The sequence below is a fragment of the Phoxinus phoxinus genome (assembly GCF_949152265.1).
Source record: "Phoxinus phoxinus genome assembly, chromosome: 21".
Classification (NCBI taxonomy): Eukaryota; Metazoa; Chordata; class Actinopteri; order Cypriniformes; family Leuciscidae; genus Phoxinus; species Phoxinus phoxinus.
The window spans coordinates 22152896-22296932 of NC_136896.1; the positions used below are offsets into that span (position 1 = coordinate 22152896).

The 144037-nt window shown below is 37.7% G+C and overlaps 3 protein-coding genes and 1 long non-coding RNA gene across 6 annotated transcripts; 1 reads left to right on the plus strand and 3 right to left on the minus strand.

The window, feature by feature from the left end:
• Positions 1-3808: 3808 nt before the first annotated feature.
• Positions 3809-20885, minus strand: patl2 (PAT1 homolog 2). 2 transcript variants are annotated; one of them, XM_079596019.1, is made up of 19 exons: positions 20720-20885; positions 20057-20207; positions 19434-19792; positions 19247-19312; positions 19117-19170; positions 18878-19033; positions 17250-17327; positions 17010-17155; positions 14210-14284; positions 14019-14142; positions 10601-10721; positions 10421-10518; positions 10257-10310; positions 9081-9223; positions 8820-8976; positions 8599-8739; positions 8245-8342; positions 7663-7803; positions 3809-4672 (listed from the first exon to the last, which is right to left on the minus strand). In XM_079596019.1, exons 1-19 carry the CDS (start codon positions 20738-20740, stop codon positions 4639-4641), a joined length of 2217 nt encoding a protein of 738 aa, XP_079452145.1. In that variant the 5' UTR covers positions 20741-20885; the 3' UTR covers positions 3809-4638. The 2 variants fall into 2 exon arrangements, with proteins under 2 accessions (XP_079452145.1, XP_079452146.1); XM_079596020.1 differs by lacking the exons at positions 3809-4672; positions 7663-7803; positions 8245-8342 and adding an exon at positions 8356-8468 and having other exon boundaries at positions 20720-20847.
• A 2955-nt stretch (positions 20886-23840) lies between these two features.
• Positions 23841-109155, plus strand: ccser2b (coiled-coil serine-rich protein 2b). 2 transcript variants are annotated; one of them, XM_079595337.1, is made up of 12 exons: positions 23841-24113; positions 42523-43930; positions 46781-46962; positions 64468-64567; positions 66396-66489; positions 70544-70700; positions 80063-80143; positions 83793-83879; positions 87373-87483; positions 91486-91573; positions 93023-93062; positions 104261-104866. In XM_079595337.1, exons 2-12 carry the CDS (start codon positions 42556-42558, stop codon positions 104385-104387), a joined length of 2442 nt encoding a protein of 813 aa, XP_079451463.1. In that variant the 5' UTR covers positions 23841-24113; positions 42523-42555; the 3' UTR covers positions 104388-104866. The 2 variants fall into 2 exon arrangements, with proteins under 2 accessions (XP_079451463.1, XP_079451462.1); XM_079595336.1 differs by lacking the exons at positions 91486-91573; positions 93023-93062 and having other exon boundaries at positions 23843-24113; positions 104261-109155.
• A 5211-nt stretch (positions 109156-114366) lies between these two features.
• On the minus strand, positions 114367-117237 carry LOC306989305. Its single transcript, XR_013795615.1, has 4 exons — positions 117126-117237; positions 116529-116594; positions 116249-116337; positions 114367-115111 (listed from the first exon to the last, which is right to left on the minus strand). It is a non-coding gene; the product is annotated as an uncharacterized lncRNA (long non-coding RNA).
• Positions 117238-123325: 6088 nt separating this feature from the next.
• On the minus strand, positions 123326-128266 carry cfh (complement factor H). Its single transcript, XM_079595613.1, has 11 exons — positions 128099-128266; positions 127692-127859; positions 127491-127596; positions 127316-127392; positions 127000-127182; positions 126736-126903; positions 125653-125847; positions 125407-125574; positions 125137-125313; positions 123796-123981; positions 123326-123633 (listed from the first exon to the last, which is right to left on the minus strand). The coding sequence occupies exons 1-11, from the start codon at positions 128166-128168 to the stop codon at positions 123443-123445; spliced, it is 1689 nt and encodes a 562-aa protein (XP_079451739.1). The 5' UTR covers positions 128169-128266; the 3' UTR covers positions 123326-123442.
• Positions 128267-144037: the final 15771 nt, after the last annotated feature.

A 144037-nucleotide genomic window follows, 5' to 3' on the forward strand; every position in this document is an offset into this window, starting at 1 on the left:
GCTCTAACATGAACTAACAATGAGCATATATGTTTTTATATGTTATTAATCTCTTTGTAAAGGTGAGTAAAATATAATTGTTCATAGTTGGTTCATTTTAGTTCACAGTCGGTTAGCAAAGTAAATTTTTGATTTTAACTATAGGACTATTAGTATAGTTTAAATTAATATAAACTATATAAGTATTCTTCATTGTTAGTTGATGTTAACTGATTTAGTTAACTAGTATTAACAAATGAAACCTTATTGTAAAGTGTAATATGAACTGTAATACATACATTCTATATATATATATATATATATATATATAGAGAGAGAGAGAGAGAGAGAGAGAGAGAGAGAGAGAGAGAGAGAGAGAGAGAGACCAATTACTAATAATTCAAACTTTTAGAATGAATCACAAGTAACCTCACTCCATATGAGAGAGTCGACAGTAAAGTAATAATGACATTGTGCAAGATCACTATATTGTTCTGGACACTGCATTCATAGAATTGCATGGCGATCTGTTCTGTTTGTTTTATTTCCACATTTTAAATATATCCTGGCAGCTTTGATTGGCTTATGGCCTCACTACTGAATATAAAACTAACATCATAAAGATTTCCTAGTAATTACCCAGATTGTGTCATGTGGCTTCACTGAGATTACTCAAATTAGTTGATTTTCCACACTGCGTACACAGCACATTGCATGCTCCTTTTCTGAAAACAGCCTGAGATAACTCCCTTTCGATATGGAAAGACAGCTCATGAGAAAGTAAATCAATGTTGGTACACCAGAAGAAAAAAAACCCTCAAGTGTCTCACTTTAGGCTGACATTCCACACACAGGACCAAAATCCTCATATCAAGAGGTGAAGGAGAGTTGAAAGCTTGACCTTTAACCCCCGAACCTACTCTTTTCCGATACACTTTTACGCATACACTGATATGTCGAATTACCTGACCCTGACTCACCCTAAAACACACAAAGGAGTTCTCTGTGTTAGTTAGAATGAAGATGTGACTGATCTGAAAACTCAGTGCAGTAAAAACAAGCAAACACAGACTGAAAGTAAAATTATTTTGTATGATTCACTTCTAAAATCGCTTTACCTGGACAAGGAGCTAAACCAGTATATACAAATATAAATTAGGAAATGTATAATTCTGAGAAAAAAAAAAGAAAAAAATCTGAAAGAAAGTGAGAATGATTAGTTCCCATTTAAAACTCACCATCAGGATGTTGGAGTTGGCCAGATGTTAGTATTTTTTTTTATATAATTATTTTTTATTTAATACGAATTCTAATTCATTGGGTTATTTTTCAGTTATTCTAGGAGTTAGATGCACATTTCAGATATCTTTGCCAATTGCAATAAAAACTAATTGAGTGAAATCATTGTCATTCAATTAAAAATGCCTCCGCTATCTTCCAGACTTTTCCAAGCTATACTTAAAGGTTGTGTAGGTAAGAATTGTCTAAAGAACTTTTTTTCAAATTGGCTTAAACTGTCTTTATATACCAATACATAATTAAAATGTAAGTACTTTGAAAAAGAGAGTATAAAAATTGAGTGACTATAGTGTATTTAATCTTCAAATAACACAGCTCATTAATTCCTACCGGGACGAAACAAGTGATTGGCTTGCGCGACTGTCACTCTCCGTCGCCATGACTACCGCGCTATGGCTCTGCTCACATGCGCGCAGTCGCGCACCCGTTTTTAGGTGGGAGTGAATGGAATTAATGAGCTGTGTTTATTGAAGATTAAATACACTAGAGTCACTCAGTTTTTTATACTCTCTATTTCAGAGTACTTGCATTGTAATTATGTATTGGTATATAAAGACAGTTTAAACAAATTTGAATCAAAGTTTTTTTTAGACAATTCTGACCTACCCTACCTTTAAATCTGAAACACTGGTACATTCGAAGAAAAACACTATACCAAAGAAGGGATTCTACAAATAGTATGGAGAACAAGTATTTGATACACTGACCAATTTTGCAGGTTTTCCCACTTACAAAGCATGTAGAGGTCTGCAATTTTTATCATAGGTACTGTACACTTCAATGAGTGACGTAATCTAAAACAAAACTCCAGAAAATCACATTGTATGATTTAGGTAATTCATTTGCATTTTATTGCATGACATAAGTGTTTGATACATCAGAAAAGCAGAACTTAATATTTGGTACAGAAACCTTTGTTTGCAATTACAGAGATCATACGTTTCCTGTAGTTCTTGACCAGGTTTGCACACACTGCTGCAGGGATTTTGCCCCACTCCTCCATACAGACCTTCTCCAGATCCTTCAGGTTTTGGGGCTGTCGCTGGGCAATATGGGCTATCAGCTCCCTCCAAAGATTTTCTATTGGGTTCAGGTCTGGAGACTGGTTAGGCCACTCCAGGAGACCAGGACCTTGAGATGCTTCTTACGGAGCCACTCCTTAGTTGCCCTGGCTGTGTGTTTCGGGTCGTTGTCATGCTGGAAGACCCAATACGGTGCAGTCGTCCTGTCCCCTTTGCAAAAAAGCATCCCCCAAGAATGATGTTTCCACCTCCATGCTTCACGGTTGGGATGGTGTTCTTGGGGTTGTACTCATCCTTCTTCCTCCAAACACGGCGTGTGGACTTTAGACCAAAAAGCTCTATTTTGTCTCATCAGATCACATGACCTTTTCCCATTCCTCCTCTGGATCATCCAGATGGTCATTGGCAAAATTCAGATGGGCCTGGACATGCCCTGGCTTGAGCAGGGGGACCTTGCGTGCACTGCAGGATTTTAATCCATGACAGCGTAGTGTGTTACTAATGGTTTTCTTTGAGACTGTGGTCCCAGCTTTCTTCAGCTCATTGACCAGCTCCTGATGTGTAGTTCTGGGCTGATCCCTCACCTTCCTCATGATCACTGATGCCCCACGAGGTGAGATCGTGCATGGTGCCCCAGACCGAGGGAGATTGACCATCATCTTGAACTTCTTCCATTTTCTAATAATTGCGCCAACAGTTGTTACCTTCTCACCAAACTGCTTGCCTATTGTCCTGTAGCCCATCCCAGCCTTGTGCAGGTCTACAATTGTATCCCTGATGTCCTCACACAGCTCTCTGGTCTTGGCCATTGTGGAGAGGTTGGAGTCTGTTTGATTGAGTGTGTGGACAGGTGTCTTTTATACAGGTAACGAGTTCAAACAGGTGCAGTTAATACAGGCAATGAGTGGAGAACAGGAGGGGTTCTTAAAGAAAAACTAACAGGTCTGTGAGAGCCAGAATTCTTACTGGTTGGTAGGTGATCAAATACTTATGTCATGCAATAAAATGCAAATTAATTATTTAAAAATGATGCAATGTGTTTTTCTGGATTTTTGTTTCAGATTCTGTCTCTCACAGTTGAAGTGTACCTATGATACAAATTACAGACCTCTGCAAAGTAGGAAAACTTGCAAAATCGGCAGTGTATCCTCCCCACTGTATATCTTTGGAAACTATGCAAAACCACTCAAACTAATTTAAGTTTTAAAAGTTTTACATATTAAGAAATAAAGTGTGCTTTTGTGAAGTGTGTACATTCACATGAGAAAGACTGTAAAACACTTTTTTTAATAGAAGCCTGAATAATTTATGGCAAAATACATTTGAGAGGTCATATCAACATGGAGTGGGTAACTCCTAAACTGTAGTTGCACTAATCAGAAAGCATGCTCTTTAGCTCATATATCTGTAGATAAGCAATGGTGTTTATGTAGCACTGTTTGGTGATGCAAAGAGCGAAAATTAATGGAACACACATTCATTTTGTTCATGTTCACTGATCAATGTATAGGGTTATAACACTTTAAATAAAGGGGCCTTTTATTAATTTTAAGTTACTTTAAAATGCACTCAAGGCCATGTTATATTGTGAGTAACACAAATCAAAGGACAGTCCAAAAATGAACATCTGTTAGTTGATTCATTCACAAATTAAAATCAACATTGAGTCAATTACTTTTACAAATTTTTATTTATTTATTTTTGTAATTTGCATGTGCTCTGCAACAGTGAAAAAAAAGAATACATATGACATTAGGTCCAACAATTACAAAAATAAAACGAAACCATACCGCAAACATTTTTTCACATAAGCGTACATAATTCTGAGATTAACATTAAGGCATACAAATTAACACCCAAAACCTTTCTTTGAGAGACAGTTGGTTTCATAACAAAATATGTTTTTATAAATCAAATTAAACCCAACACCTTTAGTGCAACTGTACAATCTCACATCAACCCCAACAGCTTGCTCTGAAGACCACAAAGTTAACATGATCGGCTTTATCTGTGACACGACACGCTTCATGAGGCTTTATACGGTCATGATTTATGACTGAATATCAGCCACTTTTTCATAAATCATACTGATAAATCTTGTAAAAAAAAAAGAAAAAAAAAGTGCTAATTGCTAATCAGTGCAAAGCTGACCTTGATAGGACTAAGGGAATATGCTTAAAGTAGACAGTTTAAGAAATAGGAGAAAAGGAATTGAGGTTGACAGGAATACAGATAAATCACTGATGAATGTGGTCTGTCACAAAATCCAGTTCATTTCATGTTTCGTGTCATCCTGTTTCAGGCCATTGTAGAGGGAGGTCATTGGGTCAGTGCTCCTTTATGATGCTACAGCCAGATATCCTGTAGCTGATCTGCAGTCAGGAAAAAAATAAAACACTTAATCTTACAATAAAAAAGCTCAAGGGCCAGATTTACTGACTCTCAATCTACTACAATCTCTTAAACGTTTAGATGGGAGTGAAAAAGTTCCGCGGGAGATTGGCGCAAAGTGTAGGGTCGCAAACAAGCCAAGCCGATGATAATCAGGTCTGGGTAATCTACGAACAGTCGCAGCAAATTAAATTTCACATGGCTCTGCAAACAATGTACAAATGTCTTCCTCTGGAATTTCAAATAAATTAACATGAGTGGAGAAAATTTTCCGTTCTATCACACGCTCTGTTCTCTGCTGGCCTCCTCATAGCAGCAACTATCCCAGCATTGTCAAGTGCAAAACTCAGTCCCTGAAGGGCCACATCCTTGTAGAGTTTAGTTACAACCCTGCTGCAACACACATGCCTGTAGTTTTCAACTGAGCCTGAAGGACTCGATTAGCGGGATCAGATGCGTTTAATTAGTATTGAGGCTAAACTCTTCAGGGCTGCAGTTGTGTAAGAGATGCTTTTGGGGCGTTAAATAAATGGTGCAAGTACAGTAAGATGAGTACCACAAACCTCAGTAAATCAGGATTCATTTAACCCTTGTAATGCATTTTTTTTTTTAAAAACGTTGTATACGGCATTGGCTATTTGCACTAAGTGCAATTAGCGATACATTCTATTTGCATTATGTAAAAATAGCAGTATTTTCTTTGCAACAAGTGTAAATAGTTAGATACTATTTGCACCTCAGTATTTTAGTGCATTATAAAACAGCATGCAATAATAACATACAGTATTGAGTGTAATGATTATATTAAATAAATTCAACCTTATTAGGACAATAAAGCTGGAAAAAGGGAGCAGAATAAGTTCTACATAATGCAGATTCAAACTGTTTCGAACACGTGTCAAAAGTATCTGCTACTCGCCTTACTCCCCTCCACTACTAACTACAATAAATTACAGGCATTTTTTGTTGTTGTCGTCTAGCCCAACCAGACATTGGTGGGCAGAGTTAGTGTAAAGTTTCTACCAACAGGATGGGCTATTTGCACTTGATGTAAATAGACACTCCGTTAGTATACAACCTTTGCATTGGAACGCAAGCCTATAACAGTCATAACTTAAATTTTACACATTCACTTAATAATGAGAAATTACTAATCTGATATAAAATATGGTTTTAGTTGGAAAAAATTTTAAGTTCTGAATGTCGCGTTTCAACCATGCTATTCCTAAATTTAAAATCTTACAAGAACATGGCAGTGTGATGCAAGAAAGATATATTCATTAACATTTGAGACATTTTATTTGAATATTATAATGAAACACATGGAAATTACCAGTGTGAACTCCAATGTATTAAATGTATTAAAACGTACGACTCAAACATATTTGTTTATTATTTTTAAATTTTTGTTTATTCATATTACTCTGAAATGTTTAAACAAAATATTCATTTTACTTGCATAAACCTTTACTTTCAGATAAACGGCCTGAATATCCAAGTTCATGCTGCAATGGTTCCTCCATAGGTGGCAGCAGAGTGAAATGTGGATCTTTTTAAAATTTAGACAATTTGGTCTATGAACTTTTGATATACAAACAAATTAGCATTATTACATGTGTAAAGCCACAGAGCACTTCGGGGCCAAAAAGGACCCAAAAGGTGCAACAGACCCATATGCAATAAGAGGGTTAATACTCTCCTCCCATAAATCTGAAAGGGAAGCTCCTATAAATGCATAATGCAAGATGATCAGCCGCAAAATAACGGTCCATGCCTTTTCATTGCTCATTTTTCACAGCATGCCTTTAAGAAAAACTGTTAGGATTTACTAATGCTAAAAGAGGGCTTGCGCTGTCGCAAGCTTTAAGTAAATCTAGCCCCAAGTGTAATTTTCATGTGCAGATAAAACTACAAGCAAGCTATGGGTAAGGTTGATGTACTGAAAATGTCTAAACATTGTGACGGTGTGAAGACCTCGGTTCATCCAGAGCATAAAAGTGCAGATGAAAAGGATTCAAACAGTCTCATCCTTCTCATTAGGAGAAACTAAAAATGAAATTAGATTGGCGTACCTGCATTTTATAAAGTAATAGTTCACCCAATCATCATCATATACGCACCCTACATTTTTTCAGTGAAACATTTTCAATGTTTGTTTTGGAACCTGGTGCATTTTATCCCATATTTCAGTTCGTTTAGGCACATGCGAACATGCTCGGATGTGTATCAAAATTAACGGTCCCAGATGTTGCCTAAATGAGGCGGTATCTGCCCGAATAAAAAAACAAACTCTGGTTTCTTTTTACCACAAGTGAACCGTTCCAATCAAGACAAACAAATATGTATCAATTCATAATAGGAAAGTTCTGAAAAAAAACAGTCTAATTGTTTGGTGAACATAAGAGTCCCTTTAAGACAAGTCATATCACTCGGAGGCCATTTGAAACGCCTGCATTTCAGTGCAGCTCCTTTCTCTTTGAATGGGGAAACATCAAATTCTCCAAAACGGTTCACCAAGCTTACGATTAAATTTCCACTTTGAAATCACCAATGAAATCTGTGAGCACATTTTCTAAACAGGAGGTATTGCAAGAATGTTCCAGACAAGGCCTTGATTCCTGCTTTAAAAGAATATCAGTTACAGAATCCAGGCTTATACACATTCATATATATTTGTGTTGGCACTGACAGCTAGTCCACAGAGCCAATAGTCCTTTACGTATGACTGCTACGAACGGAATCACGAAACACAAACCGGTGAACCAATGAGAGGACAATTTAACTTGCATGTGACTAGCAATTGTGGTATGCGTTTGTTACAAAGTTGAATTCTCTCTTGGTTCGGTTTGCTTTTACAAGGCTACATTTCAATTTATGTCCCCGTTTCACAACAAAGCACATTATCTACAGGTCTGAAAAGCTCTAAGAGATATGCAAAGTGTGAAGTATTGAGTGCAGTATTTAGACTCACTCCATGTTGTTCTTCAGCTGGTGTATGGTCCGCTTGTCCAGATATCGACAGAAAAGCGTTAGCAGGTTGGAGGGCAGAAGTAATGGCTCAACCAGTGTTGTCTGGGATAGCTGCCGGGCCACATGGAATACGGTATCCGTCCTTGATGGTTGTTAGAAATATTGGGTTTCAATTTTAAAAATAATTTACAAATGAATTAAAATCTTGTAACAACTTTCCAGAGGAACAGACCAAATTTGTTGGCATTCACTGAAAACCATACTGGTTTCAACCAATATATTTGAAATTTTGTTTGCATTCAGCTGAAAGTGCAGCATAAGAATAATAATAGTATAAAGACACAAGATGACAATCTGAACAAAACATAATACACAAAATCATAAACATGATTCAATATCAAGGGAAATCTATAGATTTGCAGTGACTCATGCCTTAAATTTGGATTTGTTCCTCAAAGTTACTATATATGATATTTGACAGCTTCTCAGTGTGAACATCTTCCACAGAGATATATAGATATACTGTAGATAGAGAGACTAATACAATTGTTTTAAGTAATTTAAGGGAAAGCACAAATGGTACCAGGTCTCAAAGTCTCCAATGCTGGGCTCCATGGGAAGGTCCGAAGATAAAAGCCTTTCTCCCTGCGAGAGCAGAGCGTACAGCAGCGACAGACCAAACTGCAAAGCAACACTTAAATTCATTTAAAAATATATTTAACACACAGTATGAGTTGTAAATACCGTTTTTAACCTGCATTCATTAAACCTGAAAATATTTCTAGACAGCAATGCCACTAAGAAGCCCTGAGAAAATGTAAAGCTGTTACATATATTTGCTAACTTTGGTTATGGTAAAACAACTACGGTACACTGAAAAATGACAAAATTAATACAAAAAAACACTGCAAAATGATATAACCTCCTAAAAGCTGACCTTGTTTTGGCAGGCCAGTGTTAACCGTGTCTCTTTTGAGTCGGGCATTGATGTGGTGAACTCTTTGAGGATTCGGATTAGCTGACTGAACACAAGTCCGTCAACCACAGCACGGAGCGATGGATACAAAACAGGCAGGGCCTGTGAAGAGGATAGAGCTTGAATAAGTGAATCAACAAGTCAGCTATACAGAAAACAAATTAATACACATGTTCCAGGACCTCATCTGGATCTCTGCTCATCAATACTGGGAGGTGTTTGGTCACCACGCTCAGGATATGTATGGATGCATCATGTGACAGGAAGGGGAGGAGTCTGGCCAACATCCTCTTTCCTTTTGATACAAGTAGACACGAAAGAAATTCCTCTCCAGAGTCCCTGTAGGGAGGGGGAAAATATATATAAAAATGATAGACTATAGTAGTATGAGATCAGAAACTTATACTGTACATTCACAACAGAAAATTAAAGGAGATTCTTACAGTAGATTAGTGACCCGCAGCTCAGTATAAAGCTGCTCCACCTTCCTCTTAATGTTCTGCATCAACCGCCTCTCCTCATCTTTGTCAGACACCGTTGCCTTCATTTTCTCTGCCTCTTCCACTTCTAACAAAACTATGTACAACTGTAAGAAAACAAAGGGTTTAAACAGTCATACGGGGCTCAAAATTCAGAATCCAACTAAAGTTACCCATACACTTGACTGAGTTACAAGTCACAATGAAACCAAAGTAGCAACAGATTTAGTCTTCCGTATTGTAAATAACATCAGAGATTAATGGAAAGAAAAAATAGGTTAGGAAGTTGTTCAAATGCAGTTGTTTCAATGCAGTTGTTGACTGAATATTGAGATGTGGTCATTCCACTCAAAAGTGAATGCAGAGGAATGCAAGATTGGAGAAGTCATGCGACAGGAGTGTAATTTATTAGTTTTCACCCTGAAGGACCAGTTATAACAATGATTATTAAACACTAAAGGTAAAAAAAAAAGTGTTATTCCAAGGATGTGCAGCCCTTCAGCAGTGCAATTAACAGATTATGTAAACCACAAAAAGACTAAACCAATGATTCTTACAAATATTATGTATTTAGTGGTAAAATATGTTCATATGCAACATACCAGTGGACACTTGTAGGTCTCTCGAAAAATAGGTTTCAGAATTTAGAACAAAACTGAGATACCAATTTTAAGGGGTCTACACAGTGCCATCTATACATTGAGTTAAGAATTAATCTTGGATAATCAGGCAGGTCGGTCAATAAGGGGGAACAACCTTTGATCCAAGGCCGGACTCAACGGGGACCCGGACTAGAGACAACGGGCTGTTGTAGTATAGATACAGTGCATCATTGCAGCCCTAGTCCCAGAGTCATAGAGGCTTTTCTTGTTGGTTGCATGCAGGCACGCAGAAAGGCCTTACAGGTTACGAGTAATTAAAGAACAGTGTGAATGGCAGAGATGGGTAGATTGTGACTGACAGGTGGTTGGTGTGAGAGACTCAGACACCGCAACAATATGGAGAACATGTGAGGGATGGCGAGTCACTGTACTAACCAGACATGTGTCACCAATCATCCTAGTGTAAGTGCAAAAAATAAAAAGTCCCGATCCAAAATGAAACCTTCAGAACTGGATTAAAATATTACAAAGTGGTTACCTTCTCAATGGTGCTCAACACATCCAACCTTTGCTGTCTAGTGTCTTTGTGCTCCTGCTCAAATAAGAAGGTACAGGGTTGTTATTTTTATTTTAAATAGCCCCTCTTCCCCTCAACAAATTACAAATTATTTTTGCATCTTCAGTTAAGACAACAAATATCACCTCCTCATGGGTGTGCGCATGAACAGCATCAATTGCTCTTCTCGGAGAGAAACAGGTGGACACTGCAACCTGCCCGAGCGAACCTTCAAAGTGGACCACTGCAGTAATGCAAGAATAACTGCAAATCATTCATACTGTACAATTATAAAATAGGCATTACATCAGTTTATTGTGCCAGACCTGGGATGTACGAGAGAGTTTTGGTAACATAAGGGGTTGTGAGTTTAGGTGGTTCCTTCTTTAACCGGTCACCCAGGATCTCCTCTTCGGCAAGTTTGGCTTCCATCCTCTGATAGTACTCCTGCAGAGATTCAAAATAACTAGATTTGACACCCGATCTCATACATTAAGTAGGTCATTTTTAAAGCCAACGGGACAGTGTTGTGAGAAAGATGTCGAACAGTAGTTAATAGGAGCCAGGGGAAAAAAAGATTCACGATTCTATCTTCTAATGATTCAAATTAATTCATAAACATCAAAAATCTATATTCTAAATGCGTTGTTAACATGTTGACGGAACAAAGAACAGGGCAACGCAGTTCCATTTAAATATTTTAATGAATAAAAAAAAGAATCATATTTTGATGACGTGCGTGTGCTCTTGCCATGAGGCGAATATGAAAGGCCAAGCAGTGATGGTGTCTGTCTCCACCGGGCTTGAGTAAAATAATAATGCAATACAATCTACGATTTTTAACTAACTTGGTTAATAACTCCAATACCAGTAGCTGATGGTCAATATACATACTGCTGCTCTCCTAATCTTCTGAACTCTTCCCTCTCGTCATTAAAGGGTCACCATGATTTTTCAAAGTAAGACATTTGCAAAGCAAAACATCAGCATATTTTTGTTGATCCTGGAATATTCCAGTTTGAAAATTTTGTCCTAACCCATAACTTATCCCTAAAATCAGAGGGAAATGATAAGAAAATAACACTGTAGTAGAAGCACCTAACCCTGGTTGTAAACCTAAACTAGACAAATCTGTAAACTTCAAATCTGATTGGTTGATTAGAAAGTTGTTCCAGGATCATGTCTTACTTGTTGAAATCATGTTCACCTTCAAGCTCCAGTGAAGGTTTGCCAGATATCACAAAAAAAACAAAGTCCCTTAAACGCAATATAATAAACAATGGCAAAAATGGAATCAGGAAAAATAAATAAATTAAACAAATATAACTAGCGTTTACCAATATCCTAAAAAACGAGAAGGCAGGAAAAGTAATTTATTATGAATAAAAGTTCAATAAAATGTTTAGAGAAATGAAGTAACAAAGATTGAAAAATAATTCAAAAACTTTGTTTAAAGGTGCAGTGTGATTTAACGGCATCTAGTGGTGAGGTTGCAAATTGCAACCAACAGAAGATACAGTGGCCGACAGGAAAAGATGTCGGCAGAGAGTAGACCGTTAAGCAAAGAGGTTTCTTAAAGATCAATTAAATAATTGTATTTACTTAATTATTCAGTAAAACGATATGTTATTGTGAATATTATAGTTACTTGTTCATCGATTCTGTCAGTGTTTCATTCGCTGACTTTAGCTAGTTTCTTTGCACAAAGAACAACAGTGACGAAATGCGCTCTGTGGTAGATTGTCTGTTTAGGGATACTGTAGAAACATATCAGCGCAAAATGGCTATTTCAATATAAGGGGACCCACGGTGTATGTACATAGAAATGGCTCATTCTAAGCTATTAAAAACATAACGGCTCATAATGTAAGGTCTTTATACACCACTGAAAACAAACTCAGCAAAAAAAGAAACGTCCTCTGACTTTCAACTGTTTTTACTTTCAGTAAACTTAATGTGTGTAAATATTTGTATGAACACTAAAAGAGTCAACACCATAAGACATAAGCTAAAAATGTTTCACAGACATGTGACTAACAGAAATAGAATAATGTGTCCCTGAATGAAGGGAGGCTCAAAATCAAAAGTACCAGTCAGTATCTGGTGTGGCCACCAGCTGCTTGAAGTACTGCAGTGCATCTCCTCCTCATTGACTGGACCAGATTTGTCAGTTCTTGCTGTGAGATGTTACCCCACTCTTCCACCAAGGCATTTGCAAGTTCCTGGACATTTCTGGGGGGAATGGCCCTAGCCCTCACCCTGCGATCCAACAGGTCCCAGACGTGCTCAATGGGATTGAGATCCGGGCTCTTCGCTGGCCATGGCAGAACACTGACATTGCTGTCATGCAAAAACTCACGCACAGAACGAGCAGTATGGCTGGTGGCATTGTCCTGCTGGAGGATCATGTTCGGATGAGCATGCATAAAGGGTACCACATGAGGGAGGAGGATGTCTTCCCTGTACCGCAAGGCATTGAGATTGCCTGCAATGACAACAAGCTCAGTCCGATGGTGATGTGATATACCGCCCCAGACCATGACGGACCCCCCACCTCCAAATCGATCCCGCTCCAGGGTACAGGCCTCGGTGTAACGCTCATTCCTTAGACGATAAACACGAATCCGTCCATCAGCCCTGGTGAGACAAAACCGTGACTCATCAGTGAAGAGCACTTTTTGCCACTCCTGTCTGGTCCAGCGAAGGTGGGTTTGTGCCCATAGGCGGCGTTGTTGCTGGTGATGTCTGGTAAGGAACTGCCTTACAACAGGCCTACAAGCCCTCAGTCCAGCCTCTCTCAGCCTATTGCGGACAGTCTGAGCACTGATGGAGGGATTGTGTGTTCCTGGTGTGACTCGGGCAGTTGTTGTGGCCATCCTGTACCCGTCACGCAGGTGTGATATTCGGATGTACCGATCCTGTACAGGTGTTGTTACACGTGGTCTTCCACTGCGAGGATTATCAGCTGTCCTTCCTGTCTCCCTATAGCGCTGTCTTAGGCGTCTCACAGTGCGGACATGGCAATTTATTGCCCTGGCCACATCAGCAGTCCTCATGCCTCCCTGCAGCATGCCTAATGCACATTCACGCAGATGAGCAGGGACCCTGGGCATCTTTCTTTGGGTGTTTTTCCACAGTCGGTAGGCACGTCTCTTTAGTGTCCTGCGTTTTTAGAACTGTGACCTTAAATGCCTACTCTTTGTAAGCTGTTAGGGTCTTAACGAACATTCCACAGGTGCATGTTAATTAATTTATTATGGTTAATTGAACATGCATGGAAAACATTGTTTAAACCCTTTACAATGAAGATCTGTAAAGTTATTTGGATTTTAACAACATTATTGTTGAAATACACAGTCCTGAAAAAGGGACGTTTCTTTTTTTGCTGAGTTTAGTTATGTATATATTGCATTTCTGTCAACATTCTCTTTAATATTACCCAATGCACCTTTAAATCACACCTATGTATGTTTTAATATCAATCATAATAAATGATTGATAGGGTTTTATATAGTATATTTATGCATTCATGCACAATACATAAAAATTCAAAAACAAGTTAAGAATCAAATCTATGCCAAATCAAATTGATACAAAATCAAGAATTTATTTTCGATTGAATCGTGACCCCAGTAATCGATTTCAATCGAATCATGAGATTCCAAAAGATTCCCACACCTCCTAAACCCAACAACTTCCTTGACCATTTTCTGGAGGGCTGAGAAGTTTAGGACTGATACAGACCTGGTAATAATAGTCATCCAGATGTGGATTCTCACTCTGTAGCTGGATCATCTGCAGCCTGATTATCCATTCCTTCTCTTTATCGGTCATGATTTGACAATATGGGTCCCAGCTCACTGGCTTTCTGGGAATTATATTTCAATTCAGAAAAAGGAAAGACATTTCCAAAAGACAATGTTCATTGCACTTACCTGTGAGGTCTCTGCTGTCGCTGACTCAAAAGCCGCTTGTGCTGGGGGTGGAACTGAACAACAGGACACGGTGCTCTAAAAGTTGACAAAGGAAAAAACATTTGTGGAAAGACCAAATATTAGCTAGTAAGTCCAAATTACAGAACCGTGGTTGAAAACTTCACCCAAATTTTTTTTTTTTGGCCGATACAAATTTAAGTTATCAGGACGTAAAATAGGTAGGTATATTACACCATGATATTAGACTTGCTCTGTTTTCATGTGCATTTTTAAAATATACTTTTTGCCATTATTTTGACAAAACGGTTCCAAGAGAAACATGAAGCGATATGAGAGGGATCAGGCAAGCGCTGCAAGCCAGGATACAAACATGGAGTGCTGTTGATTCATGGTGTCATGCACTTCCAACAAAAGGTACACTTTAACAGGTTTGCATTTTTGTAAAAATATATATAATTGACACATTTGGTCGTCCATAAAGAGACCACCAACTGACTTTTCAGTGAAGCGCAATATGGAGATGGTATGGTTAGTGAATGCGACCCAATCAGTGTAAAAATTATACCAACCGTACGCATGGATTTGCGCATGAAATCTACGTACGAACGTTTTCAAAAACAAACCAAGATTCATCAATAACTTTCGGTTTAAATTGTATTCTAAATTTACGAAAAAATGTTTTAGTAACAACCAACCACACGTAAAAGTTACAACAGGATTACATGCATCAAATGTAAATATAAAATAAATTCTCATACATAATATACATTGTACAAAGATTCTCAGATGACACGTTCGAAGATTCAGTTTCTCTAAACCCCTCCTTTCCGAGAGCCTACTCTGCTCTGATTGGTCAGACCGGCCAGTCTGTTGTAATTGGTCTACTGCTTACAGCATGTCGAAAACAAAATACCCATTACCATAACTGAACTTCAGCTCCGGAGCCTTCCTCCGTCCGCAGCGATTGTACAAACCGTAAAGACCGTAACGATGGCATTGATTTTACCATATACATTTAAGTGCGAGTCCGATGATGAAACTTTGGAAGAACTAGATTTTTAACCCAAACCTCCATCGGACATCTTGAGTAAGACGTTTCTCAGTGATATCCTACTCAGTTTGCCATAAATTTGTTCAGGGGTAGAGGTTCATTGGGGTAGAGAGATGAGGACGGGAAGGTGACAGAAAACCTCCAGGCTAGAAAAAAAAAATTAAACTACGGATATGAGCTTCTGGAAAAAAATCCATCGGACATCTTGAGCAGGACGTTTCTCAGTGATATCCTACTCAGTTTGCCATAAATTATGAAATGTTGCAACTAATTCCTCACTATTAGCAATAAACAGTCTGTGTCCATCAACAAACCAATGTGTATATTTCTAATTTATTGCAGTGCACATGTGGGAACTGTATCATTAACTGCATCAATAACAGTGCATGAGTTAGCTGAGCACTTTTAATGATGTAACAGTTTGTAAAACAAAATCATTACTCATAGTAAGAACAACAGTCAGTCTGCATTAATGGAGACAATTTTGGGTAATAGTGGCCCACTGCTGCTTAGCAGAACTATTTCAGTAAGACCGTAATACAGTAGCACGAGTTACCCGGAGACCTACACAATATTATACACAAAACGACTTATTTTGAACACTGTAGAAAATGTATACATCAATAATTAATCATACTTACAAGTTGTGATTTTGAGAAGGAATGTGGTGCAAATAAAGTGGGTACTGTTAACGGATAAGGATTTTGTCAATCCCATTTAGAGTTGAGAAGCAATCGTCAAAAGGTTATACTGTACAGCTGTTGTATCGCTGTTATCATTTTAACCACCGACTCTTCACATCCTCATCCTTTGAAAGTTTACAGAGATAACTTGCTTTTGCTGAGCAGAAAACAGCGTCTTCGACATGTACACAACACAAACAAGCTGCAGTGTTTGAGAGCAGGTCAAATTAGACATTGTTCACGGGGAGCCAATGAAGACCATAGGCGGCCAAACGTGTTACATTGTTACGCATACAAGTTACAGAAGTACGACTGGAGCCAATGAAGACCATAGGCGGCCAAACGTGTTACATTGTTACGCATACAAGTTACAGAAGTACGACTGGAATTTGACGACTTGTTTCGGCAGTTCAGAAAAAAATTCTCTTTATTTTTTTATTATTTTTTTAGAGACAATAACCCTATCGTGCACTTTAATCTTTAAAACTTTGCAGACCTTTTACATTCACAAACCACTATATTACACTGCACGAAAGCTAATATCTAAAAAAAGCATAATGGGGCACTTAATATAAATAGACACTTACTGTAGAGTAAAGAAGAGTAAGAAAAAGGTCCGTACAGTAAGTGCATAAAGATGCAGATTTGTCTCATGTACAGCTGTGTGTAAATTATGTACACACATTTTGTGAATTAGGCAAAAATAAATTGAGAAGTTCTCCTGTGAAAATAAATACAAATAATCCACACAAATATTAGTGAATCAGACCCATTATTCTCAAATCCCAGTTGCACTAACACAATCAATCTTTCCATGATGTGATCAGTTATGAAACATCACACTTGATGTGACCTTTTCACAAGTCAAGTTTGGATAAATGGAAGTACATTCAGTTTGCCTCACAATGTGATTGACTTGGTCTATAACATATTTTTGTTGTATGTGTCCCAGTCCCTTGTTATTATTAACTATTTGACAAATGCTTCATACAAGGGTTTGGAAGAACACGAGGGTGCATATTTTTAATCTTCGATAAAGTATTCCTTAACGGAGTAGATGACCAACCTGAAGTCCTGCATGATGTTGGATGATGGGCTGTAGAATGGAGCAGGCCTGGGGGACTCCGTCCCGAACTGCAGGTGCATGAGTTTGGGCGTGTGGGGCATTGGGGTAGAGAGATGAGGACGGGAAGGTGACAGAAAACCTCCAGGCTAGAAAAAAAAAAAAATGAAACTACGGATATGAGCTTCTGGAAAAAAAAGCAGTTTTATTCAGGAACAGAAAGTGAAGGAATTAGAGGATCACCTGGTTATATTGTTGCTGGGGTGAAAAGAGTCTTTGGGGTCGAAAGGGAGAGCAAGGCACCATGGGACTATTTTGTGCCTAAAAAAACAAAAGATCCATTTCTGTACCTCTTACCCTTTATTAAAAACCCGATTCACACAACAGACTGCCTTCTAGATAATTAGTGGTGTTTACCAAGCAAAGCATTAAGAGCAAATTTAAGGGTTTTGAACAAATGGTTAACCCTATTAAACAAGTAACTAGTTTGTGTTTCAAAAAATAGAATCTTTTTTTCTACCCACTATAAAAATACAGTGCCAATAGAAAAATCATCATTCCCCTTTGAAATGGTTATATTTGTCGTACAGCCCACAAAAAACAAAAAAAACACCTTTTCTAGCTTTATTTAGAGATTGCCTTAAAAAAAAACTAATGAAAGAAAAGGCAACAGTTCTGAAAATTAAAATAAATAAATAAATAGAACAGGGTTGGAAAAGTCAGCAGTCCCCTGATTTAATACTTTGGAGAGCCACCTTTTGCTTTATAAAATCATTAATCTTTGCAGAATTGCTCAAGTTCAATCAAATTCCGTGCTGATTCCGGAAATGTACTGCTCTCTTCAAGTCAATCCACAGATTCCCTTTTCTCTCATTAGTATGATGTTGTAAGACAAAATTTGTAAATAAAGCTACCCATTTATAAATACCCATTTTTTGGAATGGGTTTTGATTTCAGGCTGTACAACAAATAGTGCAACTATTTCCAAGGGGTAAGATGATTTTCTATAGGCACTTTAAATGTTAGATGTATACACCTCTGGGACACTAAAAGGTTTGTGAATAACAAGTGAGCATGCACAATTAAAGGATTAAACTTATAGGAGTCAACTATAAGAGTCCTAATGCGGTTCAACAGATCACAGTCCATTGAAATATGCTTCAACGATAAATGACTCTGGCAAGAGGGGCATAAAGGTAGCCTAGAAATCTAGACGCACCCTAGCGGCAGCAAAATGTATTTTACAGCCAGGGCAGTCTACCAACTCTCCATAGACCTTCTTGCTGCAAAAACCTAAATTGGGTCAGGCCAATTACGTTGTGTATAGAGTAGGCGGGGGCGGGCTTAACATATGACGACAGAGTTACGATGGCTGCCACTTGAAAACAAAAAATGGCGGCTGCGGATGGAGAACAGCGGTCTTTCGAATCGGCTTTGGCCGCGACTCTGGAGGACTTGGAGTTAAGTTTCTTTAAGAAAAGAGCAAAGAACAGTACTTAAAAAAGGAAGAAGTGTTCGGAGTTTTGCTGGACCGGATCTTTGCCGCTCTGACCACGTCACCTTCGTCGTTGCTCTGGTTGGTTCTAGCGCTATCCTATTGCGTGTAGAGGGATTTTGAGAGACAACCGTTTATCCCGCCCCTCGGATTAAGCCGCGTCTATGGAGAGTTGCCAGACTAAACATCTTGATGCAAGTCTGGCTTGCCAGGCTAGCATAAAGGAGGATCTTCTAGCAATATTCTAATAACCACCCAGAACATTCTAGTGTAGAGGCAGTTCATTTTGCACAGGGAAACGCCACTCAAATATACCTTTACAGAGTGTAAAACACAACCTCAATTAGTTCCGCATTTATATTAGAAACCCTACTACCTGATAATGACATCTCTGGTTGAAAGATCCAACGAAAGGCTGTCCTCTCCTGCCCCGGCTAGTGGAAAAAGGCTGCATAGGAGAAAGATAGTTTGGAGAGACAGGTGGGACCCTGCCACGTGCTGATCGGTCAATCACTCCCACGATTGCCTGGTCCTAATTGGTGAGAAGATCAAAATGATCAACAGATGGTTGTGTTGTATAATTCCAAAAGACACATCTGAGATTTGCTTGATCACCTGATATATAGACGGTGGAGGTGGCCTGTTGGACTTTAAAGATGCTATCATCCACTGTGAGGTAGAAAAAAAAATTACACCAAGTCTAAAAATAAATAGCAAATACTGCCAAATATTGAAGACTACACACAGTATTTGAATTGAGGTCCTCCCAGTAGGAGCTGAGGCTGCAATCCACAATGGCACTATCAAGACTCTAAAAACAAATGCATTTCAGAAAAAAAGACAGGGTGAGGGTGTTGGTTAGTACTCAGTTTAAGTTCACAGCTTCAAACCAGCATTTCTGATAAAAAAAATAATAGAACAGGCAGGTAAACCTTCAAGCTTGGTCGACCTTCCACAGTCTTCACCACAGCTGGGTCATCAAACAGCTGCCCTCGGCCTACTCTCCCTCGCTGAGACCGGCCTGTTGGAGTGTGGGGCCAAACGCGAGGTCCCGGTCTGGGAGGTGAACGGGAACTGTAAAAGGAAGGCTGTCTGGGAGGTGAACGGGAACTGTAAGAAGGCGGCGGTCTGGGAGATGAACGGGAACTGTAAGAGGAAGGCGGTCTGGGAGGTGGTGAAGGTGGTCTGGGAGGGGGTGGAGGTGAAGACCGTGGTCTTGGGGAGCTGTCGCTACACAGCAGCAGGAGATCCGTAGGGTCTACATCTGGATTTTCACCACTCACATCCTCATCTAGTAGTTTTTGCATAGTAATGGTTTAGAGAAAAAAAAAAAACACACACTTAAAAACCACATGCTGCAGGGATAATGCTTAAAGTGATTACAATGCATCTAGCAATACAATATTTCCCTCCACCCAGACAAGGGAAGGCAAAAAAACAGCATAGGGACCTTTTCTACTTTATACAGTTTTAAATTGATCATATATTGGTCTCCATACCCTTCATCAGTCAGTTACCAATTTGGGCATGTTATGATTTTATAATATAATAATACCTAAGCCAAATGTTTCCACGTTGTAAAGGTCAATCTCCTCATCCTCTTCAGCCATTACCAGCAACAGTCCACAATCATCATCCTCTTTGTCGCTCCACTGATCTCCATTCTCTGGCCAAATGGCATCAGGAACAGATTCCCCGGTTTTCTCCTGAGATAGACACAAAACAATGTATAATAAAACATTTCTAACTATCACCTTGTTAGCAACATATAGCATACAAAGAAAATATGGTAACACTTCAAAACAAGGTAAGCCTTTACTATAATATTCCATTTGTTAACATGCAAAACACCTCAAACACATTTATTAATCTCAGTTCATGTTCATTTCAACATTTACTATGACATTATTAAAATCACATTTTGTATCTGTGGAATATTTAATTGACCTGAGCTAACATGAACTAACAATGAACAGTTGTGTTTTATAACTAACGTTAACAAAGATTAACAAATAGGCATAATGTAACAAATATATTGCTCATTATTTATTGTCTGTTATGCATTACATAACATTAACTAATGGGACCTTATTGTAAAGTGTTACAGAGAATATTAGTTTCGTATGAATGAGCACATTTATAATAGGTTATATGCAAGCCATTGGCTTTCATCCAAAATGTTCAACTAATTCACAGTGTTATTGCTTCATCTACTTACGGGATGTTCAGAATCACCCATTTAAATATTGTCTGTATTTCAGTATTTTGTGAAATGTTTCGTCACGCATCCACATTCGCTAAACGTCTACAACTGCCCGTGATATAACACGTGCTTATCAGTGTTTGTAAATGAACACACCTGCGCACCTGGAGCTCGTGCTCACGCAACGCCGACGTAACCACTATACATTAAAGGGGACACGTCACGTCACTCCCGCCAATAATCAAATACTGCCGCCAAACCGAAACCGTCCCTCACAGTATTTGATTTGATCTACTGCACTCCATTTATTCTGCTCTGTATGTTGTTAGGGTGACACTTTTTTTGTATGTGTCATATTTTAGGGTGGTCTGTCTCAGGTCTTATGCAGATGTCAAAATTACTGAGATAACAAATTAAAAGAAGGTGTGTGCTTTACTGTTCACAAAAGCCAAACATGAATTTCAGAGCTAAACTTCAGGGTTACCCTAAGCTAGGTTAAGCTAGGCCTACCCGTTAAAGAGTGCCAATAGGGAGGGGGAAATAGACTATGTAACAAATTGCGTTTCTTGTGACAAACTATTTTAAAAAGCAACGTGACGGTGCATGTGACTGCAAGGCCGTTGTTAGTTAGCCTACGACACAAAGCGGATTGCTTTTACAGAACTGTTACCACACAATACAAATATTGAATCCAAAAATGTGTATTACCATTTTTTAAATTTGCTTACACACTAAAAGTGGTAGGCTACTTGAGAATAATTAGTCCTTTGCCGCTATAGCTCGGATGTCTCGGCTACTGGTTAAACATGAGATATAATTCATCCTGTGTATATCTAAGTAGTGAAGTTTCATAATTTTATATATTTTTACAACCATTATTTAACTAATCCTTCCCTCGGGTCATTTTGACCCGAAACTCTGTTTTTTATTTATTTATTATTATTGAGTTTTTTTATTGTAAAAATTGAGTGTTCATCATCAGAGGGGTCCAAGACCCAAGGACTTTTGTCACACTTGAACCACGAATACACAAAATAATTTTTTTTATGGATTCGAGGAGTTTTGTGGTTAAAATAAAAAAAAGTAACAAATCCTTTCCTCTCGGGTCAATTTGACCCCTTTAGGAATTAATTGAATGCGAGGAATGCTTTAGTAGGCTACACATAGAAAAATCTAAAAATGCTCAAAATTCAAACTAAAAATGCTAAAACGTTAAAAAATTTATATTTTATGATGTCTACGTGTATCTGGATCATGATCTGAATGCATACTGAATGGAACTGACTTTAGGACCCATCTAGGGGCAAGAGTCATGTTATATCATGTTATATTCTTTTTTTCCCACAAGAGGTCGACAAAGACACCAAATGTAAGATATTTTGAGCTGAATTAAAAAGGGGTTTAAGTTATTTTGAATTTAATTTGAAAGAATGTGAGGTTTGTGCTTAAATGACTAATTATGTATTATTTATTGATCAAATCTAGTAATTTAAAGGTAAAAAAAATATATATATAAAAAATATAATCAAAATGAAATAAAATAAGCTTTCTGGACAACAACACAAAAAGTATAGGCTAATTTTTGGCCTTCGGGTAAATTTTACCTACGAGGGACAAATATGTTACAAAGTGTGAGGGAAGGATGAAGGTTAACTAATGAACCTTATTATAAAGTGTTGCCTAGAAAAATATTCCATTTTGTCAACTCATCAGATGTCAACTCCGATATGTCTGATGGAGTTGACCTGTAAGCTGATGGAGTTATCAAGTGCTCACAAAAATCTTTATATAGTGATTTTTTTTTTTTTTTTTTTTGCAGATGGGGAATTATTCTAATATTGTTTCATGATTTTATTTACATATATATTTGGCCTGATTTACATGCCTTACATAGCATATTTACATCTACTGTCACCATTAAATCAAAACGGATGATTCTTAATTTTTTATGGAATACTGCTCTTATTATAAATAATTAATTCATACACATTTTTTTTAAACAACCTGCTCACATAAGATCACAGCAATAGCAAAACCCTGATGTAATGGACTTCATAGAGAGTACATGTCCAACAGCATTTCCTACCGTTTAAGTCATGCAGGTCAAGCACAAAAAAATGTAGGCCTACATAATTGATGCGGTTTAAAGACAGGCTACAGATCCCTTGGAGTCAAATTGGGAACATTTCTGTTGCTGGTACAGGGCGGCACATAATAATGCTTATCATTACACTCAACCTAACATATGCTTCTTGTTTTCTGTTAGCTACTGCCAGCAAAATAGTGTCGCCAAGACAAACTGTAGGCCTACTGCTAAAATGAGAAAACAAACCACTGGAAGGATTGTTGTATTCAAATAAAATTTAGTTTAACATTTAGTCAGTCTTAATTTGTTGTCTTGTCGATCTGTTAGTGTAACCTTCATTTGAACCTTTGTCAACTCCGTAAGTTTTTGTCAACTCTTTGTCAACTCCAAGCAGGTTTCTGTTAATTTTGAAAGGAATATTGTAGGCTATTCTTTTTTTCCATTTATTGTGTTAAAAATATTAAAACATCAACTGAACTACATGATATTGAAACCCTTAGGCCTATTTATTGACGCTGTGTGTCAGTGATCGGCTATAGTCTCTTCAAAGTGGGTAACATAAATAAAACAAGGGTTACAATATGGTGAAAATGTTTCTTCTTTAATCGGAAGCATCATCATAAACAATACAACTCCAGCTGATTTGCTGCTCAAGAAGCAGGCTAGGCTAATTGTCACTTGTTTACCATGTTTTTTTAGGTGACATAATATAATAATTTGATAAGAACATGGATTAGTTTGTAAAAGGTGTCCTTTTATAATTTGGACCGTGTCCTGCTTGCATTTAAACCACTTTGACCACCAGAGTGTGTATTTTTCAGTACTGGTGTCGCCAGTGTGCGGTGTTTCCAGTGCCTAGAATTATGGAATACATTTTTTAAGCATTTTTATTCAGTTGATTCGGAGTTTCGAAAAGCTCTGCTTCATTTGCTGACCGTTCCAAGATGGGGGCGCGTATGCGGCATCTTCTTATGGATATGACATGACAGACAGGCCCAAATCAGAAACAATGACCACGCCGCTAAGCAACGCCCATTTCCGGGTATACCCGCAGTATGAGGAATGCCTACGTCAGTGTCAGCTGTTTTTACACAACATGCTCTCATGCCGGCAGGACATACTTTCACAATAACATAGAATGTGATGAGAAGAACCAGTCCTCTAGCCGACAACTGCATATCGACTATCGACTAACCATCGGATCGGGTGGAAGCTTTACAGTGGCAGTAAGCAGGCTTGACTCCTATGGTGGATTTCCACGCCCAGGTCTAACGTTACTCGCCTTCAATCGGATGAAATCGTACTGGCAGCCGTTCAGATAAGGTGTGTGTTCCCTTCTCACTGCGGTCATTTTTCTGTTTTATTTGTTATCTACGTTGATAGATTATGTTTGCTCGTAGTGGTTTGATCATGTGAGTTGATGTGTTTTTGACTTTGTTTACATTCCCGGGTCATTCTACACTTTCAGTGGCAGAGGTTTTCACTCACAATGATATGGAAACACTGATATAAACTCAGTTGTGAACATACAAAACAAATTAATGCTTCATTTTTTTTTGCAATAATAGTATTATTGTTAAAAAATTTTTTTTCGTTTTGAAAGTCTATTATCCATGAAGAGAATGTATTCGTATTTTTCTATGCAGCCAGGTACACATTTTGAAATGTAAAACAACAATTTGTTGTTAAATATATTTGACAATGAAATAAGTGGAATTTATAAAGCATTATTTTACAATTTGCATGCAACTATTTTGTATGAATAGGCTGCTTTTTGAAAGAATCTTTTTATATTTTCACCAGTGTTACTCTCTTATGTAATTTGTGATTGGTTGTTAATCAAATTGTCTTTGAAAGTATCCATAATTAGGCTAAATGAAGAACACCATGTGAACCACTGACAAAAGAACACGACAGCCAATGATAAATAATCATTTGTTGTTTCAAAAATACAATTATTTAATTTGACCTAAACCAGATTTATTAATATAGCAGATAATTTTGATTGAGAAAAATAAAATCAGATGGAAATGTGACGCAGTTGTAGAATGCCCCCCCTTGACTATCAGAGTAAGATAGCGTACGTTACACACCATATCACATGGCTGGCAATTCCACTGTTTATCTTAGTATACTGTGAGTTTATTATCACTTTTGTATCCATCCTCTTTTGGTTAGGTGCTGTTCTTATTAAACTTCCTAATTTGAGTTTGCTTATTTGACATTTGAATGTGCTGATTTTCCCTGATCAAGTGTGTATATCAAATGTATCACATCTTTTGAAGCATTTTCCATGATAGCTATGCCAATTGATTGGTCCAAAGAACAAAACAACAACATCAACAACAACAACAATTAATGTTAATGCAACCTTCTTGTCTGTGTGATAAGAACAATTCAAGCAGATGATGTATACACTTTTGTGGCTTTTTTAAGGTTTGAAGGTCAGACACAGACACAGGTAATGATGGTCTTTAGGTAATGTGACACTCCCTTGCTACAAAATGACTGATACTGATGTGGCCAAAACTGTCAAGGCCAATAATGATCTCTTATAATTTATAATCTTTAATGATTCATGAACTCTTGCCTAATGCAGGCTGTTTATAGATGTCTTTTAGTGTAGCCCCGCTTACTCTCACTTGCTTTTAATGATAAGAAGGGGATTAAGCACTTTTTTTTGTCTAATATGAATATCAATTAGTTTAGCTTTACTGATGCTAGTTAGTAGGGTCTTGTATGTTTGCCTTGGTTCAGAACATGCTGGATGAAAAGATCCACATGCTCAATACAATTACTGACACACACACACACACACACACACACACACACACACACACACACACACACACACACACACACACACACACACACACACACACACACACACACACACACACACACACACACACACACACACACTCTTTCCTCTGCTGTTCTTGGCTTTCTCTGATATCTGATCTCCATAGATAATTCATGGTTTGGCCTCTCTGGCAGGGTTTGTGATGGTTGGGTGTGGTTTGTGCAGTAGTCTGGGCAAGCCAGAGGGTGTCTGTGCATGGTAAAGAAATGTCCCAGTTGTGCTATCTATCAGTGCGTAGATACATTTGGTCAAAATGTTTTATGCTCTTCTGCTTCTGCTATTAGTTTGGCTCCAAAACCAAGTGAGCTGCATACCTAGCATTTTAAGTTATCGTTTTAAGACAGGTATTTAGGATCTTTGAAAGTAGGGGAATGCGTTATGATCAATATCATCATGATAACAATAGTTTTTTTTGTCTGGAAATAATTTTAGATATTAGTGAAATTTCACAGTTCTTAAATAAACCTCAAGAAACATTAAAATAACCTTCATGCTTCTTTTTTATATCATATGTTTGTATCACATCATACTTATTTATTAGAAATAGCCGCTTTTAGGCCTAATGCATGGATCCAACATCGGCACATTTGCTCAGTTTCACTGTGTTAGTAGGATTAAGTGAGTAATCATAATACGCTTTCAATTACCATTTTTGTATATTAAGTCTGACTACAAACTAAGCGTTACAATACAAACTTCCTACGCTTATAATTGGTTGTTTATTTAGAGTTGGGAATTTTTCCTGCTCATTGAATTTCCTATACAGTAGCGAAACATCAGCTCAGCTGATGGACAAAGAAGACGTGTTCATTTTGAATACAGATTTCTACGGCCTTGTATATTTTTTATTGTGGTTGTGTAATTATGTTGTATTTGGATGTTTATTAGATGATTTTCATTGATTTTAGTTCAGTATTTCCTGGCTGCAGTTAAGATAGCAACATAAATGTTATTGAAATAACCTTTATTTCAACAATATATCAAATACTTAAAGTTTCCATATTGTAGACTACACCTTTCTGAAGTTGGTGGGGTGGTGGTGACTGAACGCGGTGACTGAGTAGTTCTGACACCACATTTATACGGAAGTCAAGAAAAGGCACAGCTACTTTGCAGGCTGTGTGCATTTGTCTGTGGATCGACTGTTTTGAAATTTATATGGTAGTTTCATAGCCACTAGACCTCTGTTATCATGAAAAAAGCCAGGAGATTTCAGTTTTGACAAATGGGACCTTTAATTCCTGTGTCTTCTAACATGCTAGTAAAAAGTCAGCATCTCTATGAGAAGGCATCAGAAAACGTAAAAAAAAACGTTACAATTTATTAAAAATAGATGTAAAATAACAAAACAAAACATGGTTTTCTGCAATTGCCGGGTTATTGGTTTACTGGTAAGATGGGTAATTTCAATAAGCTGATTTTTAATAGTTATTAGTGTAATGGTGTGCCTAAAGGTTATCATTGAAGGAAAAATTCATTCAAAAGCATCAAGGCATTTTACATGACCTCAAACACAGCAACAAAGCAATAACACAAAGCAAACGAGTAAATCAATTAAGGAATAGTTTAAAAAGATCCATGTTTTAGAAGTTTGAGTCCTGAGTCCTGAGTCCTGACCATAACGTAACTGAGATGAGGTGGCATGACCTGATATTTGATTTGTAGAGGGCAATCGTCCAAAATGAACCCTCATTGTTGTGATAGTCTTCTAAGCAGCCACAGAAAATGTTTGTTGGTTGTTGCAGCAAAAGGAATATATACAAGTTACTTACTTTTTTCTCTCAGGCACATTTTTTGATGTGGGTTTGTGTGCATTAGTTGCACAGTGGCTTAGTCATTGTGACTTGTTTGTTTAGTTCAGACAAACTATGCAAACTTTACTTGATGCAGCTTTGTTGCCCCATTGTCTGCATTATCAGGTGATTTGTTCAGATGCTCTGAAATAGAGCATGTCAATCCACAAAGGTAGCAACATAAAAATAAGCACCTGCTGGTGGCTTTTAAACGTTCTTTACATATTGCATACACTTTGTTTTCCCAGCATTTCATGGGCCATTAAATATACACTACAAATGCCATAACCATGTAAGATTCGGTCTTTTCACTAGACCTTTCTCTTCCTGAAGAAAAACAAGATTTCTGTGTGATTTTCAAAACAGTCACCTTATATTAGCTCTGCTACCAGCCCAAGAGGTGCAGGCAGGGGCAAAAAAGAGATAGCAGGAGACAAAGTTATGGTATTAAAAAAATGAGGAGACTATATTGAACATTTTTATTTGCATTATTTGCATTGCAATTTTCTGACTGTATCTCACAGTGTTTGCTGCTACGACCTACGTGTGACTAGCCAATAAAAATGCAACATGAAATTGCATATTGATCAACGCGACATGGTGCTAAAACTTAAAACTACTTACCACAAGCTCCACTTACAAAATTGGCATGCCAAGTCGGCCTCTTTTCCCTAGCCACGAACGCATCCATATTCTCCTATTTTGCTTCCTCCTCTATTATCAGTGCACATAAAAACCACAATTGCTAAAATGTTATTCATCTTGCTCTATTTGTTTGTCACTAGCGCATACTGATGGCGTTTTATTTTTCTATACTAACTTGCGTCGTAGACTAAGTAGGATAAATGCCATGTAATATTCTGTTTCTCCCCCCATATTCAGATTGGAAGTCGACTGATGTGGGTTCAGTGTTTGAATATTATGACATTTGATCCCCCATTCTGAAACTTTGGTGACATTCTTGCCAACAGCTACTGCTATGTATGGACTAAACCATTTGATAAAGCCAGAAAGGTGTGTGATGAGATTGAGAATGAAGCCCTGCAGTTTATTTGCATTAGGGAAGTCAACATAGACAGTGTTTGTTTAAATGCTTCTGTGGTGCTTTGCAAGCTGAAAGAAAAAATGGGAGTGATTATTTTTTTCTTTGTCTCAATGAGATTGAAAACTAGACAATGTACAATTTTTTGTTATGCTCTTTTTGCAGTGCCTTAATAATATAGTTCACCTAAAAAGTAATATTCTGTTATGCATACTCATGCCATTTAGAACACTTTCCCCCTCATCGCTCTTTTCCATAAAAGTGATCGTCAAGGTCCAAAACTGAGAATTATTATTATTATTTTTTTTACAAAAGTTGTTTATGGATGTGTACATTATAATCTTCTGTAGCAATATTGTTCTGTTGATTAAAAAAAAAAAAACGTTTGGGAGATAATGTGATGAAATGAACATCATCTGAGATGTGGATTTAAGATGTGTATGATATGATGATCTTGTGACTATGAGACTATGATACTTCCTTTTTTTCATAGAGGCTGGAGGGTGCATCATCTCTGATTCAAATCTGATCTGTTGACTGCTACGTGATTTTCAGACAGTTCAGTGAAACAAAGCTGTAAGAGCTGTGTGATGTAACACCTCAGTTGAAGAGGACTTAAGGGGGGGGGATAGTCATACCACCTCTAATTGTTTGTTAGTGTTTTATAGGCTTACCCCGCGTCTACACTGGAGGCGGCGCAATTGCTAATACCTGCAAACGAATTGCGTTCATTGTTCCTTTAGTGAGTTTTTCTCTTTTGATGAAAATGTTCTTAATTTAGTCAGTATTACATTGTGTCACATTCACACATATCATCATAATATGTCCAATGCAGGCTCATTGACAAAACATGCCTGTAGCGACATTTCAGCAAAATTATTTCTAACACGTTTCAAACACTTTCAAAGTGAAATGTCCAGTGAGTGGTGCTAAAAGTGTCGTCAGTTTGACCTGAAACAGATGAACATGAATCTGGCAATGTTATATTTCGTTGGTTGCTATAAGTATTGTGGCAGTCTGGAAAGGAAATATCCAGTGAGTGTCACTAAAAAGGTAATGCTCTATCACATTTGAAAAATAACCCCCAATTTCCACCAGATGCGGAACGGCTGCAGAACGGCTCAGCTGCGTGACAGCTCCGTGTTCCTTCGTCCGTCAATACCCACCAGGTCCGGATTTGTTGCAGAACGGCTGCGGCCGAGGACCAACGAGATCTCGCTAATTCACGTGTGATCGCGCGATATGTAGTTTCGATAAACAGAACCACCAAACCAGGAACAGTTTTCCGCAATGATCATCATATTTTCCGCCAAATATGATCCGCCATGATCACGGTGTATTTTATTTTGAAAATTAAACAGATATTTTATTTTGTTTTGGTTTGTTCTGTTTTTTTGCTCGACTTCCTGTCCTGCGCACTCTGCCCTGTAGTGCTGCGGAGCTCTCCGGCATCCGGCAAAAATAGAAGCTCTGCGTATCAGCACCGGAGGGCTGCGGATCGCCGGAGTCGGAACGCAGCTGTTCTGCATTCAGTGGAAATACACACATTGACTTTAATGGAAACCGATTGACTCCGCCGCCGTGCGCGAGCCGTAACACAGCCGTAACGCATCTGGTGGAAATTGGGGGTAATGTTCCACCTACACTAAGCTCTACGGTAAACCTAACCTATAGTGTTAACAAAAGCAAATGTAAGATGAAAGTAAACCATGGCATGTAGCTCTTTTATTGTGACTTGTGCCTCACATATGCATACTTAAGTGGTTTGGATTGAATTGTATGTATAGGTACGTTTTGCCAAAACATATTATGAAATGAAATATACATTTTTTGTTGAAATATTGCTCATTATCGCTATCATTATCTGTATGCCTTAGGCTTACCTTTTAACCTTTCACACCTGTAATGGAAGACAAATTCTTTTCTGTGACAGCTGGACTGTAACCGTCAAGAAGTTTGTGGTGAGAGTTTCAAAGAAGCATGAAAAAAAAAGAGTAAAAACACATGCAGCAAACAAGTCAAGACGAATAAGAACTTGTTATTAAGGGCGTGATGTAAAGTGGAGATTAACTAATTACAGTTGCTGAGCAACATCACAATTTGCCATATAATACAGAATATCCATAATTTAAATGTGTCACAGAAATGTAAATGAATAATAATCTTTTGGTTTGCATCCATACATTTTCAAATAAAAAAGTAGATTAAAGTAAATAAATCAACAGTCTAATAAATCAATTAAGTATTTAATTGAAAATAATCTGAATTCATTTTATTATAAAAAATAGGAATGATTATACAAATGTAAACATTGTTTTGAGGGCTTACCAATTATGATTATATAGTTACAGGTTATATACTGCATTACAGTATGTTATACATGCTCTATAACAGAATGTATGCTGTACAGTATACGTACTATTGTATGCACTCAGAAAAAGATATAGGCTACATGTCCCTTTTTCAGCATACTGCATTGTAAAGCTCATTTTGCTAAATCTAAATAAGCTTTACAAATCTTTTTTTGTTCAATGAACCATAAACCATTATTGCACATGCTCCTGTGGAACAGTCCTTAAAGTCAAGTCAAGTCAAGTCATCTTTATTTATATAGCGCTTTTTACAATACAGATTGTATCAAAGCAGCTTCACAGTGGTTACATGAAAATAATACAAAAAACAATTTCATCATCGTCCACCTTTAAGGCAGATCTATAATATTGTTGAATATTAAATGTCCCCAACTAAGCAAGCCAGAAGGGAAGGCAACAGCGGCAAGGAACCAAAACTCCATCAGGTGACAGAATGGAGAAAAAAACCTTGGGAGAACCCAGGCTCAGTCGGGGGCCAGTTCTCCTCTGGCCAATGAGTGAACAGTGTATGAAGTTCAGAATGAATCAGAGTATTTGTCCAGTTCCGTAAAAGTCGTTAAACTTAAAGTCCTTAAAGTCGACATGAAATCAAAATTGACCCTATTTACTTTGTTAGCGCATATTACTAGTCTTGTGGTGAACAATTAATCCGTGCAAGTTAATACACAGACAAAAAATTGTTTGCCTTGGTAATCTTTAATCAAAATCTGAAAAGTTACTTCCGGTCTGGAATGGCGTTCCTTTTCTGATGACGTCAGTTTGACGGCTTGGGTTGAAAACGCTTAACCATTCTCCTTAGACCGTTACGGTGCAGATCCACTTGTCCGTGCGCCGCTTCTGTCGCGCCGCACTCCTCTTTATTCCTATGGGTGACGTCAAGCAACTTTAACGCGCCCGCAAAGCATCCCGGGAAGGCGGCACTACATTTGGAAAAATATAGCGCGTCAAAAAAGCTGGCCGATACCCATCTTTATGCAAATTAATCCGTTTAATTAACGTGACGCGACTATCCAATAGAAGTAGAGCACATGGGGACAGGGGGAAGTCTCTCGCGGGTCCTTTGTTCTAGACTGGCCATTGGCTCAAAACCACGCCCATAGCGGTAAACTTGGAACGCCCATCAACGTACAAATGTGGGGAGGCGCCGCAACACCACACAACAGTCGTGTCGCAAAAGTGGATCCGCACCGTTAGTCTACTATGAGCAGAGATGGAGAGGAGCGCTCAAGTAAAACCCTGCCCTCTGTTCAATATTCCCTTTCACTTGGAAATACGTCACAACACTGGAGAAAAGTCGTTTGCAAATTCCGGTTCACGCCCATAGTTCAGACAGACTATGCTCTCTCTGTCAGTACAAATCTGATTATTTGTCTATCCGATCTGAATCTGATGTGAATGATTGAATGTCCACACTATATCGCAACTGTTCAGATTTGATTATGTGTCCCGTCCGTGGCTCTCTTTCGTTTTGCGGAATATCTGCGTTGGTTTCCATGGCAATGACATTGGGTTGATAGGACTGTGACAAAAACATCATGGAGGTATTTGCAATGTTGTTTTAGAATATGACACTGTGTATCTGCAGCACTGGACTACTATGGACTTCAACGAGCTATGACGTGCATGAAACATTGCTCATATTGCTCAATACATTTACTGTACACTCACTAGCCACTTTATTAGGTACACCTTCCTAGAACCAGGTTTGACCCCCTTTTGCCGTTAGATCTTTAATTCTTCATGGAATAGATTCAACAAGGTGCTGGAAACATTTCTCAGCAATTTTGGTCCATATTATTGACATGACAACATCACACAGTTACAGATTTGTAAGCTGCCATGATGCAAATTACATTACATCCATGATGCAAATCTCCCATTGCACCACATCCAAAGGTGCTCTATTGGATTGAGATCTGGTGACTGTGAAGGTCATTTGAGTAGAGAAGGCCATTGTTATTTTCAAGAAAACAGTTTGAGAGGATTTGAGCTTTTTGACATGGTGCGTTATCCTGCTGGAAGAAGCCATCAGAAGATGGTTACACTGTGGTCATAAAATGGCTGCTAAATTGGTACTAAGGGGCACAAAGATTGTCAGGAAAATGTCCCTCACACTATTACTCCACCAGCATCCTGATCTGTTGATAAAAGGAAAGGATGGATCCATGCTTTCATGTTTATCCCAAATTCTGACACTATCTGAATTTCGCAGCAGAAATGAGACTCATAAACCAGGCAACTCTTTTCCAATCTTGTCCAATTTTGATGAGCCTGTGTGAATTGTTGCTTTAGAAGCTTGTTCTTAGCTGACAGGAGTGGCATCGGTGTGGTCTTCTGCTGCTGTAGTCACGTTGTCCGTTCAGAGATGCTCTTCTGCATATTCTCTTGGTTATATGAGTTACGGGTGCCTTTCTATCAGCTCGATGCAGTCTGGCCTCCTCTGACATCAACAAGGCATTTTCACCCACACAACTGTCTCTCACTGGATATTTTCTCTTTTTCAAACCATTCTCTGTAAACCCGAGAGATTTTGTTGTGCGTGGAAATCCCAGTAGATCAGCAGTTTCTGAGTCACTTATCACCTTTCTTCAGCAGATTGTCTTGACCATGTCTACATGCCTAAATTGCTGAGTTGCTGCCATGTTTTTGCTGATTAGATATTTGCGTTAAAGGGATAGTTCACTTTAAAATGAAAATTCTGTCATCATATACTCACCCTCAAGTTGTTTCAAACCTGTATGAATTTCTTTCTTCTGCTGAACACAAAGGAAGATATTTTGAAAAATGTCAGTAACCAGACAGTTACCAGGTCCCATTGACTGCCATAGTAGGAAAAAAAAAAATACTATAATGGCAGTCAATGGGACCTGGTGGTAACTGTTTGGTTACTGACATTTTTCAAAATATCTTCCTTTGTGTTCAGCAGAAGAAAGAAATTCATACCGGTTTGAAACAACTTGAGGGTGAATATATGATGACAAAATTTTTATTTTAAAGTAAACTAGCCTATCCTTTTAACAAGTTGTTAAACAGGTGTACCTAATAAAGTGACCTGTGAGTGTGTGTATTATAATTATATATATATATATATATATATATATATATATATATATATATATATATATATATATATATATATATATATATATATATATATATATATATATATATATATATATATCTATATAGCCTATATATATATCTATATTAACTATGGAACCTTATTGTAAAGTGTTACCTCGCGATTAATCGCATCCAAAATAAAAGTTTGTGTTTACATAATATATGTGTGTGTACTGTGTATAATTATTTATATAAAAAACACACACAATCATATATTTAAGAAAAAATGGTTATATTTATATATAAAATATTTATATATAATAAATTATATAAATGTATATACAGTATATAAATGCAATTATTCCTTAAATATATACATGAATGTGTGTGTATTTATGCATTTATACACAATAATTATACACAGTAGTTTGTACACATATATTATGTAAACACAAACTTTTATTTTGGATGTGATTAATCACGATTAATCTTTTGACAGCCCTAAAAATGCAATTTTTATTTAAATGAACTTAAAATAATCTTTACGTGAACTCATTATAATAGGCTAAATGTCACATTTACCCTTATTATCAGGGCCTATTTTTTTTTTTCAATTGGCCCAGTCAGACCAGTTCAGATTTCAACTGAACTTTTGATGAAATCAGCACATTGAATAGCTAATGCTGCGTCTTTCAAGGCAATTCAGTGGGCCTTTAATGACAGACAGGAGTAGGTTTATTGTCACGGATCTGACATATATCCCATTTTCTTACAGCTCTTTACGTTCATTTAAGACTTTATTTAACTAATTTAAGACTGTGCTTGTGAAGATACTCGACAAAACAAGCATTTTTTTCATAATTTTGTGTGTTTTTGTCCGCTTTCTGTGCGCACACAGACGGGAGATTCACAAACGCGCTAGTACCGCACTGAGTCTTATTGCTTTTGAAGGGTTTAAAAGCATTTGCATAAATAAGAGCGTGGTCATATGATGTAACTCTAGCCAAAGGATGACGGGGTAAAAAATGGATGCTGTGCTATTTTTTACGCGATAAACTAAAAAAATGAATCATGTATGTTAACGCGTTTATATATATATATATATATATATATATATATATATATATATATATATATATATATATATATATATATATATATATATTGTGTGTGTGTGTATAACTCTGTGAGTGAGTAGGCAGGGAGGACTGTTAAACCATCATTATCTTTTCCTTAGTGTTATTTATGACACATTATCAATGAGTAGCCTATGTATCATAATAATAAGCAAACTTTATATGTCTGTCATTCTGTCTTATAGTCAATCTTTGACAGACAGTATTTGATGTCTCATGCATGTGTCCATGTGCACCACCTGATCGTGTGTCATTTTATAAACATGGGTGTGCCTGGGAGTTTGACTGCAAACACATTTACTCACTTGGTTCAACAGACAGTACAAACGCAAATAGTGAGGGAAAGCAAACGTGAGTCTTAGCGGTAGATAAATAGCTATAGTAGTTGTATCCATCTTATTTTGTAATGTGGAAATAAGCTGTTTTAAGCTGAAAGTTTGCAATGTAAAGCAGTATAATGGTATGTTTTATCATTGTAAAATGGTATTTTTTTCAGATGAAATAACTGGGATTGTGAAAAGTGGATGACAGACACATTCAAGTTACAAATGGCTGTGCCCACTCTTTCGTGAAAAATAAGGTGGATAGTCATATATCTTTAATCATTCAATCCACTGGGTTGCTCAGCATCACTTTTTTATAATGACTCAGGATAAAAGAGAACTTCCTGGAATATTTATGACTGTATTCCTTGTCACTTGTGCTCTTGTAGACTTACAATAAAGGAGAGACCTGAACCATATCTGCAGACCAGAATATCATATATTTAGTGGTTGGCTCTCAAAATCGATGTACATCATCTAATGTCATTATATATTTGGGCACACAATGGCTCAGTGTACACCTCTCAACAAGAAGGTCCCTGACTCAAAGGCCAGCACTCCCTAAAGTGGATAAGGAAGATGAATGGATGGATGATTTTTGGAACATGATACAAAGAAAAATAAAAGATTATTCATAACAACCGAATAACCGTGAACAGTGCAAAAACAGCCTAATTTTATGTAGCTTAACACTAAAGCTAACAGTTATATATGTTTTTTTATTATAATAAACAACCTGCGTCAAAGGCATTGCAAAACAGATACATCAGATTTCTTTGATTAATGCTGCATATAAAGTTGCTTGCTCAGCAACCTTAAAATAGCTTGTGCTAGTATAGTTCTTAATACACTTCTATAGGAGCTTTCGCACTTGGTAGTTATAGGAACTAGCCACCAGGGCGGTTCCCGAAGAACTAAACGTTCCCCTAGGGCCATTTTCCTGGTTGCATTCGCACCGCCAGTAGGAACTCAAAAGTGTCGCAAGACGGCCAAAAGCGACGTCATTTAAGAATGGTTTACAACAACGTCAATAACTGGAGAATGGAAGACGCTGTGATCTGAGCGGAGTTTTGTTGTTGTGTGTCTTGGGACTAACAGAGATGGAATGTAGACATATAAGTAATGCGATGGAAAGAGCTAAAAGAAGGACTAAGACAATTTTCTTGTTTCGCTTGGTTCCTTTTAAAGTCGCGTTGGATTTCGTGCGTGGCATAAAGTTTGGACTTCGCGGTCGGCCCATCTATCCCTTTTTTTCCATCGTGGAGTTTGTTCGTGTTGTAAACTGTGTGAGTTTACACAGCTTTTTTAAATTGGCGGGTGCTGATTCGTATAGCATCATGCATTATTCGACCAATCAGCGTACACTTACGTCACTGGTAGTTCCTATTGTACTGGGTTATACCCTACTTTACTTAGTAGCTAATTTAGTTAAACCAAAAGACATTTATATGTTCCCAGTTCCTGTGGTACGAACACGCCAAAAATGGGTTGTTCGGCCATTAGTTCTAGTATGGAAAAGTTCCTCGGGTGCGAAAGCCCCTATTGTCCCTCCTTGTATTGGCCTGTTGCAAAATGTAAAGGAATGTGAAGCCGCTGCCCATGCTGTGTATCTACAGCAGAATCTCTAACAGTTGATACATTTCTACTTTTGCATGGCATAACAGGGCGGCAGTGGCTCAGTGGTTCATGTAGGTTGTCTACAAACTGAAAGGTTGGTGGTTCGATCCCCGGTTCCACTGGACCAAGTGTCGAGGTGTCCATGAGCAAGACACCTAACCCCAGCTGCTCCCGACGAGCTGAGTGGCGCCTTGCATGGCTGACACCGCCGTCGGTGTATGAATGTATGAGTGAATGGGTGAATGAGAGGCAAATTGTAAAGCGCTTTGGTGGCCATGGGTCTATGAAAGCGCTATATAAATGCAGTCCATTTACCATTTACCATAACGTCATACCACCTAATCCTATAATGGATGATTGTAAAATTCATGTGCCATAGTATTTCAAAAATACTTCCCATTGTATGATGTCCTAAAGATCTATGTAATGCCATAATCCATTATGTTACTGATTACTTGATGAGAACCGTGATGATGCGAAGAATGACCTGAAAAGGCTGTGTAAGCAAGACAACCCAAATGTTGATGAATTGAAACTGCTTTGTTGGAAGGAACGGTCTAATTCACCCTCAATGTTGTGCAACACCTTTTATCGCTATTATATTCTCTAGAGGTTTTAAATGGGTGATAAACATGATAACATGGTTCCAATACAGAAGTATCTCAGCTGGTACAGGGCATGTCTTGCTTTTGAATAGACACTTTGTATCCACCAACTTTTGGCAAATGGCGATATCTTCACTTGGTCATGCTTTATCCCTCCAGTGAATTCATTAATACGGACAGGGCTTTTGAACATTTGCCACATATTGAATGAATAGAATGAATAATGCTTTGTGCCCCTGCATCAGGTTAATCTTCATCATAGTACACACGTGGCTTTCACCTCTCTGATCTTAATCAGAGTATTGTCTGAAAGTGTGGGCCTCTCATATGATACCTCCTTGTGTTGAAATGTCAATAGGCTCTTTTTTAAAAGTACTTGTATATCATTGGCCTGCAATTTCAAAGCCCCAAGGACTGCATTAAATATTATATATAATATAATATAATAGCATTATTGTTTGACATACTCATGATGACCCCTTCAAGCAAAGGGAAGTCTGAGGACAAGGATTAAGGCTACGTCTACATTAATCCGGAGACATTTGAAAACGGTGTTTTCGTTTATAAACGCTCTCCGTCCACACTAGCGTTTTCGGACGTTTCAGTGTGGATGAGAAACTTTTGAAAAACACCTGAAAACGCTAAATTCACCTTTACTGCGCATGCGTAAAACCCCACAAAAGATCACTGAGATGATACAGATGGAAAAATAAATAATAAAATTATCGCGCAATTCTTCCAACAGGATAATTTTATTTCGCAAAATATCTCACCATTCACTGATGTGATGTGGTCGCACTCAGGTCGCACTCAGTCACCATATGTTTGGTCTAAAACGCAACTGCTCTCCTGTATTGCCACAGGACAGCAAATGTGAGTACATTTTCTGTCATCTTTGCAGCAGGACTGTGATATGAAGAGTGTGCAAAGTAACATTTTAGCAACAGTGTAAAAGTGAATAGCACATAACTGGCACAATACCGGTAAACATGAATATCCATTGGTACATAAACTTACGTCATCGTTTTCAAATACCTCCGGCTTCACAGTCCACAACGCGGAAACGGCGTTTTCAAATGTATCCGCTTTGGAGAGCGTATTCCAAAAGCTACGTTTTCGTTGACTTAAAACGTCGTCTCAGTGTGGATGGAAGGCCAAAACGGAGAGAAAAATATAAGTTTTCAGATGAAAACGTATTAGTGTGGACATGGCCTAAGATGTTAGGCTTAGCTAGAACTAAATGTTCAACCATAAGCGCTGATCCCGCGGGTGCTTGAGCCCCCAAAAAACAGAAGATATTCTTCATTCACTTTAACCAATCAAAAAACAATTGAGATTCCCAACCTCTCTGATTGGTGGATCTCACATCAGGTCCCGACGGGTTGTAATGTTCTACCATTGCGTTTAGCAATACAACATAACCTGACACAAAAGCTTGTGCTTTATTGTTTTTTGCATAATGATAAATTGCATTTAATTAATGAATTATCAGGTATGTCAGTTAGAGAGCAGCTCGCAACAGCACTCGTGGAAGGAATATGTGTTTTCCTTTGGTTGGAAATTGTATTTACAGTGATACAGTCTGTGTATTTTTCCTGCCGAGACACTTTATACAATAGAGATTGTTTAACAGCAGCTTTACAGTGATCAAAAGGAAAATTATGATTCAGTAATGCAAACAGTTCAAATTGGCTGTAAAGCAGCACTATATATATATATATATATTTTTTTTTTTAAATGTATCATTGTTCAGCTGAAGTCAGTTCAGTGTTGATTCAGATCATCAATTATTAAATGAATTCCATTCGGCTATAAAGCAAACAGAAAACAGTGACGTGATGTCACCGTCCAGCACAATTCAGTCCTCAAATGTGATAATGTGTTGAGTGTATGCTAGCTTAAAGAGATGTGTTTTTAATCTAGATTTAAACTGACAGAGGGTGTCTTCCTCCCGAATAACGCTAGGAAGAGTTTGGGCACTAAATAGGAAAAGGATCTTGGATTTTGGTAGGCTATTCTAGGTATTACCAACCGGTCAGAATTGTGAGATCACAATAGATGTGAAGGACAATAATGCGTTAAGAGCTCGCTCAAGTACTGGGGAGCTAAACCAGTTAGTGCTTCGTAAGTAATTAGCAATATTTTAAAAGGTGTGCAATGTTTAATTGGGAACCAATGTAGTGTTGACAGAACCGGACTAATATGGTCATACTTCCTGGTTCTAGTAAGAACTCGAGCGGCTGCATTTTGGACCAGCTGGATTTTGTTTATTAAGCCCTGCAGGGCAACCAGCCAGTAGAGCATTACAATAATCTAGCCTTGAGGTCATGAACGCATGAATGCACTTGCGGAGAGAGCCCACCACACGGTCATCAGATTGGTAGTTGTGGTTGATTTTTGTCTCTCCTTGTAGATATGTTGAGTCTGGACCGAAACATTTCTTGTAGCTGGAATCACATCACATCTGGTTGGAACATGGTGAGTCCTTATTCTGCGGCTCCCTCTAGTGGGCAACATTAATACAATAGCTTTCATTTTCCAGTTAAAATGGATGACAGTTTAGAATTTGCTGTATCATAAATTCACAAAACTAAGTGTGTTCACTCCAAAGGACTTCTCCATATGCAAAGTTTTGAAAAGTGCAGACTTTGTGCACACAAGATATTAACATAATAGTCATAAGGGGTCATACCAGGCACATATAAAGAACTGAATCTTCTAAATAGAAAACTTTGTCAGCATGGTCTAGATCTGATGTGGGGAAAGTTAAGGGTCTGACAAATGGCCTAAAAGGACTTTGAAAAAGTCACTTTTTTAAACAAATTAGAATGGTGGATAAAGTTTTTAGATAATCATAGAACAAATATTTTGTTTGGGCTTAAAGCAAGGATTCAGAAGAAATAAGAATTTTAATTCTGTCACACACAGTTGCAGAGTTATTAGCTAAAGCTTAAACAGTGCCATGTAGGGTTGGCTCAATACCATAAATTTGGCTTCGGTACAATACCAGAATCTTAATACCTCGGTATCCATACCAAATCGATACCATAGGTGACTAAGCAGCCTCAAAAGATAACTATTAATACAATTCATTTATATTATTTTTTTAATTTTTGAATTACTATAATTGAAGTATATAAAACGTGCAATCTTCCTGTAAAAATTAACAGAACAAGTGGTAGATCAATTATTTGCATTTATGCTCCAAGACTGCATCTGTTTTAATCTGTTCAAGACTGACTAATCTGTTTTGACATACAGTATTTGTTTACCTTGTCCATTGCTATGGTGATCATCACTGACAATCATTGTAGTTTCGGATTCAATCCACCGTTTAAATAAGGGTGTCATTTCAGAAACAGTTGCTGTTAGCTGTTAGCAGCGATCCAATTATAATCACTGAGCATTGTGCCGATGACATACCAAGTTTCATAACGATATGCCAATGTGCATTTTATGTCAAAATTCAAAATGGTCAATGCCTAATAGGGTTGACATGGGAAAATTTGGTAAAATTCAACTCTGTATGCTGCACTGAATAAAAAGGTTCCCAAATTTTTGATTTTATTTTTGTGCAATCCATTCAGAAGTTACAAGCAAACAGTATTTTTTTATCTTCTAGGTGGCACTGTTAAACACAGCAAGTAGCCTCAGGTCATGCTTTTGATGACGTGTACCAAGTTTGGTCTGAATAGACTCCTTTTCAGTTCGTAAACATTGTGATGTTTTTTTGTGGGCAGAGCTTAGGTGGTGGCAGAACGATCCCACTGGCCGCTTCACTAACGTTAGTTTACAAGTTTTGTCAGCTTGCTTTTTAACAATGACTGGAGAAAATCCTTTTTTTTTCTTAATGTGCAAGGTAACTCACTGTCCAGGACGGCGATTGTTATTTGCAAAAGTTAATTTTAACGGACGGAAGGTTGGCCGACAGAGGTTTTCTCTCTTTTTTTTGTAAATTTGGATGCTGTCACTTTAAGAACGACTTCACAGATCTAATATATTCCTACGTTTTCGCTCTCAACTGTTAACTTTCACTTAAGACATAAATAACTGTTTACTTGCAAATACATGGTCAGTTTGACACAGGTGTGTGTATTTAACTGTTCAAGCCTAATTAGATGGCAAAAAGCACTCAGTTCAGTGCTTGCACTCTATGAGCAGCGGCTTCATTCCGTGCATCTAGCATGCGCATATACAGAAATAGGCCTAAGTTCTATTTCGCTGCTTATTGTGTTTCAACTGTTTAAAATCACCTGTTTTTAAACCGCAATGCAAATAAGCTTTTCGTGAAGAAGCAGCACAGCAACGTCACATGAGCCGAACCGCGATAGAGACGATAGTCCAAAATCACTACCCGTTGACACATTTCTACCGGTTAATCGTGTCTGCCGTTATATCGCCCACCCTAGTCTGATTACACTAAAGTGTTGCAGAGATTTAGCCGTACATTGACGTGCTCTGACAAATTTGTTCGCACATTATTATTTGAGAACGGTAAAAGACATTAAATAAATTTGATGAACCGGCTAGGACGAGTTTGAAAAAGTGTTTTTTTGTGGAAAATTCAAGATGTTGGAAGAAAACACAGCAGACAAAGCGATTCTTCCTTTTGAAATGTTGTGTAATGTGTGACCCCCTGTCACTGATTCAACGTATAATCTGCCCACAACAGCAACTAAATTGCACCCCAGACAGTCTTGTAGTGTGAGAAGTACAGTGATCTGATGACTTTGAAAACTGTGTAATGTGTTCCTTGCATTACATTCCAACTTGAAAACTTTAGAGGACCTTTTGCATGTAAAATAATGTGAAATGGCCATGTCATCAGTTTGTAATTTAAAACACTGGCTGCTGTGTACAACTTGCAAACAATTAGCATTTTTCATATTTCATCATGTCTCTTTTTCCCTTTTTGCAGTTTTGTCCACATCCATGGTGGTGAACCTAGCTGATGGAAAGGAACGCTGTCAAACAGCTCAACATGGTCTCCAGGCTTCCCAAGTTTGCTTCCCATCCCTCAGTCACCACCATGACCCCCCTTCCCAAAGGATCTGCCCTCCCGGTTTCCTCCATGGAGTCTAAAGTTGGACCTATAGGCAGGCACAATAGTTTGACACGTGTGCCATCCCTAAATTGGAGAAAGGGTGAAGAGGACAGTGGAAATAAAGTTCAACACTCTGGCTGCTTGGATGAGGAGAGTAGTACAACTATAGATTATCAGTCCCCAGTGATGGTGACTAAAAAGCCTTCCCCTGCAGCTGCAGTTAAATGTAAGAGTGCAGTCCCAACTTCACAAAGTAGCTGTCCCAGGAGTATACCCCAGCCTAGCAAAACCATTCCCCGTATGACTACTCCCAAACGCCTCTCCACAGGAAATCCCCTCTATAATGGTATAGCTACTCTGCATGGTGGTAATGATGGTGGTGGTAATGGACGTCATGGCACCTCAGGGCCTTGTCTTGGTCATGTATCCCAACAAAGAACCCTGCAGGGCAAACTGTCCCTGTCCAACGACAGCATCAAGTCTTCCTCTAAAGAGAGCATAGTCCACTCTCAGAGTTTCACCCACTTCAAGAGGGCAGCCTGCCCCACCAGCCCACCCATGACCCGTTCCTTCTCCTTTAACAAAGCTACAGAGCTTGCTAAAGAACTCCCCAGACCTTTAGTACAATCTCCAGTGGCTAAATCACCCCTCATTCAGCCAAATCCAGTATTATCTGAAGGGAAAGTAGGTAAATATGGGATTGCAAGGCCCTCTGCAACTACTAGTGATCATCTTTTGCCAACAACCACAATAAAGAAATCACTTTTACCCAGCACTTCAGGTAAGAAACCATCTATGCTCAGTTATAGACTTACACGACCAACACTCACCAAACATCTCCGTCCTGTTGTCCCTGAAACTGTCCAAAAAGAAGCAGAATTGAGTACACATATCCAAGATCCTACACAGATAGCAGAAACCAGTTCAGAACCAGCCACCAACAATGAAAGTATTGAAACTACCCCAAACGAGACCTCATTTGAAGTAAAGGAAGTTGAAGGCATTCTGGGCCCTTTCTTGGAGGTTTTGGATGTTATGTCGCTATCATCGTCGTCCTCTGTGGAGAATAATGATACTAGTGAAGAGTACATGGATGACTTTGATAATCTCGGGAATGGAGGTGAGACCCTGCTGCTGCCTGTCCTCAAAGAAGGGTTAGACCACTTTGGACTATGTACAGATGCCAACACTCGAATCACCAAGTGCAATGAGGAATCATCGCTGACCAACCTGCACACCTTCTTATCCGAATCGGTTGACTGGGCAGGGATGGGACTCGCAGGTTTGAGAATTTCTTTCCATTACACCTTATAACGACTAATCCCAATTTCTACATTTTGACTGTTCAAACCCTAGGCACATCCAGAGTGTAATACACAACCCCTGCATTGGTGCCCTAGTTTGTAAGAATGTTCCTAAATGCACTTCTTGAAAAATTATAATAAGAACTTTTTTTTTCTTCTAAAGAATGAAATGACAGCCTTAATTTGGTGTTATCTGATTGGTTTGGCAGTTCTTGCTGAAGACTCACTTATTAACTAAATGAAAAACACCTCAAAGGCCGTCTTTTTGCACTACCTGCAGATAACTGTAAAACTCTTAACTTGTTATTGATAACTATTTATTTGAGATTTAACATTAATATTTGAGTTATGACTGGCTTGAGGGGAGTTCAGCACTTTCCGGTGCGTTTTTATTTTATTTGATGTGTTAGGCTATGCGTTTTAAAAAGCTATTTTTATAGAGCCTGTAAATTTGTTAGCAGTTGCTACTGAATTTGAAATTCATCAAATAGTCATGTTAGGCATAATCATGCCGATAAATGTTTTACATTGTCGATCATTGGTGTCACATTGGTACTTGTGCATAACCTTAATTAAATCAAGTATGCCCATCACTTTGCAAAAAACAAACAAAAACATACTGCGTGATGTAGCCTTTTCAGTTTAGGTTAGACTACTTAGCATTTAGAGTGCACGCTCATTTACCCTATTAAAATGCTGTAAAAATGCCCCTGTATGAGTATTTGTCTTTTCGGCTATATTTATATCATATGCAACTGTTTTGCATCTTTGAGCAACACACAGTGGTGTTTTGTTACTGAAATGAAATCGGTCCATTTGAACGAATTGGTCGAGTTAATGATTCAATGAATCGCTCATTAACAGTGATTGCCGCCACCTACTGCCGGTTTCATATTTAAATCTTTTTAATTTTAAAATAATTTCATATATCATCAAATTCTTTGGAAATCATCAAAACATTTATGCATTTGTAACTGCAGGTTAAATGTCTTTATGTCCCATCTGAGCTGAAACAGTCTGTGTAAATAAATGCCACTTCAGATGCAGCTTCTGTTTCCTCTGCATTGCGAAGATGGATTTTGTTGATGCTGATTTAATTTGATTGGTAATAGCCCTATAGTGTCTTAATATTATTCTAATTTAATTTATTGATTAAATGTAATAATTTGACATAATAAATTATGCATAGATTACCGGTACATTTAATTAGGTAAGGAAAAATAAAATAGGTTAGGAAAGATAAAAATCCAGATAAAAGGTGAAAATCTATTTTTAAACTTATTGGAAAATGCAATTTCTGTCACTGCTGCAAACTAACCACCGCACAACATATGAAGAATAACAAAAACTTTAGGAGTCACATTCATACTCACATTTTTTTTTAATGTTTTTTTTTATCAATCAACTTTAAATTCATGTCCCAGTTACACTTATTTGTTTTTACATTTATTTAAAAATGATAACTAAAGGCTGTAACAATTTAAACAATATATTTTATTTATATGTTTTTTATAGTGAACTTATTTTCAAATTATCAGTCATCAAGCTCGGTGAACACTGGTGATCACAGACACGAAGATGTACCTTTAATTTCACCAAGCTGATAGCTTACTAAAAAACCCCAGTAGTCATCACGTTTTTGAGGCCATTTCAAGTTTAATTTTGACCTGACATAAAGCGGTGATATTTAAGTGGCTGAGTTGTTTACTTACTTTTTAATTATTCTTCCCAACTCAATCATTTAGTTCATTCAGATAGATTCGCAAATGCGCACGAAAACAAGGTGGATTTATCGCACAAACCAATCATATCCAACCACAACCAATCATATCCAATCATAGCGTGATGGAGTCATGGCCTCCTCTCATGGGACTTTCCCCATTAATTCTCAATTACCCCGCACCAAACCCATCACACACTTTACGGGGTCTGTTAAAATCAATGGGCTGTTGTGGAGCCAGAGGGGTGTAGGGTGTCCAAATTTTAATTGGCTACATCCGTTTGACCTCCTCTTGAAAGAAGCATTTATTTTGACGCACGACTTAATGTTTTAATGTTGAATATTAAGAGAATATTAACGTTATTTGCAAAACACAGACGATTAAGATTAAACAATTCTTATAAGTATCAAGCACAGAGCTGTTCAAAATCCTGACGAATTGTGTCTGGTTTCTACAATTTTGGTAGCGTATTTATTAGAAATGCAATGTTACATGGGGCTAAACAATAATAATAATAAAAAAGTATTACACATGATATTCTTTCACGGTCTATGGATCCCCTAAAGTAGCATTAGCCACCCCATGTATTAAAGTCTAGTTCCGCCACTCTCAATGGGCTCAGAGAAGGCAAGAGAGATGCGGACTTTAACTTTACCTGCTGTGTCACTTTAGAAAAACTAGGGATTCACACACTTTTTTTATGTCACACTTTGTAATATTTGCATTTTTATTTTTATAATATGGATTATTTTCTCATTACATTTTTTTTTTACGAGGCATTGCCTCCCTGGCCTCCTCTGAGGAAATGCCCCTGACTTGTATGAACATAAACTTAGTGTATTATGCAAAGCTGTATACACGGTTTAATGCTGCCTTATATTTTGTCCAAAACAATGTACCTTAGAAGGCAGCATAATGATGTTGTAACAGCCTTTTGGAACAGTATTCCATCTTGAATGTGCCTATGATGCTTTAAATCCTGTCTAATTACCTTTTGAAAAAGATTTTCTTATTTAAACAATTTGAGCAGGTCCATACTGTCACTAAGATTACTTTAAAATATATTTCTCTGTGACTTTCTTACCCATTTTATTGTCTGTCTTTCAGCTGGTGAAGATGACTTTGTACATGGGACATCTCCTACAGGCGATTTTCCTCATGGCTCGTCTCTGGACCTGTCGCCCTCAGACAGCTCTGGAGGGACTTACATGTGGGATGAAGAGGGGATGGAGGCACTGGCAGACTCCGGACACCCCTGTGGAAGCTTTGGCTCTGATCTCAACAGCTTGGTGAGTCCAAAGCTTTATGAAATGATTGACCTAAGCAACTTACAAGAGAGAAGTAACATAATTGTTATAAACATTTTCATAATAAGTGGATTATTGAGTTTCATTATTTTATCTTTTTATCTATTTTTTTATTTTTATTTTTTAGTAGTGGTTATTTAACTTGCCTGTACAACTAGCCTTTGTGGTCTTTGGCCCTGTGGTGGAGAATCGCTCCTCTACGCAACTAAAATACACCACCAAACTTGTCTGAATCAGTGTGCTTTATGGTTGACATTTAAAATCACAGTTGATGAACACAGCTGATTTTTTTGTGTCTTTAAAGGGGACATAACACAGAAGAGTCTTTTGTTTTATCCGATTTATAAAAGACAGATGCAGCTGTGCCACTTCTTTCGGAAAACATTCAAACTCCTGGAGGCGTGCCGAGAAGTTCTTCCGATGACTTCCGAGATAAGAGATAAAGCGGTGTCGGGATAATCTCGGTTTTGCGTATCTACCCCGAAGTGATAAAATTCTGTATACATTTTTTTTAAGGCCAGACAAGTAGTTTGTTAAGGCTTGGTTTGTAGGGAATTACAAACCTGCGCACATATATTCAAATGCGCATAACTATAGAATTAATTCTCAATGCGCACGTGAGCGCCATCAGCGTTTCTCACAGGTTCGCGTTTAAAGTCTGTGTAGAGAGAACAGTGTCGTCTTAACGGTCTCTAATTTAATAACTAATGATCGTTGCGACGGAAGTGAATCAATCAAAACTTACTTTAGCTGGAAAATATCTTTATTTAAGAACCGCTATAAAGACAAAACAATCTCTGTTACCTTAAATGATCCGTTTATCACTGTAAAGCCGCTTTGAAACAATCTACATGGTTAAAAGCTCTATATAAATGAAGATGACTTGACTTGACTTCCTTAACCTGAACAAAGCACGTTGATGGGCGTTGCTCTTGCTCTCACTCTTGTTGATGTGTGTGTGCGCTCTTCCGGGTGAAGTGCCCATAGAAGGATTTCCGACCTTTATGACGTCATACAGAGCCATACTTGAAAAAAAAAAACGTTCCGAAACTTATACGAACCCTGGAGTGTATTTGACACAGAAATACTTTTAACTTTGGCCATGTTTAGCATTGAGCACCCAACTCTTTAATAATGTACATAAGTCAGGATGCATGAAAAATCATTAGACATCCCCTTCAAAGTGAGGTTTGTCTTGTGCTCAAAGCCCAGAGACTGACCGGATAAGGCTGTCAGCTTGAGTTATTGAAGGTGTGTCTCTGATTACGCATCATAATTCTGAGAGTACTCCAAATTGGCTCCTGCTGATAGTCATTTGTCTTTCTTCTGGAAGCAGACGATCAGATCGGCAGCTTCATGGCAGTTAGTAAATGGTGAGGTGAAATCAAAGTCAAATGAGAGGATGACTTTGCATTTATGCTCAAAGCGCCAGCCTTTATCCTTCTTTGCATCTATAATATATTGCTAAATGCCTCTCCATATTATATTTATCTTTCTGTGTTTAAGCCAGATTACAAATCTTTCAATTAGTACAAGTGTGTCTCTGTTTAGTTATTATTTAGCAAAATATTTATTTTTGTAAATATGGCACGTATTAGATAAACAACAGCTGCATTTTCCTTTCATTGCTTTTAAGGATTCAGTGTATTATAGTAATACATTTTGCTAAATAATATTTAATACAATTTGTCAATTATATTTGGCACTGGTGTGTACAATTGCCATTTAAAGGTGGGATAAGTCGTTTTTGAAATATGCTGTTTGGAAGCTAGTCGGACCGACACAACAAACGTGTAGCCAATCAGCAATAGTAGTATGACGGTCGAGGAGAGAGAACGATCAAGAGGGAGATTTGAGGAAAGACTGCAGAAATAGAGATATGGGACACAATACAAAAGAGAAAAGCTCAGAAGAAATCACTGGAAAATAAAGGGGTATGTCTAGGCAAGAGCATTAGGTCCCACGCTAATATTAGAAAAGCTGTCCAGCGCTGGAGAGAGCTAAGAGGCAAGGCCTGAAAACAGACGCGGTCAAGGCTAGGGGACAAATGCCAACTTGGCTTGCCAATTTTGCAAATGGAACTTGAGGTTAGTAGTTTAGCGCCATTTTGTGTTGATCAATACGCCATTTCCTGTTGCACTTCTCGGTGAAGACACATTAAAGCCCACTCAGAGTTTGCAAAAACACGTCTAAAAATCTAAGACTGTGAGAAACAAGATGCTCTGGTCTGATGAACCTCAATTCCGTTTCGGAAGGAAACCAGCTGAACAAAGCAGCTGAATTAGTGCTGTGCAGCCTCTTTAGTAGCCTACCTTCAAGGGCCACATGGGGGCGGCAGAAACTCACAAACATTCAAAGCATCAACCTTTTCAACAAGCTTATCATCTTACAGAACATCCTACATATAGTTAATTTCCTCACCCTCATGTTGTTCCAAACCCATATGGCATTCTTTTTTACATGAAACACAAAATGAGCTATTTTGCACATGATCTTTTACATGAAGTGAAAATGAATGGGACCTGGAGCTCTCAAGCTCCAAAAGTGATAAAAAACAAACCAATAATGTATCTAAGTAGAATAAAAAATATGACTCATGCACTATTTTTAAGTCTTATGGATTCATACAATATATATTTTTTTTAAAGGTACAAGAGGTGATTCTCTACAGAAATCTTTTTTTGTTATACTGATTGAAAGTCTCCTCATATCCTGATAGCAATCAGTATGGAACACAATTTTACAATGGCTTCGAACACTGCTCCACCAATCATAACCGGGCTTGTATCTATCTGTTTTATAAATAACCTGATATCTTGTAAACACAACTTTGTTTCCAGACATTCCAGATTTAGTATTTTTATCCTTTCCAGTCTAGTGGCAGTATTTGCCTTAGTCTTTTCATAGGTGTTCTGTAGCTTCTGTAACAAACTGATCATTTTAATCACACAAAAAAATAATTGTGGTTTCCAGCTGAAATGAACTTTAGGGCAGTAAAGCACAAAAAAAACACCCTTGCAACTTTGGGCGGCCCGGCGCGTCAGGAAGTATCGCGTGATATCAGGTCTTGCGATGTAACAAATTGCTTGACGGTAAAAAAAATCTGCACAAATTCTGTCATTATTGCGCTCCCTCACGCTGTTCGAACCTGAATGAAGAAGACGTTGTAAAGAATGTCCCGTCTGCTTTGATGTCGTTGATCTACTAGCCTCTGGTATCTGAGAGTCGCCAACGAGTTTTTCGACAGTGTTGTCAAATATCTATTCCGAAGCTGTAGAGGGAGCTCTATAGATAAACCTGCGAGAATACAGCGAAGAAATTCCCGAAACTGCATAGCCCTGCTTTAATATATCTATCTATAGAAAACCTTTGCTCAGGAGAAACACGAGTCACGATAAAAGAGAGTAAAGGATTGTAGTAGCAAGCTAAAATGGTATGGTTGCTTCAGCAAAAGTGTTTCATATCTGAACTGCCGCAATATGTACGACCACATATAATAAAACTTGCTGCAGAACAAGTACCGATACTTACTACTGCCAATACATTCACAGACGTGCTGCTGTGAGCATGTGATAACCTCCATAGCAGATATATACAGGTGGAGCTGGGGAAGGTGGAGGGTTTCTGAAAGCGCGCTGCAGACTGCTAACAGCAAACACAACCAGTATTTGTATGTTGAGCCGCAGCTCATTGGCCGCTGATGCAACATCAACCTATCAGCTGCGTTATGTAAATGACGATGTGATCGCTACCAAATTGAGTTAAGTACCTCTCAGCCTGCGCCATCTAGAGTTTCATGCCAGAACTTGGTTTCTAGTGCATATGGATTAGAAACCAATATGGAATATGGATTCTCATTAGCTCCAAGAAGGACTCCAAGGACTTACGCTAACCGGCATGTATAGAGTGCTGCAGTGATATTGTGATGTTGCACTTTTTTTGGCCAATCCAGAAGTTAGCATCATCCTGGTTTTCTCGACAAATACCCAATAAGATTTTTCCATTGGCTTTTGGATTATTTCAGAAACAAACTGTTACCAACAAAACTTTATGATTCTTACATGTTTTGTTCATCATGATAATCTTCACAAATGAACACAACTTTCATGCATTTTCAAGCTTGCATACTTTCAGCAGAAGTAAAAAAGCTAAAAGTAGGCTATTAACGAACACTGCGGTTGAATGAATTTAACGTCACCACCATTAAGCTTACGAAATCTCTTTCAGTCTTTATTTAAAACAACTTTTACCTGAAAGTTTGAGTTAGAATAGTTTTGCAAGAGTGTGATTATAAACACAAGACAGTGAAAACGGACTAGTGAGTAGATACTTCGGACTAGTTTTCCTGTTTGGCTTGATGAGGTTTACTATCCCCGAAAACCTCTATAGTCCCATTTTGCCACTTGATAGCAACGCCCTTTTCAAAACAAGTTAAAACTTTTAAAATAAATAACAAGTGGGTATTACTGATGTATTCTATTTCACAGAATAAAACGTGAAAATATCTTGAACTTGTTTTAACTACAGACCTAATTTCAGGCATTTAACCAAAAAACATTATACAAACCCGTTGACAGTGGAACCAGAACTGCTAAAATGCTGACTTGTTTCTCTGTTTTGGCCTACAAAGAAGCGTCACCCCTGCAGAACTCTATAAGCAAATAATTTGAGCTAGAAAATATTTGACTCCCTTCACACACACACACACACACACACACACACACACACACACACACACACACACACACACACACACACACACACACACACACACACACACACACACACACACACACACACACACACACTGACTTGTCAAGAACTTGTCAACAAAGGAACAGAAGTGACTCAGGAATCAACCAAGTGAGAAAACTCTGAGCGATGGTGTTCTGCTCCCGCTCCTCACAGAACGTCTGTCACGCTCAGATATCAGTGCTCCTTTTCTGATTGGCCGAGTCAGAAAGGATGATTTCCTCCCCACTGCTTATGTGTATTTCCTCAGACTGTTCAGCTGACCCAGTGTGCTGTGTGTCTACACTTGCTGTCTTGACTTGGGTTATGCTGAACGTAGGATATGCAAGTCATGAAACTGTGTTTCAAAGTGAAGTGTCTGAGACACTGTGGAGCCTAACAAGTTAAAATTATAGGAGGCCATATGGTAGTGTACTCATAAAAGTTGACAAAATAAATAGGATGTATTTTAAATTTAGAGTCATTCACTTCTGGGAAAATGAACCAGCAGCGTTTCGATCAAACTGATTTTCCTATGACATGCCTGACAATGATTAGTTTTTATCAAAACATTGCCGTTTTAATTAAGAAACATTAAAAAAGGGGGAATAGGCAAAATAACTGACCGGTCAGATAAGACAGTGCTCCACTAGGGGGCAGCTTGTTTCCAACATGATTATTAATTGCTACACAATTGTTGTTTGCAAGTAGCCTGGGTTTCCCCATACTGCCTTTGCGCAGCGCGATTTTATTCTCGCTGAAAGGCAGTCTGGAAACCATGGACCTGATTTTCGCCTCGTTTAGGGAACCAATCACAGAACGGGGAGGGAGCAGCAAGACGATGACGACATCTATGCGACACAACTAAGCAGTTTGTTTATGGATTCAACATGGCAGCAGACGCGAAGCTACCTTTTGATGCAGCCTTAGATATTGTTCTAAGTAGTTTAGAACGCAAGTTTATTTCGAAAAAAGAGCAGTTTTTGGCGTCAGCTTTTGGCGTCTCTACATACGTCATCTGGTATAATGGAAACGATTGGTTATGAGCTACGTACAGGCGCATTTGATAGACATTCTTAGCACCCAATAAACGGCGCCGGGCATTCGTAAACCACGCCTCAAATACGAGAAAATGCGCATGTGGTTCCCAGACCCAAGTCTCAACGAGAATTGGGTCTGGCGTTAGCCAGGCTAGTTTGCAAGATAGATGCTGTGACGTTATTATACATAATTTATCTCACTTTCTTTCAATCTTTTATACTCTGTTGTGATCTCCCTCGCGTTCATTGCCACTTTCTCAACAGTGCCTAGGCATTTGGGCTGTTTAGAAGTTTGACGCATCTCCCTAGTTCACCAGGACCGTCTGCTGTTGTTGCCTGCCAAGCGTCACTTGAGGGCCCTCACTATGGCACTGAATACATTAAGATAACACATGTTTCTCATGTTTTTTTCTTTCCTGAAGGCAAAACCTAAACTATATCCATCCCCTGAAGAATCGGCAAGATCGCTAAAGCATTGGATTTAAATTTTAAACACCACAAAGGGTGTAACTAAGTCACTTTTTCCTACAATAAAAAAGTTTTAGGGTACAATGGGTCTAAATGTGCTTTTCACTACTTTCACAGTGTATGATTGCAGAAAAATATATACAAATACTTTACCTAAAGTAATGTGTTTTACATTATAACCAAGTTGTCTCTCTAATACACCTTCAAAACAATAATTTTAGCAAAGTTTGTACCATATTCTGTTTATTTTGGTAAATAAAAAGCTATTTAAATAAATAGTACAATAAATTATATTTTATATTAAATTATATTTTAAAATATGGTTTCATATAGAGGTCAATTGACGGTTTTGCCGATTAATTGGCACGATAGCCGATTGATGGGAATTTTTTTTTTTAGCTATTTTGATTAGATAATCAAGTGTACTTGAATTGAAGCAAATAAAGTGTGAGTATACATACAATATACACATTTGTCTAATTTCAATGCTATGGCCTTTGTGTAGATATAAAGATGGCCACCTTTAAGCATGACTGTTCTGATTTATGTGAAATGGTAACACTTTACAATAAGATTCCACTTGCACAATTAACTAAGGTTAATACAAATATTGTTCATTGTCAATTTCAACATTTACTAATAGATTTTTACATTTTAAAGTTGTATCTCTATTAACATTAGTTAATGCACTAGGAACTAACATAAATAACGATCAAGGTATAATCAATATTTTTTATATTTAAAAAGTACAGTACATTTGGTTTTACATTTTTGTAATAAAGTTCAGCACTATTTTTGTGTTATGTTTATACGATTTTCCGCCAGCGGGGGCCATCCTACTTATCGTTATCGGTAAAATCGGTCGACCTCTAGTTTCATTATAAATGTGGTTATTATCTCTAAGGTAGACACCCAACTTAATAAATGATATATTAACCATTTTAATCTACCCCCAATAATAGGATCACTATTTACCCCAAATACCATACATTTACATATTCTTCAGTTATTGAAAAACTTTTGTTTTAATTACATTGAAACTGAAAATCATTAACTAGACCTTTGTCTTAAAATACATTGGGTATTTTTAACGATTCACATTTGAATTGACATTGTGTTGCTGCCCACAATCACATCAAGGATCAGACACATTGCCAGGTTTAGAAAAAAATCTTAGAGTTTTTGTGCCATGTAGTGGTTTAGAAGGAAATAAAATCGAATGTGACATTTACCTTGGTTCACCTTTAGCCCTGTTGTACCCTATACCCCTATAAAATGGAAAAAGGAAAAGAGTACCCTACTTGATTCATTAAAACCATTACAGAGTTACAGTGGGCAGAAATGTGAAGACAAGTCCGTTTACAAGCATAGTCATCCTTTTTAAGTAATCTACTGTATCCATGACTTGCAGTGTTTCTCACGACAGTTAAATTTTAGTCTTCAAAAAGTATTCTCATCGCTTCATAACTTGAACAACTGTAGTAACATGGACTATTTTAACGATATCTTTACCTTTCTGGACTTGAAAGTGGTAATATCATTGCAGTCTATGGAGGGATAGAAAGCTCTCAGATTTAATAAAAAAAATCTTCATTTGCAGGTTTGGAAAAACATGAGGGCGAGTAATTAATGACAGAAATTTCATTTTTGGGTGAACTATTCATTCTATTCATTATTGGGTGTGTTGCATTTATGATTCTAAAGTTAAGGGCAGGCATAATAAGCTTTAGCTTCTGCCTGCACCTGGTCATCCAATGTGTTTATGTTTCGAAGGATTTGATTGAATGATCTGTAAATGACCAAACCGAAATAAATGAAAAAAAAAAAAACTACTCCTTTAATGAGTCAAAGAAAGCTGACATCATAGCTAATGAACAAGCCAAAAACACCTAACCCAATAATGAATAGAATGAATAGTTCACCCAAAAATGAAATTTCTGTCATTAATTACTCACCCTCATGTTTTTCCAAACCTGCAAATGAAGATATTTTTTATTAAATCTGAGAGCTTTCTATCCCTCCATAGACTGCAATGATATTACCACTTTCAAGGTCCAGAAAGGTAAAGATATCGTTAAAATAGTCCATGTGACTACAGTTGTTCAAGTTATGAAGCGATGAGAATACTTTTTGAAGACTAAAATTTAACTGTTTAATATTATTTTCAGTATTATTTTTCTTTATTAACAAATTTAAAAGTTTGTATAATGTATTTTGTGAAGTCAGAGTATGTTGTACATGTGTACTGAGGAAAGATATGGGATGAGCTATATTTAGCATAGAAGTATGTGTGCAATGCAACATATGTTTTCCACTGATGCATATGTACCATAAATGTATACATTGAAGGACAATTTCTTTATATGGAAAGTGGATTGTACCATGTGCAAGCATGAGGTATATGTTCCATTTAAAACATAAGCAACATGTTTTTCTACCGTACCAGGAAGTTGTAAGTCCCTCAGTGGTGTATAAAAGCTCAAACCTTATAGTGTAGCACCCGAGAGAGAGAGGGAAACATATACAGCTGGCATGAGAGGGGGTGAGAGGACAGAGAACATAGAAATCTGGAAAGAAGACCACCTCTCCTGTAACCTTCCTCTTCTAAGGCTATTTCTCTCGTATGTCTGACACATAAAAATAAGAGATCTCTTGGCAAAATAACTGGTGTTGCTTCCGTGATTCAACAACAATGAAGAAAAGCGTAACAAAAATAACAACTTCATTCAACCATTTCTTCTCTTCCATGTCAGTCTGTGACTGTGTTCACATTGTAAACACAGTGCAGCGCTTCAGGGTTCTACGTCAGAACGCCGGCTCAGAATTGTCCGGTTGCAGCATCAGCACCACACGCAGAGACTGACACAGAAGAGAAGAAATTGTTGAATAAACTCGTTATGTTTTTGTTTTTTTGTGCACAAAAAGTATTAACTTTACTTTAACATTTAGGTTGAACCACTGAGGTCACATGGACTATTTTAACAACGTCTTTAATATCTTTCTGGGCCTTGAAAGTGGTAATACAGCAAATAGAAATTATATGGTGTACTTAGAGAAACATTTAATTTTGTTTGTTAATGAAATATTTAACCCAAAGTGGAAATTCTGCCATAAAACAATGATTTAAAGCTACAATACGTATTTTTTTTCACTGCTAGGGGTCGCTAACCTTATAATAACAAAGGCGTAGGTTAATGACGCATAAGCGGAATTATAGAACTTGTCGTCATGCCGAAGTATCTAATAATGTTTATGGATGAGTGAATACATTAATGTTTTTAACATGACTGTGGTATGAAGCCAAGGGGGTAATCCATCAGCCGGAACCTGAAGCTTCCCCGGGGGTCGCCATGTATAAAAGGCAATGTATAAAAGGCTCCATAACCTTGTATCTTACGTTATGGCCCCGTAGAAGCAGTTTTTGTAAAAATAGGCTAACGATTGCATCATAACCACTTGACTCTCTGTCGCACTGTCGAGAAATTACCGTATAGATAGGCGGAGAAGCTCGCAAGCAATCGATTCTGCGATATAAATCGATATTTTTTTCCCCAAAAAAGTATAGATTTTTTAGCCGCGAGTATTGATACATGCGTCCCATTCAAATCCCCCGTGTTTACCCCCGTTCGCTTTGCAGGAAGAGCGATTTGGTCAGCCAGCCGCTAGTGTTGCTGTAGAGCAAGTTACCCGTACTAACTTTACACAGACGTAGACGTCTACCTCTTCCTGTTTACCAAGTGAGAGCGAGGATATTCGGAGAATGGCGGCGAATATAAATCTGGCACCCGCCTGCTTAAAAGCAGATGTGTGGGAGCACTTTGGTTTTAAAAAAAAGAAGGAAAGCAACGACTTGGATAAAAGCGTTGCGGTTTGTATGCTATGTGGCACTAACGCAGGGCTGCCAACTCACGCATCACACGCTCTCACGCCACACATCCATTTTCTCACGCAGAAAAAAATCGCGGAGCAAAGAGGACACTGACAACGACAGACAAGACAATTTTATTACGCAATTCAAACAATAATACTGTTTTGACGCTTGTAAATGCGACGTGACAGATCTCTGTAGCGCCTCAGTTCAAGCGGCACGTGACCCGATCAACTCTAACTATTCTTTACTATTATAAACCCGAACTTACCGAAATGTATGCCTCGGATCAATCAGTGTTTTTCAACCGCGGTAAGAAGTCAATAAAACAGGTAAATGGTAAATGTAAATGGACTGCAAAACAGCTAGGCTAGAACAATGCCACATAAGTTACATTTACATCAGGAAAGCAATTTAATGACCATTTATAGGCTGGAAAAATTAGCTATAGAGTTTTGTTAAATATGTCCACTATATTAGGCTACATATATTTTTACTTATATTATTAAAATATTATAAAGTTGTTATTATAATAGAGAACGCATTATAGTTTATTTAAGTTGGTATTTTTAACCTTTAATAAAAATAGCCTAGGGCTCTCTATGTTTACAGCATTAGTGATTTATTTTTTAACATGTATCTAACTAATAATTATCAAAATGAATCGTAATTGTAACCATGCAGCTAAACACTGTAACATGTTGTCAGTAAACTTAATAAAAATAAGTTACCAAATGTTTTGACAATCACAACTTATTGTGATGCCAATTTTTTTTCCTCCACATACAACTTTTCTCAACACATCTTTGATTAATTTTTATTAATTAATTTTTTGCAAGCTGTCTGATGTTTGAGTTTTCATTTCAATTAATCCAAGTAAATGAAACACTCACAACACAAGATGTCACCAATCACTGTCCCCTTTAAATCTATCATAAAATGATGTAAGCGTACCGAATTATATCGAATCGTATCGAATTATATCGAATCGTATCGTTGGCTGAATATCATGATATATATCGTATCGTGAGCTGAATATCGTGTATCGTATCGTATCGTGAGATTAGTGAGATTTTTTACCACTATAAAATGGTTATACAAAAGAAATCGGTGTGTACAACTACTACAATACAACTAGTCATCTGAAACCATTTGACTGATGTGTGTGAAGAACAGGCCAGAAAATAAGTTATAAGTTAATAAGTAAGCCATTCACCTAGCTCTCACTGATGCATTAATACATTTCATAACTAACCACTCTTTTTTTCCTTGAGTGAATCAGTTGATCTAGTTGGCGAAACCTTCTCATTAAACCTTCAGGGTGATACAAGATCTAATCACCCTGTCTGTGTTTATTTTGCAATAAAGGCTAGCTGACTCTACAGTATACGGTCTCTTACACTTTAGTCTGTTCCTCACATACAGCTATAAAATTTTAAATGTAGCTTGTGTTGGATGGACTTCTTTAATGATACCTTTACTGTGCTTTTTTGTTCTCTTTAAAGAATGAAGTCAAAGTTCCCAGTCATTTTAATTGCGTGGGGAAAGTTTTATTTATGTGAGGTCCTTCAGTAATTCGCTAACTACCTGTCTGGTGCAAAATGTTGACCTAAATAAAACAGACAAACAGACATTAAATCTACTTTTCACATCCTCTCTCTTTTTTCTGTCTCCCTCCACTGCCTAGAGTGCTACATAATTTCAATACGATGTGTTCAGGCTGTCACACACCACTGACACAAGAACCCCTCTAAAATATTGAGTGGTGACTTTCTCTTCCACCCCTTTTGCCTCTAAAAGTACCTCTCAAAATCCATCCGTCCGTAATCTGTCAGTTTAGTAATATTTTCTGGCTTGTTTCAGTTTGTTGCTGGGACTCAAAACAGCAAAAGCACGCAGTGTCAAGAATTTCAAGAGATGTGTTTCTCATGTAGACCTTTATTGTCATCCAGTTCACTTAAGGAAATATGCAATCAAGTTAGTCTAAGGGTTCGCTTACATGACAATGATGTGCTAAAAACGGAAACGTTTTTTCTTTGCAGAGAAGACAACGTTATCAAAACGACCCCTGTTCACACGGATCCGCGAAAATGACTAATAACGCCGTATTATGCATAACAGACAAGTAGTTGGCGATGTCACTTTGTAAAGAAAGACTACGTGCCTGCGCACATGTACACATTCTTTTACTACAGTGCACTCGAGCCGAGCGCACATGCCTATAGACACAAATTACATAATCTATAATTTATTTGTCCGATTTTCATATTAAGGATGTTAATCTTGATAAATACTGTATCATTACTTTGTCTTCTGAGCAAATTTCATCATCACAAAGCCAGAAACATTCACTGTAATCCCAATTTTAGAATGTTCTCCTCTGATATAAAGACCTTTTTACTTCCTTTAAGAAAATGTCAAAACCTTTGAACACAAGGGCTTGGAAAACATATCATGCTTGAGTCTGTTGTAAGAAACATTAAGTCTTATAACCACTCGTGATGATGTCCGTATGGCACCCTGTGGCGAGCAGGACGAGGTCGAGGGCCGTGAGAGAGCAGCGCGAGTCCTGTGGTTTGATTACTAATGAGCGACACCTGCGCGACGCACCGGTCTCGTACCTCTCACGGCCCTCGATCTCGTCCTGCTCTCCACACATCCCTTATTTCTTACTGTTAATATCTGTATCATTTTATTTGCAAAAAACAATTTTTGTAGTTTACACAGAGATAAGTGTTTCATTTTCAAAAACTTTCACTTTGAAACCCGTTTTCAAAAGTTTGCGTTTTTAGGCCACCAAAACGCTGTTGTCGTGTAAATTAATGTCAAAAACACATAAAAAGTCTTCAGTTTTTAGTTGAAAACGCTGTAGTGTAAATGGCCTCTAAAGGCCCGTGCACACCATGGACGATAAATAGAGATAACAATAAAGATATAGTTTTAAAAATCATTCTCAATATTGAAGAATAGCAGAGTTCACACCACAGCTATAACGATAACAGCACAGAGAAACAATATCATTGGAATCACTTTCAGAACGATTTTATTCAGCTGATGAACGGTAAACACACTGACAGCCAATCAGAATCAATCCTGCAGTAACAAGCTTTATTTAAAGTGACAGACAAGCATGCGCTTAGAGTAAACAGAACGATATTGTCCACTGGTGTGGACACTAATATAGTTATCTTTATAGTTATCGTTCTTGGTGTGAAGGAGCCTTAAGATGGTCATTGATTGACAAGCCATCATGTTCCAAAAATATGATTGACCATCTTCAGTTGAGATGACAATTCTACTTGCACCAGATCAGTTAGAAAAAAAGTGTCCTTGTTCTAAAACACAGCTATAATCTTAAACTGGATTTTCTAGCTGGGAGGTCTTATCACATTAGAACATTTTCAAAACCGATACAGTGTGAAATTTTACAATTTACAGTACAATTTTACAATTCTAGATTCCATCCACAGATGGAACTACTAAAGAAACTACTACAGTATTGAACACTACTTTATTGGATTATAAAAACAAGATGGGACTTTTATTTATTTATTTTTTTAATGAGAAATGGACGTCAGACGTAGGATGGTTTGTGATAAACAAATTTGAAAAAAAAGGATCAAATGGAAAAACAGACCGTCATTTATTGCTATTGTCTTAATTGTTTTATTATTATTAAAAACTGATCCATTGCGATTATAAATTTTTTTTCCCATTATGCCAACTTTTCATAACTTTTCATGTTCATATTTAATTCAGAGCATATTTCACATATGGTTTGGTGAGACATAAATAAGTAAATACATGACATTTATCATAAAAGCAAAGCAAAAGCAAAAGCTTTTGAAAGTCAAGCTTCCTTATGCAACGAGAAAGGTAATTGTATGTTTGAATAGCGCTGGTCACATCTGGGCCATGTTTGAAAGGCTGTACCTCCATTGTGTGAAGTCTTGGAGGCTGTATGAGAAAAGCCTTTTGTTGTCTTAATGTAAAACGCACCATGAAATGGCAAATTACTGTCTGATGGGAAAGAAAGGCCAGAAATGGAGCAGACTGTAAAGTTCATTCAGGGGCACTTCCTGTGTCTTGAGCAGAGGGAAACAAGCCTGCTCTGAGAACTGCAGATAATGATGTTTCCCAAGTACAATTCAGACATGTTTGTTTTTTAGTTTCTACTTGCAAAGTCAGATTTTCTTTTCTTACGTCTGTTCTCACAGATGAGTAAGGCAAGTGCTTACTAGGCCAGCTTGAAACTATATCTGCCTCTCCCACTTTATTTGCATTTTAATGGCTAAATCATAAAACCTTGGCCCAGTCAATAGTAATATGTACCATGTCTATATACGTCCAAAACACATGCAGGTAGGGTTGTCATGGTACCAAAATTACAGTAGTCGGGACCTATATCAGTTAAATTTCATGGTTCTCTGTACCAGTTGTAGCACCATAGCAAAAACTATCGGAAACTCATGAATGCAATAAAAAATATAAGTAAATAATACATTTAAACAACATTTAGCCTTCAAATGAATGCAATGAAGGACAAACAAACACTACATAGAACAAGTGGCAGGTCTGTTAGTTTGCATTTACACTCTTAGGACCTTGTTTTAACGATCTGAAATGCAAGTATCAAATGCGAAACGCAAGTAACTTTGTGGGTGGATCTCGTGTTGCTATTATACTGGCGGGATAAATGACTCTTGTGCCCGATGCAAATCTAAAATGGGTTGGTCTGAAGTAGCTACATTGCTCATAGGTGTGGTTTGGGCTTAACATGCAATAAACCAATCAGAGCGTCATATCACATTCCCTTTAAGAGCAGGTGTGCTTGTTCCATGGTGGATTGCTATTATAATAGCAGATTTGCCAGGTTCGCAACTTACAGAACTCTTCAGAATTTTGTTTCCGGTTTCTTGACGGACAACCCACTTTGTCAGGTGTCCTTATGTGTCTTGCCACTATTTGTCAAACAGGTTTGATCCATCATTACTACAACTCGCCTGAATAATTTGGGTAAATGTGTAAGCTAGATTTATGCCTAGTTTTTCACATCTTCATGGACACCACAATGATTTCCCTCGTGTGGTAATATTTTTCCTATATATTATGTATGGTTTGCAAAAATGGGAACTGCTACGTCTGTGTAGATGAGAGAAGCAAAGTGTATGCGTGTTGTGCACACGCTACATTTTGGCCAAGCATGCGCCCTTAAAATAGCATCTGAATAATGCGCCACTAACTTTAGACTAGGTTTTTCCTGGTCTGTGGCCGGAATTGTTTTCTGAAACTGCAAAATAGCACCAGGGAACGTTTGCGGCGGAACACGCCTCCTCTTTTCGCTGAACCGTATAATATAGCATAATATCCTGGCCATCAGACAATAATAGGGCTGAATTTCACTGACCAAGACTATAAAACAGAGAAGAATCAAAGTCAGGCAGCTCATTGACTTTAGTATTTGGCGGCGTTTGTTGCTTTGTTAACATTTTTTAGTGAACCAAATAAACTGTAATTTTCATTCAAGAAACCTCTCATTTTTATCTTGCACGACTTTGCAAATCGACAGTTCCCTTCTGAGTATTCCTCTATTGTCATGCCATGAGCAGATAGCCGGTCATGGGGAAGAGTCCTTTAACAGAGGTCCTCAACTGGCACTAAATCTTTTCTGAGAGAGATGAGTTGTGGAGAGGGGGAGACGGCTTCCATCATGAGAACGGTTCCTCGCTTGAATACGCATCAGTTGTCTTTCTCCTTCACTAAAGTCTACTCTGCCAATTGCTTTCTCATCCTTAAAGTACCTATGCTTATCTTAAATTTGTTTGCACTTTTAATTTGGGCTAAAGTGCTTCTTGTACGCTCCGCTTCCTGATACCAATTTTTTTTATTTATATTATTTTAAGTATAGATTAGGGATGAAGGTAGCACTTTCTGCCACATTTGTGCTTGTGAATTGAATAGCCAATCAATGCTATTGACCATTTTAACCATTCTAATGAATTTATAAAGTGTATACTTTTTCATTTGCCAATTCCAAATTAATTTTGTATATTTGTTTGTGAAGATTGATGATTGTGAAGTCCCGTCTCTAGAAAACAGAATTATAATTTTTTTGGTCCCATTTCTTTTATCAATTTATTAATAATTTACAATTATTTGTTATTTACATTTGTAGTTATTGTGTTCATGTTGTTTTGCCAAACGGGTGTATTAAGGGGTAGGGGTAAGGTCAACAGTGTAATCTTCGTTTTCTTATTTTTCTTATTATTCTTGATTGAAAGTCTATAGCAGCCCACTGAACCCTTTGGTCAAAACGCATTCAATTTGGAACATAGAGGAGAGTCAAAATTGTAACCATAGCAAATTTAAAGTCTCTTAAACCCTCTAACTCCACCAATGGGTCAAAGATGCACTGATGTTTATGCAAATACTTTTGGAACCATAAAGCTTGGAAACAAAATGCAGTTTTCCTCTGATTTCCTAAACTTTAATTTGATGTTTTCCTTCTCCTTCAGATTGTATCCAATCTCCACCGACGTTGAGTTGCAAAAAATGTTTTGTTTTATCACACACAGCAAATAGTTTTTGAGAAATAGTTTTACAAATTTGACTAGCACGCAAAAGTGGACGTTTGGCTATATCTTCGCAATGCTTTGGCGTATTATGACAAAATTTATGATTTTGCTTATAACAGTTTGATCAATCATGCAACTTGTTCCTTTAGATTCGATACAGCATGCAGAGTCTATATCCGAAACTATATTAAGTTTTCCCATGTCTGCCATTTTTGGCGTCGGCCATTTTTAAGTTTGCACCAAAGTTCTGCATTTTACGAATGCATTGGCGGATTGAAACGAAACTTGGTATGCGTCTTCGGCTACCTGTCAATTTGTGGTTTTCTGCACAATTTGCAATGTCCTTCGCTTTTTTGAATTCCTCTTTCTATTCCTTGGGTCCTACAGAATCCAATGGTACATGTTTTTCAACAGCCAAAACGAATCACCTTAATGCTACAACTTTATGCGATTGGTGGGCTTGGCTCAGCCACGTAATTGCTGCTTACATCTATATTTACAGATGTTTATTCAGAAGCAGGTATTTTTTAAATACAAGTACACTGTAAATACACATATCTAGACAACAAGTGCATTGTATTAAGTTATTAATTTAAATATTAGTGCATAGGAATTAAAGACACTAAATAGAAAGTGGTTCAAAAGGTTATTCTATAATCTTTCCACTATATGAATGTTTTTATTATTTTTTAGATATGGGAATCTTTTTTTATATTTTTTTATTGAAAAGTGAATATAATAGATTGCAAAGATCCTGGCTGCGGTGTTGACTCTCTTTTCACATTTTACATTTTACATTTATAAGGACATTCTCAAAAACCTGGATAATGTGGAGTCATGTGACCTGGAGGATGATGATCTCATGTTGGATTTGGACTTGTCTGAAGATACATCATTACACAGCGGTGAGTGATATAGTTTTGCTAGCATTCTCTTAAAACTGTTGCTTTGCCATGACAGTATTTGACTTGAAAGAGAAAAGTAGTGTAAAGTAGAACTAGTTTCCGCTAATGTTTGCTACAACAGATTCGATGATAGATTTACATTTACATTTATTCATTTAGCAGACGCTTTTATCCAAAGCGACTTACAAATGAGAAACAATAGAAGCAATTAAACTAGCAGTAGACCAACAGTATGTAAGTGCTATGACCCTTCACAGTACAATCCAACGTACAGTACTTTTTTTTTTTGTTAGAATAGAGAAGAGTGTTAGTATTACTGGATTAAATGCTGCCGAAAAAGATACGTCTTCAGCAATTTCTTAAAAATGGGTACGGACTCAGCGGCTCTGGCTGAGTTAGGCAGATCATTCCACCAGTAGGGAACAGTCATGGTAAAGGTCCGAGAAAGAGATTTTGTGCCTCTTTGAGATGGCACCACAAGACGGCGCTCGCTTGCAGAGCGCAAGTTTCTGGATGGCACATAAGTCTGAAGTAATGAGTTCAGGTATGAGGGAGCAGTGCTAGTGGTTGTTCTGTAGGCAAACGTCAGTGACTTGAATTTGATGCGAGCGGCAATCGGCAACCAGTGCAATTTTGTTAGGAGAGGAGTGACGTGTGCTCTCTTCGGCTCGTTGAAGACCACTCTAGCTGCAGCATTCTGGATCAGTTGCAGAGGTTTGACAGTGCAAGCTGGGAGACCAGCCAGGAGAGCATTACAATAGTCTAGTCTGGATAGAACAAGCGCCTGAACAAGCAGTTGTGTAGCATGCTCTGATAGGAAGGGCCTGATCCTTCTGATTTAAGAACGCAGCCGTGCTTGAAGCTTGCATAGCTGGAAACATTAGCATTCACATACTTGCGTAGAGTTTGTTTTTAACTGTGTTGGGGTTACAATATTCTCAAGTTACACGCATCACATAGTTAAATGACTATTTCAAAGAGACAAGTAAAACAAGGCGTTTCTTTTTAAGTTTTCACCCAATACACAAATTAGATTTCCAATTACAGTTGGTAACTTCTAATAAATAGTGTAATGAATTAATACATATATTCAGGTGTACACCCTCTATTGTTCATCCTCTGGGTGTTCAATTGTATTATAGATAATATTGTACCATATAAATAAAGCACAATCAATAGTGTACAGAACAAGTCCCTCTACAAGTAGCCTTTGCCATTTTTATCATTTTAAAGGATGCATTAAATATATCCCTGGGGCTTCATACACAGTCTAACGTCTATAAAAGTCTAGAATTCATATAATGGACCATTTTCCTGGGCATATGAGACAGTACAGATGAATGAACTAAGTCATATTTTTTTGTGCTCTAGAAACATTTCTTATTATTATCAATGTTGAAAACAGTTGTGGGATAAAACTATGGGATAGGTAATATTTTTTTATTTAAAAAAAAAGTGTGTATGTAGTTTTATACATTAAATTGGTCAAAAGTTACAGTACATATTTTAAATTGTTACAAAATATTTCTGGTTAAAATAAAATACTGTTCTTTTGAACTTTCTATTAATCAAATAAGAACCATTATTAATATTTGGTGGATGATAGTCGATGATAAAACAGGGAGAAATCCCCTAGACGTATTGAAAGATGGACACTAGCCATATCTAGAGACCTGAATATAATAGAAAGGGAAATTGAACTTTGGCCTGGAAGCAATCACCTTGTAACCTTCCAGCAAGCATACATGTTCTGAAAGCCACCCACAAACACATTATGTTGGAAAATTCTGCACTCAACTAGTTCTTGTTATACTTATATCTGTTGTAGATACTGACGGGATGTCACCTTATGAGTGCTCAGAAAAAGAAGGCTGGCCCATTCAGGGGAGACGTCAGCAATGCTGGGGCAGGTGTGAAAACAGGTGACCATTTCATTCATGCATTTTGACATTTTGTGAAATTGTTGTACATTTTATGCCAGCGCTTAGCACAATTATTCAAGCTGAATAAATTACATAAAGAAAGCAAGCAAAGCACATTTAAGTGGTTCATGAAAAGTCTAAATGTGATTTATTCACTTTTGCAAAAACTCCCATTATAATCAATAAAGCGGTCTACACTGCAAAATTAATCTCTTAAATCTTTTCAGCTCTTTGTTGTTTATGAAGAATTTGTGAATGCATATTCAGAATTCAGTCAGTGAATAAGTTGAACATTGATAGGTTATAATGCTCAACGCTGCATACCGCATGTGAAAAGAAATATGATGCACCATAAGCAAATCTACTGTAAATGTAATGCCGCAACTGATACTTTTAATTAATTTTATGTTTCACATTAATTTGTTCAAATAGATCACATAGATATCTCTTAATTGTGCAGGGACATTTTTTGCCCCCTTATCTTGAATTTGTGGATTTTTGTGGCATTTTGGCCCCAAACCCCCGTTAATTTTAGACCCAGTTCTACCTATGTTTTTGTAAAACTCCAAAAACACACCAATACATAACATTTACTGCAGTTTCCAGCTGAAATGACCACTAGTGGCAGTAAAACACCAACAACTTATATACCTTTTCACACAAATGATGATTACACGGGCAGATTATCAATCAATAAAAACGTATTGTCAGGTAGTTCATTGCACAATACTATGTTATGTCCTCAAAACACTTTTACCATAGTGCATGATTTGTAAACTAAGACATTTTAACATTTGCATCACAATCAGCTCCATGTGTGAATTTCTGATCAGGACCTCACCTGGCAGCACCTCTCACCTACAGCATTGCACTGTCCTCTGCTTTGCATTGTTCAGTGAAACTCAGTCTTGTAGAAGCAAGCTAAAATGGCAAAGTTGCTTCAGCACATGCATTTTTTTCTTACATTTGCTTTTGCTAACAGTTAATGGTTGTTAACAGTTAAGTTTAGGGTTGGATTTAGTGTAGGAGGTACGTTATTTTCAAATGTGGTAGAGCATTAACCTTTTAGTGTCACTTACCAGACATTTCATTTTTGAACTGCTGCGATACTTACAACAACCAAACAAAGTGTTTTCAGATTCCCGTACATCCGTTTCGATTAAAAAGGACCGCATTTTTATAGTATATTTAATATGTAAACCAGTCAAGATTTTAGACTATCCTCACTATCCCGGTTACGTTCGTGTGGCATTGCTGTGCTGCGTGGTCATGAAAGCTTATTGTTTGCATACGTTTTTAAACATCTCAAAAAGCAGCGAAAGAGATATCATTTTGCTTTATTTCGCAAATTTCTCATGAATCCTTTTGGTTCTTGATTTTGTATGTTTTAAGTTTGTTTTATATTAGTTGTACAGCACTTTGGTTTCAACAAACTGTTGTAAATGTGCTTGATAAATTAATAAACTAAACTAAACTGATGTGTGCTTTGTCTGAAAGATGGTTGACTGAGAGATGCGTGCACAAGGACGTTCCGAGTTCATTTTGCCGCCTAAATTGGCTTGAACGGTTTAATACACATACGTTTGTGTCAAAATGCCTGTACTCATAAACACAGTAATTTATGTCTTATGTGAACATAAACAGTTGAGAAAGAAAACACATGTGCAACTGTATATTGGACCCATGCATTTGGTCTTAAAGTGACAGCAGCCTTGAATACCTGTGTCACGATCCTGGTGGTGTGTCTTTTGTTTTATATGGACTTTTATGTCTTGTCCTTGAACTCTCTGTTTGTTCTGTCATGGTTACGGAGACCATCTATGATCCTTCTGTCTTACTGCCTGCTCCACCATGGGGATTTTCAGTCCAGTCTACTCTGCTGTTTTGGTCTTCTGCTCCACATTGGGGATCTTCAATTCAGTATACTCTGCTGTTGTGGTCATCTACGTCACCGTGGTGATTTTCAGTCCCGTCTTCTCTGCTGTTGTGATCTTCTGCTCCACCGTAGGGATCTCCAGTCCCTTCTACTCTGCTGTGGTGGTCATCTGCTCCACAGTGGGGATCTTCAGGCCCGTGAACTGGAAGCAGGACTGGAGACTGGGGCAGATCGTGACCCAGGACTGAGCCAGCAGAGCAGGTGGCCAGGGTGGAGCTGACAGGACTGAAGACCATCTCAGCAGAGCTGGAGACCACCAGGGCAGAGCAGATGACCACAACAGTCAAGCAGATGGGACTGAAGATACCTACTGTGGAGTGGAAAACCACCACAGCAAAGTAGAAGGGACTGAAGATCCCCATGGTGGAGCAGGGGGAAAGACAGATGGTTTATAGATGGTCTCCGGGACCGTGTCCGAACAGAGAGAGTAATTATTTTCTTTGTTCTTATTTTTTCTGTTTACTTGTCTTAAGTAAGCTTGAGTTTTTTTTTACTTATGTAATTAAAAAGCTACAATATGTAATTTTTTCCGCCGCTAGGGGTCGCTAAACTTACAATAACAAAGACGTAGGTTGATGACGCAGTGATAAGCGGAATGATGGGACTTGCTGTCATGCTGATGGATCTAATAATGTTTATGGATGAGTGAAAATATTCATGTTTTTTAACATGATTGTGGTATGAAAGCAGGTCGTGATTCCTAATAAGAGACAGATCTCAGCGCCACACGCGAGTCCTGCGGATATAACAGGAATAAGGACATTTAATTCTACTGAACTACCCGCAAGGGCTGAATTAATACTCACACAGGTCAGTTTATTTGACGAATTCAACTTGTGAGGTAACGCAGCGCATTTTCATTTGGTCTAACTATCATACTAAACAACATTTGAGTGTGTTGAAAGTTATAATGTGATTCTATGTGTTAGTTTTTGTTTGCTATATGAGACTAGCAGTAAGCTAGATCAACATTAGAATAACATACTGATCATATTCTAACATTTCATCATGTTGAGCTATATAACATTGATTTGTTTTATGTACATTTGCTCACCTGTCTAATAAAGTATATGCAAGAGCGGCTTCTCTATCAAGTCCAAGTTAGTCGCGGACTTGGAGCTCTCGGCATCTCGAAAACGCCACGCTGATATTGATCCTTGTTTTAGTTCACCTTTTGTCCCAAAGTCTGCTTGCCATGGTCCATAATGTTTGAACAAAACTACAGCGTGTCGCTAGACGTTACACACTACACAGTTGTCCATGTCTGTCGCTATGGTCACTATGGCAGTACAAGCGGAAACCAGGGATAATGTGCATATTACGTCATTGACAGGCGAACAGGGACGGGCACTTAAAATTTTGAATTTCTCTGAATTTACTAATTCTTTGAAACATTTAGGATAATGGAAGTTCATAAATAAAAGAAACACAGTGCAAGTGGTTTTTGGATATTTTGACACAAAATCCTTAAATATTGTACCTTTAAAGCAGAAATAACAATATATCATGATATATCATTGTGAAATACTCATATCGTGATATAAGATTTTGTTCATTTGGGCCACCCCATTTGAAAGTGTTGCTAAACGTCCAAGAAGCAATGTGATATAATTTTGTAGAAATTTTGGAACAAGTGCGTTTTTCCAGAGAGCCTGAGTTAGACAAAAACTATGCAACCTAACTTGTAAATTTATCTAGCTCTTGCCATTTTTGAGTTTAATATGAGTCCAGATAGTTTGTGAACAGACTGTGAGCGGTCTGCCGGCGAGCCTAAAGCTAACCTACAAAAAAATAAGTAAATGTTATGTAATGAATACCCACATTCTGAAGGCAGTCTTTGTTATAAAATCTTGTTATTTACAGTTCCAGTCGTTAGCCTTTAGTCCCCTTAAGTGAACAGTGTCTGTTTTATATCCATTTAAAAAGCAAATTAGTCTCAGAAAGCCACATTCTCAGCATACCGCTTACATATCCAAATCCAGGATTTTGGATAAGATGGCTCTCATTGGACAGCTAACCTGTTTAAAGATTTGTATTTGTATTTTTTACTGTGGGCATGAAGCCTCTGGCTGTCCTGGTAAATGCTTTCTGATCACTTTCTCTTTGTCTGACCTACAGAACTGCCATTTTCCAGTCATTTGATGGATTTAGGGGACAGGGGCTGGATAGGTCAAGGTCAGATCATGCGGCACTGGATGAGCTGACACTGAAACTCATGGTTCAAGACTGCTCTTCTTTCACAGAACAGCTGCTTCAACTGAAGACACTACTTCAGGTCAGATACAAACGCATGCTATGCCAATATAACCTTTAATGTATTTTCTGAGCGGTGTCCATATTCTATTATAGCTGAATTTGTGATAGCATGTTACATAGCATGTCGTAAGGCTTATTAGGACATTTTTCACAGATTTAATTGACAAAATCCCCTAACCTTGCATATTGGTGCTTAAATTCCAAAAGAGTCACAAATCTTGTGGAAAGCCTTCCCAGAAAAGTGGAAGCTGTTATAGCTGCAAAACGGGGTCCAACTCCATATTAATGTCTATGTATTTAGAATGCATTGTCATTCTACAGTCCCGGTTGGTTTAATGGTCAGGGGCCTGTACCATGAAGCCGGTTTAGGTGGCTAGCCAGCTATGTTTCAGCTTAGTTTCCGCCAACCCTGGGTTTTAGGTACTATGAAAGCAGCTCGGCTTTAATCGGTGTTCGTTGCCATGGTATCTTACGCTGCACGGCTAACCTGCTCCGGGGCAGGTTAAGTTCTGGATTCGAGATCTCAGACTGAAGTTTGACCAATCAGCTGTGAGCAAAGAAACATATAGGTGACGTAACTAATTCCCAGTGTCTGTTGCAATGGCTTTACATTTTCTTCCAAATCCTTTCGACATCTCAGCGCAAATTGTTAGACGAGCACATCGTAGAGAAAGAGTTTTTAGCCAGACAAAATCCCCTTGCCTTTCCTGATAGTTTGTATGAAAGATACAGATTTTCTGCGGAAGGAATATCATCTTTGCGAACTTCTTGCGCCGCACATAAAGAATTTAACACGAATTCATTACTGTACCGCAAATGGTATTGTGTTGCGTTTTTTTGCAAGTGGTACTTGCACGATCGGTGATGCACAGAATCTAGGGGTTTGTCGAACTATTCGCAAGGTGGTCCTCGCTGTGCAGGAGTGATAGTTTCATTAATAATGTTCCCCGGACATATCGACCATGTCCATAAAAAGGGCTTTTATAAAATTGCGGGTAAGATATATTGATAAGGTGACATCACATGAACAATTATTTATTTTTTAAAAAAAAAGCTAATTTCACAAATGTAGGCTACTACAGTACATAATAATTATTTTAAATATTTTGTATTATTATTCGGTTAATCTTATGGATTCCCTAGAGTCATTGGAGCAATAGCCTGCACACATGTTGCAATCTCCACTTCTCTAAGAGAACATTACGCAGATTATGTTAATAGAAAGTCCTTTCACAGCCTTAATGTTCAGGTAGAGATGATGTGAACATGTGAAATTATTATTTTCTGTGAGATGAATCTTTAAATTAATAGTAACATTAACCGATATAACAAGGATCTACTTTCTGTGAGTCTGTGTTGTGTCAGCACTTTGAGGAAAGCAAGTTAAATTTGGTACAGTACAAAACACTGTTAATTTGCAACCTACAAAATAACCATCATGATGACCGATGTATTTATTAGTAGCTATATACATGCACATTTTTATATATTATAAAAATATAGGCTATAACACACACACACACACACACACACACACACACACACACACACACACACACACACACACACTCTTAGCCTACATATAGACATAATTAGAAATCAATGAATATTAATCTTTATTAGTAGCTATATACATGCACATTTTTATATATTATAAAAATATAGGCTATATTTCACACACACATACATTCATAGCCTACATATATAGCCTACATAATTTTACATTAATATAGAACGTAGCCTATTTGTTTAGCTTACACATTAACGCAATCAGCAATCTTTCTCCAACTGTCTTCTCTTGCTTTGGCAGCAGAGACCGTATTGTTTCGAGCTTGTAATACATATTTAAATTAATCGTAATTCTGAATGATTATCTCTTGCTCCTCCGCGGAAAAAATATATCTCTCTCGCTCTATCCATATCGAACGCGATTGGTTGTTCAGTGCCAACGTCACTTTGGTATGTGCACGCGCTCGTGGATTAATCATAACTTAAGATCAAAGCCTGAGTTGACAGAGAAAGTTGATGAGCTGCGTCATGGTACCAACAAAGCCTGATTGCATCGGTTTGGTTTTGTCAACTCAAAACTAATCCTGTAACCCCGAGTTTGTTCAGCTACCTTCATGGTACAGGCCCCAGGTGTCCCAATAAGATAGGTCTTAAGAAGATAAATACAAAGTCTGTTGAATATGATACTTTGGGCGGCTCTTTTGACAACCACTCAAAATGCCCTAGAAACCTCTTAGCCAAATGTTAGTGACATTATAAATCTAGTTGTATACTGCACTATGATGTTTGAACAAAGGTTCATTTTGAATTGGTGTTTGTATCAGTAAGAAACAAACTGGATCTTATTGAATTTGCTTGGGGTAGTGTGGCATTTACCAAGGCAGCTGATGTTGTGGCACAGTTCATCTGGGCCAAAGATCTTTGCCATCATGTGTCTGCATGAAGACTCTTTGGTGCCCTGGGCACTGACATTTTGAAATGCTTAACTTATTCACCAATTCCAATTTTCTAGGAACCACATTTTTTTTTTTAATTAACTGGTTTTATTGGGAACACTTACAATAAGGTCTCATTTGTTAGAATTATTTGATGCATTAACTAACAATGATCAATATATATTTTACAGCATTTTTTTAACCTTTGTTAAAATGTCCATGTTAGTTCACAGTGCATTAACTAATGTTGTTGATGTTGAGATCAACTAAGATTAATAAATACGGTAGAATTATAAGTTCTTTGTTCATGCTAACTAATGTAGTTAACTAAAGTTAACAAATTAAACCTTATTGTAAAGTGTTTGTCAAGTTTTCCAGAATTCTGTTTCAGCTCTGCCCAAACTTGAGATGGCATTCAGACTATGAAGGACGCAAGAGGACAACTCATTGAGCTACTGTTTTTTTATTTACTTCTGTTTGCAGAGGTATTGGCAGAAGCAATAGTAGAAGCAGTAGTTTGATAATATTTAAAAGATAGATTGAAACAAAACAAATATACATTATTAATATAAATAAATATATTATTTAAACTAACATTTAACATCTCATTTACCATCACCATATTAACTACAGTATAATCAACTAAATCAAATTCCTTGACAATAAATGATAAATGTTAACAAACTTAACACACCTTTCAAACTCAAATAATTGGTCAACACAAATCATACAAAGCTTAGCATCAATCAGTATTGTAGCAAATTCCATCAAATAAGCTGAAACACAATACTTGCATTTTACAACTTCAAAGTTGCTATTTTACATCAACATAATTTAAGTTAATGGTCATACCAGTTGCGTCTTCAAGCTTGAATTTGAGCTGAATGTGTGAAAGTCCTTGTTAGTCAATCAAGAGATCTTTTTACCTGCATGTGCTCTCAGAGGTGCACCACTATATTGTTCCCCCCTGGAAACACAACTTATCAGGTTCCAGCTCAGCCACCACACTTCACTGCCCTCTTCAGGAATTTCTTTACATGGAGGAACTTGAAGTGAATACTATTCTTTTCTTGACGAAACAGTGCGTAGTTTTATTTTACTTTTTATTATCTTCAAAAATCATTAATTAACATTAATAAACGTAGCCAATTATTTAAAGGCACACCACGGAAATTTTGGCCACTAGGGGCCCTAGACCTGTAACTTTCACGTCTAGCGCCCCTTGAGGCCACAAGCGCCGCAGCACTGTCACAAAAGTCATGGGGTTACATTTAGCTTTGGTTTGTAGCCTGTTAGCTTCATCTGCCCAAATTTAGCTTCTACTAAAAAGCGAAAATAATGACAAAGACATATGACTTACCAGTTGACTTACCAGTCTAATAATAAAGTTGAGAGAAGAGAATCGGTTTTACATCCAGCTTCTTCTCTCAACCTGCGCCAACGAGCAAACTCCTTTCCAAGATCGACTCTTGTTTTTCCTCGAGCACGATCCCTCTTGCGTTTTCTCTTTTTTGCCTCCTCAGAAGCAGTTTTAAACTTTTTCCTTGCCTCAGCCATGGCCAGGAGTCAAGCAGGCAGAAAAATAGTAGCAAAAGCGTTAGCTCCTTGAGTATATCAGAGCTTGTGGTCACGTGACGGTCGTAAATTGATTCGTTCTCCAGGCATTCTCCAGGTCACATGACGGTGCGTCTTCTACATATGGCGGTATTTCAAGAAGGTAGCCCCGCTCGGAGCATTGATAGTGTCAAGCTCTGTATATTGATCTGAGGAATAGTTTAAAATAACTCCTATGCTTCAACTCTTTAGGTCACAAAGTCCGCGGTGTGCCTTTAAGATTATATTAATTAAGTCATTAAGTGTTCAATCAAGTAGAAAAAACCCTTACAGATTGGAACTTTCCTTTTTTACAGTGTAGTTGTTACATGGTAGTGGATAAGGAAGGAGCAGTTGAGGTGAAGATCAAATACACAGATGTTTGTGTATGAAAAATAAAGTCTGAGGAGAATGCAGGCATAGAAATCCAGGATAACAAGCAGATAGTCAAAGAAAAAAGAAGAATAAACAAACCCAAGGGGTAAATCCAACGTAACAGCTTTGCAAACATGCTAAGACTATTAAAGAGAAAGACTGAACTGAAACACAGGGCTACAAATACACGTTGCATTCCAGTTTACCTACTTAAACTATGTCCTAAAAGTATCTACTGTTTTTGTGAAGAAAAAATACATGCTTTTGAGTGTGTAGCAGAAAAACAGGCAAGCTTTGGTACAGACTATTGGTCATAAGTGCGTCTTTAACGGACCGCTCTATCACTTAGTTACATCCATCCTGTCAATCATCTTATCACAGTTAATATCCTCCACATTCAATTTAATTTAATTTCCTACCACATTGATCTGTCAGCCATGGGTCCTAAAAACGCTGAACTGTCCTCATGTTTTGCAGAATGATGCATTTAAAAGTTAATGACCAAACGTATCTTTATAAAAGTTCACAATGTTGTTGGAGATGAAATATATAATGTGGATAACATTGAATAAATATGGTTAATACAGTAATCAGTATCTAACATGACGGAAACACTCAAACCCCTTTATCTTAACCTCTCTACTTAACTGCCAGTCTCGCATATCTGCCATGTTTTTGGTTTTCTAACACTTTTTATTCATGTTTGTAGTTCTAATCGAATCCTTGGACACGCTATGAGTTGTAGGCAATATTAGCCATTAGCCTGGATAGTATGCGAATTGAAGCAGAAAAAGAGCAAATGATGTACTAAACGAGACTCATGTCAACATAAGTTATCAAGGAAATAAATTCAAACACATTACAAACTAAGAATTTCAGAAGACATAGACCAAATGTTACAGTAGTCTACTTTGTTCAATTTTATAAACGGTGAATACAGCGGTTACAAATACACTATAACTGCTGGTCAATGTGACACGCACGCATGTGTTTCTCTCTCAGCATGACCCGGTGTGACTTACTCTCTGATTTACTGACTTAAGCTACATGCGACTTATTTTCTGGCAAATACGGTCAATTAACAAAATGTTAATTAATCTCGTTAGCCGCTCTTCCACCGTCGGGCCGAACGGATCTAAGAATGTAAGGAACTGTTCCAGTTATGTTTCCACTTGAGCCTGGTATGGCACGGCATGATTACAAACCATTCTCGGCCCGGAATAGGTAGAATGTGTGTTGTGATGTCGCCACTCAGGATTGGTCACTTGTCTGTTGCCTGGCTTCCAGTTTCTCTGTATCTGGCTAAGCGTGCCATTTTAGTGATGTAAACGCAAATTAATAATAAAATTAAAATAATCTAAATTATCCTCCATAACGCGTTCGCCATTTACATCTTCTATCATCAGTCCGTCCGCACGAGCGTGAAGGTGCGCGGCAAAACCTTAGCGCGATGGTGCGCTAAAGTGTATTAAAATAAACATTCACGAGTGTACCTTACTTCTCACTTTTGATTCCTGATGGTTTAGAGGATAATTACACGAGTCGCCCCCTGTCGTTTCAAATAATAGTATAAATGCCTCATCCGTTTGGAGTAAAGCACGCGCAAGCAGCGGAGGCTCGCGCTGCGGAGCCAGGCGAAAGTATAAACAAGGCTTTACCAAAGCAATGACTGATGCGTTTGTATTACAGTATATTCCAAAGAACGGGCGTTATCAGCCCCACAATGGGAAATGAAACCATATCCGTACCGGCTGGCCCTGATCAGCAAGGAATGAAAGGGATAAGCAAAGATAACTTTTTGACCCGACAGTGGAAAAGCGGCTTATGTTATTATCCAGTATTTGGTACTAGCGTACTAGATCGGCTACGCATGCTGCTGCTGGTGTAGTGGTCATCTGAGGCACTATTCTCTGTGTCGGAGCACTGTTCACCAAGCTGTGGCTTAAGCTGCCTTTATAAAGCTGATTGTTGATCATTTCTGATAAGAGGGACATATTCTAGAGCTCCATAGAGGGGTTTTACAACTCCCTAAGTTACACTTAAGGCTTTTAAAGGGATAAAAGGATGTGTAAGATGTTATGGGAGTATGGAAAGATCACACATAAGGATGAAAGGACACTCCTACTTGTCCATTCCTTTTTATCATGGGGCCTATGCACACAAATGTACTTTTACGGGTTCTTCAAGTGTTTGTGAAAAAGAGAGAGTGGGTAAAAGATTATCTTCGAAAATATTTATACGGATACCATTAGTCTCCTACTGTCAACTCTCTAAGAGTATTTAAACATTTTAACTGTCACCTTTTTAGTTCAAGCAAGTGCCTAATTTGTATTTATTTTGATTGATGGGTTAAAAATACAACAGTCCAGTGTGAACACACACACACACACACATGCACGCACGCACAGAGTCTTCACCTTAGTCTAGGGGTAAAACAAACAGTGGAGAGACTTTGAGGATTGAAGCTCTCAAGTCCCAGATTCACAAACAATCAGAATCAAAGTATATATATATATATATATATTCTACAGAATTGGTTCAAAGTTAGAGTTGGAAACATCTTGAAAAAATATGTCTTTTCCCACAAATGTTGTATGCATGCAAAAAAATGTATAATATCCAAGGTAAACATGTCTAGTAATTGTGCAGTTAATTCCATTCCCTACACTCAGAAATTAAATGTCCAGGATCCAGGCAGTAAAAACAAGCCTGCCTGTCTCCTTGACGCGCCAAATTTAGACCAGTTATTTTTGGACGAGCACCAAAGAGAAAAACTTTGAGGAGTTAATCTGCCAACAAACTTATCTGCGGATGAAGAAAAAAAATGGTAGCTCTTGCAAAACAAAAACAAAAAAACAGCGGATACAGCGGCCTCGGCAAGCGTGGTTACCTTCTGCTCATTTAAGTGCTGCACAACTTTTTCTGGAATGCTCTTTTTAAAATCCTCTAGCAAAACCAATTCGCAAAGTTGTTCAAAAGTGTCAGTTTTACTAGACAGGCACCATTTTTCAAACAAAGCTCTCTTCTCTCTTCCAAACTAAACATACGTTTGCCTGGATGTCTTCGCATGAGATCAAAACCTCTGGCGATACACTTCGGGAACTACAGTATACGTATAACTGTAACTCGTATATGCGGAGCACTGTAGACTTTACCACATCATAATCAAGTGAATCCTCTAGGCTTAACGCTGAGCTAACTTATTGTGCCTTACCCACGAGACTACATTGAAGTAACAAAGCCCACATGTCTTAGGCCAGTTGATCTTACCAGCTATTCGCTCAAAGGCTACAAAATAAGCATCCACTTCAGCTTCTCTGAAAGGAGGCACGAGTTTAACATATTTGCTGATGTCAAACGCAGAAACATTAGAAGCCAGAACAGAGCTAACTGGCGAATCTGGGGACGCTGTAGAGGGTGGTCGAGAATGAGGTACGGGCACCAGCTTTTTTAACGCTTCTAGATCTAAATTACGCAATTTAATTCACGCTCCTTCTCCGCCTCTATAACACGCAGTCTAATAATTTGAGACTCACATTCTTGTTTTTTTTATTTCTAAGTCTAATCTCCAACTTGGGATCATATCGCACCAGCTCAGTATCTGAAAAAGCCATTAGTGCAACATCCTGACATTTCTCCTTACCCGAACCCTCTGCCAAAATACCATCCTCTACTAGCTTGCCATAAAACTCTTTTTTTTATATAACTTGCTTAGTAGTCTCTCTCATCACCGAATATTAAATAAATATGCGATCGATAATAGATATTTTTTCTGCATTGCTCAAAAACCTCTGTGATAGGAGAAAGAGTGAAGGCTGTCAAGTTGAATTCCATTTCTCTTACCACGAGAGGTCACTCTTGAAAAGAGAGAAGATAGTAAATTTCAACTTATCACTTTGTTTCCTTCACTAGAAAAGCTTTCAACTACGTCGTACGGCGAGCCCCCAATTGATATGTCTTCCCCTTAGTTGAGGGGTAATAGGGAACGACGAAAAAAAAAAACATTGGAGAGACGTTGAGGATCTCTAGCTCTCCAGTCCCAGATTCACAAACAATTTGAAATGGCGTGTCTGCCTTTTATTTTTCACTTTAGCAGGAGTTAGAAAAGCAAATAGTAATATGAAATAAAGGAACACATTATGAATAAATCCGAAACAAAAGTATTACCTCGGGAGGAAGTCCCAACTCAAAAGAAAACAAAAAACATCTACATAAAAGGGGGATAACATTAACTTACCTATACAAAACAGAAAACAAAACAACATATAACTTCCCTCACTCCCTAACTAACCATTAAACAGGAGTAAAGTTATGGGTATCCTCCACCGTATATTACCCATAAACTCTAAATTAACTGATCATAAATGACATAAATCCAGGAATCATGCTATGACACACATTGTGACCACACACCAAAGAGCGCGGCGACCAGTGCTCACTTGTCTGGGCTTGGAGAGCGGAACACCCTCAAACGCCGCAATGTCTCTCTTCCTCCTCAGTGCTCTCTGCTGCTTTGTATTGGACTCCTCAGGACACACACCAATCAGTGCGCGGACAGCGCTCACAGGTTAACGAGCACAGGTGGTAGTCCTTAATCTAATCAAAGAAACACGAAGAGAGAGAAAGAGAGAGAGATAAATACAAACAAACATAACACTTGGTATAACAGACACAATATATACAGTATATATATATATATATATATATATATATATATATATATATATATATATATATATATATATATATATATATATATATATATATACACACATAAACCTGGAACTTTTGTACACAGCGGAATGCAGCACTTTTTATGAGCTTGTCTTACTGTTTTTCCACATTTGAGAGAAAAACGTCTAGTGCAACCACTATACACTGAGCAATTTTATTGATACAACAAATTACTCATTTGCAGCAATTTTTTCCACCACATTACAAGGTTGATTTTGTTTGTGGTTTGTTTCAGATGGAGACAGATGGTTCAGTTGAAGAGACTTTAGAGGCTTATACTCCACAATCCACTGACCAATCTTTACTTGATCAGAAGGTAAGATCTTATGTTATCTTCCTTAAATCCATGACATTTTGCTTTTTCAAGTGTAATCTTTTAGATGTTTTCCAGTTTTTCCCAATAATAAAACAAAGCCATGTGTTTAAAGGTCCCATGTTATGGATTATTTTATTATTTTATAATGTTTCCTGGGGTGCCCTTATAATGTTTTTTTTAGTAAAAAAATTGTCATAATTTAAAAACAAAAGTCATTTTTCCTAGCCTGATTTTAGCCTCTGATTTGAACGCTGTTAGACCTCAGTGTAAACGCCCACTGTGATTGGCTGACATGCTTGCATATGAAATAGCCAGCATTACATGTGGAACTCTCTCGAAAACTTTTACTATTACAGCTATTATACATTTTCACTAGCTATCGAGATTAACGAATCGTGAGAAGTTTTTAAAGTATTTAGATCTATTCCCTTCACATAAAAGGTTGCAGTGATAGCATTGAGCAGATGGCAGTCTAATGATCGCGTGAATATAGATCTTATCATTGCAACGCAGTTTCTGCCCTCTCACTAATGCTTTCACCAATGCAAACATGAGATAAATACAGTAAGAGCTTCGTTGTGCAGTGTAACAGCGTCATTGATTTCATAAGGAGTTTTGGCAAGTGTCCAGATAAACTCGCGCTGTGTGATTGACAGCTCGTGCGATTGGGAAGGGATTGTTCTGTGATCGCTTGTATATATTTTAATCACAGTTTGAATAAGATTTTTTTTATCCTACTACAGAGAAACAATGTGAAATTGATATTTTAGTCACTGGCTTGATTTACTGATGCATAAACAGTATTGAACGATTTTGAGAGAAAGATTATCTGTCTGATCTTGAACAATTACACATCAGAAATTCACATTACCCACTGGTTCTTCAGAGGCTCGAATTAAGGAACTAAAAAAAATACTTTTGTTTTAATTTGTACATCCAAATGCTGAGCAACTGCCATGCTTCGCTCGTTTGCAAGCCTGATGTCTCCCGAGGAAACAACAATATCGCACTACGTTGCTCTTTTTCTCAAAAGCGGAGCAGGATTGGTTTAAACCTATCAACATTTCTAGACACTGGGGGACCATAGGCAGGCTAGGGGAACTCATATTAATGTTAAAAAACCTCATAAAGTGACATTTTCATGCCATGGGACCTTTAACGTTTGAAGTCATTTGTATCTTTGTATATAATGGTTATTTGTGAGATTTTTCTACAAACTTTGATTTTTTTTTTAAAGTGCAAATATTCCAAGTCTCTCACTTAATTTCAAGTCATGAAAACTACATGCATAATAATTATAATAAATAGATTGAGTATCCGCCGATACCGAGTCCCGATCCAAAACTTGCATTTTCCTAGTGCTTGATGCACACTTCAAGTACATTAAAGTTATTAAAATCAATCCAATACTGGGATGTTTCACAAGACGCTGAAGAACAGACAACGGATGATCGTTCACAGGAATTTACTTAAGAGAATGGAGGACACCACACAGGTAAATATCATAGAGTGACTGCAGGCACTTGAATGACTTAACTCAAGTACAACAGTCTCATATTGCAGGATGGACCGGGACTGACAATGATGAAGATGAAGAACTGTGAGCGGGAGTCAGGTAAGTCTTACAACGGTTCCAGCTGTATTGGTGGCCATGGCAGTACGATCTCAGGAAGCATCCTTGCCACTAGATCTTCTACTGGATCTTCCTCTCCATCTTCCCATTCGATTGAGGATGGTAGCCAGTTGTTAAACTCACTGACACTCCAAGGAGATGGAAGAAAGCCTTCCAAACTCTTGAGATACGCGATCTGAAACAATGTCTTCTGGTAAACTATTGTTACAGAACATATGATTAAATAGGGCTTCAGCAGTCTCCAAAGCTGATGGCAGTCATTTTAATGGAATAAGTTGACAGGCTTCAGAGAAAAGGTCCATGACTACAAGGATACAGGTGAATGGCGTGGTACCTTGGAGATCACTCAGGTGTGACATTCTTGGACGAAGCGTTTGACTTCCTGAGACATGCCTGGACACCAAAACCAGTTGCGGATGAGCGAGAGGGTTGACTGGGTACCTGGATGTCCGGATCCTAAGGAAGAGTGTAGCAAATCCACGAGGGACAATCACAGAGCCAATGGAACATAGGTTCGTCCCTCAGGACGTCCCGGCAGAGCAGGTTCGGTGCAGGTACAGTAGCTTCTGTGATTTGGTCATCTAGAGCCCATTGGATGGGAATGACAATGGCAACTGGAGGGAGAATGGGCTCTGGAAGACAGTTGGGTTGGTCAGGGGCATGTATATGGGACTGGGTCACGGTGAAGTGAAACCGGGTGAAGAATAGATCCCATCTGGCCTGACAAGGATTCAAGCTCTTGGCTTCTCTGAGGGGTTCCAAGTTACGATGGTCTGTGATCACTTCAAATGGATGGTTGGCTCCCTCCAGATAGTGATGCCACTCCTCCAATGAAAGTTTGATAGCTAGACGTTCCCGATTTCCGATGTCAGATTTCTGCTCCGCCAGGGACAACTTCTTGGAGAAAAAGCCACTTGGATGGAGCTTGGGTGAAACCCCCTGCCGCTGTGACAGCACTGATCTGGTGAACACCCTCTTAAGCTGGTGGAATGCTTACAGTATGTGGCTTTGGTGACCAGGACAGAGACTTGGGCATTTTACATAGCATGGAGGTGAGAGGAGATGATAGGGTGCTAAAGTTTGCAAAGGAATCGTTGGAGTTCCTTCATGGTGGTGGGAATGGGCGAGTTATGGACTGCATCTGGTCCATCTGGATACCTTTGGCATCGATGATATAGCTCAGGAACAGAGAGGGAATTCAAATTTTTATAGCTTGAGGTAAAGGTGATTCTCCCTCAGCTTTTGGAGGAACTGCGCAATGTGGAGGCGATCATCTGCCTCGTTCCGGGAGTATATCAGGATGTAGTTGATGTAAATGATCTCAAAACGATGTAGGTACTCCCAGAACACCTCATTCATGGCTTTAGCATCAACTTTAGCGTCATAGGCTTTAGCGTCAACATTGGTGCACTAGTTCTAGATTCTTCGATTCTTCAATCAGTTGATGTCACTCCAATGCAACCCATGCTGCTGATGGTCAGACTCGTACAGGTAAAAAACATGGTGATTTCGCGTACGATTTAAATAACTTTGAATTCATGTTTTAGTTTTGTGCAATATCATTTTAATTATATTCATGCTTACTATTTTTTTTAAAAAACGTATTATTTAATTTTTTGATCGGTGACCACGTTATTTGCGTCTCTTCTGACTACTGCATATTGATATCTAACATACTAAAGAAGTTTCGTACAGTCTTCACGAGGATTGAGCATGACCCAGATTGACATAATTCCAAGTGAGCCAACAACTCTTACATGTCCTAAGCATGTGCAGTCCATTGCGCCAACTCTGAACAGTTCAGATTAATGCACCAACAGCAGAGCCAACTCACCACAAAACCAAAACAAATGTGTGTATTGTGTAATATTTTGCTATTAATAAATAAGCATGTAATGCTTATAATTTATACATTTACATATTCCCATCTAACATCTGATCAAAATCAATCCCTGTTCTGATTTGGCAAAAAAGAAAAGAAAAAGAAGGTTAACCTTGTCTACTGTTATTTTCTAGGTGGCACTGCTTTTGAAAGAGGTTCAAGAACTGAGAAATGAGCTCAGAAGCAAAGACAGGATGATTGCTGAACTTTCCCAGCAGCTGGTGCGTATTATAGCCTAAATATTTTGAACATTCTTTAAACATTGAAAAAAAGTGGTATATTATTTTAGCGTGTTATTTATACTAAATCATTGGCATGTGCTATTGTAAGTAAAGAGTCAATAAGATGTTGAATGGTTTAACACAATCTGACCTTTTTATTTATTTATTTGGTAACGCTTTACAATGTTTAATTTGTTAACAATTAATGTATTAACTAACATGAACTAACCTTGAGCAATTCATTTGTTACAGTATTTATTTATTATTTATTTAACTGCTATAATCTTAGTTAATAAAATACAGCTGTTCATTTTTTGTTCATGTTACTTAGCAGTGCATTAACTAATGTTAACAAATACAACTATTGATTTTAATAATGTATTTTTTGTCATCAATTACTCACCCTGTTGTTCCGAACCTGTATGAGTTTATTTCTGCTGTTGAACACAGAAGATATTTTTTTAAAGAATGTTTGTAATTAATCAAACAATGGACGGTAGCCACTGACTTCCACCGTAGGCTACCGTCAACTGTCTGGTTACCAATGCCACTTTTCCACTGCCGGGCCGAACGGTTCTAAGAACGGTAAGGAACGTTTCCAGTTGTATTTCCACCCGTTACGGCACGACCAGATTAAAAACCCTTCTTGACCCGGAATTCTCTGCACAGTTGTCGAACTGTGCTGTTAGAATTTGTGTAGTGACATCGCAACTCAGGATTGGTCACTTGTCAGTTGCCTAGCTACCAGGTTCTAGCTGGCTAAGCACGCTATTTGAGGGACATAAACACAAATTAATAATAAAAATAGAAGAAATATCTGATCATATCATCTGTAAACTCTTGCATTATCAAGGCAACGACTGATGCATTTGTATTACATTCCAAAGAGCTCCGTTGTCAGCCCACAGTGGAAAATTAAACCATATCCATGCCGGATTGGCCGGCTGGCATGGAATGGTTAAGCAAAGATAACGGTTTGGCCCGATGATGGAAAATCAGCTCAACAACATTTAAAATAACTTATTTTGTGTTCAACAGAAGAAAGAAAATCATACAGGTTTGAAACAACATGAGGCTGAGTAAATGGGAAATCAGCCGTTGTAAAAATAAAGAATCCTCATACTGAAAACAGACTGCAAGCCAGTTACGAGGCTGCATAAGGACACTGGCCCCTTCAGATTAATGTCTGGTCCACCCAATCATTCCAGATAATGAGTAATTACTTTAGAAGGATGTAGTGACACCTGAGTCATTACTGGCCAAAACCTTACAACAAACTCAAAAGCTTGCAATGACTTCAGTCATTTTCACTTTAGAATACTGTTCCAAATAATTAGTATTACTTCTGGAGGAGCTGGTAATACTCAAGTCATTATTAGTGGTCTACCATGATCTTCACATTATAATTAATTATACATTATTCACATTAATTATGAGCCTATTGTAAGGACCACCATTCTAATTAGGAACTAATCGTAAATATCTGTTAACTATTAATTTAGATCGGGTGGAGAATATCGTTTCTGAAGAGCCACAATCCTGCAGAGTTTTGCTCCAACCCTCATCAAACACACCTGAACAAGCTAATCAAGGTCTTAAAGGGATAGTTCACTTTAAAATTATAATTCTGTCATCATTTACTCACCCTCAAGTTGTTTCAAACCTGTATTAATTTATTTCTTCTGCTGAACACAAAGAAAGATATTTTGAACAATGTCGGAAAACCAAACAGTAGACTGTACCCATTGACTTCCATAGTATTTTGTGTTCAGCAGAAGAAATCAATTAATACAGGTTTGAAACAACTTGAGGGTGAGTAAATGATGACAGAATTTTAATTTTAAAGTGAACTATCCCTTTAAGGGTTACTAGAAAGTTTTTATCAGAGTTGGAGCAAAACTCTGCAGGACCTTGACTCTACAGGACCGACGTTCACCACCCCTGATTTAGATCTTTGATTATTCTGGATATCCCGTACTTTTAATTATTCGCTCATTAGAGACCCGATGTCGCATAGAGACTCAACGTCAGCCGGGTCGTGTTCTCACGGGCATAAACTCGCAGTTCTGATACCAGTCAGAGGACGCAGGGTTTACTAATACATTTGTGTCGACCGCTTCATGCTTGTTCATACCAAACATGTACTTACTAATTTGTTCATCAGAGTTTCTTGGTAGTTAATAGTAGTTATGTTAATATTGTGTTACTCTTGTTCCTGTGTAGTCACTCATTAATGATGGAACAGCATTCTAAAGTGTTACCGATTTATTTTTTTATATCATAAATGTACATGAACATCCAGAAATTTGCCCAGTGAGAGCACATTAGCTGTATAAACAACGATTTAACTCACACTGGTGCTAAACTTGGATGGATGGATGGATGGATGGATGGATGGATGGATGGATGGATGGATGGATGGATGGATGGATGGATGGATGGATGGATGGATGGATGGATGGATGGATGGATGGATGGATGGATGGATGGATGGATTGGATGGATGGATGGATGGATGGATGGATTGGATGGATGGATGTTGTCTTCATACATATTGGAAACACAATGTGTTCTGATCTGCTTGTCCTGCATTGCGATTGTATATCAGTGTAAGTTAAACAATCTAGTGCTTTCAAAAGAAAGGTTTGCTTTGCACCAGCACCATTTATCCCAGATTAAGTTAAAATATTGCACAAGGGAAATATATCTGAATGCAGGGCTGAGTGAGTGTGAGTCAGTCATGAAACGGGTAGTGCTGAACTAATTATTCATGACAAACTCAAACTGTTGCATGCCTTTATTAATTTAGTTTCTTATTAAAGCAATTGTTAGAGGAAATAATATTCTCAGACGTAGTGAAATTAGATTGCTAAATTCGATTTTGTACATGAACTCAAAACTCAGATCTATTCTCATCATTTGTATTTCATTCATAATTTATTATTTCTCTCGTTTCTGCTTTCAGTGTGAGGGTGAATTTCACAAAAACGTCATTATCCACCCAAAATCAAAATATGAAAATAAGAAATTATATTTTGCATTAAGAAAATTAAGCTTTTTTTAGGCAAATATTTCTTGTTGCATTGTGTAATTTTTGTAATTCCCATTATTCTCAGTAACGATTCTCATTAGATTTGACCACATGTTGTATACTTCACATATTTAAATAATATATAATTTATTTGCATTGCTTAACTGTCATGAACTGTCATTTCAAAATACAAAAATACCTCAGGCTCAAATGGTCCTAAATATGATTGATTTTCAAAAAAAAAAAAAAAAAAAAAAATCTTTCTTTTGATTTTGGGATGAAATGCATGTTTTTGAAAATCTTTATAAAATTCACACTTATTTAGTATTTTATGAATTCTATTCTATTGTGAATGGTCCTGGAATCACAACAGATGTGATGAGCAGTGTGACATTTGTTTGTTGCTAATTATACTGTGTTTTACATAGAAATACATCAGCATTTTATTTTTATTTGTCATAGTCTTCTCCAGTGGAGGATATGCAGTGCCACTGCCTGCAGGGGTCAGAGGCTTACAAGGAGTCAGCGGAGCACCAGGACAAGGATACTCAAACCCTGTGGAGGCCACATAATGTGAGTATACAGAGATAGAAAACAAGGTCAGGTCAGCTTTATCACTGCATTGTTGGTTATATTATGTACATGATTAGGAATAGTACTGACTGACAGAGGCATAGGCCAAATGATTTCAATCATCTCTGTGGAAATAAGGATGCCTATGTATCTGAGAGGAGATTTAGGGGCTGGGGTTTTGACTTGTCGGTGTAATCGCCATGTGTGCTTTTGAATCTTCCAACATAGGCTGATTGGAAAAAACGTGCCTCTACCTACATTTTTGCAAAACTCCAAAAACTTTACAATTCACTGCAGTTTCTATTTGAAAAGAACACTAGTAGTGGCAGTAAACCACCAACACATTTTATTACGTTCGACACACACTTTATCTCTCATTTGCTTTTGTTGACACAGTCAGTTAGGTTTAGGGTAGGGTGTAGTATTGGTGGTACATTATTTCTAAAGGGGTCATGAACTGAGAAATCTAATTTTCCTTGAGCTTTTGACATATATAAGGTCATCATACTAAAACAGAACTGAAAACGTCCTTGTTATTCCATAAACAGCTTATATTGTAACCAAGCCCAGCGAACCACTCGTTGTGGAATGTGCCTTTAATAGGACAAATGATCCTAATGCTAGGAATGTGGTTATTTATTTTCAACAATGTGAATGTCTCAGTTATTTATTTGGATTCGGTACATTTCTCAGTGGATTATTTAGAAAATCAGTCGCAATTCCGGCGCAGGCTTTGCAAACAGACTTTTATGATATGGACTTAACAGTAATGCCACAACATGTAAGTTACTGTGTTCATTCTAATGCCTGATCTGTGACCAGTGATTTCTGATATGTAATGATTGATGTACAGTCAGATATTCTTTGTCTATGTCAGTAAATCAAACCAGTGACTAAATGGTTAACTTCACATTGTTTTCACATTCTTGATAGGATGAAAACAATCTGTTATTTAAACTGTGATTAAATTATATATAGAAAGCTATCAAAGAATGCTCCTTTTTACAATCACTGGAGCTGTCAATCAAACAGTGCGAGTTTATCAGTGACTGAGTTCTGGACTCTCGCCAAAACTCCTTTTATAATAACAAATTCCCTTTTATCAATAGTTATAATCAACGAATCTCTTATTTACATTGTGGTTTCACGGTTAGTTATGATGAAAGCATTAATTAGTGTGCAGGAATCAAATTGCAAAGAGAAGATCATAGTTCATGCGCTCAACATGTCTATAATCATGAATGATGATAGCTTTAATTTTTGGGTGAAAAAAGGCTGTGTGATTTCTACTTCATTAATATGTAGGTATTAATATATAGGTATGTCAGGTAAACATTTTTTTTTAGATTTTAAGTTTTAGATGTCTGAGTGAAAATGTAATTATCATTAAAATGATTACTGTAACTGCCCTACAATAAGCTTTATAGCCATTTCTGTCAAGATCATATTTTTATTTTTGGCAACAATCTGCAAAATGAATGCTTGTTTCCGAACACTGCTGATGATTTTATATCTACATTTTTAGGACTGATTTTTAGGCCTCTGGAGTCGTTTTTGTGAGATAATTTTACTTCCGCATTTGAAAACCGCCAAACCGGAAGTGGCGTTACGGGAGGAAGAGCGGTCAAAGTAAACAATAGAAAAGCAATGGATCGCAATGACAGTTCGGACGCTGAGGAAATTGTAGCCTAAATGTTTACTCGTATGACGGACCTCAGCCATATAATTATGAGCCTGATATGAAGCCAAGAGAGCAGGGACAGGCCAGGATAAGACAGAACAACGGTCAGAGGAGACGCATTGAGCTGTGGTGTGAGGAGAACAGGGCAGGGGTCTCGGTGAGAGAACAGTGTTAGCTTATATATGTATTCACGTTAGCTGACGATATGTATAACACTATGCTCAGATCACAACATTGTACAGATTATTATCATGTATCAGGCAATAGCAAAGCTAGTATTTAGACCCTTACCTGCATGTGTTGTGTATGTCAGCCATTAGGAGACAGCTTCCAGAGGAAGAGGGACTTTATTAAGGCTTTGAATGGCCCCATTTGGTGACAATGAATACAAAAATAATCACAATCACAACTGTCTTGCTGTATAAAAACTTTATGTGTAGAAATTCGGAGTACAGATTGAAAATGAACATAATATATTATATTTATAATAATAATAAGTGTCGGCTGGCCAGTCGGCAAACGACTCCCTCTGGTGATGTAATATGACGCGATGGTGGGGAAAAAAGCGCTTTTTTCAACACGGTCGAGGAAACTGTCACGTTTTCTACTAAATTTGTGCCTTTACAGTATGTCTTGCAAAACAATTTTTAATCCTGCATTTACTTTGCATGTGGTATTTTCATACAAGGTTATATATTCATTTTGAAAAAAAAATGAAAAAAAGCCTGCAATATGCCATTTAAGAAACTTTGTCTGTAGTCCTAGTAACAGCATTGTGTGAATGATGTGACATTTCTTGCAGGCTCTGGAAGATATCATTCTAGTTTAGTGGATCTCAGTCGGTGGTTCTGTGCTCAAAGGGTAATGGACAACAGGGAAAATCAATGCAGTCAATATTCAGAAAAGACCCCTCGAGGGGTCAGATTAAACAGAGGAAAATGTTGATGGCCGGCAGAACTAAACAGCCCAAAGCGGGGCAGTGATGACTGTGATCCTAATTGAATTTGCCTGTGTTTAGTCGACACTGTTCATGAATGGCGTACAAAATAGGGCCTAAAACTTTTTTTTTTTTTTTTCTCAATAGTTAGTAAAGGTTCTTAACCTTAGGTATCATTTTCATTAATTTTTGCCACCATTTTAGCAAAATTAATAGATTTTTGTTATTTTCCAACAATAAATATTATATAGACATCAAAGTTAAATGGACAAAATAAATCAATATTAATTGAAATGTATTTGTTTTTGGAATAAGGTCAAATTAAAAAGTCTATGTTGTGCTGTTGAGTGTGTATAATGCCTATTGAGAACAGTGTTGTCACAATACCAGAATTTCAGTAGCTCAGTAAAATTTCCCGGTTCTCACTATTTGACTTTACGAAGATAAAAAATATTTAAATCAAATATATGTTAATTGTTAATGCTAAGTAATCATTACTATAAATATCACTATGTGAGTCATTGCAATTTCAAATTTAATCCCACATTTAAATACGGTTGTCAGTCCCGAAACTTTGCTGTGCGCAACTAGCAGATGAAAAATAACTTTTATTCAAACTTTATAATCCTTGAAGCTGTCGGTCACTTCCGTTCAGAAGTTCTGCATTCTTGCTGAAACTCCTGTGAACGAATGTCTTATTTACATCATGTTTATACTTTGTTGGTTTTTAAATTTTGTTCTTGCATCTAGTTACTATCGGTAGTATGTCCCCCCCCCCCTGGTATTTCTCATTTAAAATGTATGTCTTTCTGTCACTTCGTCACTGCAAATCACTGTCAATGTGAACACCACATTAGATGTTTCTCTGCATGGGACGTCAGATGTAGTCAGAGTGTTTTATTGGGTGATTTTAGATGTTTGCCTTTGGTTGCCTTTACAAGTAATATAAATATTGTAAAAGAAAGTAAAATAAATATTGAACTGTAGCAGTGTTCCCTTATGCCAAGCCCCAGAAAGGCCCCAATGGACAATGTGATGCATATTGAACAAAAATTACAAAATGCTACTCTGAGCACTTGTCTTCATTCAACATTTTAAAATCTGGCCCTGCAAGACTATTAATTTGACAGAGCAGGTGACAGTGGCGTTTTACCACATTTACAAGTACAAGTAGGGGTGAATACAGGTTGAATGGGACACTTTCTACCATTGAGATGACTAGGAAAAAGTGTCACAATCAACCTGAATTAAACCTATATGTGGCTTGCACTTTTGAACTATATATTTTGTCCTGTGAACTGTAAGTGTTTGTATCGATATGTACAGTATGTGTATGTGTGTATGGTGCAGGGATCAGCCTTTCTCTCTCTGTTCCTCTGTACAGGGCATGTTGCTTGCCCCTATTCTCTCTTCTTGGCAACACTCACAGCGGGGGAGTGTGCGGCCGTGTGCGCCACGGCACCACAGACAGAGTGAGTCCCTTAACCATCCAACCAACTGAACCTGTCTGTGCACCAGCCCCAGTGCTTGCTGCATGTCCGCCTGCCTCCCCCTTGTGCCTCCACCGTCCTATCACATTCCAGTGTGGAATCAGTCCATCATTTCCACTCCTTTTAGTTTCATTTACCTTATATCCTCTCCCTGTCTGCTTGGTTTAGAATCTCCAGACCCATTTAGTTTTTCTGCATAGTTTTCAAAGCCAGACAGTGAAACACATACTGAATGACTTTCTTCTGTACTTTTATCCCTCAACCAAATTTCCTAGAAGAGAAAGCTGTTTTCAATAGAGCACTTGCTGATGAGATATATCAGGTTTTGTCATTTCATTGCCTAAAAATATACAGTCGTGACTGAGATCCTCAATTAGTTTACAAAATGAAAACCGTCATCATTTACTCGCCCTTATGTCATTCCAAACTGTTTTCTTTTCTTTCTCAGGCATATGCTTTTTTGAGGAACATACCTCTACTGCAGCTTTCGAATCTTGTTCAAGCTAACATTCATGAGACACAAGGTGTTTGATCATGAGAAATGAAGCCCAATGATGTAACTTGATGGCAACTCATCTTGACACGTCAAGTTTGAACTGTGATTTGAGAGCTACAGCAGAAGTAAATAGCCCTTCAATTTCTGTTTCTCAAAACCTATTGCTTAGCGTCAGAGACATATAGATTACCTTTATGATACTTTTAGGATGCCTTTTTTCTTTTTTTTTAGGCTTGACAGCCCTAGTACCTATTTCATTGTATAGAAATAGGCAGTTTGGTTTGGAACCCTTTATTTTAAACAACACGAGGATGAGTAAAGGATCAGCTGTATAGTAAATCACCATAAAGTAGCTGCCATCACCTCTGATAAACAAGATTTCGTTTGACAGAAAGATCCTTTCCCACAATGCTTGCTGGTGAACAAGCTTGCGAGCTGTGGTTAAGCCATGATGAGCACTAATATGTCAGATGGCTGCAGTGGGAGACAGGTATTGAGAAAGAGAGTCATTACAGTCTTTGATCTGGCATTGTGGGATCCCTTAGAGAAGACGACAACCTGACTCTAGACACATATATTCTCTTTTTCTTTCTCTTTGACTTCTCTTTGAGCAGTCCAGACAGAACCTTAATCCTGCCCATTTTCAGATGTGCTAATGAGCATGGAACTGAATGCACTTCCCCTTTTTCTTTTTGCTTTCATTTGTCACGTGAAGCGCAAAATCTAGATTACTGTCATGGCTGAATTGGCTGTTACATTTGTGCCATTTCTTTGTAATAATGCTAGTAAAAAAAAGTTTGCCTTCATGTTGTGTGTGTGTTGTGTGCTGACGATGCTTCCTGTTCTACCCCTGTCATCTGTGTGTGTATATCTTTCATTGACTGATTGTTCCTTATTGTTTCTCTCCCTCTGCCTCTACAAAAATCGGGCAAAAGGAGTGGAGCATCTAGTTCATTACTTCAGAGACACTGCGTGGTATAGTACTGCCTGTCTTTTCTCTAAAACATCCTCTCAACCCCTTCCTCTCTGTTTGCATGGACTCTTATTCTGTACTGTGAGGACAGCCCATCTGCGTTATATTGTTCATTCTGTTTTCATGTAGCCGACTTTCTTCAAACCTCTTTTTGTCTTTCGTTCTCTTCTGTCAAGCCCACTGTGTCTTTCATTCTCTCTGATCTGTTTGACCAACCCATATCATTTTGTAAAATCTTAGTTTACATTGTTACTTCCAGAGTTGGAGACATGACCAGTACATGACTCCTTAGCAGAGGTGGAAAGTCCAGGTTCAGAAAGTAAAAGTCCTCCTCAGTATTTTGTTCCAATCACCTGGACTTGCTAATTAGCACAGTTTTTCAGCCAGGAGATAGAACTAATTAGTGAAATCAGCTGACTGAGTTCATGGGTGGAATAAACATATGGCAGGACTTTTACTTTCTGACCCCTGGACTTTCCACCTCTGCTCCTTAGCCTTGTCTCATTGTTTATACATACTGTAGGTATTATGTAACGTTTACGATACAAAAAAAACGCTTTTTTGTATGTTTTAAAGGGATAGTTCACCCAAATAGTTACTCAAGTTATTAAAGACATCGTTAAAATAGTCCAAGTGACTACAGTGGCTCACCGAAGCGCTGTGCAGATATACTACGTAAACACACTTAGGCCCACGGAGAATATAATGAATAGTGGAATAAAGTTGTTAGTTTTGTTTGTTTTTTGTGCACAAAAAGTATTCTCGTCGCTTGATAAACATATGGTTGAGCCACTGTAGTCGCTTGGACTATTTTAACGATGTCTTTAATAACTTTCTGGGACGGCAAGTTTCAATCCCTTAAGAAGCCTATGGAGGAGTGAGACAGCTCTCAGATTTCATCAACAATATCTTAATTTGTGTTCCGAAGATGAACGGAAGTCTTACGGGGTTGGAACAACATGAGGGTGAGTAATTACTGACAGAATTTTAATTTTTGGGTGAACCATCCCTTTAATAGATACTAAAATGTACAATATAGTGAATTGACAGCATCTAAAAACTAAATATTACTACATATTTACAGCTAAAGAAGCTATAAAATGTTTACAAATATATTATATCATACATATATTTGTATAGATAAATTGTATAAATGTTAGATATATTTTACATTTATTAACCCTATCCCCAAACCTAAACATAACTACTTCAGAGTATAAAAAGAACATATAAAATGTAACAGACACAAACATGTGCAATGACAGGTTTAATTTCAGTATACCATTAAAACGATTTTGAGCCGCTAACCCCACACAATAATGTACATCTAAAACTAAGAACTGTCTAAACTGTCTAAAAATCTAAACTGTAAAAAGATACAGATAAGTGTAATCACCATAATTTATTGCTAAAAATTACGATTTGTTACAATTGCAGTCCTTTCAGAAGGTAACAATAGTTTTGTGTGAGGTAAAGAGCAGAACTTAAGTTGTTAATAGCTGGAAATGTTATCTCGACCCCTTTTGTGACGATGCAGGCAAGAGCCAATGAGTGTTTGATATCACTAACGTAAAAGCTTTGTTCTAACGCTTCTTGAGACGGCACATTTTTAATTCATAATGACTGCAAGATTTGACGAAAATCATTGAATAAAGGCTTGAATTTGGGTCTGTGGGTGGGGTGGTGGGATCTCTGGGAACCCATGAACCAATGTCTGTATGGTTTTCACCTGATCAATTTGATATGTTTGTAGACATTTAATGAAACATTTGTATAGTAAAAAAAAGAAGAGGTGTAGTTATTAGTCTATTATTGGCCTGATTAACCAAGCTCTCCATAAAACAAACAAGCCCTACAATTGAACAAAATAACACATTATAAACACAGTTTGGGCCCTATTTTATCATGGTCGAAAGCGCATGGCACAAGTTCAGTTAGGACATGTCCAAATCCCCTTTTGCTAGTTTAACGACGGGAAAAATGGTCGGCGCGCAAGGTGCATGGTCTAAAAGGCTTGTCTCTATTATCTTAATGAGTAATGGGTGTGTTTTGGGCTTTACGTGCAATAAACCAATCTCCCATTACCTTTAACTGCCAGTTGCAGTTGCGCCATGGCGGATTCGCTATTTACATGACGGAATTTGATAGTGGAAAGACCGAACGCGTCTCCAGAGAGCAAATGGATCTGCTTGTGCGCGAGGTAAAGCACGCACACAGACCATCTACTGGACAAGCCAGATTCCACCATATCTTTATACAATAATAATCTTTTACATTGTAATCCTTTTATTTTTAACATTTGGCATGTTTGTGTGCTGCTGCGTGTCATTGTGTGCTGCCACATTATTAACGCGCACTTTAAATAACAAAATAAATATTGCGCCATTAACTTCAGACCAGGTTTTAGTTGGTAAATGGCGCTGTCTATTTCAGTTGTCTCAAAATAGCAACACACCATCAATGCGCCTGGACACGCCCATGGCCGCACAAAATGTATTTGCTATTCAAACAACGTGGCTCAGGACGTAAAAAATTGCGTCAGGCTGAAACTAGCAAAAAACACTTGTTGCATTGCGCCAGGTGTATGATAGGGCCCTTCATATTTAATGGTATTAGATGATTTGTTAATTGCTTTTAATAGATTACACTTTCAATTAAACATTTGCAGTTGGTCTGTAAAAGGAGATTTTGCGTGTTTGAGCGGCATTTTCACTGCATTTACCATTGTGGTGTTTCTGCGTTTTGTATTTTAGTATTTTGCAATAAACCAAAAAATTGGTTCAATTGATTTAAAATTTCAAAAAGCTTTGTTTCACCTATCACTTACATTTTATGCAAAACACATATGAATACTCCTGAGATTATGTTTTGGTCGATTGGATGACAAGTGGACGATGCCAAAAACATGTGTAAACGGGGTAGTCGAAAACACATTTGACCAGATAGCTTTCGTAGTGAAGACGAATGTGTTCGAACACCCACAAAAAGACTGCCTTCTCTCCGTCTACTGACCTAATGTGAAAACATTATAGGAAGTGCACTAGCCAGAAGGGATTTAAAATTTGTTGGCTGGAGACCCAAGTTTAGTTTGAAGATGAAAAAAAATTACCAAGCACAATGTTCTCTCACCATTCCTGATTTCTAACATGCACTGACTTAAAAAAAAAAAAAAAAAAAAAAGTTATGAACACTGATCTTAGCGGTTTATGCTACCGGTCCCAGGTGTAAACAGGGTCTTAGATTGAGGACCAAACAAATAACAGATCCCTAAAGGCCCAAACTTCTAGCAGATCTTCTTATTTGAGCAGTTTTAAAAGCAGTGGCCCAACTTTGAGTGCTGCTACCTAGTGGACTGTGCAGACGATGAAATTGACATCATGCACACTGTAGAGGCCAATTAACTTAGATGTCTTGAGGCCAAGATCCAGACCAAAACCTGTATGTCCAAGAACCACAATGTCCATTTTAAATGGGGAAAGTGCCCAAAAATGTATTCCATCATTCATTTCAAATATTGTACCTCTGACTGTAAGCTCAGACCAAGACAACAAGTAATTCGAGAAAGACCCAGTCCAAGGCTGTATTTATGTGGTTCTGATATGTCTCAAGACCAAGACTGCAACTTTGATTTCTACACAATTAAGGACTGTTTTTTTATTTAAAGGTGCTGTATGGAGTTTTTCTACTAAAATGAATCCATTTTTTATTACCTGTGTGTGAAGGGGTTGTAATCTCACAATAAAATGATCCACTTGGCGGGTTTTGCTATTACCTCTGAAAGCAAGTATTCCTATTTCTATGTGAAGTCTCCGGGTCGGATTTGCCGCGAAATCCAGTGAGGTGACTGAGACCTGCATGCGCGCTCCCGAGCGTCTCGCCTCTCGCCTCGTCTACTGACTTTGCGCTCAACAGCGACGACACTGCAACTTTATGACATGGAGTCTGCTAATACTAGGAAACGACTAGCACAACACAGACTCCAACACAAACTCCACATAATAATAAAAAACAAAAGAAAGCACGCGCACGAGCACTCGCTTGTAAACGTATTGGTTGCAATCTGAAACATCACCGCTAGATGCCGCTGAAAACTCCATACAGCACCTTTAAGGGGCTACCGGAGGAGTTTTGAGATCTATAGACAAAATAGACTTGACCCTCCCTTCACCAGCAATACATTTTTCTATGACCCTCCAAAATGATTGTGAAAAAAGGCATGACCCTCCCCGATAATTTATTGATTACTTCTGTATTGGTTTGCGCTTGGCAAAGATGTTCAGATAGCCTTTTTTCTTTTCTTTTTTACAACCATGCTTTCTCATCTTACATATCCAGTGGCATAACTTTGTTTTAAAAAGTGGGTGGGACAGGTGGGGTGGGGGTTGCTAATACAATGCTAAATCAGATATATGTACAATAACATTACGATGTCCAGCAATCGATTTAAATAGTACATGGGGTTTAATTTGTCGTTTACTAAGATGTAATATATTACAGAACTCTCACCAAGCGTGTCAGGTTCTGGGTTCTAATCCGCACTCGTATAGGTTTTTTTTTTTTTCTCATCAAAACCGAATATGTTTATCAGTGGTTGTATATCAAGCAGGGACACGTTTGTGTGCATTATGTTTTGTGATTTCACCGGAATAGATAGAGAGTCTCCGCAACATATTGAAGCGCGCAACTGAGTAAAGACAGTGCGCCGTGTGCGCGAGCCCCAAGAGAAAACACTGTATCCGCGCCACTGATCGCAGCGGCCACGAGCACTTTGATCACTTGGTTTAAAAAACACATTTCAGCGCTAGATCGTCTCTTATTTGACAAACGAACGAAATGAATGCACTGCTAGGTAACTGGAGATGTTTTATTTATTTGTATTGGTACATTTGTGCCGCGAGATGTTTTAAAAAGTGGTGGGGACAATATAGCTGGACAATATCGACCCTGGCAAAAAGTGGTGGGGACTGGGGACATGTCCCATCTGCAAATTACGCCTATGCACATCACACTCCATTGTTATGGTGGCCATTTCAGTAGATTTACTCACTAACATTGTTGTGGAAACACAATAAGCATGGAAACTAAAATAATTACTGCATTACTTCAAATACTAGTTACTCCTCTAGTAAACTAGTATTCACATGAAATAAATCAATAAAACATTGAGACCATTCAACAAAGCACACTGGGTAATAACAAATTCAACACATTAACTGGTTGCTATGGACTCGTCACTAGGCTTCCTCAGTCATTGTATATTTTAGCATATAGTTAAAGCTGCCGAAGCTGAACATTATCCTCCAAAACTCCATTTCTCAGACAAGCGTCAATTTGGGAGCTACTTCCTTCTCACATGCCTTGAAAAGGCTGTCGTTTGCACAATTTCAAATCACCGGGACCAAAAGGATATTTGAAGTGTAGCCTACGTATTGGCGCGGGGTGGGGGATAGTGCAATTTTTGTTGGGTCAGACCCATCTGCTAACGATGGGGGACCAAGACTGAGAGAGCTACATTGAGCATAGAAAAATATGCACCAAACAAGTCACTTTGAAATTTAGCTGTTTTCATGAATACAAAAGTTGGGTGACCCTCCCCCTAGACTAAAAAAAGCTGGATGACCCTCCCCTCAACAAAGAATAAAAATACATGACCTCCCCTATATTCCTCCGGTGGTCCATTCCATAAATACCGAACTTACTAACTACCGATAAATACTTAGTGCTTTTTTGTTTGACATTTTGCAAATTGCAAGGTATACTGGTACTAAAAATGTTTTAATGTCAAATTTGAATCAGTCAACGAGACACGCAACAAGGCAGCTGAGTGGTAGAAAAGGCAGATAAAACAAAGATGTTGATTTTGATATCTTTGCCCTCAGCTCACTGAAAAGCAGTGCTGTAAAAGCCTAATATGGAATTATTTGGCATTCAGAAAAAACAAAATGCTAACCTGCAGATCTGTCAGTCTGCAAACAATGCAACAAGAAATGCCGCTTCAGGAGGGAATACATTAAACCATGTAAACCAAATGTCCTGTACTCATTCCAAATTATACAATGATACAAGTCATAGACAAGTGTGCATGACAACATTTCAAAATATTGTTGAAAGATATATTTTATATTTTGATTCACTAGTTCTTCACTTGACATTTGAGTGCTGGTATGTCCTGAATGATGCCATTGGTACACAAATCAAACTAAATATTGTGTTTGGACTTGAAGTTGAAGTTTTAATTATGCTGAAATGCTTAAAAACATGCAACAGACTTTGTAACTGCATGATTCACTGATTTTCAGCTCATCAGTCATCTAAGGTGGTTCATTTGTAATATCGATTTAGTACTGAGGTAGCAAAGCTTGGTATTGTAAGAGCAAAATCAGAGCAACGGATATGTGTAATAAAAGCAACCGCAAGACTGAAAGACTGGCTTTACCAAAAATTATTGAATGAAAAAAGTCTTCATTAATATGAAATTTCATATTTTATTTTCACGTCGCCATTTGCTGAAGAAAAACCCGCTTTGAATGGGCACACTTTTTGTCTAATGAGAACTTAATTTCTCATATCAAAGCCATTCTGTCTTCATGTATTTCTTACTTTGTTCTTCTTTTTTTCAGGCGGAGGTGATATTATGGTTATTAGAATAATATATTTGTTTATTCAACATCTTCCTTCACATTTCTCATCTTTTTTTTTGTTGGTATAATTAGGGAACGTGGAGTACATGGGCTGTGAGGAGTAATTATGTGCTTTTATATTCTGAAGTTCGTTCATCACACACCTCTTTTAAACAAAACTGAAGATTCCCTTGGTATTCCTGCCTTAAGAAAGATACATTAATGTCTGTATATTCTAATTATTTGGAAAGCTCCGCACCGGTGTAGCTAGAGGTGGGTAGGTTATCATTATTAAAATGCATGTTTGGAGTCAATTTAGGTGCAAGTACATGAAATTTAAACAAAACAACAGCACCTCTGGCATCATTTATATAATGATGTAGAAAAAAGTTTTCCAACTATGAGAAAGTCATTTGTAGAGAACTGATGGCTTTTTATATATATATTTATATATATTTGGGGAATCTTTTGGAATTTCTCTTCATTTCACTCACTAATTTGATTACACTTTAGTGTTCACCTTTTTTACGTTTTTATTTTTCCTCTGTTCTCTCTTTTCTTCTTTTCTCCACCTGTCTGTCTTCTTTTCCCTCCCTCCATAGATTCTTTCTGCTCCAGAACTGTCACCTTTTCTCAGATGTCTTGTTTTAATTCTTGGTGAGCTCTCATAAATTATGTATGAAACAACTGAGAGTCCTCACACAGCTCCGTTAAGACTTTCTCTGAGGTTTTGACAGGGTTGCAGGTGCTCTCGGTTTAGCCCGATTGAGAGTTCACCTCTAGACAAACTCCTCACTGCTGTCTCGTCCATTCTGAAACTCATATTGTGGTAAAAAATTCAAAGGATTATATTTTTGAGAAGAACTCTGGGACCTGGAATTGGCACAAAACAGGGAGATGGGCTCAGTCAATAAAACAATCACACTACACTGCATTGTATGGAAGGTGGTGTCCATTAGAGGGTGCTGTGGACCAGGAAATACCTCCCGAGGATCTGAGTAAACACTATTGGGGTTGCATGTGGCATACACATGTTTGTGAACTTGAGGAGATAATGGAGATTTGCTGTGGACCAATAATGAAAATTTTGTCATGTACTCGCACTCATGTTGTTCGTATACAATAACTTTGTGTGAACAAATCATTCTTTTGAATCAGATCTTTTCAGTGGATGAGTTAAAAGCACGTGTAATAGCAACTTAATAGCACGTAAATGGCTCAAATCGAAACTTAAACGGCCACTTAAAGGGTTAGTTCACCCAAAGAGGAACTCACATTCACACAACAGCATTCACTCTCATGTCAACACAACACGCATGTATCTTGGTGCTCTCTAAACCCACGTTGGAGATTAATATCTTGTAAACAAAGTGGGAAATTATGTTTTTTTGCACAAACAAAGCACTCACGTTACTTAATCAAATTGAGGTCAAACCACTGGAGTCACATGGATTACTTTAATGTTGTGTTTACTCACTTTCTGCGGCTTGAAAGTGGTAGTTGCATAGACTGTCAATGGAGGGTCAGAAACCTCTTAGATTATATTTAAAATGTAATTTTTGGGTGAATTAACCCTTTAAGCGCAATAGAAATACCTTCTTGCTGACCGCTATTATTCTAATTACAAATAAATGCAATAATTAATTTTTTATCAAAATAGAAAATACAAATAATCTGTAAACAAATGAATCCTCCATAGCAGGAAATGTAAATCATAACAGAAACAGAAACAGTAATAGTGTCCTGCAGGGGTGAGGTATTTAAAAAATATATAAAAAATCCCGGAAATGTGTTAGCATTTTAGCACTTGTGGTTCCATCGTCCGTTAATAGGTTTTTTGAATGTTATTTTGGTTGAATGTCTAAAATAAGGTCTGTGGTTAACACAAGTTCAAGTTTTTTTCATGTTTTATTATACGACATAAAATACATCAGTAATACCCTCTTGTGCCCTTACATGTCTTGAAAAAGGCGGTTTCTAACAACTGATTAAATGGGACTACAAAGGTTGTCTGGAATATTAAACTTCACATCAAACAGGAAAACTCATCAACTCATTAGTTAACTTTCACAACCTAGTTTTTGATCACTCTCTTGCAAACTCGAACTTTCAGGGGAAATGTGTTTATTTATTTATTTATTCTATATATTATTATATAGTCAGAATCTTAATGGTGATGACATTGATGTCATGTGACTGGTGTAGTTCATTTATAGCCTTTTTACCTTTTTCCGATTGTATTTAGGCTTCAAAATTCATAAAAGTTGTGTTCATTTGTGAAGAGTATCGTGATGAACAGAATGTGTAACTTTTGTTAGTCACAGAGTTTATTTTCTGCAATAATCCAAAAGCCAATGGAAAAATCCTTGGGTTTTTGTTTGAGGGAACCAGTGTGACGCTAAATTCAGGGTTGGCCTACAAAAATACGTCATCACTGCAGCTCTCTATAAACTCACAAAGTAAAAATTGGAGTAATCATAGACCACCAGAATCAACAAATAAACATTTAAAAAATATTGAACTTGCACTGTTCCAAAAGCATAACCATAACTCTTAACCATTACATGTGCTGGCTTGAAACTAGTTTGATCTGACCTTGTGTGAATAACAATCTTTTAACTCACCCCATGACTTCAATCTTTTAAAGTATGTAATTGTGGTAACTTTTGCATGGTATTCGTAAAAGGATAACATTATGGTACTATTACGGAAAATAATTCACCAGTGCCAATCAACCAGCACAGCAGACATCAAAGACTGAGCTAACAATAACCTCAATGTCCTGCATAGCACAGAAGCCTTGCATCACATGGAATAATTCACTTTGAGATGGATGCGTTGGCTATCCCAACAATATTATGTGTATATTTCTTGTGGTCCTGAATTTGAAGTATGAAATAGGAGGCAGACATCTTTCTATGTACCTTCCTTAAAAAAAAACTCCTTTGCCCTACTTTGGATGTTTTGCTTTGTGACAATGCTAGCTTCTCTAATCTAGACGCTTTTGGGTGTGAGTCGTAAGTTGTTAATTTGAATTGCATTCTTGTTTGTCAGTCTTAGAGATGCGCTCGAGTGCATGTACTGCTTTGACAGTGACCTCACCACCTCACGTGTAAGTCTACATCATTACTAATAAGTGTGGAGAGGCTGATCTCCACTTCGCCAAGAACTGTAAGGATCAAAGCCCTCTCAGACAGCTTGTTGTGTGGATGCTTCAATCTGTCTCACTCAAGTCTGAGTTAACACCCAGAGCAGGTTCGTCTGAAGCTGTGTGGCCGCAGCTGAGGATAGTGTCTCATAAAGCATGAATGATATAAAAGTGTTAAACATTAAACTGAGAGTTGCTTTTTGGTACTATTGGTTGTCTGGAAATATCAACACTGATAGTTTTTAATCTTTAATTGAAGAGACATTTAGAGAGAAATGCCAAGGTGGAACAATAAGAATTGAAGGGATAGCATTATTAGTATTATAATATTGTGTCATCATTTACTCACCATCATGTCATTCCAAACCTGTATGACTTTTTTTTCTGCGGGGGAAAATATATTGTTACATCAGACATACAGTTTCTGTTGCCATTGAATTCCATGGAGAGGAAAAAAAACAGAAAGACATTTCTCAATTTATTTTCTTTTATTTATAGTCCGATCTATATTGTATTTATTATTGTGTGTAGGAGTGTGTCACAGTGTCTCAGGCACACATCTGAGCATATAATGTAGTTTTGAGATTTAAATAGTAATCTATTTTGTTCTAAGTAAGAGTAAGTAGTTCTCAACTGTCAGTTGTCCTGAGTGAATTAACAAAGTCTGATGAAATATAACAAAAAAAGTTGTCAAACAGTTTGATGTGAGTTTAACATTTTATATATTTAATTAGCTATCATTTAAGCAATGGTGTTGAACAATCTAGGAATTGGCTTTCATTTTAAATTAGTGACGTCTCATTTATAAAAGCAAGACAAATTTCAGTCAGAACAACTATATTGTCATGTCTCATGTCTATCCTTACTGTGGTCGAAAATTCCTCATATTTTGGTTATGAATTTGGTCATATTGCCCCACCTCTAAGTAGTTTAATCAAGGATCTACTACTTCTTAATGCTTAAAGCGCCCAGTGAGCAGGCCAGAGGTGACTGTGGAAAGGAACCAAAAGCTTACTTTTGGTGGTAGCAAGCAATTTGAAAATGATTTTGTTTCCTGTATATATTTTATGTGAAAATAAAAAAAGTGTGTCAGCAGTGATGAAACATAGCTTTAGAGACATTACTTTGTATTTTCTAATGATGTTCAACACTATTTTTCATTAACTGGAAAGCTTCCAACTGATTAAACATTAATCGGACAGATTTTCTAATTTTATCAGGCAAAATAGGCCTACCTCTAGTTTCTCGTGTACCCAGATGCTCATGTTATATGCTCTGTCGTCTATTTTATTTTTATTATTTTTATTATTTAAAACTCATCCTAAGGGACAGAACAAGTCCCGTAATCGAAGAATCAACCTACTTTGATCATTATGAAATTAGAGCAAACAAATGTTCAATAATTGCTTATTTCTCTCTCTCTCTTTAATAGCTTCAGATACTACAGACTCCAAGATTCTTACCCAACAAGCTCCACAACCATGAAAGACTGTCAAGTCCAACCTCTACAGAGGCCCATTGTGACAGTTTGGATGCCGAGCTTAGTCACCACCCACTGAGGCCCACGTCCTGCTCTCCAGACCTACAAAGTCCCATCGCTGTTGAGACTACCCCAAATTGTACTTTACCAACGGTAACTATATCTGCTGATAGCACTGCTGCCTCCTCTTCCAGAACTTTTCAGAGCTCTGATCCTGCTGAGCTCGGCCTCGCGAGCAGCCGGCTTAAAATCAATGAGCCAGCAAGGCCACCAGCTTCTGCTAGCTTTTGCTGTAAGCTAGAAAAAGGTATACAAAAACCTCCTTTAAGAAGAAGCAGTTTTTCAACCCTACAGCCACCCACCTATACCAAGAAAGCTTCAACACTCATCAAGCCCCAGGAAGTACAGCAGGTCAGTGTGCTCAACGGGGCCCTAGGTAGGGTAGGAGACACAGGTCTATCCAGAACAAGACATCAACTTTTACCAGCTTCTGGACTACCCTGCATTAACCCAGCCCGACAGACTACAATGGACACCACCACTGTATCACCAATATGTAACAAAAAAAATCAAGGGTTCAGACAGTCTCTATTTATCAGAAAGATGGAGAGCAGTTTGCCCAGAGCTCGTGCTCCCCTTCAGCCCAAACATTCCCGCCTTCCTAAGCCAAAGGCGCTTTCTTCTCTCCCAAACCCTCAACAAGGTCAAACAATAACCTCCCCCGCTCTGCCTTCTCATATGCTTCCACAATTCTAGATTAGCCAAGCTTGGGGCATCTCACCAGTGCACAAAAGCTGCTTCGAAATGCCCTGCTTGCAAGGAATCAGTCAAGTATGTTGACTGATATTAAGGTATTCCATGCTGCTTTGCTTGATCTGCAGGGCTCCAAACAAATAAACACACTCTGTGTTACCCTGTAAATTAGGAATTCCATGAAAAAAGTGATTCTCCACTGTAGCTCCATGGTAAACACTACAAATGGTTTGTATTAAAATTATCTCGGTGTATAAATGTAATATATCTTGAACATAGGGGTTAATTTAGCAAGATACCCGATCGCTTCTACTTGCTTTTTACCCACAATAATCAATTCAGTTTTTCTGGGCTTGCTAGTACTAGAACAAAGTAAAAGAAAACTATTAACAAGTCTTACAGTCCTGTACTTTTTACATCCCTGCAGTACAAATATGCAAGCCTACCAATACAGATTTGCTTCCTTTGGGCTGATCTTACCAGTTATTCTTACTGTACAAAACTTGAAACAGATAACCACTATTTTTTTCTGAATAATGCACTAAGTTGTAAGACACACTATTGTCTACCTTGTACTTATGCACCTTGCATAAGATATTGCTCCTCTGATAGATTAGTAAGGCGCCATGATGATGAGCGAAACCAAGCAGAGGATCGTTATTGCTCCCGCTTCGTTTTGTTGTTGTTGTATTGCTCTTATTGATTCTGTTGAGAGAGACTTGCATTTTCCTGTTTTAACTTCCACCAAATGTGGTATGTGTGCCGTGTGGGCCATGATGCAGGGTGCCCATTGAGATTTTCAGAGTCGTCGTCTCCTCAAATTACTTCTCTACCCATCTCTCTCCTTTGTTCTTTTCTGCTAGCGTGAAGATTGTGTCCTGCAGGAATTGGCCTCCCACCACCATACCTAATAAGTGCAAGTTATGGATCTCTACAACATAATGTGTTGTAAGTCCTTGAACATAATGTGAAATGCAAAAATTAAAATTAAAATCTGGCTTTGAGGAACATTGGCCTATACAGTGAGGGAGTTAGAAGTGGTTGACATGGTTACTTAAAAATTACAGTTATTTTACCAAGTACGGTATGTTTGAAAATTATTTGCAATCTTGTTGGTCCTGGACCACATTACTCAGATTTAAGGTATGTCAAACCAGGGCTTAAAATAGACATTACATGGCATAGTCGGGGTGAACTGCGCTTGATTGTGTGATTACAGGAATCAAGGGATGCGGTGTGCACATACTTGCAGTCAAACCATTTTAGCAAAATTAAACAGCTAAACAGTTATTCAAGAACAAATCATAGAACAAGGAAATTACTATCTGGCCCCAAACCTCACTCCCACCCGGGTCACGGCACCAATGCAACAGGTTCTGCCTGACTAGATCCGAGTGAGTTTTGAACCGGCAACAGCGGTAATGTTATCAAAATTAGGGAAAGTTATTATTTATAGATTTCATTAATTTTTGAATCTGTATGACCAAAAATGTAGTATTTTAAGTAGTTTCCGATGTTGTCAGTAAATTATGCAAGTGATCGTGCCGACGCCTCCATGTTCATACAGTAATCGCACTAATACTTTACCTTCCACACTCCGCACAAACACTTGTATGTCTGAGCACATCTATCTAGTTTAACGTTAGAGCGAGCTACCAGGTACAGTTGCTACTTACAAATGATTAGCCATATTTGAGGTCGATAAATGATAGGCGAACATTTGGATTTCCTGCCCGACATACTGTATTTGTGACAAGGATCCGCCGTTAACAATCTATCTCTCACGGACTGCGTGACTTCGCCCCCATTTTTTTCTTTTTTGTCTTTTTGTTTTCTGCGACTAACCGACTAAAATTTTGGTCGACTAAGCTTCTTCTAATCGACTAACGTTTAGTCGACTATTAGGGGGCAGCCCTAATTTTTAGCTGGTTTGTTAAACAAATGAGCAGTTCCCTTTTCTTACAGTCTCTACTCCTAGTGTCCACTTTCTCTGCACTTGTATTTCAGTCTCGTGAAAAATAAAGTGCCCAAGCTTTGCAGCAGCAACCCCCTACTTTCATTCCATGTCTATTCACATCAAGATTCAATCTGTCTGGTTACCTTACCAAACACTGCAGTACATGGTTAGCACACCCACTGACTTATCTGGTGTGAATCCATCAGGCCCTTCAATCAGCACTATCTTGCCTGACAGCTTGCTACATATACCACTGCAAGTCAAACAGTTTATCCCCTGCATGTCAGTTCATCTTATTTAATTTATCTCAGCTATCCTTTGCCACTTCTACATGCATGCAGGTCTCTTCTAATGAGGCTTTCGATATGGTATCCACCTTGCATAAGACACTGTAGATGTTAAAAAGGGTTTAATGATACAGATCTTTAATACGGTGGAGATGAACCTGATGCAAAAGCTAGATTAGTCCCAAACCCTCACTCTGATCCCTAAATCCTCCTCAATGTGCACTCGCCTCATAAAATGCTTCCATCGCTACCTCTGCTCTCCACTCTTCACTCTTGGCCTCAGCCATTACTGTAGATATATTTGAGTGAGATGCCGATATCTCTTCTGAAGAACCCTAGATGAGATGAGGTGTTCTTTTTCTGAAGTGTTTTGGAGTGAATATGATAGTCTCTGTCAATGGAGGATAGTGAAACCCTTTCTGAAGGCTCAAGGAAACTCTTACATCTTATCTTTTTCATATACTACTGAGAGAAAAAACAGCCAGTGAGAGATATAGAGGTCCTTTCCTGCATAAACATGAAGCAAGTAGCTGCAAAGATTCTGATTATGAATATCATTAATGGTTAATAGATATGTATTATCAAAGCTTCTTACCAGAGTTTGTAGTACAAGTATAGTTTATCACTTTAACTGTTAACATGTTCCACTAACCTTTGCCAGCCACAAAAATGTTGTCTTTATTTGGAAGACTATACTTGTTTTATCATTTCAAACCTAACTTATTTTTGTGAAATGTTTGGATTGGCTACTTATTTTTATATTTGATTTAATGTCATGACGTTCATACATTTTTAAATGTGGCTTAATTCCACAAATACATTGGAACCAAAGACATTTTATTTAAGACATTTTATTTACATTGCTGCAATGATTTGGAGGGTACAAAAAGAACAAAGATACACAAACAATAAGAGTGTTGGTCTTTATTGTCTGCACTCTTAATATTCCGTTTAATTTTTCACATAATTATACATAAAAATGGACAAAAATCTTGGTCGACTCATAGTGCAATGCTTGCCGTGTTCTGAGAAGAATTTGATCCAGGAAAGGCAAAGCGAGCAGGAGTGTGACTGAAAAATCCGACTTCTACCTGCAGGCTTTTGTAGGTGGGAGCATAACAAAATATTGCATATTTGTTGCAGGAGTTGGTAGAATCTCACAGGAACAGGCTCGAGCAGGTCTGAAAAATTGTTAAGGGGTACACTACTGTCTTTACAACGATATAAAGGTTCATTATAAAGACTTCACTTTTATTTTAAGTCTGTATAAAAGTCACAAACATTATTGTGCGTCTGTGGCCTCATCATCTATTTGAATATGTGTATTACTTGAAACATTGTCTTTGTAGCTATAAATAATTGGGGTCATGTCTTTAGAGGTGGTAACTGTAATGAACACTAGTTTATTAGGGAGATTAGGGTTTCAACTTCGAATTTCTTTTGTCTCATTTGTAGCATGCAAACGTTGAAGAAACAATACCATTGTGTCATTATGTCTCCCTGTAGTATCAGATATACAGTATAGTATCATATGCAGCATAATCATAACGCCATCGAGATTAATTTGCTATTTTAGTACTGTTTTCTATTGGCCTTTGTTGTATGGCATCTGTTTACTTGATTTTTGCTACATACTTGCTTTAACTGTATGAAACATTGCACTGCCCTATAATGTAAACTTTGTTCAAACTTAATTTATTTGTGCATTTACAAGTATGTGTGTGTGAAATACAGATAAAGCTAATCAGATATGCACTTTAATTGTAAAGAGAAGAGATGAGAGATGTTTACATGTGCTTTACATCGTTCCATGAGGCTGAGTGTCCAAGAACTCTTAATAAAGACCACCAAAAGCTACTGCAAGTATGTGTTTGTGTGCACTTCACAGAACTATGACAAAGACAGGTCCGTCGATCTGTCAGGAGGAAGACGAAGGTAAACAGGATCCAATACGAAGTGATTTAAGTAAAACAATAAACACAGGAACAGAAAGAAGGTTTAAATGTGTGTGAAACGGGTAGACACACACAACATGCAAACATCAACGCGAACTGAAAGGTGAAACAGAGCAACTTAAATATACAGTGATTATGAGATGATAATGAACAGGTGTAATGATCTGATGAGTGTCCATGACAACTGATGACTGGCGGGAAAGTGTGACAAGAAACACTACAAAAATGGTCCATCATTAATAGGTAATGCAGGAAGTAATTGAGGACAAATGAGTAGAACACCATTGGGTTTTTCTCAAACGCAAGGCTACATATCTCGGCTGCTACATCATCAAATGTTGCTGAAGGCCATATCAATTTGAAGGATGCTTATAAGCCACTTTCACACTGGACACGATTTTGACGCACGAATAATTTGCGCGATGGTTTTATTTTTTGATCAGCTGTTTGTGTAATGAGTGCTTCCACACCGAACGTGAATGTGCTGGGCCGAAAAAAACAACTTTTATTTTTTTCGCTTTAATGTCGATTTCTTTTTACTTTTGCTGCGACAGAAAAGGCTTCAGCCAATCACATACAGTGGATTGTTTATTTGATTGCATGTAAACGCAGCCCCTGATGATTTTAAGAGGACAGCTCACCAAGTTGGTAGACTGCCAGACGCTGCTCCGGACCGATTGGTTCCCTGAAGTTTGTGGTTTGTCTCGTCAAATGCGGTGCCACTGTCTGAAGGAGCTCCTCAAATTGTCCCACAGACATCCGAAAGTAAGTGTGGAACCAGCCATGATAAAGTTTTAACTCCTGTACAAGATTAGCATAGCTACTCCCCCAAACTCTCTGTTCTTTAAGATTGGGTGCACCCAAAACCTTCTTTTCTGTATTTTAAAAAAGATTAAAAGCTCGTCTTCACTGGATGATGATGAAGGATTTCTCAGCTGTCGGCGCGAAAGTTTTGGAATGTTGAAGCTCTGAACTCTTATTAGCTCTGAGCTCTGAAGCTCTTGAGTCGCAAATTTGCGTCGCATCTGATGTGAATGGTTTTGACGCAAACTATTCGGTTTTTCGTCTCGCTTTTCCGTTACGCGTCCGGTGTGAAAGGGCCTTTAGAAGGCAGCCTTCTTTTCGCGTCCTTCTTTCTGCCTGTTTTGAAGGTTGCATCGGATGTTTCCTTTGCGGCCTTAAATCACCCACAATCCTTTGCGCACATTCCAATTTATGAAAATGAACAGACGGAAAACGAGTCGGTGAGCTTGTCTGAGTTGATTATGAAATGTAAGACAAAAATAATGTTTTCGGACATGAAAGTGTTGATGTTATCTTCTGTTTTGCTGTAAATTAACCACTAACATTAAACTGCCAATAATGTAAGCCACTGGGAGACCATAGACAGCTGTCATTCACTGTAGTGCATTATTTAATAGAAAGCCAGTTAATATAAATATTTGTAATGCAATGTATTTTTCCAAAATTAATTTTCAGTATTTTCATGCCGTGAACGCGGAGACGAGAACAGGATGCAGCCTTATGTTTGAGAAGCGACCAATAACTTTTGCTACTACTATTAACTAATCAGTAAATGAAAGCAAATTTAGAAGTAAGATAGTTCCTTATTAGGTAATCAGAAATTACTGAGTGAGATTAGTTTAGTCTCATTAAGAACTATGACAAATTATTAAGAATTGCCAATTAATTACTAATCACAATATTAACATGTCTGAGATGTGAGATTTTTTTTATTTTTTTTTACTCTAAACGTGGTCATAAAATGCATTACTAAGTGTTACAGTCATTCTTTAAGAACTAGTGATCTGGAACATTATTTTAAAGTGAAAAACATTGTTCACTTTAAAATAGTGGTCAAAATCAGTAGTTTTTAAATATTGTTTTGTGATTGTTCAAACAGCCTTCTCCAGGTTGGTAGCAATAATACAGAGTTGATGAAAAACACTCTCAAAATGTAGGCCATATGGAGAGAAAGAGGTCCAGGTTGTTTTATGTGGTTATGTCACTGACTCCCTTTTGAAAATTCAGACACACACCGAAGCCAGGCTAACCACCTGTTGCGGTCTTCTGTGAACATCTACATCAAAAGGCAAGCCTTTTCCATGCAATTCGACATGGCATGCCTTTCGTGCCATTTGTAATATTATAAAAGGGAAATTCAAATGGTAGGAAATTGATATCTGAATTTCAATGTGATTTCTCCAACAGCTGTCAGGACTTATCAGCCAAATTGCATGTAAGGAGTTGCTTCTTGAAAGTGGGACACTGTCAGATTATGCAGACTTATGTGAGAGGGTGGAAAAGGGACTTGATTCAGAAGAGAAAAAAAATCTGAGAAAAGAATTGGCAAACCATCTTCATTACTGTGAAATCCAGTATTGTAGCCTACTATGTTTACCATAGTTTTACAAAAGTGGGGTTCCGGGGTCAAATTGACCCGTAACATAAAGATTACACCTTTTCCCCTCCAAAAATGTCAAATGTAATCTTAAAAAAAAGATTTTGTGGGGTTTTTCTCTTCTTTTTTTAAACCTTTAATTTTCCCCTTTTTTAACCATTAATTTTTTATAAAATAAGCTAATTCTTTTTCATTTTCACTTCAGTAAAAATCAAATTCAGCGAAAAGAGGAGGCGTGTTTCGGCGCAAACGTTCCCTGGTGCTATTTTGCAGTTCCAGAAAACAATTCCGCCCCTGACCAGGAAAAACCTGGCGCACATGGCGTGTTGCGCGTTATGCCTGGTTCAGATTACACGATTTTAGCCCGATTTTGGCACGATTCGTTTGACGCAGGGTGTCGTGGGGATTCGTAAACGACAACGGGCGTCGGGACGCAAGATTTGATCGTTTCATCTCGTATAGTGTGTCATAGTGGGCGACAACCTACGTCGCGTCTGCGATGCTTCACGACATCACGACAAAAAGACTAGCATGTTTAATTTTTTTTCGGTCCTCCACGACGAGAGTGAGTGAGTGAGCGAGCGAGACAGAGTGTGTGCTAGTGAGTGTGTGTGCTAGGGTGACCACCTGGCTATATTGCTCTGTTGCAGGTCAGACCTGATTTCGCGGGACACGAGGGAGATAACTTACTATTATTATAGGTGAATAAATATTGATTTTATATTAACGTTAGATGTCTTTGCTAGCTTTATAAAAATGTTAGTCTATGACGGCGCTGACCGGCGCTGTGAACGTCACTAATTGCCTAATATAAAACTAATTTTAACAGCACGGGTCTATTCAATCTAAATAATTAAGTGAAAATAATAATCCAATCGCTAAAAAGCACATTTCCAAATAAACACAAATTCCATTAGGAAAGACTACAGATTAAATGCGTTCTTACCGGATTCAGTATTTTTGTGTCTTTTCCATGCGTGATGGTGAAACTTCGGTGGCTACACAGCAAATCTCCTTTTTTAGGGTCACCTGTAACTGGTTTTAACCATGTATATATTTTTTTCTCCCATTCCTTACGAACAAAGACGCTTTTTCTTCTCGGGAGCTCCGGATAGATCCATTTTTCTATTGCAGATTTTTTTTTTTTTTTTCTCAGTGTTTGTTTTCCCGAATTCCCGCTCTGGCTAGAACCAATAATAACGGCTGCGCACGTTCAGTGTTTTCTTATTAACTTTTTTTTTGTATAATTGTAATTTAAAAGGACGATTAAATAAAATGATGCAGACAAAATTAAAATGTGGGACACTGCTTATGACTTGCGGGACAAAGCTTCAAACTTCGGGACTGTCCCTCACCCCAGTGTGTGTGTGTGTGTGTATACGTGTGAGAGTGAGTGCGTGTGTATATGACATCCCTTGTGGAAAAAAAGTGCACTTTAGTGTACTTTTATAAAGTGTACTTATTACACAAATAATATACTTTAAAAGTATACACTTAAGTGTGAATTAAATGCAATCTTTTGGGCGCACTTAATGCACATTAAGTATAATTAATTTCAAATTTATTACATATTAAGTTGAAATAAAATGCAATAAGTTGCCATTAAGAGTGATTTTTTGGAACAACTTAAGTGGGACTTTAATACAACTTTATATCTACTTTCATAATTGCTTCTAGTGTCCTTAAAATATACTTAAAGTGCACTACACAATATACTGACACGCAATTAATGTGAACTAAAATATACTTTAATGTCAGTTAAAAATACACTTAAGTGTGAATTAAATGTATTGTTTTGGGCGCACTCAATGCACATTAAGCGTAATTAATTTCAAATGTATCACATATTAAGTTGAAATAAAATGCAATAAGTTGCCATTAAGAGTGATTTTTTGGAACAACTTAAGTGGGACTTTAATACAACTTTATATCTACTTTCATTACTGCTTCTAATGTCTTTAAAATATACTTTAAGTGCACTACACAATATACTGACACGCAATTAATGTGAACTAAAATATACTTTAATGTCAGTTAAAAATACACTTAAGTGTGAATTAAATGTATTGTTTTGGGCGCACTCAATGCATATTAAGTGTAATTAATTTCTAAATGTATCACATATTAAGTTGAAATAAAATGCAATAAGTTGCCATTAAGAGTGATTTTTTGGAACAACTTAAGTGGGACTTTAATACAACTTTATATCTACTTTCATTACAGCTTCTAGTGTCTTTAAAATATACTTTAAGTGCACTACACAATATACTGACACGCAATTAATGTGAACTAAAATATACTTTAATGTCAGTTAAAAATACACTTAAGTGTGAATTAAATGTATTGTTTTGGGCGCACTCAATGCACATTAAGTGTAATTAATTTCAAATGTATCACATATTAAGTTGAAATAAAATGCAATAAGTTGCCATTAAGAGTGATTTTTTGGAACAACTTAAGTGGGACTTTAATACAACTTTATATCTACTTTCATTACAGCTTCTAGTGTCTTTAAAATATACTTTAAGTGCACTACACAATATACTGACATGCAATTAATGTGAACTAAAATATACTTTAATGTAATATACATGTACATCGTTCGTTATATAATTAAATACATTTATAATTTAAAAAAATTATAATAAATTTGTAATTTAGTACATTTCAAATTTTAATAAAAAAAAATCTCTTAATAACCTAGTTACAATCAAAAGAAACACTATACATAAACACAAACAGTTACAACACTTTAACTCCTTTAGAAAGAGTCTGGAGGACAATGAAGCTTATATGCACAATCATTTTCTTCCTCAAATACAAAGGTACCTAAACATCACAGAAAACATTATGCATTTTTACATTTTCAGAAAACATTCTGTATGATATATAAAATTGTTTTTGTTTCCATGTAATTTACTGGTACTACTACTTTTGGGGTAATTTGGAATTTGGTCCCCATAAAAAAAAAAAACATACACATACACACACACACACACACACACACACACACACACACACACACACACACACACACACACACACACACACGCACGCACACACACCTAATATTAACAAAGATGAATAAATACAGTAAATAAATTGTTCATTGTTAGTTCATTTTGGCTAATGTATAAACTAATGTTAGCAAATGAGACTTAATATTAAAGTAAAAATATTAAAGCTCTTAAACCTTTACTAGCACCAACAGGACCAAATGGTTTCTTCTAAAATCTTACTCAATTACAGTGAATGTAAGTTTGTCTAAAAACAAAAAACAAAACAAAATCTGAAGAACTCCAACGGCATAAAAACAAGAAAACCAAAATCGTTTGTCACCAAATGTTTTGAAGTTGTTGGAAAGTGCTGTTTATGTCTATGTCCCAGAAGCTCTCCAGAGTATATGTGAATGGAAATGTTCCAGAGAAGCAGGAAAGTCAGAAAAAATACCTTGAAGAAAGAAAACAAAAACAGAAGGAAAACAATTGTTTATAAAAACAGATCCAGTCCATTATTATATTTGGCTCAATTGAATGAAAGTGATAGATATACAGTTGCGCTTTAAAGTTATACACCTTGCAGTATCTGCAAAATGTTAATAATTATAGTAATAAGAGGGATAACAAAAAATGTTGTTCTCTTTTTATTTAGTACTGCCCTGATGAAGCAGTTTATTCATTCCCCAATCAAATGTCAATAAATTTTCGTCATAGTTGTCGTCATTTAAAACTGGTTTTTATTTAGTTATCGTCTCGTTTTCGTCTGTGAAAAAATGTTGGTGACGAAAATAATGATACAAATTATTCGTCATTAGTAACATTGCAAGATGGCTGTGGATGAACACCAGTTGTTTGAAACAGCTTTGGCCGCTACAATGAACGAGTTAGACTTTTATCTAAAAGAGGAACCGAAGACGGTGCTCGAAACGTTCCTTTGCAAGAAGGATGTTTTTACTGTTTTTCCGGCAAGAGTCTAATATACCAGTTAGCTCTGCTGGTAGCTAGGCGTATGGGGCTTAGTTGTGATTGGTCGTACTAGTATTATCCAATTGCGTGCAGTGAGATTTTCAAATACATGCTTGGTGCCGCCCCTCGAGTTGGGTGATTTATATTACTCAATGCCAGACCCTTAATCTTTCGGATTTGGGTCTGGATTTCCAGGCTAGCAGTTCCTGGATGTTAAAGTTGAATTTACTGTCCAATTCGAACCACTGAATTTGCGAAGCGGAAAATTGTTTTTGACCAAAAATCACCTGTTAAATATTATAGGTTGTATTTTTAAACCATTTGAATATTTTTTAAGTAAAATATTAAAGGTGAATATGGATTATTGGATTTTTAATAATGAAAATGGGTTTGAAATGTTTTTAATCGAAATATTCACAGCTTAAATTTCAACCCAAAATGCAAGCCCTAAAAATACAATGCATTAAAATGCAAGCATAGTTAATGCAATGCATTTTTTTTTTTGTTCAAGTAGTGCAATTCAACAGGCTTTTTTGTTTCAAAAACATTTGCCATTATTTTACTTCCATACCCAAGACCCATGCAAATGTTTCCTCATCTTGGATGGTAAGTTTCAGCTTACCGCGCAAATCTTCATGAAGGATGTTCCTGTATTTACTGGTACCACGGTTGACACAGCAATTCTGCGGCCCTCTTCCTTTGGTTTGATACCTGTAAAATATATGATGATTATAGGGGCATCTGTAAATGCACAGGTGGGAATTTATTACTTGCAAATGGAGAAGATTCAAAGTATTTAAAAGCTATAGGGATAGTAAGTGACTTGATAGCAGTGTTTCAGCTTGATCAGGGTGTGCTGTCTGTGTAACAATTCATGACAAATTATGTAACGTTAACATCACCTCATCAATAAGGGCCTGTGATTCCACACCGCTTGCACTGTATCTCCAATCACATATGAACTGATCCTGCAAAATGAACGTGTAACTCCAGATAAGCACAAAAAAATGACATATTCCAAAACAAATAGTAACTGAACAACTCACTCTTCAAATGCAAAAATAAAAAAATAATGCTACATTACAAGCATTATTTCTAGAGTGATATATTACATTTTTATGGTGGTTATAACATTGATTATATGTATTAAATGTATATAAATGTCTTCGAGTGTTACAATATTGGATCTGTATTTAGCAAATTTGACTAAGTCATTTAGTAATTTTTAAATGATTTAAAAAGTCGGTTTAATTAAATTATATATATTTTCAGCAGCCAAATTCGTCGAACACACACACACGCGAACATATTATGATGTAAGAAATTATTAGAATGCAATCATAGATAAATTATTGAAAACCTGATTAATTCACCTCCCGAGTCTATTGCGTCTGTCTGCGATTAAAATAATGTAATGTGTTACACAGTCTTAATCGCAATAACAACTGCCATGTTACGGTGAAAATTTTAAAATAAAGAAAGCATCAAGATATACTTACTTGACTCATTATTGCAGTATAACGTCTCATCTGTAATCAAACGTGGCGTGGCGTTCTCTTCCTGATTGCGCAGCTTCAGTTTCCTTTCCTCACGAATCGCGATTACAGAAACATAACAGTGCATTTTTCAAACTCTGGTGAAGTAGTGCGTCATCGTGACGTAGTATATCTGGCGCATGCGCATTAAATAAAGTTAATATATGTCATGCATGGTTATATTTCAGCTTTTTAATTTCTGTTCAAACCATAGGTTCAAACTCATTGTGTTGTTAGACTCTGTAAGTTCACAAAACTTGATTCATTCACCTAACTAAAAGTCAATCATTTTTATAGTGTAGTGTAGTCTAATTTAAATTAAATGTATTTTAACTGCATTTAAATGCAGTTTAATTTTGTTTAGATTTGTTTAACTTTGCTCACAATTAAATGTGTTTAATTTAATTAGATCAACATAATGATATTAAAAGTATTCTCTACACAGATGTAAAGTACAATACGTTAATATTACATTAAGAACTCCTATCATAAATGACATTTTGTCAAATATTATGTAGAAAACTGACACTTTTAATTGAGTTCATAGAGCAGAAGCTGGTGATAAAAATGTCAACAATAAGTTGTACTGGAGTATACTGTATAAACAAATGTATTGCAGTTTAGAGGAAAAATACATTTCAAGTGCATTAATGCACACAATATATTATAGACTAAACACATTTATAATACATCAACAAAATAATTTTGGACAACACACTTGAGTTGAAATTAAAAACAATTATTTTCCATATTTTCCATTAAAATTATTATTTTATTTAGTATATTAGTCAATACATCAAAATAACTGTTTAAGTAAAACTTAAGTAGACATTATTACAAAGTGCCTTTTTAAAACATGCACTTACGTGTGTTTAGAAATATTGTGATGAAAGTGTACTTACTTTAAGTTAAACTTAATTAGACATTATAACAAAGTGCATTTGTAAAAAGTGCACTTAAGTGTGTTTAGAAATATTGTGATGAAAGTGTACTTACTTTAAGTTAAACTTAATTAGACATTATTACAAAGTGCATTTGTAAAAAGTGCACTTAAGTGTGTTAAGAAATATTGTGATGAAAGTGTACTTACTTTAAGTTCAACTTAATTAGACATTATTACAAAGTGTATTTGTAAAAAGTGCACTTAAGTGTGTTAAGAAATATTGTGATGAAAGTGTACTTACTTTAAGTTCAACTTAATTAGACATTATTACAAAGTGTATTTGTAAAAAGTGCACTTAAGTGTGTTAAGAAATATTGTGATGAAAGTGTACTTACTTTAAGTTCAACTTATTAGACATTATTACAAAGTGTATTTGTAAAAAGTGCACTTAAGTGTGTTAAGAAATATTGTGATGAAAGTGTACTTACTTTAAGTTCAACTTAATTAGACATTATTACAAAGTGTATTTGTAAAAAGTGCACTTAAGTGTGTTAAGAAATATTGTGATGAAAGTGTACTTACTTTAAGTTCAACTTATTAGACATTATTACAAAGTGTATTTGTAAAAAGTGCACTTAAGTGTGTTAAGAAATATTGTGATGAAAGTGTACTTACTTTAAGTTAAACTTAATTAGACATTATTACAAAGTACATTTGTAAAAAGTGCACTTAAGCGTGTTAAGAAATATTGTGATGAAAGTGTACTTACTTTAAGTTCAACTTAATTAGACATTATTACAAAGTGCATTTGTAAAAAGTGCACTTAAGTGTGTTAAGAAATATTGTCATTAAAGTGCATTCCCTTTAAGTACACTTAAGTGGTATTTAATTTGAACTATATTATATTATCTGCAAGTGCACTTTTCAAAAAGTATACTTTTATGATATTAAGCACACAAAAAGTACGCTTTCAATACAATTAAGCACACTTCTTTTTCACAAGGGATAGTAGGCTATATGTGCGAGTGAATGTCTGCGACGGCACGCGATGACTGGTCAGAAAGCAACGTGTAGTCTGACATGTTTCTTGTCCACGACACGACAAGATTTTAGGATTCAAAATCGTGTAATCTGACACAGTGACTATCGTAACCGACAAAAAAATCGTGTAATCTGAACCAGGCATTAGTCATATGCTATTTTAAGCGCGCATGCTTGGCCATTATGTAGCGTGTGAACAACGCGCACACTTTGATTCTCTAATCGAAACAGACGCAGCAGTTTTCATTTTTGCAAATCATACATTATTATAAGGAAAAATATTAACACACGAGGGAAATCATTGTTGTGTCCATGAGGATGTGAAAAAATAGGCATAAATCTAGCTTACACATTTACCCAAATTATTATATGCCTGTTTAACCAAAGCTAATTTAAGTGGGTTTCTCCCATCCCCATACAATGTCACTTCTCTCTGTCTTTTACGGCCCTGACAAGAACGTCGGTCTCCTCGGCTGTGAACCGCACCTGGCGCGTCTGGCAAATCCGCCGTTATAATAGCAATCCGCCATGGAACAAGCGTGCCTGCTCTTAAAGGGAATGTGAGATGACACTCTGATTGGTTTTTTCATGTTACGCCCAAACCACACTTATGAATAATGTAGTTACTTCAAACCAACCCATTTTAGATTTGCGTCGGGCGCAAGAGTCATTTATCCCGCCGGTATAATAGCAACAGCGCCCGGGATCCGCCCACAAAGTTACTTGCGTTTCGCGTTTGATACTTGCGTTTCAGATCGTTAAAATAGGGCCCTAGGTGTGGGGGTGGGGATATAATTAGACAATCGGTTGCAATCTTAAGGAAGGGCATAATAATCTTTCAGAGTTCAAATCTAGCACAACACTGGCAGTAGAGGTCTCACAGTAGAGCAAATGAGTGACAGCTAATTTTTCTGCAGAGAAAAATGATGCAACTTACCCATTCCTGATTCAGATTCTCCCTGCTTAGTGATGCACCCACTGAGGAGCCTGTTGAAAGTGCCCTGGTATTAGGGATTAGGGATTTTAAGGAATTTGCAAATAGAGACACCAGCTTTAACAATAGGAACTATTGTTGTATATGTTGTTGGAGTAGGGACTGAAAAAGGGACACACCAGAGTGTAATAATCACATGTAAAATGTAAGTTTATTAAAGAAGAGTCAAGTTAATTTTGGATGTTTGTCTTATAGAAAAGAAAATACAAATAAAAAATGGTGGCAGCGTGGGCACTCCTACATTGCTAGATTAAAAGTTGAGAATCAGACAGTGGAAAGCTGCGTCTGAACAGAGCTGCTCAATGGACAAACTAAAACACCCATGACCATTATGCATGGACACCGACAATCTTTAATCTTTTCAAGTCCTGGAAATCCTGGAGGGACCAGTTTAATTTCTACTTGGAGCTAACAATGTCGGCGTGGAGAAAAATATCACATTGTTTCATACTCACTGGCGGCCGAGAACTGCTGGAAACTCTGATGAGTGATGTAGCCGCGGATGCAAGAACGGTAATGAACATTTTTGCAAAGTTTGATGAACACTGTAATCCCAGGGTAAACGAGACGGTGGAGTGTTATAGGTTCTTCACAAAAAGCCTGGGAGCGGACCAGTCATTCGATAATTATGTCACAGAGTTACGATTGCTTGCTCCTTGCAACTTTGCAACTTTGGAGAAATCAAAGACTCTCACACGTGACAGGATAGTATGCGGAATTAACAATGCAGGACTGAGAGAGAGCCTGCTTCGTGAGAAAGATTTAACACTAGTAAAGTCAAGTCACATTTATATAGTGCTTTTTACAATACAGACTGTTTCAAAGCTGCTTCACAAAGATAACAGGAAAATAAAGCTAAGTTAGTTTCCAGAAGAAAATAGCGTCACAGTCCAGCTTAAGTAAGTTCTGTGATGTTTCATTTTTGACAGAATCTCTGCTGACACTTCAGGGATGCGTTGTGGTCATGTCTACGCCCAGGTCCACCATCTGATCTGCATACGGCCCGGATCCAGCTGATTGCAGTAAACCTTGGAATAAGTAGAAAGACTAACATTAGCGTAGATGCCATTCTTCTTATGATGTAATGAGTACATTGGGTGTCCCCAACCCGGCATTGATCCCGGGACGTGTTTGCGTTCACACAGAAGGCACTCTAGCAATTTCTGTGTGCAAAATCAACGCACTGTGTGAAAGGGGCTTAGGTATTTTCAACTGGCCAGAATTTTGAGATCGCAATGGACGTGAAGGATTATAATGCGTTAAGAGCTCGCTCAAGTACTGGGGAGCTAAACCATTTAGTGCTTTGTAAGTAATCAGCAATATTTAAAAATTTATACAATGTGTAATAGGCAGACAATGCAGTGTTGACAGAACCCAGTTTGGATCTTTGTCTGAATCAGTAACCAATAACACGGTAGTAAAAAAAGAACAATACAAGAAAGGAAACAAGCGCAAAACACAAAAAAACAGACCATAACCCTTGCAATGCTTTATACAATACAGATAGTTTCAATACAGTTCCAAAGCAGCTTTACAGCGATAAACAGGAAATTAATGATTCAATGTTGCAAACAGAATTCAATTCTTATGTAAAGCAGCTCTAAAAAGATATTGAATGTCAGACACTGTAATCTGCTCTGACCATATCCTGAGTGTATACTAGAGTCTGCCAGATCCAACTCCACTCCATCCAGATGTTGCCATTTGATTATTTTTAATAATTTGATAACCAGTTAGGGACATTTCAATGATCAATCTCTTCAGTTTTCTATAATTGACCTCACCGATAATTAACTGCTGTTGCTTCCAGATGAACTTTACCTCTGCCTGCATCTCGTTCAATCCTGGATGGACCTCAAAGACCCCTTCTCCCTAATCTTACAGTTCAATCAATATAGTAATAAGAAGTATTATTAATTATTGACTCTTTATTTAACTGTATACCCAGAGGAGAACTGGCCCCTGGTGTAGATTGGTTTCTCCCAGGTTCCCCCCATTTTACCCATTGTCCAACATCAAATGGAGTTTTTAATTGTCAAGAAAATAGTTTAATTGTTAAAACTAAGGACTTTATATAAGAGGTAATGGTGTAACGAAATCCAAATTTATTACATTTTACTGTGGTACCCTTTTTCATTAGCCAAGTCATAGCTATGCAAATTTAAAATGTAATTTACAGTAAAAGCTGTTTAAAATTAGTAATATTGTTTTTATTAGTAATAGTATTTTTTTTTACATAAATAAAAAATTGTATTCATTAAAGACGCATTAAATTGATGAAACGTAACAGTAAAGACATTTCTTTACTGAAAGAAAAGAAATGTCTATTTCATATCAATCTTATTAAGATAAATCTTATCTTAATAAGATAAGAATGAAATGAATTCAACAGTAATAATATGTGCATTGTAAAAAGCACATACTATTGCATTTATGCATTATGTGCATTTAATATGTGTCCATAAAAAAAACATTGATATGGTAAAAACTGTATGAAATTTGGATTTTGTTACTCCATTGCCACTTCCGGCATGTTAACTTTAAGGCACGTGGTTAAGAAACGGCACAGTGAAATTGGCTGATTGGGCAACAGACGGCTCTATTGGCTCATATGGGAAATTCAAGGGTTCATAAAATATATCGGTACAGTTAAAACTGTTCAAAATGAGGGTTTTGTTAGTCCATTACCACTAGTATAAAGCTTGCATGTCAGCTTTAATACACCATTATAGAAACGGCACTGTGGGCTGATTTCACAATAGAATGATAATGTAGGCTATTGCCCCATAGAAATTTCAAGGGTTCATAAAAATATATTGCATATCAAAATTTGAATTTCGTTAGATCATTAGACCCTGCATTAAATCCCTCAGCTCATTTAACCCTAACAGGGTTTAATAATATTTTTAAAATTCAAATTTACACTTGTCAGTAAATGAATACTCTATAGGCCCTGTTTGTGTGAGAGCATTAATTTAATCAGCAGGAAACCCGGAGCAAAAAGAACGTTTAATAACACATGTATTTCTTCCCCCCCATATTTGCATTATGTTAGTAAAAATAATAATTATTTTAAACTTTCTTTTTAGTCTTACATGCTTTTTGCAATTAATTTTTGAAAAGTGTTATTGTACTCAGTACAATATATATGCTCACTCACTTAGCTGGCATTAAATAAATGAATGTCGTTTTCATACATGCAATTTAAACATGTTGCTTTTATCATTTATTTAGTTTTAAACAAAATAATTCTAAAACAGAGAAACTGAATTGCGAAAAGGGTTTATTTTGATTTGTTCCATTTGTTTTGGCTTATTAGTACAGCTGATACACATCAGTGATGTTTTATTCTCCGTGTGCTTGTCACACACACTGAGGCAAATTCATCACTCCATCATTACATGTTTGTCTTAGGTCATTGCCATTGACATGTTTTCCCTTCTGACATTCAAAGCTGATTTTACCCTCATGTGGTGGGAATATATTTTCCTGTTCACCCCATTTCAGCTGTATACCTCTTTTATCCATTTCCTCCACCGTCACGAAACAGGACCCTGAAACAAACCCAACATCTCACTGTCAGTGTTACTTTATATACTCATTGAGTCATCAGAACCAGAACTACAACTTCAAATACAAGATTACATCAAACTTGCAAATAAATAAATACAGTAAGAAAAGCTTATCATGTCTTTGATATATAATGATGTTCATACTTAAACACTTAATATACCCTCTCCATTGGCCTTGCTCACAGGTCATGTATTTGGAGTAGGGATCATGCTGGTCCAGTGTGTATTTATTAAAGCAGCTGTATTCAACTTTCTCCCCTGAATTGTATTCTTTTTTTGTCATTTCTGTTGTATCTGCAAAGCTCACGTTTGGTGGTAGCCCACACTTTTCTGAAGGCAAAGCAAAGTTATTATTTCATTTTTAGACTATTTTCAACAACAAGAAAATGTGGTATTAAAAAATCTCAATATCAGCCACATGGCTTTTTTTATGGTCTTAAAGGGATAGTTCACTTTGAAATAAAATGTTGGTATGTTTTAGCTTACCTCAGGGGCATCCAAGATGTAGGTGTCTTTGTTTACACAGTAGGCTAGTTTCAATTTTGATATTTTTAGGTCGAACCGTTCTTGTCTGTCAGTCATAGAATGCTGGTCTATGGTCACCACCTCAAAGAGCATGCACAGAGAAGTCCGAATTAAACAATTCCCCATCGTAAGTACACATTGATGGCCTAATCGCGCGCTTCCTGGTGTGTGACGTGTGCGCGCGTTCTGGCTTAGTCTGCGCAAGCACCGGAAAGAAAACATACGTAATTATTTTCTTTTACGCCGGGTTAAACATCCCGGATAAGCGCAAATTAGTAGTTCTATTAGGCGTCTTACCTACAATCTCTGTTCTGTGTAAACAACGAGTGACGTACACGCACGAGAGATCACTTCCGGCGCTTTCCGGCGCACACGTCACACACCAAGGAAGCGTGCGCGCCCTCAGATCACTTGGACGTGGTTGTGTACAAGAGGTAAAAACGATATAAATACTGTTCGTTTTCTCACACAAACCGCTCATTTCGTGTCTTAGGCCATCAATGTGTACTTACGATGGGGAATTGTTTAATTTGGACTTCTCTGTGCATGCTCTTTGAGGTGGTGATAATAGACCTGCATCATATGACTGACAGACAAGAATGGTTTGACCTAAAAATATCAAAATTGAAACTACTGCGGAAACAAAGACCTACATCTTGGATGCCCTTGAGGTAAGCTAAACATACCATTTTTTTCTTTCAAAGTTAACTATCCCTTTAAACCTTAAACATAGAACATGTTATTAATATACTGCACATTATTAATAAAATGACTTTCTGTATTGAAGAGATCTTGGTTGGATTCTTCTTTATAATATATTATAACTACATCTAAATTAGACTGTGTATGCTGTTGCTAGGTTATTCTTGGTTGTTGCTACTCAGATGTTGCCATTCTCCATTTGACAAGCACTATCAGAAGAAAAAGTTCTCGTATCTGTATCATACGTAACTAACATACCAGTGCACTGCAGTATGCCTGTCCATTTAGACTGGGAAGTACAGGTGATTTGTACAGGCTGCTCTGGTTCAAACCCAGGCTCACACTTATATTGTATTCTTGAATTGATGTTGTATTTCGGTCTCTGTTCTCCCACAATCTTTGCATTTGCGATGTTTGGTGCTGCACACATTTTTACTGTAAAAATTAAATAAATTAAATTAAATTCCATCATACTAATTTGAGTTCATATTATATGCACAAATTGCAAGATTTAATGTCAGAACATACCAACACACAGTGGTTTTGGTGTCCATCCGTCTCGTGTGCATGTGGCCTCTGCTGCCATTTTATCATAACCAGACATGCAAGAGTAATATTTTTTTGCTCCAAATTTCATATCTCCGCTGAAGTAAGAGCTAGACACATGCTGGTCATGTGGAACTTCACATCTAATATCTGAAACGAGATTCACATTATTTTTAGTAACATGCAGTAAATTCAGATCCTAATCCAGAAGTGTTTCTATAATCTTACCCTGACAAGCAGGCTCATAATCCCACTTCCCATTATCTTGGCATTTAAATGATTTGGTGGTTACTTTTGTAAAGAAAATCCAGTATTTTTCAGCGCAGGTGATCTCCACTCTTTCTCCAGCTCTGAAAATGGTTTTACCCTCTGGTGTGATCTTTTTTACTCCAAATGTGGTTGACTTAAACTCACAAGTTACTTCTGTACAAGACATAATTATGTAGAAAAAAGGGTAAAAAAGAGATATAACATCAAATATTTGTGAAACTGGATTTGCATGCTTTGTCTTTTGCAGGAAACAAAAGAAATACAAAAGAAAATAAAAAAAATACTAAACTGAAAAAAAATGTACAGCTTCCCATAAATAGAGTATAATTTGTTTTCCCTAAATACGTATTAGAGGCACATTTTCTATTTTAAGAAATGTATATTTGCTATATATATTTAGATATATTAAGATATATTTGCTAAACTTTTGTCTGAAAATTAGGCAAATAGTTATTAGTACGTGGTTATTAGCTGATTTTGTAGTTACCAAATAATAATGCTAGCTGTGTCACACCCTTTGCATGCAAATGCTGTTGCCTCATGATTTTCCCCAATACAAAAATAACAAACAAAATGTTTTCCTTTTTAATTAAAACAGAGAAATTAGCATCAATTGGACCCTTTCTACAGCATTACAGGAATACAAGTAAATAATCTCATTCCATGTTCTTAAGTTTTACAAATTGGTGTGTTGACTGCATTCATCAAGTTCCACCTTTTATTCTTTAAAACAATTGAACTATCAGACAAATATTATATTTAATGTATGGAAAAAACAAATTTTTCGATAATTAAAACAAAATGGTGTCCCAAATTAACCAGATTTACCTTAGTGTTAACTTATGCTTAATTTGCAATTTAGTTTTTTAAATTTGCAATTTTGAATATAAATTTGAATGGGTTAATCTATTTTTTAAATGTTTCATTGTATATTTTCCAAGTTACGCAGGTTTTTCGCACAACGAAAGACAAATAGATAGAAGGATTTTAGTATTATTTCCCATATGATTTGTTTATGATGTAATAATAATGGTGCATTACCATCACATTCTGGCTTCAGAGTCCAGCCAAATTTGGAGCATCTGGGAATTCCCTCTTTTAGCTTGAACCCTTTAAAACATCCGTATTTTAATATGGCATCTTTCTGGTATTCTTGCCTTTTCTCAACAACATAACCGTCAAGTATATCAGGTGCTGTGCATGTTATCTCTGTGTGAAAAGCAAAGGGAAGAGGAATAGGTAAATTGGTGCATTGAATAATGGGTGAAGATACGAACAAACAATAAATTAAACAATGGAATGAACCTTTGCACGTTGGAACAGAGTCACTCCATTCGCCCGTCTCTGTGCAGTGAATGCCACTACTTCCATCTATCTTTTTGTCAGTAGATACACACTCAAAGTGAATAACATCACCATAACTTCCCTCGTCTGTGTTGCCCGATGCAGTCAGACCTCCATTTGTGCGAATGGCTGGACATTTCACAGCTAATAAATAAATATGAAAATAAGTTAATAAACAAACCAATCACTGAAATTATAATTCTGTTGACTTATGTAGCTTACGATGGAAAAAATCAAGAGACAAAAAAGGAAAATAGTGACTTTCAAGAAAGCGTACCCTCACAGACAGGGAGAGTATTATCCCATCCTTCAGGTCTGCAGGTACGCTGATTGATTCTGCTTGCCATTTCAAACCTATGCATACAATGTTTTTACACTTTTTACACGTACAAAGAGTGTTAAAAGGTATAATACATTTATACATTAGAATAAAAAGCATAAAGCGCAATTACCCTTTCTTGCAAGTATACAACACTGTTGCTCCAAAAACAAACTCCGACCCCTCTGTAAGTTTAAAATCACCATTTTCTGTGTCCCCTGGGTGACTACATTTTTTCTCTGGAGAAATCAACCAAGTTTTACTCTGCATGCATAATGACATTGATTTAATAACCAATAAAATGATGTGATCATCATATTGTCCATTTTCTCACTTGCACATGGTCGCTCAGCGACTGTCTTCCATGTTCCTTTTTCACACGTTAATCTATACATGCCAGTATAACCTGCCATGCAGTTCACTTTCACTGTTTCACCATCATTGTATGAAGCTTTCGCAACTGGTTCTTTGTTTTCGTATGTAATGTCCTCTTGAAGACATTCTGAGAAGCACAAACAAACATTACACAAAGACGTAACTGTCATGTACATTAAATGCTGAAGTTCATGCACAACTAGTCAGCACTCTCTAAAGCTACAGTCTGGGAAGTGCATATAATATGACATTTATATTTAAGTCAATGAAAAAAAAGAAGACATTTCATTAAACAACAACAACAACAACAACAACAACAACAACAACAACAACAACAACAACAACAACAACAACAAAATCACTTGCCTTGACATTGGGCACAATTCAAAGAAAACAACCAAAAGACGAAGCCGAAGAGTTTTACAGGAACTCTCATTTTGGGATCAATTCACAAATCAATTCACAAGTCCCTTTTTTGGTCTGTCTCTGATACTCTTGCCTGCTAGGAGATAAACAAGCTGAAAAGTGAAAAAAAGGTTTTTCTTATACCAGACCACTCTGAAAAAAAAAAAAAAAAAAAAAATCTTATCTGATGCAGAAATTTGTTTTTGTCATTTAGACACACCCTTACCTTAGAGAAGTCAAACTTATTGAGTCATATGTATGCAACATGTAAACAGGAAGCAAAGGGCAGGTTACACAATAACTGCCGTTCACCTCTGAACTCTGTAGCTTAATCCTGTACATATGAGTGAGATTGAAGAAGATTCACAACACTTGCAAACATTGCAATAGTACAATCATTGCAAAATGTATCTGAAACTGCAATTGCAAAATGTGTCAATCAGAATTGAGCAATCAATTGGAGAGAGAGAGAGAGAGAGAGAGAGAGAGAGAGAGAGAGAGAGAGAGAGAGCTGCAGAAGAAGAGTTTGACTGACTCTGCTTAAATTGTTGTCTCTTAGAGGGTCCTCCTTATCTCACACTGGAAAACAAATAGTTGGGAATGTAAAAGCTTGACATAATGTACTTGCTAGACTTTTGGTAAACACTGAGTTGTGGAGTTGGACAAATGGTTGTCATGTGATAACAGAGTCTTGACACATTCAATGAATATTCAAAACAGGACCCAAAACACTTAAAAAAAATGTATGTTTGTGCTTAACCTTCAGAAAATACTGTATTTAGGGGTGCACAACTTTTTTGGTCTGGTTCTCAAGGGAGCACCATGAGGCACACTTGTCCTACAAGCTGCCATCTTCACTTTCCTCCTTACTGCTTCCTTTCTCCCGAACATGGTAGATGATGATGATGTTTTTGTTTTGTTTTATTAACATTAATGACACAGACATCCTGTTTCTCTCTCAACTTTTCAATTAGGACATAACTGAGATAATACTTCCCGGGATGAGTATTTTGTGTGTATGTGTCCGTTCAAGCGCAAGTAAACGCGAACGAGGAATCAATTTGGTGTTCGAGTCCTGCTTGGAAAGCCCCTCTCTCTCTCTCTGGGTGTGCGTGCTTCGGGTGTGTGAGGCTGCGCTCATAGATAGCAGCGTGCGAGTCCCGGTTTTTGCTCATATAATCTTTAAAGTCTGTAGTCAATAATATTATCTCTTAAAACTCATCTTTGATCACCAAAATTTCATATTTAAAAATGTTTTCCTTGAAATTTTCTTTTTATTCATGCCTTAAAATAGCTTGAATGTAACTCTACACTCCTGCCTCATTTAGTATACGGTTCTATTAATTTGCAAATTAACCCCGCCTCCACTCACTCACACCAGCACAGAGATTCACTCGTTGACGATCACACATTGACGTGATTGGTTACAAGGTAATTTGGGACGTCAGAAACACCAGCGATATCAAACCGCGATTTTGAGACCTATCTTGGTTCACTGCATTTTATAAGTAGAAAATACTTACAGTATGAATTTGACCATGGTTTGTCTTAAAGCATATTAAAAACACCAAACAGCCAAAACTACATTAAAAGCTTGATTTTCACCACGGGGGACTTAGGGGTTAGGGGGGTTAAGTGTATTTGGCTTGCTGTCTGCAGTGGAGGGGCTCGAGGAAGCAGCTTTATAGATATAGCTTATATATATACCCCCTCCCCCTTAATTTAAAATCGTTTGAATGTGTAAATAAGCAAGACAAAACACATCGAAATGATAAACTTTCACGCTATGGCAGTTCAACTTTAGAAGTTAATCCGCGAATCACATGCGTGCCATACCATGTGGCCTGGTCTGTACAGATCACGGATCAACTGCGATCCGTTGCACCCCTAATGATTAATGAACACATTTATCATTATGATTACTATCTTACCAGAGATGGAGAAAAAGGTAGGTCATTTTCACTCATGTTTCCACATAAAAAAGGAATAGTTAGCACATTGATTTCTACGGTAACAATCTGAACAGTAGTACTGAATTAAACATTAATTATTAATGTGCAATGCTTGTCATGTGACAGCGCTGTAGCATACTACTCTGAAACATTATTTTTTGCATGTTGTATACTATTTCACACACTATTAAAAAAAAAAAATAGTAGGCAGTATGCACGGCAGTAAGCAAAAGGTTAGTGTGCCATTCCTGACACAGCCACTGTGATTGATGTGAAGGAAGGAAAACATAGTTACGCCCCAAAATAAAGACAATAAAGACTGCCTGCACCCCACAAACCTGGGAAACGCCTTTCAGAGAATGATGCAACCATCCCCATTCAAAGACATATCCCAAGAAACACATGTAATACCTCACAATTCAAGCTGAACTAGTGCATTAAGTTTCACAGAGTCTTTGAAAACTCAATGTGAGGTTTAAACTAATGATTGATCTTTTATCCAGATCTGGTTTAAGAAATTGCATATATTACTAGAAGGCACAATATGGACCCTAAATGGGTTTATTCATGAGTTCCACGTCAGCCCTATCTGAATTAACCCTAGCTAGTACCTTCTTTTCCCAGTACAGTTTGTATTTAAAGAGAAGTATCTTGTGTGCTGCTCTGTATATGTTGCAGAGTGTAGAGTTGCAACCCGTTCAATTGATTGCTGGACGATTAATTTGATCTGCCATACATACAATTCATTGTTTATTTCATAAATATCAATGTACCTTGCATCTGCAGATATTCATGCACACTTGAGGGCTGTGTGTCCCAGGGGAAAGTGAATCTGCTGTTGCAGTTAACAGCTTATGCTAAAATAACTAGATAGACAATATGATCACTTATAAAACATAAAGAGGAAACTTTCAAATTTGCCCAAGAGACACAACACTCAACACTGGGGAAAATATGATAACCTGCTAGCATTTTTTTTTTTTTTTTACAGCAGCCAAGACAAACTTTTTATTTGAAAGAATACAAACTAAGGATCATAAGGAAAAACAACTTGGGTAAAACAAGGCATGAGAACGTTTTTGACAGTAAAAGCATTGCTCAAACAGTCAATAAAGTTCTAGTATGTTATGTTGTTGAAATCTTCAACATCATAAATGACAGAAATTAACAATATAACAGCCAGTTTCCTTAGGGTAGTTAATTTATTAAACTGCTATCTTGTAGTTCTAACATGGTTCACTCACATCTATACAATTTCCCCCCCAAATGTCCCTGTCATCTCTCAAATGTCATGCGTGGTTGTATTTATTTTCAAAACCTTCAAACGCTTTGGATCATGGTTGGTCAAAAGCTGTGTGAGGATCCAGCCCGATCTCATGAAAGTGCGTATCTATACGATCTATATTTCTCGTGCCATTTATACGCCAAAAATTGTTTTTGCGTGCATATGATACGCACTTTATGGCGTGCAATACGCACGCACTCCCCACCCCTAATCCTACCCAAGGGTTTTCAGTGCGTAGCATATGCACGCAAAAAACATTTTTGGTGTATAAATGGTACAAGAAATAACATTCGTGGTATAGATACGCACTTTCATGAGATCGTGTTGGAGAATCAGTAATTATGTTTGATGGCATCTTTATGTGACATAATTGGAGTGCTATGTTTGAAATGTACATGTGCATACAAAGCTATAATAGACTCACATAAAATTCACAAGTTGTTTTTACTACTTTTATGTTGGCTACAGCTAATTTTTACACCCTGCTTGGTGGATCAACTCATCAGCTGAGCTACCGGTACTGGATATATACACAGCAGGTTTGTTTCTTTGGTTTGAGCTTTTCTTCCAGTTGAATCAAGCCGCAACTGCTGTTTTGTGAAAATCAACGATGTTGCAGAATTTATGAATGTTATGCTTTTATGTGTTTATTAACTGTACATTCTATGCTATCAGACTTTTAACCCGTTAAAAAAAAAGAAGTATAAAAAAGACTAAAATATAATTTTTGAATACCTAACCAACCGTACTGCAACTTGCCCTTTTTGACTTTGGTCAGTAAGCAATTATCTAGCAATCATCTAGAACATTTTTGTAACAGTATGGCAATGTGCTTACAAAGGCTGAGAACACCTTAGAAACAACATACAGTAGTATGGCAAGGTATGGACAGGCAAATAAAATTTGTTTAAAAAATTTAAAAATCTAGTTTTTTATCATACCTAAAAATCTCTCTCCAGTAATTAGTGACGGATGAGAGGAAGTGAATGAACCTACACCAGAAGTGTAATATTTCCGCTGACACACAAGATGGCTGGGAGTACAGGGACTATCAAAAGTCCAAGGGTGATTTTAATCAGTCCTTATAAGAGTTACTGATCCTCGCAACGGGCCTGTCCTGTGCCACCAGTCACTTAATGATGCGGATAGGCATCAGGGAAAAAAATTGTGTTCTCTCGGCTTCCCATGCTGTGGGTATAAGCTCTGGGGAATGTGATAAGTAATGTCGGATCTCAGCTGGTGTCTGTCAGAGTGAGAAGCATGTAATCCTCCAAAGGATTTGACTGTGGCAATCGCTTCAGCTATTGTGTGTCTCTAGAGACAATCATGCATCTTCATGATCAGGAGTGGTTTGTTTATCATGCTTTTTGTTTGTCAATCATGGTTGAATGTACTGTGTTTATGTTTTACCATAAAAAAAGAAAAGAAATAAATAATTAATAATTAAGCTATTTTATTGCTTTTGATATTAATTCCAAAATAATCAATATTCTATTTTATATTTCATACATTTGTTATAATGTTTTTCATTTTGATGAATCACCTTTTTAATACATGTACAAGTAATATGTTCAATCATGGAAAAGGGGAATGTATAAATGAATGTGTTAGCAACAGAAGGAGACAACACAGGTAATTCAAACAAGCAGGTATATTTATTAGCAGGTTTCGAGGGATGAAGAAGCAGCGAGGATGAATGGTGAGTATGAGGCAGTTAGATAGATAAGGGGTTCCCAAACTTTTCCATGACAAAGCCCCCCAAATACCAAGAGGTTCTGGCCAAGGCCCCCCTTTTGCAGGATGTGTTATTGAACCCATCGACAATACTACGGCAAATGAAATAAATAAATCATCTGTGAATATCAGATTATGTGATGGTGTTTGATACCAGCCAATCAGAAAGATTACAGAAATGCACCGATTACAATTTTCTACGCCGTTTCCGTTTTTTGACTGAGTTTGACCTGCCGATACAGATTTTAGCCGATTCCGATTTCATTTTTCGAACCACTTTACAGCACACACAAATATTAATTTTCTAATACTTATTTTATAAAACACCATTTACTGGCATCGTATAATATACAGCATATGCATAGCAGCCAGTGACCAACTTGCTTTCTTTTATCTCAGCTTCTTTCCTTTTTCAGATATGATCCATATATTTACATGTATAATATTTAAAATGTACAAACTGTTTTTGTCATCCGTTTGTATTTTTCATTAACATAGTTTGTTTTGTAAACTTATTTTAACGTTATGGCTGTTCTTTTATGTTTGGGTATTTTAATTTGAACTTGCCCATTTCAGAATGTTTGACTACACTCTCTAAAGCCTGCAATATCGCTAGGTATCAACCGAGATATCGCCGGTGATAGGGAAGTGATTGGCAAACATCTCTGTAAATGCCGAAGCAATAACAAATTCAGAGAAGGGCATGTAACTAGTTGAATTAGGTACTGCTCCTTTAAGGTGGAATGCACTCTCTCATTGGTGAGTGGGCAGACGGTATTAGGAGCGCAAGCTGTGAATATAGCATATATGCGTGTAAAGCCAGTTTAAAATTTCTGTTGCTCTTATGCTTGTTTTATTTCTATTCAGTATTTTGCAAACTGTGCATATGTGTGGTATCGACGACGCTGAAAATAAGCACTGCACTGTGGAATATCAGTTACGTTAATCTTTGCTTACACTTTGCTACAACCATTCAGACAAGCTATCCGGCCCTACTGTTTAAAGCGTTACTGTATGTTGTGTTGCAGTCTGTATCAGCAGTTTTTAAGAAAACTGCCACATCACCAATTTGAACTCTGCCGCTGGTGAAGCGAGCAGCAGAGTAGCCAAGTTAATATACTTACCTGAATGAAGCTTGATCATAGTAGAGGGGACATGTCTGGTGGAAGCGCCTACCAGAAACTTGAAAACCAACTTGAAAGACTTGGAAGTGGAACTTGACCTTGAAACCAGTGTGAGGATATTATCTCAGAGATTGCTGTTTTGTAGAACCGCCACATGCTGGTTTCCTACACAGGGGTCTCGCTCTCGCTCTGGCATGGCCGCCAGAGTTGGTGAGATCAAAATCAACTATATGATTTTGTGTTGTTATGTTTGCAATCGAGACGCGGGTGAGTGAATGGTGGTTTCTGCTAACTGAATGTTGGCGTCAGCATCTGCGATCTCAGACATGTGTAAGTACCGATCTTTTATACTACGAGTATTAGAACACGATTTGTGAGAAGGTAATAAGTTACGTAACAATTGAGTCTTCCTGGCAGAACTTACGCTAAAACTTTCATATCCGCTGTACAGCCGAAACAAACTTTGTTGTAATATTTTCCTGTGATTACCGTAAAGCTGCTTTGAAACAATCTGTATTGTAAAAAGCACTGTATAAATAAAGGTGACTTGATTTGACTTAAAGAAAACGGAATAGAATATCAAAATAAGAAAACATACTGTAGCACTGAACACAAACCTGACAGAGACTGGTGTGCTCAATAAACTCTGTACATTGAACAAAAATTAAAGATGATAATAATAATAACAAAAACAACAATACATACGTCACCTTTAGTGTTTTGCTCTGTTGAATTAAAAAAGCCTCTTTAAGAATAGTCGATTTCTATTTGATGTAATAGTTTCCAACCTTTGGAACAGACTCTCAATTCCCAACTCCTCTCTTTTTGGAACTGATTCCCGGCCATACTGGGTCCAGTCCAGCAATAACAGATCACAATACCATGATGATTCTCATTGAAGGCAGAGGAAGGCCAATAGTATCGCCGTGAAGTTACACATGCCCCGAGGATGCATTCCCATAGCGTCAGCAACTGACGCAGCATGGAGTTCATTTGAAAGGAAACTGTGATGTTACATTGGAAGACAATGTTGATGTGGTAATTTAACATTGTGATTATCTAAAATGAATGAAGATAAGTATGTTAGATACTGTAATACCCTTTCCCCTATGTTACCTTAATCATTATATTTATTAATTTAATATATTTTATTTTACTTTATTTGTATTTATCTGTGTAGCGCCCCCTAGCGTGTCTAGCTATTAGTGTGGAGTGCGCTCCCCGAATTCCTCTTTTGCAAGATATCTATTTCTAATATTAATTAATGCTCCAATGTAATTCACTAATAGCCTACCTATTTGTTAGCAGTTAGCCTACTTTAACATCCAATTTTAACTTAATGTAAAATGACAATTTAATGTCTTTTTAACAAAATTAAAGTAATAAAGACACATTAATATTACACCTTTTTTAAATGCTATAAACACGTTTAAGGCAATAAGCATCAATTTAAAGTTCACTTATATTAATCAGCATTTATAAACACTGTCACTTTAAACCAGGCTACTGTAAACTCAATGATATAGTAGCCTACCTTAAATATCAAAATGATCAGTTTTATAAACCCAAAGTAATGCAAGACTTCCACAGTTTTAACTATTTACTGAGAACAATATATTATGCACCTATATACAGTTCAGATTTCAACAGTGTAATTAAAATAAAACACAATTCAATTCCCCAAAATAAAGCTAAGCCGGCAAATATGACTGAATGGCCACTCAATGAAATAAAATGAATACCCCAACAGTCAGAGATACGATGCAGGCCTGTAGTGTTGCTTGTGAGCGTTGAGAGCTCAAACACACGGTCGCTTCGCGCCGTGGCGCAAAAAAAAAACTCAACTCACAGGTGTGCTGATCGGCGCGTCGTCATTCAAGCTGCGGCTGCGCGGTGCTCGCGATGCTGGCAATGGAAGGCGTGGTCCGACAGCGATGCAAGGAATGGCATCGCTTCGCGCCGTGGCGCAAAAAAAAAACTCAACTCACAGCTGTGCTGATCAGCGCGTCGTCATTCAAGCTGCGGCTGCGCGGTGCTCGCGATGCTGGCAATGGAAGGCGTGGTCCGACAGCGATGCAAGGAATGGTTCTGGAGATAAGTGCTTCCAGGCAATGCACAAAAGGGCAACCGAGCAGGCTACTCGTGAGCAAAGTCCTTGTAGCTGGATCGAGCTGACCAGCCATCCACTCTTTTCTCCTCGTGGAAAACTCTAACCGAGTTCTTCTCAACCATAAACTGACACTGTAAACTTAGTCAAATGTCTGTAACTCACTTGTTGTGCAGTCTACAAATACATTTACTCTCTCACACACGCATTAAACTTGGTGTTTTACCAACTTCTATCATGCAATTCACAGCGCAATTCTCACTCGTGTTCTCTCTCGTTTTTCTCCGTCTCGTTCTTTTTTCTTCCCAACCACTTCCTCTTTCCTCTCGACCTCTTACCCTGACTCCTGATTGGATCTTTCTTCAGGGTACATGAATTTTAACTAACTTAATTTTTAACACACATAAACATTATTTAAACATTTTTAACAACATGAAATGTACATTTTAAACATTTTAAAAATAATGGTTTTAGAAAACACAAAATTCTCATAGGGCTACATCCTCCCCTTACTAAATGTCTAAATGTCCTCATTAGACCTAAAACACAAAACCCACATTCAACTATGTAGAGTAATGAACTTTTTTGCTCTTTTTATTTTACTTATTCATAATTATGAGTTCCTAATTATGAACTAAGTGGAAACCTAGTTTTTTCCTAATTTAATAATTACTCCTCTATGAACTATGGTAAGTGGTTGCTCACTTTGCTTTCCAGGTTCATCATAGGTAAGTCTCAACACTGGTTTTATTGTTCTTTTCTCAGTTATTCTTGGTCTGGTTACTCTATTAACTTTTGGTCTAGATCTCAGTTTTCCTTTAGGTGCGTAGACAGAATTTCTTCCAGCATCCAGGTCCGTTCCGGAATCATAAGGATCCGAATCTGTCAGTACTTGACCTTTGTCGTCTTCCATGTTGGACTCTAGCTCTTCAGCTGACTGCACAGGATGTGGTTCTATGGCGTCTTCATACTGTGAATGCTCTGAGACTCCATTGGACAATTCTCTCCTCTTTAGTAGACGTTCCGCGTACTCCCGGTATGGTATACTGGCATGATCACACTCCACATCAGATGAGGAATCAGTCATTTCTGTGACTTCTCTTTGACTCATGATCAGTTGTTTTTGTCTTGTTCGGGTTGAACGTGTTCTGGGTCTCACAGGGGTTTCTTCACAGACTTGCTCCACTGGAATCCTTACAGATTGCCCAATAGGTAAGACATGGTCACGATGAATTGTTTTTACTCCACCTCTGCCTTCTTCAGGTCTCACACGGAATACAGGTAAGTTGGGCATCTTTGCTACCACTACATGAGATATGGAACTCCATCGGCTTTCCAGTTTGTGTTTCCCTTTGAGTCCTAGATTTTTTAGAAGAACACGGTCTCCTTCCTGTATGTTCTGAAAACTGACCTTTTGATCATAGGCTCTTTTGTTTCTCAAGTGAGTCTTGTCAGCAGATTGACTAGCCAGTTGATAGGCTCTTTGCAGGTCACGTATCAGGCTTTCAACGTACTGGAAATGGTTCCTCTCCTCCGTTCCATCTTTTGCCGTCTCAAAGTACAGGTCTACATGTAGTATAGCTTCCCTACCGAACATTAAATAGTAAGGAGAGTATCCCGTCGCATCATTTTTTGTGCTGTTGTATGCGTGCACTAATGAGGCTACATGCTGACTCCAGGATCTCTTCTTCTCTTGGCCTAATGTAGCCAGCATAGAGAGCAGCGTACGGTTGAACCGCTCCGGCTGGGGATCCCCTTGAGGGTGATACGGAGTCGTTCGTGATTTCCGTATGCCCAAGGTTGTCAGCAGTTCTTTTATCAGTCTCAACTCAAAATCTCTTCCCTGATCAGAATAAATCCTGACAGGCAGGCCATAGTGAACAAAATACTTTTCTACTAGGATCTTAGCTACTGTCAGGACTTTCTGATTCTTTGCAGGAAAGGCTTGTGCGTATCTGGTATAGTGATTGGTCACAACCAGGACGTTACTAATGCCTCTGGAATCAGGTTCCATTGACAAAAAGTCAATACACACAAGGTCCATAGGACCACTACTGGTGATTTGGTGAAGAGAAGCGGCTTTCTTGGCAGGTGTTTTACGAGTGATGCACAGTCCACAATTCCGAACATATTCCTCTGTATCATGAGCCATTTTGGGCCAGTAGAATCTTGCTCTTAGGAGTTGAGTTACCCTCTCCACACCTAAGTGGCCCATGTCATCATGAAGAGAGTGCAACACCACTTCTCTGAACTTTGCAGGTAGCACAAGCTGTAGTGCCTCCTCTGCAGCTTTCTTGCTTGCTCTGTAAAGTAGTCCATCTCTCATCACCAGTCTGCCAACTTCCCTCTTCATCAGTAGCATCTCTGTGTCTAAGTCTTAGTTGCTAGGCCAGACTCCCTGTTTTAATGCCTCAATCACGCGTCTGATCACCGCATCCCTCTTCTGGGCAGTCATCAGGTCCGCTTTTGATAGTTGTTCCAGTGAGCTGAGGTGTAACTGAGACAGAAAGGCATACACATCTGGAAAACAGGCTGGTGAAGCTACTAATTGTTCCACATATCTGGGAGACGAATTTGAGGATACATCCACTTCCACCTGCCGACATATGGACTTCACTACGTTCTGCGACAGGTCATCCCACTCCCCGTCTTCAGGTAAGTTGCGAGACAGCAAGTCAGCGTCAATGTTTGCTTTTCCAGGCCTATACTTTACGTCAAAGTCATAAGTGGCCAGGGCTGCAAGCCTACGGTGACCTGTCGCATTCAATTTGGCTGTTGTAAGGACGTAAGTCAACGGGTTATTGTCGGTGCATACTGTGAATTTGGCTCCATAGAGGTAGTCGTGAAATTTATCAACGACAGCCCATTTTAACGCAAGGAACTCGAGTTGATGTACAGGGTATCTCTGTTCAGGAGAGCTCAACTTTCTGCTGGCAAAACGCCACTGGTCTTAACCCCTCTGGATGTTCCTGATAGAGTACGGCACCGAGCCCTTTGAAACTTGCGTCTGTGTGTAGGACATATGGCTTATTGGCATCACCAAATGCCAGTACGGGTGCATTGAGCAGACACTGAATTATAGGATAGAATGCGTCCGTGCAGGACTGATCCCATCGGTCACTGAATGGTTCTGAGTCTTTAAAATATGTCTTAGTCTTGTCTAGGGCTTGCTTCCTTCCACGCTGGGTGGGTGCATAGCCTTTTGTCAGTTCTGTGAGGGATCTAACAATCGCAGAGTAGTTTGCTATAAAGCGTCGATAATACCCACAGAAACCTAAAAAAGACCTCAGTGACTTAAGGTCTGTGGACTTAGGCCACCTGGCGACTGCCTCTAGCTTTTCAGGGTCAGTAGCAATACCATCAGCGGACACTATGTGACCCACATACTTAACCCTGGGTTGACAAAATTGACACTTGTCAAGGGAAAGTTTTAGCCCTACCTCTTCTAGCCTATCTAACACTCGCAGGAGCCGTTCTTCGTGTTCTTCTAACGAACGTCCAAAGACTATGAGATCATCCAAATAAACTAACACCTGAAGGAGATTCATATCGCCAACAGCTTTCTCCATAAGTCTTTGGAACGTCGCAGGCGCTCCTGTTATGCCTTGGGGCATCCTTTCAAATTGGAACAACCCAAGGGGACAAATGAAGGCAGTTTTTTCTGTGTCCTCCTCCGCCATGGCAATCTGATAGTAGCCAAGAAGTCAAGGACCAAAAACCATTTGCTACCAGTTAAGCAATCTAACGCATCGTCTATGCGAGGAGTCGTGTACTGGTCTGGAACTGTACGCCTATTAAGGGTCCTATAGTCAATGCACATTCTAATACGCCCAGTTTTCTTTCTGGCTATCACAATTGGTGATGCATACTGGCTACGTGACTCCTTAATTATACCAGCCTTTAACAACTCTTGCAAATGTTGACGAACATCGTCAATATCTGCTGGAGCTAAACGTCTTGAACGTTCTCTAAAGGGCTTTGCGTCGGACATCCTGATATGGTGTTCTACATCCTTTGCTAGGCCGACATCCCACTCATGCAATGAGAATACGTTTGCTCGCTCACATAACTTTTGGCAAAGTCGCGTTTTCCATTGTGGTGGTATGGGTGAGTCGCCAAACTGAATCAGTTGGGGGTCTAACTTTGTTGGCAAAGTCACTGCCTCAGTTTCAACTTTCAGAGATGGAACGACTGGATCAGCATGACACAGCTGGCCTAAGACAGTTCCAACGGGAATGACGGTGTCTCTCATGGACTCATTCTGGACAAGGACAGTGAGGTGATCATCCACTGCAGTACCATGCACGACCATAGGCTGCAGCAGTATTCCGGATGGTAATGGAGAGGTGGGTGATGCCTCAACCATCAACATGTCTTTACCCAGAGGCCTCTTCAACTCCACTTCACAGATGGCGCAGCATTCACCACCAGGAGGTAAGGTTAGTGAGCCTGGACCCATCCATTTTACACATGCAACTTCATCCTCTTCACCATCAGTGATTGGTTGGTTTGTGTGAACACTGGAGGTATTGGCCTTCAGGCCAAGAGTCTGGGCAATGTCCACTCCTGTGGTCTCTCGGCAGAGTATGGACAGTCTCTGGAACAGGTTTGCGTTTGTGCCTAGGATCACAGGGGTCTTTTCAGGACTTTTGGAACTTGGGCAAATCAGAGCAAGGACGGAAAGGGTCTACTTTGCACCCGTGACCTTCTCTGGAAATTCCATCTCCACTACAACATATCCCAGGTAGGGGTAACTGGTGTCGCTTAAACCCCATATCGCCAACCCTGACACTGGCTGAATTGGAACATCAGGTAGGTGGTGCTTGTACCAGGTCTCGAAGATAATCGTGATTTGAGAACCGCTGTCAAGAAGTGCATCGCAGTGCTGGCCATTTATCTTCACAGGAATGATTGAACAGGGGCCGATCAGTCCTTGAGGAATGCCTCTTTCAAGGGTGGTTACTTCACTTTTCTTAGCTGAGCACACTGTGTGACTTCCGCCTGATGCTTGAGAAGATGGATCACCCTGTTTAGCTTTCTTTAGAGAGTGTATCAGTTTTTGAATTACTTTGGCTTGATTCTCTGCATTCTGGCATTTGGCAGAGTAATGGCCGTTTTCACCACAGCGATAACAAAAGTTCCCATCTGAATCGTTAGATGGTTGCTTTCTATTATCACTATGGGCTTGTCTTGATGGCTCTACTCGCAGCACTGAAGTAGGGGATTCAGAGACTTTAAGCTTATGGCTTGCCATTTGCTTTTGCAGTGTTTTCACTTGCTTTCTCAAAACAGCTACTTCACTATCAGCACCTGTCTCTGGGGAGGGCATCTTTGTCATTGACTCAGGTTTTTTGCTATCTGCTACAGCTTGGCTAGGCAAAGTACTCATGGCAGTGAACATTGACTTGAGTTCTTGAATTTCTGTTCTCAAACGCTCAACATCATCCTGTCTACTGTCTGTAGCAGGGTTTGTGTGAACTCTCTGGACAGAGGTGTTTAGTTTCATCCTTGATGATTCATACTCTTCTTCACTTCTGATCTCACTCAGCAGTTCTAAGAATGATGGAGGGGTTACTGTTCTTTCCCTGAGCTTGAGCTGGACGAGCATCATATCAGAGTGTACAGCGCCTCTCAGAAGCTGCTCCACTCGAGCACGGTCAGCACGGCCTGTAGTTAGACCTCTACGACGAACTACCTTGGTCAACGACAACTCTAAGCGCCGAAGAAAGTCAGACAACTTTTCCTTAGGTTGATGCTGTAGCAATCTAAAGGCAAAATACAGGTCTTCTCCTGTCTCACCAGACCCAAAAGCACTCTTAATGGCTTCTAAGCACAGAGCAGGACTAACCTCTGGATCAGCAGTCCGCACAGCCTTTACAACAGCTAGCGCAGGACCTTTCAGACTTTCCATGATACGTCGTCGTTTTTCCTTAGTGGAACACTCGCTCTCCTCGACCATCAGGCGTGCTTGCTCTAACCAATGCTCAAGAGACTCTTCTCCAACCGGAGTTGGCAAAGTACCTGAGAACAGCCTCAGACGACGGTAACTGCTGTTGTCGCTTGATGGTTTCCCCATCTTAGTCAACAAATCACCTACTGCCCGGATAATAGACTCTGCCGAGCCACTCTCTGGTGTTTCTTCCAACAAACTCTTTAACGGGTCTGTAGGATCAGGACTTTTAGAAGCAATTACAATAGTCCACTTTTACGTCTTGCCTTCTGGCAACAGTTCAGGAGGGACTTTGGTGGGGTCCACCATCTCTTTACACTCACATAGCACCTTGTGACTATCCAGCTTCAGACTAACTGTACTTCCTCTCACTCGCACTCGCCCTAAGGCTTTGATAGTTCCTAGGGCTTCTTCAATCTGGGCATTTGCGACGTCTTCTGGAATCAGTACCATGAGTGAGTGAACATCATCCAACTCTTCTCTTCTGCACTAGTCTTTGAGCTCTAGAACTAATTCTGCAGTGCTACACTTATCCTCCATTTTCTTTTAGGCTTTTAGCTTCTCAGTAAACTATGGCTTAATTTCTTTGAGAAACTAACAAAAATGTAACGGCTACTGCTACCGGCTATTAGCATCAGATTACAAATTAGTTAACTGCATTAATTATCCCGGACGAGCCCCCATTTTATGTAGCGCCCCCTAGCGTGTCTAGCTATTAGTGTGGAGTGCGCTCCCCGAATTCCTCTTTTGCAAGATATCTATTTCTAATATTAATTAATGCTCCAATGTAATTCACTAATAGCCTACCTATTTGTTAGCAGTTAGCCTACTTTAACATCCAATTTTAACTTAATATAAAATGACAATTCAATGTCTTTTTAACAAAATTAAAGTAAAACACTAATTGTATGCAGAGTGCTTGGCTAAATAAACATTACCTTTTAAAGACACATTAATATTACACCTTTTTTAAATGCTATAAACACGTTTAAGGCAATAAGCATCAATTTAAAGTTCACTTATATTAATCAGCATTTATAAACACTGTCACTTTAAACCAGGCTACTGTAAACTCAATGATATAGTAGCCTACCTTAAATATCAAAATGATCAGTTTTATAAACCCAAAGTAATGCAAGACTTCCACAGTTTTAACTATTTACTGAGAACAATATATTATGCACCTATATACAGTTCAGATTTCAACAGTGTAATTAAAATAAAACACAATTCAATTCCCCAAAATAAAGCTAAGCCGGCAAATATGTCTGAATGGCCACTCAATGAAATGAAATGAATACCCCAACAGTCAGAGATACGATGCAGGCCTGTAGTGTTGCTTGTGAGCGTTGAGACCTCAAACACACGGTCGCTTCGCGCCGTGGCGCAAAAAAAACCTCAACTCACAGCTGTGCTGATCGGCGCGTCGTCATTCAAGGCGCGGCCGCGCGGCCGCGCGGTGCTCGCGATGCTGGCAATGAAAGGCGTGGTCCGACAGCGATGCAAGGAATGGTTCTGGAGATAAGTGCTTCCAGGCAATGCACAAAAGGGTTAACCCGAGCAGGCTACTCGTGAGCAAAGTCCTTGTAGCTGGATCGAGCTGACCAGCCATCCACTCTTTTCTCCTCGTGGAAAACTCTAACCGAGTTCTTCTCAACCATAAACTGACACTGTAAACTTAGTCAAATGTCTGTAACTCACTTGTTGTGCAGTCTACAAATACATTTACTCTCTCACACGCATTAAAC

What these genes read in the sequence shown, in the direction of transcription:
- patl2 (XM_079596019.1), bottom strand. Translation starts at nt 20,740, where the DNA reads ATGGGTGATTCTGAACATCCC. An exon ending in CGTGGAAACATTTGGCTTAG is followed by an intron (nt 19,793 to 20,056) that starts GTATTATTATAT and finishes AAAAACTACTAG; the next exon opens with ATGAGGATGTGAGTGGTGAA. An exon ending in ATTGGAGACTTTGAGACCTG is followed by an intron (nt 7,804 to 8,244) that starts GTACCATTTGTG and finishes ACAACCATCAAG; the next exon opens with GACGGATACCGTATTCCATG.
- ccser2b (XM_079595336.1), top strand. Translation starts at nt 42,556, where the DNA reads ATGGAAAGGAACGCTGTCAAACAGCTCAACATGGTCTCCAGGCTTCCC. An exon ending in GCTCTGATCTCAACAGCTTG is followed by an intron (nt 46,963 to 64,467) that starts GTGAGTCCAAAG and finishes TACATTTATAAG; the next exon opens with GACATTCTCAAAAACCTGGA. An exon ending in AACTGAAGACACTACTTCAG is followed by an intron (nt 70,701 to 80,062) that starts GTCAGATACAAA and finishes GGTTTGTTTCAG; the next exon opens with ATGGAGACAGATGGTTCAGT.
- cfh (XM_079595613.1), bottom strand. Translation starts at nt 128,168, where the DNA reads ATGAGAGTTCCTGTAAAACTCTTCGGCTTCGTCTTTTGGTTGTTTTCT. An exon ending in ACCAAAACCACTGTGTGTTG is followed by an intron (nt 125,314 to 125,406) that starts GTATGTTCTGAC and finishes TAATTTTTACAG; the next exon opens with TAAAAATGTGTGCAGCACCA. An exon ending in AGGCATACTGCAGTGCACTG is followed by an intron (nt 123,982 to 125,136) that starts GTATGTTAGTTA and finishes CTTTGCCTTCAG; the next exon opens with AAAAGTGTGGGCTACCACCA.